We start from the raw sequence: 131715 nt of genomic DNA on the forward strand, positions 1-131715 counted from the left end.
GCTTTCCGACATTGCGAACCAAAATGACGTGCGACGCCATTGCCGCTAGAGAGAGACATAGAAAGAGAGAGATAAGACTTCCAAAAGAGGAAATTTTGACGTGGAAGTTACAGCCAGAGGCCGAACGGTCATCTTAGTTACGGGGAGGGTTTAGGGGACTAACAGATGATAGAAGAGAAAATTGGGAAAAAGAGGAGGTATAGTGTTTTGCCAAAGCCGACACAGCGGGGCGGGGGGAGCCACAAGACCGCGGCTAAAGGAAGGGAGCGAAACCGATCAGGAGAGGGGAGTCCTGTTTGTAGAGTCCAGTGGTGAGCGCAGCCGGCGGCGCACACGGTCGTCTAGAGATCGTCACCAAACACGGTGCACGGAACACACATAAAGCACGCACAAGCAGAGTATCCAGTGTTGGGCGCTTCGTGCAGTTCCAGCGGGCTTACGGTATCCGAGTTGACCAGGTGTTGTCACCAAGTACACCAACTAGCATGGGCCTTAAAGGGTCACTGAAAGGGTATTATATACTCGCCAAGGTTCTTATTTGTACATGCCATATGAGAGCCCAACTACCAAGAAAACAATTCGCGGCTTCAAATTAGTTTTCTTTCAGCCAAAAAACCGCGGATTGAAAACTTGCAAGTTTGAGTCGTGCTCAATTTCTTCCCTGTGGTCACGTGCCGTTTTCTATGGTTCAGACACAACCATAAAGTTATGACAATAGACACTCGAGGTTGAGGTGGCGCTAGTGTTCTGTTGCATTTTGAAGCAGACAGCAAACAGTCTAAATTTGACTTCCGGTAATGCATTCCTATGAGAAAACGCAAATGCGTTTTTTTTTTTTTTTTGCGCTCGACTATAAGAGCAAATTTTGCTAAGTGTTGTGACAGAATAAAAAACCTTCAGCCTTTCCACTCTGGTGAAGAAAGAAGAGCAGCGTAGCTGTAGCTTTCGTTCTCGGCGGTAGCTTTCCAGGCGAGCGATCTGCTCTTCTTTCGCGAGGGAATCTGAAGTGCTCGACGCAGTGGAGCTTTAGCCTAATTCACATGGTGCGATTTTCTTCTGCGAAATCAGTGAAGCGATGAACCGCACATGCGAATTTTCGCGTTCACTTTCACATTGATTGAGAACATATGCGATTTTCCGCACTTGCGATGCACGTGGTTGGAACTCTTGAATTCGTTTGAGGATACTAATTTTGATATTCAACAAAATTATGAAATTTTCAGATTTTATTTATTAGCTTCTGGTAAACAGTACGCGGTATACTTATATTTAGGGCCGATTCAGACGTTTGCATCGACTGTATTCGCATCAACGAAAACGACGAAAACAACGAGTACGAAGAATGCGACAAGGACATCGGGAGAGCCACAAGTCATAACTGCTTAAGCAAGCTAGTTGTTGCGTTGCTTGGCATGTCGCGCAAGGCGAACAGTTGTCCCGGTGGCTTCGTCACGTGGACGATGTTTCATATTGAAAGAGGGCAAGTAGCAGCGCGTCTTGATTTTCTTAGAGCATGATGGCTGCTACTCTAGATGACGACGAGTTCAGAATGCTCTGTAAAAAGGAATACCTACTTCTGCGGAAAAAAACTGCTGCTCCTAGACGGAAGCCCGCGGTGATGGTGGGTCAGGCCGTGCTGGCAAAACAGAGCCAAAGAATCGAAGTTTTACTCATCAATAAGTTGACTTGTGCCTTTCTGCGAGCAGGTTTCTGGAATACTTTTTCTCTGCAGACCCTCTTTATACTTCACAGGGACCCGGAGCAGTTTCGAAGATATTACCGGATAATGCCGAACACTTTTGAAAGACTCCACGCTCGCCTGGAAACTAAGCTTACGAAGCAATATGTCGTCAGAGAGCCCATTTCGTCGGGGGTGAGACTTGCTATTATTTTGATGTAAAATGGTATTCTCTTTAAACTGCACTGTTTAGAGTGGATACGAGGTGCAATTAAACTGGTTTATATGGCGAACTCATGAGTAGTTTCTCGGCCTCCAGACATTAGTATACACAGCTATGATTTGTTTTTATTCAGGTACCTGTCATCGGCAACGTCAATGCAGGACCTTGCGCTGCGATTCAAGGTTGGAGTGTCAACAGTGGCATCCATCGTGCATGAGAGATGTCCGCATATATGGAAGGTGCTTCGCCCAAAACACATGAAGGTAAGCAAAGAAATATGATTTCGTTCTTGGTAACTTATGGAAAAGAAGACGGTTTCACATGGAGCGAATTTAGGTGCGATTTCGCAGTTGCGACGGCGCTGTTGCGGCAAACAGGCAGGTTCAGTGCGATTATGAAGTAATCGGAGCTGCGTCAATTGTCAAAAAATTTTCGTGACGTCACCAGCGCCGCTACGACGGTACGGAAAAACAGCCAATAAAAACGCGCTTCGTCCAAAACCAACCGTATCCTTAATGTCGCATGCATGCTGTGAAAGAGTCGCTGGCGTTTCGTAATGAAAAAAAAAAAAAAACACTTCAAATAGAGGTGGTATTCCGGTCGTGTGGTATTCACTGGCGGCCATAGCTTGCGCCGGTTGCTGTTGAGAGCACGTGCCGTTAGTGAATTTGCATAACGCTTCTGCAACGTATATTTCACACCGTCAAGATTGTTTATCTTCGCCAGCAGTACGTAGCAGTTCTTTTTGAGCTCTAGCAGCAAACAATGCACGCCAATATGGCGTCCACTAAATACCGCCTTTAAAGGGTAACTGCAAAGAAAAAAAAATGTTTTTTTAAACAGCCTAATTGGGACAAGCATGTCACAAAACAAATGTTCCGCGAAAAAAAATATTTTTTTTATCAATATTTACGCCACAGGACGTAATTCAGTAGAGTCAGAACATCTCCACATTTGAAACTCCCGCTCTTTCGACCCCCACGGAAGAGGAGTACGCCCCGCCCCTCACTCTCCTTGCGTTGCGGAGTTGACCGACGCAGCGTCTCGACTTCCGGCAAAATCTGGCAACTACGCCAGGCCGCGGTATTTTTTTGGTTTGACGCGGTTTGCGAGCACATGTAGCGAAGACGTGACCGGAGAAGTGCCCCTGTGATGTTCCCGGAAGATGGAAAGTATCGTTCGTAATCGTGGTGCGCGCTTTGAAAGCGAAGGGAGTCACAGAATCCACGAGTGCGCAACCACAAGCCAAGGTTCACGACAGCGCTGCGTTGGTTTCGGCGATCTCGTTCTGTTTGGTGCAACACGGCGATGCGACAGAGCTGAAACGTTCGTGGTGTGTGTAATGCGGTGCTAACACGGAGTGCAAATTGGTTGTTGTGGGGTTGACGTTCAACCAGTTAAGTCCCGCCGTCGTCAGCTGATCCAGTCAAACTGGTCCGGGAGGACGCTGGGAGCGTTTTTAAAAGGAAATCTGCCTCGTTCTGTTTCAAAATGTGGAAGTTTCCCGACGCATACCGTAAGTAAAAAGCTGCGGGCGTTTTCAAAAAAATTACGTCGTTTTAATTGAACAATGGACTCCGCATTGTTGTCCTAAATCTGCCGTTTTTATGCTTCGTGTTGGACTGCGTTTGCACAGCGACGTGTTGCATAGTGCGGTGTGAATAAATTTGGGCACGATTTCGTACCTGCCTACAGATGCATGAACTGAGACCATTTTTACGTAGTGGACATAGTGCTTTTTTATTTTCTGTCTAGTCGCGGACGTTAGGTGCACACGGGGCGAATCTCAACGGCCTCCAGAGCGATATGACGAGAACGTAACTAGACACGTTGGTCGCTACGCGAACGCCCGATTGCCTCCAGCCAAATAGCATTCCTTTCGGGGCGACATGGCTGCTGGAAGGCTCACTGTCGGGATCACGCATCTGACATCTCCGAAAAGTCAGCATTTGCACGCGCAAACAAGCAAAACAAACACACACAAAAAAAAAAAAAAAAAAAAAAAACACGCTAAGCAAGCAAAGAGGAAAACGAAAGAGCCGCGCTATGAAAGCCAAAACCCCGCGTCGCTTCCTATCACTAACACCTGCGACAGCTGCTAAACACACACTACTTCACTTCAAGAAGTTTCACTCAAGCACCTGGGTCAGCACGAAACGACGAAACACTGATCACTTCGGCGAAACGATTAGTCGAGGTAGGCGAGACAGGCGAAGCAGTGAGTTCGGCGGCCATGAAAGAATGGCGAAGCTTTTGTTTGTATGAATCCAAACGGAAGTGCCCGTCTTGTAAACCTTTTGTAAAGAATAATAACTCTCATCACATGGGTTATTCTTTAAACGTAAAAATATGCCGCTCAAAAGGAAATTGCAACATATAACAAAGGTTTAACAACCAAGATCTAAGCTGTCAATCAAACTCTTAGCCAATAAGAACCTTTTGGGATTGACGTCACATAATCACAACTTCGTGGCGCGCGATTTAAAACGGACGAAATAGCCGCAAACTAAAAGGAGTCTCACGCAATAAATATTGCTGTAAAAAATGTTTTTTCTCGCGGAAAAATTGTTTTTTGACATGCTTGTCCCAGTTAGGCTATTTAAAAAAAAAACTGTTTTTTCTTTGCAGTTACCCTTTAAAGATGTAGATTATTACGAACACCAAGACTCACAGTGGTGGTCTTAGGCAAGTGATAAACTCAAGTCCACCCCCCCCCCCCCCCCCCCCCCCCACTGCCCCGGTGTACTCTTTCCACACACTACCAAACCACGGTATCATCCAGAATTCTAAATCAAGGGGTGTTGCAATTCTTCGGGGGAAGAGGGGGGGGGGGGGGGTGTTGGAAGGGGCTGGCCTTAGGTTTATATATATTGCTGAAGACCTTCTGGGGGGGGGGGAAGGGGGGGGGGGGTGTCACACCCAAAGTGGAGATAATTATGGGAGTCGGGTGTACAAATCACTGCAGCAAACTCGTCCTTTGCAGCTGCTCCTCACTAGACGGGATCGCAAATATTGAGGCAAATTCTGCGGTTCCATGGGTTTATATGCGCAGCCGAAATATCTAAATGAATCATGTTGAAAGCTGTACTGTCAAAAATGGTTTCTCAAAAAGTTTACACAACAGAGAGCCATTGATTTATGATCATAGGGACAAACTTGGAAAAGGAGGGCTGCAGACCTGATGATGTTTAGGGCCCCAATGCTATTACTGCGCCACCTTCGAAAGACGGGGTCACACATTACGCATCCTACGAATACAGTTTGCAGACAAGTAGTAATTCGAGGCACCGCAGCATCCCTGCTTTGTATGTCGCACGGCAACCAATGAAAGGAGCAGCCTGGCACGCGGCTTATGAAACACGGATGCGTCAGTGAGTCGCGTTCGATCGATGTCTGCAGACTGTTTTTTGTCTTTTGTATAAGCAGTCTGACACCGGCCTGACTTGGGCATAATATGATAGCTTACAAAAGTAAGTTGTGAGTGCCTGGAGCTGGTCTAGTTGGTTAAACAGGCTTCTGAAAGTTTCCAGCTGAACGTAGAAAAAACGGAGCGAGGGAGAAAAAACAGACACACAGCTTTTCAGATTCAGTTAGAAAAGTATTCGCAATTGTTAAGCGTCAACAAGTATTTCTCATATTTGAGGATACATTTATTACCAGTATTACTATAGGTAAAGTAAGATTACATGAACAGCTTTTAAATAACAATGTAAAAGCATGTGTTAACTTTGTGCTGTATTTTTAGCTGCCATCAAGAATCACAGACTGGGAGGAAATGGCCGAGGGCTTTGAGACAGGGCGGAATTTTCCTCATTGTGTGGGGGCCGTTGACGGAAAACATGTACATATCGAGGCCCTTGCCGATTCTGGAAGCCTGTACTATAACTACTAGGTGCTGTATATAGGTCTTCAAATTTTCTTTAACATATATCATGTTTGCAAGAGCACACGAAGTGACGTAACATTCGGTTTTTCAGGGTAACCTACTCTATAGTGCTGATCGCCTTCGTGGACAGCAAGTTGAGGTTTGTCGCCATAGACGCTGGAGCGTATGGCCACCAAAGTGATGGTGGTGTCTTCAAGGCATCAAGGATAGGACCATGCCTCAGTGAAGGTGCCTTGAATTGTTCGCCACCAAATCTGCTGCCATCTTCCCATGTTATCGCCGCGTACGTCTTCGTTGGAGACGAGGCATTTCAACTGGGGCCGGACTTTCTGAGGCCCTGTCCTGGTTGATACCTCAGCGATTATCTAAAAATATTCAACTATCGACTGTGTATAGCGAGGTAACCTTTAGAATTGTTGCACTTGCATTATAATAACAAAAAAACACAGTGTTGTCTTTGTCCCACTTCCAGAAAGTGCGTCGAGAACGCATTCGAAATTTTGGCTACTAGATTCTGCATCTTCCACAGGCCAATCGACCTCCTCCCAGACCACGCCACTGGAGTCGTCCGCGCAGCTTGTGTACTGCACAACTACCCACAAGACGACAAGTTGCACATGCTAAATGCCTATGCTGATTGAAGTCGACCACTTCGGCAACATTGTTGATGGTCAGTGGCGTGCACCATGCAGTAGTGATACACGACCGCACGCCGGTACGATGCTCTTCCAGATCGAAACGGAAAGGGACGGGGTGGGTTCTGCAGCGCGAACTTTCGCTTCATTGAAAATCAACGATGGACGCCAATCGTCTCGAGGTAATGTAATCTAATAACATTATATAAATAATAAACATCTTAAGGCCACGGTCCCACTGAATGTGGCAGTTTAGGTACTTTTTGGCAGGCCATTACTCATCTCTTTTTAAATACTGTTTTGTGGGATTGATGTCATTCGAAAGGCAATGCAATTGTCTTTCATTTGATGTTATGTATGTGTTGGTTTTTACTGTTCATGCGCATTTGTAGCGTTGCGAATATGATGGCGCGGACACTCAGTTGCTCCGCTAGTTCATGTTTTATGAACGATCCGTTAAAGATAGCACGGTTCCAATATAGCAGTTTTGTTAAGATGATGTCGGAGCAGAATCTAACGATCCACTTTTTTTATATTTGCACTACTTTGTTTTTTTCATCCCTCCAAATATTGCCCTAAAATTGACATTTTTCAGCACAAATATGTTTTTAATGACAAGCGCTAGGGCAATGAAATTAGCTACAGATGTAGTGCTTATAATCGGTAATATGCAGAAAAAAATTTAATGTTGTGTAAAATTTTTTTGTTTAGATATTTTATATCAAACGTAGCACTTTTTTGTGCTTCGAGACATGGTAGTTCAAATGCCGCTGAAGAAATATTTAAACCATGATAAAATCTTTTATAACATTTAGAGCTACAATGGTTGCCCAAGAGGTGGACGATGGCTTTTTTTCATTTTCAAAGTCATAACGCTCCAGGAGCCCTTCAAACTTACCTGTTTTTGACGCATATCTGTTTTGGACATCAAACAGATTTATTGGCATTTAATAACATTTATTGTTTGGAGTAGATATACATTGCGATGTATTAAATTTTCCCAATGATCTTGCTTCGGTTTCTTAATAGGTGTAGAGCTTAGCTAATTTTAAAACCAATTAAAAACTGTTTGGGTGTTTTGTTGCGCTACCTGGCGGATGGCAGACAAACTGCTGATTTCTAGTGTTCAAAAAATTTCCGAGGGCGGCGTTGGCATCTGTATCATCATCAATCTCCGTGTCTTTTTACCTTCACATTTAAAAATATATTGGAAGATTTACTATCGATAAATGAATGGTTTAAGTCTTGGGTCAGGCTAATAAATCTAAGACAAATAATTACACAAGCGTAGCGTGATATAATGCGTTTATTATTCGATATGATTGAAATCAATAAACAATAAAGACGAAGAGGAAAATAATACACCCGAGTTCACTTTATGCCTAGAGTCACTACATGAGCTTTAAAGTATCGGCACTCAGTTCCCCAAAATTGGTTTGGGCGCCGCCATTTTGGGTCTTGCTCAGAGCAAACGCACCTGCCGATCATCATGATCCAAAAGTACGATTTCCTCAGCATTATATGCGGTGCTAGGAAGCTGATGCAATATTGAAATGCTCTGTCGCGGGTTGTTTAAACATTTGTGAGGGACGGAAAAGCGTTTCCTGTGATTTTAGATAAAGCTCCATATAACTGGCAACCATGATTTTAAGCCACAATTTTAAGCCAAGTGTCGTTACTCGGAACCGCAGCTTATTTACTGGCACAAGCGGGAACAATGAAGAAGAGGCAGGTGTCAAAAGGTAGTGGCTTGTGGAATCCACGGTGCTTACGTCATGGCCCCTCCAGGTATTACAAGCCTCTTGAACAAGAGCATGAATAGTGTCATTAAATAAGCTACGCTTCAGAGTAGCGACACTTGGCCTTATTGTGGCTTACAATCATGGTTGCCAGTTATTTGAAGCTTTATCTAAAATCACAAGAAACGCTTTTCCGTCCTCCACTTTAAACAGTTTTCGACAAAGCAAAGCAACATTACATGAGCTTCCTAACACCGAATCTAATGCTGAGGATGTCGCACTTTTGAATCATGCATGACGATCGCCAGTTGCGCCTGCTCTGCACAAGCAACAAAATGGCGGCGTTCACAGCACTGTCGGGGAAGAGAGTGCCGATACTCTAAGCGCAGCTCATTTATTGGCTCTAGTTCCCGCGAAACTCCTTTTCCCTGACTGAAACTGAAAGTAAATATGAATAATACACCATCATTATAGCATATTTAGTTATAACAAAATACACATAATGAGAGGGGGAAGCGGGCGGGTAGGAGAAACGCGGGTTTTATGTGCGACCGTTCTAACCGCTCATTCACACTGCAAGCGGATCCGCGTTCGCAAAGCAGTTGCGAACGCGGTTGTATAAAGGTCCAGTACAACTGCACGCGCACTCGACGTCATCGAGTACGCGTGCAATTGTACTGGATCTTTATACAACCGCGTTCGCAACCGCTTTGCGAACGCGGATCCGCTTCCAGTGTGAATGAGCTGTAACCGTCTCAAAAGAAAGAACGCACGAGCTTGCGCTGGTTAAAAAAAAAGAAAAAAGGCACCAAAAGAAAAGATGCGGCACGCTGTGTTCTTTGTTATTATGCGTCTAATTGCAAATTGTTGTGTGTATGTTTCTACAGCCGGAAGTTAGTCTGCCTTAGTGGGCGTCTGGTGTCTCAGCTTTAGATGAACAATTTAGCCAGTGCGGTACAGCCGCAAACCTGGGGTCTTTAACGTGCACCATGCAGTAGTGATACACGACCGCACGCCGGTACGATGCTCTTCCAGATCGAAACGGGCAGGGGCGGGGTGGGTTCTGCAGCGCGAGCTTTCGCTCCAAGTGCTCCGAGCTGGTGTGCGCTAGACCATGCACTCGGCCACCGACCCCCCCCCCCCCCTCCCCCTTCTTGTGCGTCTAATTTATATACAGGTATAAGTATTTGAAGATCGACGATGGACGTCGATCGTCTCGAGGTAATGAAACGTAATAACAATGTATAAATAATAAACTTGTTGAAGGACTGAACGACTAAATTTTTCAATTCTTGGATTGTAATACGGCGGTAGCCTATTGTACTTACTGTTGATGAAGAGCAATATGAGGTGACGAGGTAATTATAAATTGATGAGGCACCATAAGGACGGCGACATTAGTGGGTGTCGAACCACAATGTACAGTGCCAGACTTTTTTCAAGTATCGTGTACCCAAAGACCTTCTTCACCCGCAACAGTATAAGGTAGAATCAACGAGGATGCTGCTTTACAACTGTATGTTGAACAGGACAACTGCACTGTGCAAAAGTGCGGCTTATTCGTTAATATGAGGGACGGATTTCTAGCAGCATTCCCTGATTGACTACTTGGAACAAATGGCCTCGTTGACGTAAAGTGTCCCCGTTCCAAAACATTCTTGAAGCATACTTAAACCGCAAAGGAGTCTGAGGCGAAAAATAAGAAAAAGGAGCCTGGTGTGAAAGGTCCATATCACCACTATAGCTTCTACTATCAAATACAAGGGCAGTTAAACAATACACAAAGAGAGTTTTGTGATTTAGTTATATTTACACTGAAGGTCATTGATATCCAACGTATTCAGAGAGATGACACCTCCTGGTCAACCAACATAGAGCCTTTTCTACTCAAGTTTTACATGGAAGGCCCTACTTCCGCTGAAATTCCTCACGTAGACGAGTTGTCCGACCGATTAAACTGCCATTACTCTCTATCTGGGAATCTCTCGATCTTTGTTCGTAGGCTACAGTAATATGAGATCGAGGGGTGTGGCTCTTCGTCCGCCAAATATTGCTTCGGCGGGTTTTTTTTCGTGTAAGATGAGACCGTCGCGTGCTGCCGGAACAAGAACCTGGCGATTCTTCACTGAACTGCTTCTTCCGTAAGCTTCAAAAGGGCTTTTTTTCGTTTCGCACATCATCTGCTCTGCTTGCCCGTTAGTTGCAGGATGGTATGGTGCACTAATGTGATGCCTCATGCCGGTTTTTTTTCTTCAAAACCTTGTTTATTTTATTTGAAGCAAAATTTTGCGCGTTATTAGACAAAAGTATTTTCGGTAGGGCAAAAGTAGGTAAAAGAGACCGTAGAACGTCAATGACGTGTTTGGACGTCGTGGCAGGCATCGTGTAGACCTACAGCCACTTAGAGCACGCATCGCCCATGACTCCGTAGATGGATACGTTTCGCCACCCACCGAGTCAATAGTGGATCGTTTTTAGTTACTGTTCATGATGGCGTTGGATTCAAGGAAGACATCGAGTCTTTCCACAAAGTTAGCCCAGGTACCAGGACTTTTGTCGAAAGCGGCAAGTGTTCGAAATGTCGACAACGTTGGTAGCCACGTGTTGTGCTTGACACTGGACACTTACCATTCGCTGAGAAGAAACTTGCTTGTTCGTCTGCCATGAGTAGTCCGATATCAGGTCATCACCGCAACACCATCTCCCGACAAAACTGGTCTTCATTGTTCGCATGTCCATAGTTAGCAATCACGTCAACTTATAAATTCCCGAACGCTCATAACTTGGCGTCGCTAAACGCCGTTCATTCATAGCGTCTTCATTGCAAATAAACGTCTTCCTATTTCTTCTGACGGTTTTCCTAAGCTGTGCTTACAACATTATGTGTGTCGGTACTTCCGAAAATATTGCAACGGCGTTTGTTTTCAGGGAACTATAATGTAGCAACCTCTACAACATCTTCCGGACCCCGTGAAACACAATATTTTGTGACATTATTTTAGTCGTCATTAAAATGATGAGGTAAGTACCGTAAATCGCGAAGCAGTTTACTTGACGTCCGTTTCCCCTGGTTGAGTCTACTGAGCGTGCATTCCTGCAGATGAAATTTTTATTGATAGAATATTGACACGTCAATCAACATTTGATTACTTCTTGGTAAGATTTATTGCGAAAGCCCGTTACAACCGCCGAACCGCATCTCCCTATATCAGAGAACAATTTATACCCAGCCTGACATTCTCGCATACATCCGTTTGCTGGGCCACGCTACTTGAGCTATCTGAGCACAGCTGGCAGCGGCGCGAGCAAGGCCACGAGGGGAACGTGATGGTGCTCGAGCCATCCCACTGTGAACCAATGTTTCGGCCACCCCACGGGTGCGTGTCGCCATCTATTGGTTGAACTAACGCCTTGTTCAAGATGGCTGCCGTGGGACCGCAGCCTTAAAGGACTGAACGACTAAATTTTTTCAATTCTTGGATTGTAATAAGGCGGTAGTCTATTGTACTTACTGTTGATGAAGAGCAATATTAGGTGACAAGGTAATGATTAAATGATGAGGCTCTATAAGACGACGAAATTAGTGCGTGTCAAACCACAACGTACAGTGCCAGACTTGTTTCAATATCGTGTACCCAAAGACGTTTCTTCACCCGCAACAGAATCTGGTAGAATCAATGAGGATGCTGCTTTACAACTGTACGTGGAACAGGAAAACTACACTGTGCAGAAGTGCGGCTTATCCGTTAATACGTGGGACGGATTTCTAGCAACATTCCCTGATATACTACTTTGAACAAATGGCCTCGTTGACATAAAGTGACCCCTTCCAAAAGATTCTTGAAGCGTACTGAAACCGCGAAGGAGTATGAGGCGAAAAGGAAGAAGGAGGACCCTTTTGTGAAATGTCCAAATCACCACCATAGCTTCTACTACCAAATAGAAGGGCAGTTACACAATACACAAAGAGAGTTTTGTGATATCGTTATATTTACGCTCAAGGGCATTGATATCCAACGTATTCAGAGGGTTGACACCTTCTGGTCAACCAACATAGAGCCTTTTCTATTCAAGTTTTACATGGAAGGCCCGACTTCCGCTGAAATTCCCCACGTAGATGAGTTGTCCGATCAAATATACTGCCATTACTCCCGATGTTGGAATCTCTCGATCTTCGTTCGTAGTCCATGGTATCATGAGATCGAGGGGTGTGGCTCTTCGTCCGTCGAACATCGCTTCGGCGGGTGTTTTTACCGTGTAAGATGAGACCGTCGCGTGCTGCTGGAACAAGAACCTGGCGATTTTTCACTGAACTGCTTCTTCTTTAAGCATCAAGAGGGCTTTCTCTGTTTCGCACACCATCTATTGTGCTTGCCCGTTAGTTGCGGGATGTTATGGCGCACTAATGTGACACCTGATGCCGGTTTTTGTTTATTTTTGGTTTTTGTTTTTTCAAAAACTTGTTTATTTTATTTAAGCAAGTTTTGGCCCGTTACCAGAGAAAAGTATTTTCGGTAGGGCAAAAGTAGGGAAAAGAGCGTAGTACGTCAATGACGCGTTTGGACGTCGTGGCAGGCATCGTACTCATCGATCATGACTCCGCAGATGCGGATACATTTGGCCACCCACCGACTGAATAGTGGATCGTTTTCAATTACTGTTCATGATGGCGCTAGACTTGAAAAAAGACTTCGAGTCTTTCCACAAAGTTAGCCCAGGTGCCAGCACTTTTGTCGAAAGCGGTAAGTGTTCGAAACGTCGACAACGTCGTAGCCACGTGCTGTGCTTGACACTGAACGCTTACCATCCGCTGAGAAGAAACTTGCTTGTTCGTCTGCCACGAGTAGTCCGATATCAGGTCATCAACTCCATCTCCCGACAAAACAGGTCTTCATTGCCCGCATGTCCATAGTTATCAATCACGTGAACTTATAAATTCCCGAACGCTCACAACTTGCCGTCGCTAAACGCCGTTCATTCCATAGCGTCTCCATTGCAAATAAACGTCTTCTTATTTATTCCGATGGTTTTCATCATATTCTTCCTAAGCTACACTTACAACATTATGTGTTTCGATACTTCCAAAAATATTGCAACGGCGTTTGTTTTCTGGGAACTATAATGTAATAACCTTTACAACATCTTCCGGATCCCGTGAAACACAATATTTCGTGACGTTACTTTTCAGTCGTCACTATAATGATGAGGTAAGTATTGTAAATCGCGACGCAGTTTACTAGACGTCCGCTTCCACTGGTGTCATGGAAGATTGAGTCTACTGAGCGTGCATTCCTGCGGAAGAAGTTTTGATTGATAGAATATTGACACGTCAATCAACAATTGATTCCTTCTCGCTTAAGCGTGTTTCACATGCACCGATTTTGGCTGTCGGGGGGCTCGTGCCGCTAAACCGCTAGTGCTGGCTAGAGCGCCGCATCGGCAGAAATCGCGCCGCTCTAGGGCCAAAACCATTACATGTGAAACACGCTTGATTTATTGTATAAGCCCGCGACGACCGCCGAACCGCATCTCCCTATATCAAAGAACAATTTATACCCAGCCTGACATTCTCGCATGCATGCGTTTGCTGGGCCGCTATTTGAGCCAGCTGAGCACAGCTGTCAGCGGCGCGAGCAAGGCCACGAGGGGAACGTGATGGTGCTCGAGCCATCCCACCGTGAACCAATGTTTCGGCCACCCCACGGGTGCGTGGCGCCATCTATTGGTTGAACTAACGCATTGGTCAAGGTGGCTGCCGTGGGACCGCGGCCTTAATGCGTACATTAGCTATTTTAATTAGTTGTATCGGTCGACTATCAAGTCGCTCTTGCAAGTTGGTAACTTCGGTTCGACGTTTGTGGTCTGAACGTCGAATTATTGTTTTGGGGTGCTACATATAGGACAAGGGGTGTACCCCCCTACACCCCCTGTTTCTTAGAGTATAAAAGCTGTGTTTGCCAGATTGGTTGGCCCGCCGGAGTGGGTATCTATATTGGATGCTCTGGAGCACCTGAAGAATTTGAAAGTTAATGTGAGCATAGTTCATTGCGCGCATAATTTTACCTTTAGGAGACTTGTATAATCTTGTCAAAGCAGAAAATAAAAAAATGAAATATGTTTACAATCCCCTGTAAAGCCGAATTAGAGCGCGGCTCTTGAGCAGGAGGAGAAGGTACGGAGAGGAGAATGTGCCCCTACTTCTCATCTGCACCCTCGCCTCCTCCTCTCCTGCTCGCCTCCCATGTAGCGAAATTTTTCCCGCTAAATTTAGCGTGAAAATTTTCCCGCTACATTTAATGGGGAAAAATTAGGCGGGAAATTTTTGCGCTAAATTTACCGGGGAAATTTACCAAAAATGCAACGCGCGAAGACGTCATCATGGCGCCACTGGTGACCCTCGTGACGTCACACGTGACGTGATCATGGGAAACGTCCTATAATGCACTGCGCAGCTACGACGGCGGCGACGTCGACACCGCTCATGCCAGAAACGAGCTCCTAAGAGATGCGCTCTAAAAAAAGAAGTGTCTGCGTCGCTCAGTTGGTATTGTGTCTGCCTCGCAACCGAAGGGTCATGGGCTCGAATGCCGCCACCGTCTAAATTTCTTCAAATTGCATTCTTAATTACTTTATAAGGTAAAATAATTTTGGGGCTTGCAGTGACCTTTAATTCGCCTTACATGTCATGTTTTAATCACTTTCATTCCACGCGTGACGTCACGTTTCACGGGAGCGTTGTGGGTTGTTTGAAATTCCAGTGTGAGGAGATGTGATTCTGACGTCGTGACCCAATCAATTAACCAATAAGGATTTTCCCGTCCCACCGACACCGACGCCGGCTTTTCTGCGACACGAGCTTCTAAACGCTATTGCGTTAATAAAGCAGGACGAGGCTCATTGTGTCTACTAAATTTACTCTTTGATTTGTTATTCTGCATTCTTATCAACTAAAACTGTCAAATTAGCCACGGAGCAATAAGAAGGTGTTCGGGACAGCCACGCCCCAAGTTTCTTAAGATTTTGGTGACCGTAACATGATCACCGATGATTTTATTGCAAGCAGCGATTCTCCCAATACACTCGTGGCTGATAAAGAGGCTGGCTATGACACCGACAGCTGGCGTAGAGCCACATTCTGCTGATCGACATGAAGTCTTGGTAAATAGGTCAGACGAGGGGCGCCAGGGAAGCATTTCGGTCTGTGGAGCAGGGCAGCCGGAACACGCTGCTGTAGGACCAGAACCACTTGTTGGCGACTGTAACACAAAGAAACGTAACCTTTATACAAACGGTGAACACGACCCAAAGCAAGGTCAGTCGAAAAGCATAGAAGCGTCAAAAAGAGCCAGGACAAAGTAAGTCAACACAAGACTCACTCACAGCTGTTGTTTGACGCGGCAGCTGCGAGTTCAACTTGTGTTGTCTTACTTCATTGAAGTTCACGTACATAGGGCCAATTATATGTCCGGTTTTTCTGTAGGGAAAATGCCATCTGCGGATCGTTCCAAGCCGAGATCTCCAGCCGTCCGAATTGTGAAGCTATCTGCAGTAGGGATTTCCGGCCGGACTCCAAAACTCTCTTCTGTTTATTTAAAATGCTGCTACTTTTTAGAAGGACGACAAAACACGAAGGTATGCAGTAATGCGTGTTATTTGAGATTGCACATGCGCTAGGCGGTTGGCGCACCTGCACTCTCAGAGCCCACGATGAGGTCTTTGAATCGCGCGTCTTACAGCCACTCAATAAACCACCCTTCAGAGTAACAACACTCCAGCCCTCTTGAGCCTTAAAATCATTGTTGCCAGTTACTCGAAGCGTTATCTGAAACACACGAGAATCCGATTTTATGCTCTAGAAATGTCGCAACGGACCGCGATGGAGAAAAGCTATGGTAGGCAATTGTTTTGCATACGTGAAACGTTATAGCATCACAAACGTTTCACGATACTCTGCGTTTCCAGACGCCAGACACATACGTACTTGGCGTTCTTCATCAGATAGATTAACGCGTACCGTGTGTGCACTTCATAGTTATTTCTAGAATGAAGCGATACTGCCGCTAACCGGGCTGACAAACCTCCAAGATATGATTATAATGCAATTAAATGCAAAGATGCAAGCGAGCTGGACAATAATGGTGAAAATAATCCCTGGAGAAGGGGAACAAGAGGGACAAAGGGCAAACATAAATCTCCAAACACAGCATTCAGAGCCTTCCATTCTCGCGAGTTTCCCTCCCTTTGTGCGGAAAGGTGGTGGAGCTCCTTCTCGCTCACTTCGCTCCTCTTCGCTTGCCCCTCTGGTCACATGACCTTTCCGTTTACCAATCAGCGTCGAGCACCTCAGTCCTCTTTTCTCACCCTCCAGCCAATCAGTGTTAAGCTTCGCGGCCACGATTCCATGTGGGTTTCACGAAATGCCGAACACCTACCCAAATAATGTTTCACACTAAAAACCAGGGTTGGGCAGAAATACTCAAAAATGTATTTGGAAATACAAATACCGGGATACACTAAAATAGTAGCTAAAATACTGATACTAAGATATATCTGTAAAAATGTATCGCGATACGTATCGGAAATACATTTTAAAAAGAGGCGAAATGTATTTGGAAATACAAATACAGGAATATATTTTAGGGAGGGCAGAAATACAAATACAGAAATACTGATAGTGCAATAAATTTCCCAAATTTTTTGAGACGTCAACTGAGATGAAGCTTGAAGTTTGAAGTGGATGTTTTCGATCCCGAAATTACTCTCCTTTAGGCTTGGCACTTTGCCTTGAAGGTTGCGGTTGTGGACGACAAGGAGTCTTCAATAGACTCAGAAAAACGTCCCATCAACGGCTGACCGCGGTCTCTTCCATGACAACCTCTCTGTCTGGCGAGGGAATCTTGTCAACATTGATGGTGGAATGAACTAGCATTCTTTATCTGTAGGTGTGGCCTTGAACATGAAACTTGACCACGCTGCTGTATGAAAGGAAAATACGTACTTTCGTTGTAGGTTATCGAGTTGAAGATCGTGCATGCAGTGTCATTCGGAATTTTCGAAAATAGTGGACCACCTGAAGCATTTTGGAATACATGTCTTATCTTCTGTTGCGGTTGAAAAACGATACGGAAGCATCCCTGTTCTGAAGGTCCTTACTACCGATCCTCCGCCACCGACGCACGGATTGCAGTCCTCAAGTTTTGCCTAGCATTATCCAAACAGAGACCTCGTGGATTGCGAGCTGATATTGCCGGCACAGGTGGGAGCTGTCCGAGAAACAGCGGTCTCGAGACGAGTCTCGGGAGTACGTAGTCTGGGATGGCACAGCAAGGCCACTTCTGGCCTCCTTCTGGGTTTCGGATCACCAGAGCAGCGGGTCGCGTTCACGTCGGCTGATGACGTACCCTTGAGCCGTGCAATGTTACGGGCGCAGCCGCAGATGTATTCGAATATGTGTTGAACTTCACAGCGTGGGTCTTCCTACTATTTCAAGTCAACCACCGCCAGGCTCGTGCTGCAACGGAATGTGACTCAGCTTTGCCGGATGGGTGTATCCCGTATGCTAAGGCGAGAGAGACGGTTAGCAGTGGGCATTGGATGCCAGCAAACAATGACTCAGGAAATCCCTACATAAGGACCTGCGGCAGAAGATGCTCTGACTGCGCTCCTGGCACGCCACCTGGTTCGAGTCCCCGACAACACAACACTTCTCAGAAGAGAGGAAGAGAGGACGCATAGAATAATAGTTTGCAGAATCAAAAGGAACCTTGGTCAGCATAGTAACAATGCCCCAGCATCTCCTTGACTCTGGTGCCCTCGGAAGTAAAAAAAAAAAATGAGTTCAGACTTGTTTCTTCTTTTTTTTCGGGGGGGGGGGGGGGGGAGTATTTCTCAAGAAATGTAACGAAATACATTTCATCCTGATTGTATCGCGATACAAAGAAACATTCCAAATGTATTTCGATACAGGAATACAGATACTGGCGAAAAAAATGTATCGCGATACAGAAATACAGATACGAAATGTATTTCTGAAATACTATCGCGATACATTTGTATCGCGATACTGCTCAACCCTGCTAAAAACTGTATCGCCTGAGCTTCCCTACACCGTTTCTAAAGCTTAGAAACTCGCACTTCCGAATCGTGACAATTCGAACTTCGCACTATGCACAAAGATGGCGATGCCCGCAAGAAACTCGGAGATTAAAGAGCCAATTTTCTCTAGCCGTCGCTTATTCAGTGGCTCTAATGCCGTGCTGGGTTCCATGAATGAGGTAAGAGAAGTTTCTTAAGTTTTCTTCGAGGAACTCTGTCTCTGGACGGCGACGTTGTTTTTTAGTGTTACTTATACGAACTCACTCCACTTGGATCCGTAGAGGACGGGGCAGCCGGCGTGCATTGTGAGCCTCTCACCTTCCCCGCTCGCCTTGAGGTTCCACCAGAACGCGGCGTCACCCTGCGAAAAGAACCTTCGTGTTGGGACCAATCTTTTGAAAGAAGTACGGGTGTTGTACGTTCCAAACCAACAAAGGGCATCTAGCCCGCCACCATTGGAGGATTTGGAAATTCATTTGAGCCACAAAGGGATCTTCGTGGCACGCAACCAAAATCTTGGTGACGCGGCGCCTTGTCCGCACTAAGCCTCCGTGAGACTCCTCGCACTTCAGTCTGAATTCGAACTCCCTCCTGAAGATCTGTATGCAAGCGAGTTGCCTCGGACCCATCGAGACGGCTATATTACGCTTTCATTATGAAGGTTTAGAAGTTGCGGGGTTATATTCAGATGTTTTGAAAAATAAAAGCGAATTTATTTTTGTTTGTCATTGGCCCTTTAAATGAACTATGTGCAAACAAGGCCTGTGACAGAGCTAAGCATGTGCGCCTCTACCTTCGATAGCACTGCACACAATTTGTAAGATGAAGTACACAGTGAGCATTGTCTTTTCCTGAGAAAGAAGCATTTTTTGTCTTGGAAACTATGACAAACGAAAGCACGGAAGTTGTGGCGTTACCCAAGTCGACTCACAGAATGTTTTTTTTTTTTTTGGCTTAAGTTATAGGTGGCACTGGAGTCAGCTGTTTCAACATAATGTTTAAACAGGGACAGCACAGTGTGTTTTGTGCTTTCACGTAAGAAAATGGCACGCTACACATGAACGACAGTTCATAAATAAGCATGGGCGAGATCTGCCAGATGTTAAAACAATAAAACAGTGGAATTCAACGTTCGGAGACTGTCGCTGATAGACACATAACAAGACTGGGGACATGTTGGCTAACACAGAGCGAGAACTTGAGTTTCGCTTGGACGTTCACCGGGGAGCAAACGACGCCCATGTTGAGGTATATAAAAAAGTAGAAACAAACGAATTTTTTTTAGTTTTTATGATATTTTTCTAGAACCCAAAGCACGTGTCTGTACCTAGGATAATATTTATGTAATAAATTCTTGAAATCGATGAAAGTCTTTATTTTCACCGTTATAATGGCGATGAAGGAGGCATGACGTTGAGACATGGAGCCACGCGCTGCCTTCTTATTTTAGGCAGTCACACACTTAAGAGCTTCTGCATTTTCGGTGATAAACCACTAAGAAATAAAGGAAAGATATGAACCTTTTTGGGTGACAACCTTATGCCGAGGCTTGGAAAGACTGTGGCACCACCTGCTTCGACGTCAGTCATCTGTAACCAATAACAATACAGGTCTGCCATCCGCTGGACAAAGTTATAATTAGGTCGAGTGTTCGAGAGATCGGCGGTAATTTATTCAGTGTTGCCGTTGATTTGATTTTGCCACTGAAATTGTGAACCTCAGTTTCACGGGCATTTAGAAAACCTCAAATCGGAAACCATCGAGACTCGTTGGTGTTCCTTCGGGCTGGTGTTGCTAAACGGCACTTTCAACCGATTTTTACGTGATATCAATTAAATTTCTTCATTGAAGAAGACGATCACACCGTCGATCACCCCCTAGCGGCTAAGTTCAAAATGAAATAAATGGGGGCAACATCAAGAATATTTTGTATCTGTTTCTACCGAAGCTTTCTGCTGACGTTGCTGAGCGTTGCGTCGGTATTCGGCTAGGGCGCTTGTTTAATGAGCACAGCACCAAACGGGTACAAGTCGCGCGCAAAGGCTGACACAGAAGTCGTGTCCCATTTGTGCCCCGCCTCTGATCGAGGAACGTAACGTAACGAATGCAGTCCTCAGGCCTTGTATGAGGTAAACACCGCGAGCTCTGTGGAAAACAAGCTGGACCAAAGTGCCCCTATAGGTCGATCCCCTCGCCAAAAGTAGGAATTCAAAACTTCGTTGGTAAAGAAAAAAAAAAAAAGATTTGCAAAGAAGAAAAGAAGAAGAAGGTTTTTATTTCGCAAATTTCATAAGTACAAATGCTGTGAATGGCATCTGGATCCAAAGCCACAAGGCTAAATTTGAATCCATACAAAAAATGTGCATTTTTGTTTCAGTCCAAGTCAGGAACGATGCGAGAAATACGCTAAAAATGCAAGAGTGCTAAAATATGAAATAAAAGAAAAGATGCGAAACAAACCAAATGTATGAAACTTCGGACCTGTACAGGGAGTCAAGAAACTACGTGAATACATATCATGTTCGACAGAACGAACAAAGATTCAGCTAGGTAAACTATAAATGTCAGACATTATATAAGTTTTTATTGATTGTTCATTTTGTGTCAGACATTTTATTGAGTGTGGTAGATTATTCCATATTTTAGCCCCAATAAAAAGAAGGCTTCGACCATATGTGTTAGACATTTTAGGCAAGTTAAGGTTACTTTTGTTAGCATACCGTACATTTCTATTAGGAAAACTCAGAATAGAGGAGTGGTACGGAGTTTTCGTATATATTGCCCTCTTGACCAGTATTGCAAGTTTGTAATCTCTGGCTTGAATAAAGCGCATGATGTTAAGTGCTTTAAAAATTGGCGAAGACGGGGCAGTTCTTGGTGCTGATGCTATTATGCGCATGACCCTTTTCACTAATACAATAGAGGTTTGCAGCACGATATATAAGTCTATCCACATGACTGCACGCAGTAGGTTAAATGCGGGTGAAAAATGCTAAAGTAAATTAGGCGCAGTGTTGCTTTGTTAAAGTGTTTTTGAGCTTGGATCAGTGTAAGGCACTCAAAAGATAGCTTCTTGCAGACTGCATCTATGTGATGTGCCCAATGCATTAATGAGTCCAATGTTACACCTAAGTATTTATATGTGTCAACCTGGCAGAGAGTTTTGTCGTTCACCTGCAGGTTACACACGTTAGATAATGGCTTTTGACGTGAAGAAAAAATAATGAGTTTAGCACTAGTTTATTGGCGCTAAACCACCTTAACGTTCTCGCAAGATCTTCATTCGCGAGGGTTTTGGCTTCCGCCACCGAGTTGCAGCTGATTAATAGTGCTGTGTCATCAGCATACAGTATTGTTTTTGCAAGGGTAATTGAATTAGTATAGTCATTTACATATAAAGAAAATAAAATAGGGCCCAGAACAGAGCCTGGTGGCACTCCAGCCTTCACGTCTTTCAGGGTTGACTTTTCGTTAAATGTGTCTACAAATTGCATCCGGTTTGCTAAATAACTACGGAAGAACTAAATTGCCGGACCTCCTAATCCATAAATAACACTCTAGCTTATCCAGCAACATGCAGTGGTCTACTCAATCAAAGACTTTTTTTAATGTCGAGAAATACGCCTATGGTAATCTGACCCTTATCGAGAGCTTGGTTTATTATCTTGGTTACAGAATGAGCTGCGGTGTTAGTAGAATAATTTTTGCGAAAGCCATTCTGTTGTGATGCCAGTATTTGGTATTTTTCAATAAATTCTATTAGTCTATTAGCTATCGATTTCTTACACAAAATATCAATGGCGGGTAAAATTGCAGTGGGGCGATAATTTTCCACAGAGTTTGGATCATCACCTTTATAGATCGGTACAACTCTAAGAACTTTTAATTCATCCGGGAAAACACCACTGAAAAATGACGGATTATGTATTTTGTGACGGTTCACTCAAGACATCGATATTGGCCTTCAGTATATTAACAGATATCTCATCATGCCCTACGGCTTTTTTCGAGTACAGTTCTTTAGGGATAAGAATAATTTCTTCTCTAGTTATTTATTTAAAGACAAAGCTGTTATTCAAAAGCGTAGACAAAAAAACATCATCATTATGACCAATACTAGGCCTAATATTGCTGCTTATGTTAATAAAAGAAATAATTGAATATTTCTGCAACAACTGCCTGGCTACAATTTAGAACGCAGAGATCAGGTACTACGCGACATTTCTGGGACGATTTCGTGACAAAATTAATGATGTTCCATATTTCTTTAGAATTTCCTTTTGCTTTCAAGATGCAGTTACTGTAATACTTCTTTTTTTTTTGTTTGCGCATTAAGGCAAGTGATAGGTAGCGTGTAACGTTGTATTGTTCTCTGTAGTACCTACTATCCCTATTTGTCCTCATCTTTTGTCGCAAGTGTTCCCTTAGTTTTTATACATCCAGTATTTTTGGGGTCATCTAAGGGCAACTAGGGTGCGTTAAATAAGAGGTTCTACGAGAGTTGAAGTTAACCTTAACACAGCTGTTTTAAGGTATCGGAAAACGGTTTATAGGTGTAGTTAATATCACTGACTACGGTTTGAGTGAAGTCTTTATCTTGTATAAGTTTTCTGGTTTTCTCAAAATTTACCCTTTGTTTATTATACAAAGAGCATGCCCAGGCATGCCCAGGGTGCATGCCCAAAACAATGGTGGACTCGGACCTATGCCGCACGATCTATTACGTGGTGCGCACTTTGTAAAGCGTTCATTAGTATACCATCTCTAGTCGGTTACAGGGTAATTATGGAGTTCAGGGGAAGCTCCTCCTACCTGTTTCCACTTCAAAAGAGTCAACGCTAAAGAGGGGATCGCCTCCTCTCTAGCCTTTAATCAACTCTAGTGAAAGAAGGAGGGAGGCGCATCCCCTTAATACTTAAACTGTTATCGATTATAGCATATGTATTTATCTTACTGTACAGGGGATAGGCTGTGCACTATAGAACGACGTGTACGCTGCGATACAAAAATATTTAAAAAAATGTGTTCGTGAATTTGAAACCTGGGAATATCATACGAGGAATAGCGCGGCAAAGCGTTTGAGAGAGACAATAGGAGGTTGACTTACGTAGATCATAAGCGTCGCTATTCTGTCTCCTCTTCCATGTTGAAGGTAATAATCGGCCGACTGAAAAAGAAGACATATAGTTCCTTATGCTAACCCTTCTGAAGGTGAAGGTAGATTTCTCGGTGTTTCGTGCTCTGCTTGAAAACGGCATACCTTTTTTTTTAAATTGTGGCGATTTGGAATGCAACATTCGCCTTTAAATAGCTAGTGCAAAATCCATCAGTCGTTTTTAGAAACGCATAAGCAATCAATATTTGACATCGGAGTGAGGAGCATGGTGTGTTTAGCCTCCTATCCTGTTCATACATCAGATGTGGTCCTGAAGTGGGAACAAATCACGTCACAGAAGCCGGTCTATCACGCTGACGAACGCCGCAATCCTGGCGGTTGACGCTACAAACTAGAAGCCCAGGCAAAACGTACGCGCAAACGCGATTGTCGCTGTCGTGGCGGCGGCGTAATTCGTAGTTGCCGAAATTTTCGTGGGCTGTCAAGAATAATAAATGTCTGTCAACGTGCACCACATCTGCTGTGGCCCTGCTAGTTAATTTTCGAAGAGCGCTCGTTAAGTTGTTTCTCTGTCGATTCTTTTTTTACTTTTTTTTTTTTTTAATTCGAAGAGGACATCCAAGTTTCTAGTTCGTAAAACACTTTAGAGCCCACCCCAACGATTATTGATTTTCATTATTAGGGGTGTAACCCACGGATTCGGTTCTTTTTATGCTGCTATACGCTGTTGAAATCAGTGTTCATAAATTTTAGAGAAGGACTCAATAACCAAGTTATACGCCTCGTCTGCCGAGTCGCAAGAGAGAACCTCAATTCCAGTTTGTAGGTTGTACTTGTGCTTCAAAACAGAAAAGGCGTGCCGAGCTTGTATTATGATAATGGCAGTGATTACGTTCAGGTGTTTTTTTCTTCCACATATTTGAGATTAAAAAACAAATATGTAGGAAGGGGATCACTGACTGTTGCCCCATTCAAATCTGCGGTTTCTCACATCATTTATCCGGCTTGACATGCAACCGAGCTTTCGGTTGCACGGCAAACGATCCCCAGGTGGTCCAAATTAATCCTCAGTCCTCCGCTGGGGCGTGCCAGATGCCCGTCGTAGGTTTGGTACGTAAAACCCCCAAACTTGACATCATTTGTCCGAGTTGGCTGAGGTATGATATAGAAAAAAAAAACGAAAAAAAAAATAAAAACACTGATGACAGGAGAAACTCCAACTGTCGCGGTGATGACGTTATGATGCTGATGTTGAAAACACCACCCTAATAAAATTAGGATTCCTCCTGTTAATGAAAATATATCAACAAATAATAAAAAAAAAATATCGGTAAATATTTTCGTCAGGAGGGCGATACATCACAGAGAACGCACTCTTTGCGTTTCGAGTAGTCAAGATATCTAAATGATCTGTAACTGCCGTAAACTAGGCAATGACCGTACATTCAAGGACAAGTTTAGCATGAATGTATGAACCTGCCCCGCGCTATTTATAGCGATTTCAATTTTAAATCCTGTAAGCAGCGCAATTACCAGTGTCCTTGTCAGAACAATGCCCAAAACTAAATCAACATCAGAAAACAAAAAGTCTAGTAATATACCGAACTCACCATATTTGTTTTGCGCTGATTGAATAATATGATGAGAGAAAACGACGAAAATCGCGGAGCGACAGATGAATTCTTGTCGTGTTTCGTTTGGCAGTAAATACTTGCTGTGATTAAAGATATAATATAGGCCTAATTCTTATTATTCGCGCAATGAAAATAAAACACGCAGGAAAACAAGCATGGGGCGATAAAAAAATAGGCAAGGAAAAAAAAACAGTTATAAGGACAGCCAAACAATATACAAGTGACCACAGAACGCGTTCGTCAGCCGAGAGGCGTGATGAAGGGGGCCCGAGAGGAGAGGTTCACCACACCAGCCAGTTTGGAAGGGGAGATGAGGGTGCTTGGCTCATTCTTCGGGGGGTACCTTGTGAGTTTCGGACTTTGTATGAAGGGTTCTCTCGGAGACCTCGGCTAATGACAAGGCTAAAATTATGCTTAGACACAAAGAAAAAGTATACATTGTGGCACTGAGCATGGTGAAGCGTTGCGCTCAGTGCCACAGGGCAATCCGTTTTTTGTTTGTTTAGGTCTCAAGATAATTTCAGTTTCGTCATTCGTCGAGCTCCGTCCTTTGACTGCGGAGATTGGATATTGCGAGTGTCTTGCGGTAAACTAGACGCTCCACTTTAAGTCCGACAGCAGACGATGCTGCGACCCGAGAGCACCGAACAAACGTCAAAAGTGCACCCGGTCGGCGTCCACCGCCTTTGCACGTTTACTATAACCGAGTAAAGTAATCAGGCACAGCGTATACAGAGCCGTATATAGAGAGTGTTTGGTCATTGGGAGGAACGGGCAGAGACTGGGCGTGCACGAGACGAAGATAGAAGGCTCGGCATGGTCCCTTGGCCATCCAGAAGCCGAAATTGATCTCCTTGCGGTGGTACCGAGAAACACTTTTAATAAGTAAGTAAGAGTTAAATAGAGTAACTTCTTGGGGTTGAAAATATGATGCACGTAATGCTTCGGTTATGATCGTGCAATAAAATTGTACTAATCGAATATGCCACTCGAACTCTCTTTTGTCCGTGCGGACTACTGACCGTTCGTGGCCTTTGGCGCCTGTGGCGAACGGATCACGTCGATCGTTCTCCTAGACTTTGCCTTTGCACTACCGTGATCCAAAAGTCACGTGCACCTTAATTTTCAGACACCGAGAGTTACTCCGACGCATTTATTACTTTTGTTTCTGGCGACCACCGCCAGGGTATTATTCGCGGCTTCTGGCAGGTCACGTTCGAATCATGTGAAGGCTCTCTGGAACGCCCCCATGCCCTCTTTCGGCCAGTGACACCTCCTCATTTGCCACCTATACTTCCCAAATGAATGGCCTGACTATATATATGGCTCTGAGCGTATGCGCCACGCTTCTGCGTTTTTTTTTTTTTTGTTCTGTGCGTTGATTGGTCTAGCCGGTCATAGCAAATCTACAAAGACAACGAGCGACGTGACGACGCAGCTTGGGCGTCGTTTGATTGGCTCCGCCGAATCTTGGCGTCGACGCGGTCGAACTTCAAATTAAACGGAAGGTAGCAATTTAAGAGCCACGTGACAGAAAGGAGCCTGGGACTACTCACACTGTTGTAGGCGTTCAAGGAGTCTTGAAAGAAGTCGTGGTGCGGCAAGAAATGGCCTCCAGTACCGTAGTTGGCCAGCTGCCCGTTGACACAAAGTATGTCGAGTTAGAAAACATCGGACAAAGCTATGACTCTTATATGGGTAGAAAGGTTCGCCGATTGTGGCAGGCATTACGGTGTGCATCATCCTCACCGCCTTGATGTATTTTACGCTCGGCGTTTTTTTGCGGAAATCTGCAACCATACTCTTGAAACACTACACTAAATTGAAATCTCAATGTAAGGGAATTCTCGATGGTTTAGTTTATTGCCCCGTGGGCATGCTTCTTCGAGAAACGTGTGGACGAAGACTCGTGCATCGGCGAGCATCTCGAAAAACGAGCAACGTTTTCGGGGTTATTATTTTTTGTATTGTTCTATGTGTATCACAGTTTTAGTGCTAAAGAGTCAGTGACAGTTAACGCGACCAAAGGCGAACTCATAAAATTTCTGCACACGGGCGAACATTTATTCTAAAAAAACTCAAATTGCTTAGAAAAATGTTTCTGAAGAGGGGTCTTATGACTGTTTCTATTTGATACTAATGTTTATCGTAGCGTTTGTTAGCATATGCGCTGCATTGAGTCGTGGTCTTTGAAGGTGTACCAGGTCACAGAGTTAAGAAATCCACATTGAACGTGACCCCTTGTGTTTCCAGGTGCTCTATCTTAACTGGTAAAAGTTAACCAGAACCACTGTTTTCTACGAAACGCATACAGTTCAGTCATTCGATAGATTTTGTTATTGTTAACCCGACGACATCATAGCTTAATAACGGCCCGAAAGTTTGGATGGGGCACTTTAGGCACAGAGTAATTATCATTTCGCCATACTATATTATAGCAGATCAATTAATGATAACCAAGAAACTATAGTCCAGCGCGGTGCTTTTTTTTTTTTTATTTTAAATGTTTTTTAGTAGGCCGAAGTAAGGGTATTCGGGAAGTACGAGTATGTAGTCGTGTTTTAAGGACAATTTCAAGCCTCCCGACGGAATTCACTCACGAACACAAATGTGCGGACGACAAGGTATAGCACTGTCATATTGAGGAGGGGGAGCAATGGGTGCGGTTTCGAACACAATCATCTAGCCACCACTTCCTGTCCAGACGCGCATCGGTGAAGATCTCAGGCTTCGTTTCGTCATCAAATCAGAGCGTAGTCAAAGAATATACGGAACGTAAGTTCGTCTGTTTCTTTCTCAGGGTTTGTGGCGACGGCAGAACGCCGAGCTCCAGTTGGTTCTGGTAGGAATTATCGTGGACAGATCGCAAAGCAAGCTGACTTGAGGTCTACGCACTACCCTTTAATCAGAGCTCGGCGTTTTGACGTCACCAGAACTCCAGTAAAAATAAACAGACGAACTTGGGCTCCGCATAGCCACGGACAACTTAAGAAACTGGGGGGGGGGGGGGGGGCGGGGGGGGGGGGCTTATGATGTTCACGCCCCTTGCTTCGTAATTGGTTCTTCGGTGCTTTCTAAACTAACCTGCAATCCCATTGGCTGTGAAGCAACAATGAGATGCATTTGGGACTCACCATAGCCTGCGTTTCTTAAACTATCATCAGCGACTCTAGAAAACGCACACACACAGACACGCGTACTCAAATTGCGAGGTTAGGCAACGCGACCTAGAATAATGAAAGCCTCCACATGGCCTCCTCTTCCTTCATGAAACGTCATCAAAGTCGGATCTCGCTAACTCGGCTATTGGGCGCGAGCCCGACCTTCGACGCGTTGATTGGACACGAGCCCCAGACGGTCACTGACGCAGCACTCGTGCCCAATCTCAGGCCTAGATTGATCTGGCTGTGTTGACGGTGCGGAGGCCTTCTGTTTAGGTGGTGTTGGGGGTCAGGGCGCATCTGCGGCGCTCGATTCGTTCAAGTGGGGAGAGGGAACGACCGAGAGAAAGACGAACATCGTGATGTTGCGCTTTTTGTTACTGATTGACCGGATCTATTGGCTCGTAACGACGGCTGCGTTCTCACTCGTGGCTGCACTAACTGTACAGATGATGAGCGTTGAAAAGAAAACACGGCTTGGGGGGTAGAGAAGAGTGAACACTGACAACGAAATCTGCAAATGAAGACGATACATTTTTTACCAATAATCATCCTTACTTTTTTTCTATTTCAACCTTTCTGAGTATTACTATTTTCATTTCATATAATTGTTTACTCTCATCGGTGTCTTAATTTGTTGCCACCGTTCCCGGGCGCATCGCAATTCCTAAGGTACACCCCACAGCAGCTTTCTTATAAAGACAAAACTTCTCTAACCTGGTACGGTTCCGCTTCTTCATTGGTGTCCAATGTACCCATGCCCAAGAGAGCCCTCAGATACGAATTCATCCTGACTGCTATAGGTGCTTCATTTTCGTTCAGCCAGGCACTGGGAGAAAAGGAAGCGGCAAAAAAAAGTTTTGAACACGCGCTATGTTTGACGTTGCGATAGTTGCAGTTTCTTATTGTTGTTTTTTCGTTGGTAAAACTCGCAGGCTTATCAACGTGTAAGGGCCAACGAAGTTTCGTGCCCAAGCTCCAACCCGTAAAGCCACAGTCAACCTGCTTGTTCGTCATACAAATGATACAGTGTCCAGTGCAGACATGTCGACAGAATTATCTCTGTATACACGCCTGGAGCATCTTCGAAGCATGCTTAGTTTACACATATGGATGCTTCGAACATCTCTGCAGACAGTTTTTGTATGACCAATGTGACGGGACCTGCGTATACAAGGAACAAAGGCGACAGAGTGTCTGCTAGCTGTGTTCTGCATGACGCATCAGCAGCCTGACCCCGACTTCGTAAATTACCATTTATAATTAAGGCGTGGCAAATCTGGAGCAGTGCACTGTCCTATGTACAGGACAGTGCACTGCTGCTCAGGCCACTCGACTGTTTGCGAGCACGAAAATAAACCCCATCTATCTATCTATCTATCTATCTATATGGTATACGTGGCTCCATTGATGTCACATCAGCGGCAATCATGGTGACTTTGCTGACTGTTTTTCCTAGGTACGAACTAGTAAGAATGACCGACAGCAGCTAGTGGTGACGTCACAAGCAAGCCATGTATATAGCTCGGCAGCCAATGTGATTGCGGCATTGCTCGAAAAGAAGAATGCCGTACAACGAATCCCGATGCAAGAAGCGGGAACACAACATGACGGCTTAAGAAGCACAGCTTAAGAAAAAGCTGTGGTTCCTAAGCCGTGAGTGACTATATGGTTGGGCGACCACGGGAGCGCAACAAAGTATAAACGCTATACGCTACACAGACGCGGGTGGACCTGCGTATGTGTGGGCGTGTGTGTGTGTGTGTGTGTGTCTGTTTGCATTTGCAAACTCCATATAAGTGATAAAACTAATTGATATATCTATAGATTATTTCATAGATCATCTACTTGAATAGCTAGTGGTCATTTCCGGTTCCAACGCTTAAGGACGTACAGCTTGGAGAGGTCAAATAAGAAGTTACCTCGTTCATTCCATAAATATCTCAAGGGTACGATTTTTGTTTTTAGGTAATGAAAATATATTACATTTACAAAAAATTTGTAGCCGCAGTTTAGTCAGGTTACCCATGTTTCTTGAACCAATGGCCTTAAAGTTTCGTATAAAAAAAATACTCTCGTCATACCCCTCCGCTAATGTGTCATCAATTGTAAAAAAAAAGAAAAAAGCTCGACATGTTTTGTAAAATAACTATTGACAGTCCTTTGTTACCTAAAACCAAGCAATAAAGTGTGAGCTAAACCCGACCTTAAAGATAAGAAGTTCATATGTATTCTTTATTTAGAGCATCGTATGAGATCGATCTCTCTTAATTTCTGAACACACTTGGCAATGAGGGATACATCAAGTAACGTACATTACTCGTTTAGGTTTTCTAGTTTACATTACAGAATGCTTAAATAACTGCACGTTACGCGGCAGATAGTACCCACCAACAAGCGACCGTCAATTATCGTTTTATACGATTAAAATTAAAGTCCGTTATATAAAAAAAATATTGCGTGATAGAAAGTGTTTAGCCGGGACAAGAGCCTCCAGATGTCAACACTTGGTGCTGGTTTCAACGCTGTGTGAATAAAGGGCAAAAAATGCGCCGGTGTGGTGTTTGAAATGTAAGCAAGAGCTATGCCGTACTACAGGAAGTCCTTATTTAGATTCACAATTTATTGGCTGCTCCTAATGAGGGGATAAATTGGGAGCACATATAGGCATTCCCAAACCTGACGAAGGCGCAAACGCAGCACAACAAAAACACCTTGTTTTTTTATAGAGATTATGTGCCTAGATATTTGCGATGAGGGGGATCGAAGGGTATTCCTGGAAATGTTTTTAAAATGACGGTTATTTAAAACATTGCAGAAATTCCTTCCAACTTTGATCGGCTCGACATTTAAAGGCGAACAAAAATAGAGGTCTATTGTTATTATTATTAATAATTTCAAGTTCAATATTAAATCTGCATATATATATATATATATATATATATATATATATATATATATATATATATATATATATATAAATACATGGTGTTTTTTTAAGCTTAACAGATTTGTTTAAAAAAAGCCGTGAAAGTTACAGTTGCTTGTGGAGTTGAGTTATACGACCAGGGACACATATTATAGAGGGCTAATCGTAAAAATCAGTCAACTAATTAACTAAAATTCGTTAATTAACTTTTTAAGTAATAAAATAGACATATGGTTGCAATTAGAAACTTGCTCAGCGTCATCGAAAACCACTAAATCAGTCATTTTCAGAAAGACTTTGAGCGCGTGAGAAGCGTAGTTGTGCACTAAAGTTACCACTCGTGGAGCAGGTACAAAGCTAGCGGTTGCGATAAGGCGCCCGCGCGATTTTTCCGTCTCTTATCTAGCCCCAGCCTTCTACCTGCTCCACGAGTGGTAACTTTAGTACAATACTACACTTCTCACGCGTCGAAAGCCTTTTTGAAAATGACTGATTTAGTAATTTCCAATGACGCTGAGAAAGTTTCTAATTGGAACCATATGTCTGTTTTCATTATTTAAAAAAGTTAATGAACGAATTTCAGTTAATTAGTCGACTGATTTTTACGATTAGTCCCCTATAATATGTCCCCTGGCCGTATAGCTCACCTCCCCAAGCGGTATAAGTGTAACTTTCACGGCTTTTTTAAACGAATCTGTTAAGCTTAAAAAAAATACCCTGCATATATATATATATAAATATATATATTTGAATATTCGATACAATAATGTCATCGCACCATATTGCTTAACTCTCCAGATTACTTCAAATAATTGGATAACTTGTCAGAACAAAGTTTGCCAGGGTCTTATTGAACCGTGTAGGCAATAAATGTCGAAATATGAGTCATTGTGTTAAAAAAAGCTTGGAATAAGCCAATATTACGTAGAGCTCGTTCGTTGTGGTGACGGCATCACTTCACTCCCGTTGTACGTTGTAGATCGTTCCAGCTGCCGTGGGAAAGATGAAAACAAAAGACAGAACAAAGCAACATATAAACGAATAATGAAACGAGGTTGTTTGTGCTAATCTTGTTAGTTCTTGAAAACCATTTCACTTACCGCTTAGAATCGAAATACGCTTTTTTATACATGTTTTTTTTTTATGTATATATATGAGGCTGTTATTTGCTACAGACCCTAGGGATCGTGGGGTGAATCCCTGCCATTGTTTGTTTTAGTCTAGATGAGCATCGTGCCGGAGAGCGGTCGAGTATCACTACTGCGTTGTGCCTCAGGTTGGCGGTCGTACTGTATTCGCACAATTTCACACAAAGATAAAATTAGAATGTTTTGTACGATTGTTTTCAGATGAAAAATATAATCTAGAAAAAAAAGCCTCAATTGAACAACAGTACTATTATGTTTCCTGGCAAGGTTGTGTTTTTGTTTTCTTTCTTTTCACGTACTTGAACCTCTCCTAAGGCCTAGCAGCCATTTGGGTGTATGAATTACTTAATTAAATAAATAATATATCAGTAAGTGAATTAGTTAATTAATATAAAAGTCAGTAAAGCTGTAGTTAATTAATTAACTAATTTATTCGTCTGCACATTACTTCATTAACAAATATATTGATTGATTGATTGGCGGCGAAGACATTAGACGCCAACTGGGGCTGACTAACTTCCCGCTTTATACAAAACAAAAAAAAAACGAAAGCGTTTCCACTTTAATTTATTCTCCTTTCAATTCTCCACTTTTTTTTTAACAAAATTTTCTTCCCATCTTAATAAAAGACGAACAAAGATTATCGCTTGGCGACAAATTATTTCTCCAGTCAGGGCAGAAAGCAGTCTCACGCTTCTTGCCTCAGTGCCACCGTCACGATCTCATCATATGAATCCTGGTAGCCCCGCAACTCATCTACCCTCGTGTACATTATCTTTCACTCGGCGAAGGTACAGTGGGCAAGAAGGGGACGTGTGGCGATCGCGCGGGCGATAAAGGTTCCTTAATTCCCAAGACTACGTGGTGTACCATAATCTGTATAGGGAAGCAGTATCGCATTACTCTCCAAAGCTACCGTAGAAGAGAAGGTGCCAGCAAAAACGGGCGAATTGAAATTTCTTCAGAATCTGCAGCCAGCGCGATTGTCACACATTCTTTTCTTTTTCTGCCTACTATAGCCAGGCTCGCCCAACGATGATGAAAAAATACACCTAAAAAAATAAACCAATGTGGCTGCTTATAGCGGCTTTAGAATCCTGCAATGTCACAAGGCAGCACCGGTGTGCCTCAAGAATATTATCGCACGTGGGAGGTAATGAACTTCTGTTGACCTAACGCCATCTTGCGGTTCACAACCTTTTGAACTTTGAACATTGTTATTGTCTTTGATTCGAAAGAAAGCGGGACGCCGTCCAGAATTGCCGAGTAGATTTTACCGCACTTGAGACCAATAGGCGAATCAAATCAGTGAATAAATTAAAAAAAATAGTTAATTAGATGTATAGACAACATGAGGTTGCTCTGTCAGTTTTGGGCGATATGGCACACGCTGTAGATAAGAAACTTTGCCAGTGGAGTACGGCTGGTAGCCTGGGATCCTTAAGGCGCATTGCGGTGTAGTAATACATGACCGCACTACCGTTCGATGCACATATCCACATTTTAACGTGAGAAAGTGGAGGAATGAGCTCAGAATTCTTCGGCTTTTTCAACCGTCCCTTATATCAGTGGTTCTAAAATGGGTGTCCGCGAACACCTCGGGATACGCAAAGGCATTCAGGGGTTCGCGGAGCTCTGCCTCATCAGGCATGCCCGGTAATTGAAGTTGTGTTATTTTTTTCATATTGACATGAAACGATCCAATTTTTGGATGAGCTTTCTCGTGTGTATGCCAATCAGAAGAGACTACAGTAGCCCTTAGTTATATTCGCCTATTAACTCATTATCTTAATTTATCTCAACCTTTCCTTTCCCTTCCTCACAAACGGAATCCCCCATCATATCCGCCGATCCACAAGGGGTCCGCGAAGCACCAATGCTTGAAACCCACTGCCCTATACGAATAACGGTGCTGGTAATTGGCACTGCACGAAGAAGAAACGCAAAACATCAATTTCGGAAGTGACTTATATGGAAGCCGTTGGTGCCTAGGGAGAAAATTGTGCTTTTTAAGAAGACTTTCTTACCCGTGGCTCAGCGAACTCCATCAGCTTTGCGATGTCTTTGTCTTGAACAACGTCGTGCATCACAACGATGTAAGGCTTAAGATTCATTTCTTCGAGCTTGATTGGCTGTAGTGTAAAGAAGCCGTCTTTTCCCCTGTAGTAGCGACATCTCAGCTGGCTGTCCATCTCCGGGCTCTGTTAATAAAACCAACGACGTTTTTTTTTTTCTTTTTTGCAAAGCATGTTACAAGGCATTCGACCCTGTTGAATTTAAGGTTTGGAATATTAAATATAGCTTACACCGATTAATAATTTAAAAATAAGTTTCCACTTTTTTTTCTCGCTTTTAGGGGGTTTTGGTGCTTTTTTATATCCGCCAATTTGATGTTTTTTGGGGTTTATTTTCGGCATGGGATAAGAAAACAACAACACCGTTGTTTTATTACTTATATATAAGAAAACAGGAGTGGACGTGGTATCCCTATCCTCCAGAGAACATTTGCGACTGACCAGAATATTTTGAAAGTACCGATAAGGGAAGGAAACGAGATAGGTGCTAAGATAAGTTCTCGAGTAAAGATGCAGCCACGTCGAAAGTTCAGTGGCAGCTGCATACCGGGTCTACTAAGAATAAAACTGTGCGTAAAATTAACTTTCTACGAACCCTGCTTTTTTCATATTTAATGACAAATTCGATTCGTGGGCTTAATCCGAGTTTAGCGAAAACACTAAACCAAATGTAAAACCAAGTTTCTGGTAGATTTTAAGTATTCAATTAATCAAATACTTTTAAATTTTGAAGACTGATGAAATATATATAGCCAGCCGGCAACGGTCAGGGGGTGCCAGCAGAGTGAGAGACAACGGTTATACCCCGTCCCGTTGTAACTTGGCAAAAGGTAAACCATAAGCCCATATTGCGTGCCGACGGCTTCAATATGCGCTATGTATACGAGCGCATTGCACACATATTGCAGCATGACGCAGCAAAAAGCCTGATACTTCTTCTCTGTAAAAACGCACGAGCACAGTGTTGCATGCAGGGATTCTTGGAATTAATCTATTTCTAGATGCCGCTAAGCTTAACAGTGCAGAATACGCATGCTTGAAATGGCATATACATTTTGAGTTACTAGTGTGTTGGGCATATGGTATATTTGCATACGGGCCAATGTCTGACAGTAGTAGAGGTGAGGTCAGAAGTAAGTAGACAACTTTTTCACTGACGTTATATTCACAGTACTTTTATCGTCTTCGCAACAATAGCCGTAAAAAGAAAAAAAAGAAACACGTTTTAATTTTGGCAGAGTATTACTAATGGCCCCATTTATATGTAAAATTAAGGTTGTTGCACCTGCATTTCAAATTGACATGCAAGAAGATGACCGCAGATACAACCTGGTTATCCTTTATGATTAGCCACAATATCATTTTTAAGGGTGAGCAAACAGATAAAATATTTGGCATTCGAGGACCGTCATTCTAAACATAAATTTGCATCGTGTTTTGCGGCGAACGTAATTTGCAAGAAGTTGCACATGCATTTGGCAGGTCCGAGCTTTTTTTTACCCTGACTGGTTTAAAATTATCCATTCGAATTGTCTTCTGCGTTTTTTTGACTACCTTTGGTGGCTGGAACATGCTCTAAATAAAAGCAAAACTAAGAGGGAAATCCATTGAACTCTTCGCAGCGTGGGTTCGTTTGAATTGTACAATGTGAGAAAATGGCTGCAAACGTTGTTTTGCTTTCCTCTACACAATTCTGACTACGACGGGTCTCCGACTGGTGCGTTTACGGCGTCCTACAAAAACATTATCCCTCAATTTCCGCCTGATGACGTCATGTGATTTCCGTCTGATGACGTGAAGCTGTCGTCAGCAGCGGCCCTAACAGAGTCACTGCAGCGATGTTTGATGTGGCAGACGCCTGTCCTGCTGCAGGTCGCTGTCGTGCTTGGCAGTACACGGAAGCTTTGGCAGCCAGGAGTCTGGACGCCGCGATGATAGCGACACTCGCATTCGGTCGTCCTTTTTGGTGGGTCTTCCAGCACCAACCGCCAGGATCGCAGCGCCCGACAGAATGACATGGCAACTTCGTTGACGTCATTTGTTGCCACTTCGGGGACCACTTTTGATGGATACGGGCGGGATAAGACGCTAAACAGACAAGAGGCGCGTTCCAGGCAGCCCTGCTCTACGACGAGCATGAATTAGGTGCAGGGTGGAAGACAGCACGCGGAAAGCGCGGGAAGTATTAAATAAAGATACACGCCTCTTTTATACGTTTGTTAGAAGTGTAACGTAGTGGAAGAAAAACTTTACCCTGAGAACCTCCCCGCGGCAAAGTCGCTTGTAGTTTTGGTCTTCCGGCAGCACTTCCTGGAACAGCTGTGCCTTGGAGTCTGCGGACTGCTTTGTGCGATCTTGCACGGGTACTTCGTGTGTCTGCCCAGGTTCTGCTCACGTCGAAAATAGCAGTACAGAATAAATGAAACTGGTTTAGAGCATGTTTTAGCGCAAGTATTAAGAATGGTCTCTCTCTATGCGGGCAGAGACTGGAAGAGAGGAGGAGATGAACGCACTCGGGGACGTGAGGACGCCGACGTTTGGTTGGAATGGTTAGTGGGTAGACTCAAAGCTAGCTGCACTCGTCTCCACTTCACTCGTAGGACGTGTTAGAACGCAGAACGCCGGCATCCGTCGTCTGGCAATGGCGTCCGAACCCGTTCAACGAGTGCAGACAAATTACCGAAAGGATGCGAATGGGTTCCTGAAATAGTAGATAACCTGCAATCTCTCTGGAAGCTGTTTTGTATACTTGCTGAAACTAACTTTGATTTATTCTTAAAAAAGTTAAGCGTACCATGGTCGAAAAAAGTTGGCCTAGTTGGCCGGTTGGCAAACACCTGCGCTGCAAGCTCCACTGACCACGCTACCGGACTACGAATAACACACACACAAAAAAAGGAGCATTAACAAGAAATAAAAGGTAAAACTGAAGAGGCACGGAAGACTACTTTCAGATTCTTCGAGGAGACCTCGGCAGCTGCGGAAGCTTAGAAAATGACAAGAAGGATGAAAAAAAAAGAGGTACGAAATGGGGGCGTGGCCTTGCTAGACACAGGGGCACGTGCCTGGAAGGCTGCCGTCCGCTGCGTTCCTCATAAAACACAACTGTGCATATGACTGTGTATCTAGATCTCGATATAACTGTAAACGTTTTCGTTACCGTCATCGCGAACAAAGCCATTAACGCAAGACAAATCATTACACGTTTAGTGTTGCCAAGTTGGCAATAGCGACACCATTCGATATATAAATGAAGGCAACACCTTTGCGTGTAAATGCTTGCTCACTTTACTATTTATTTTTAAATGGTATTTCTTGGAGCCCACTGCTATGATAGCTAAGGCCCGTTCGCGTACTTGCGACTTTTTAGGCCCGTGTGGTTTGAAACCTTTTAGAATCTTTTACAATGAGAAAGCACACTGGCGTCACTTATTCGGTTGCTATGGAACACCTGGCATTCCGTATATTTCCTTTTTTTCCGCAAATCATTCTTTGCTTTTTTTTTCGCTTAAAAATATTTTGTGGATGTTATAAACGACCGTTTTTCAAAGGTGATAGGTACATTTGACCCCGCAAATAACGCGAAACCTTCGCTCGAGTGAAATGCAGTTCCAGGGTAACCGCATAGAGGGCGAGAGCGTGCCAGTATGCTCGCGACGTGATTTTCAAGGCCGACGACCAATTCGCTCCTTCCACTTTTCCCTAGCTTTCTCCTCTCCCTCCTTCTACCCTTTCCACCGATGCCTGTTTCCTCCTCTCCTTCTTCCCCTCGTCTCCTACCCCAGAGCCCAACCCCTGCTCCGTTAAGCCCACGGTGCCTAAGCTATAGACCCCAACTAGAAAAAAAAAAATTAATTACGATACAAAAGAGCAACCGCAACATGATTGACAAGCGGCCTTGTCCGTGAGTTACACTGCTGTTGGCGTCAGTGCAGGATTTATTTAGCGCGCATAGCGCTGCTATTTCTTTATATGTTCCCCTTGGAGTTCTTATCGTTTTATTTTTCGTTGCTAGATATATACGATTGGAAGCCGTGAGTTATTTGTTAGCGCTTCATTTGGTTGTATCGAGGAGACATCCACAATTTTAGAAAATATCGCGTGCGCATGAGGAGCCCCACGGAGACGCTGGTACGAAAGTTGTGAGTATGAAAACATGTGAATGTCATAAATCAGCCATAGCCTTCTGAGAAGGGGCAGTGTGATCCTGCTTCCCAGATGCAGTGGCCTGAGTTCCCTCAACGTATCCTGTGTATAGATTGTGGCTTGTCTGCAGCTTATCTTTCGCCCTGAAGTTAGTACAAAGAAGCTGCTTCAATCTTCCTTCCTTGTGGCCCTCAAAATTTTATACCAATGCATTCCGATGCAGGGTTCCTAGAGAAAGCAGTAGTTGTCAAAAAAAAAAAAAAAAAAACAACGTCGATTCACGTTAAGAAAAGTGCACTGATCATTCGCTGGGTGCTTCGCCCAGCGAATACGTACAGCGCAGAGGCGGGAAACAAACTTGGGTTTCGCTTCCTGGTCCTGGAAGGTTCCTTCGCTTATCCTCCGGCACATAAATTCTGACGTGTCCATTATGGGGGCACCTTTTGCTGCTCGCTTATCTCCATTCATGTGCTCACAAAAATACCCCCCCCCCCCCCCCCCCCCCCCACTTCCCCGCAATCCGAACGGCGCGCGCCGACTCATGCCCGACTTTTTTAGTCCCATCTTTCCATCCTTCGGTTCCCTCGGTCGGAGACGTGAGAGGAGCAACGTCCTGCAAAATATCGGGTTTGGTTGTTCGGATTTAAGGGGTATTAAGGCACTCGGTTCCAAGGAGTTGCAAGTGTGTGAACGGGCCTGTAATGCAAGCGGAACAACCCAGTGTTTCTTAGAGGGGTCTAACTCGTAGAGGGGGTAATAGTAATACTAAATGTTGGAAACGAGTGAATAGAAAATGACTATCTCTTTGGCATTTTTCAAAGATGTTCTAAACGCATAGCATATATTGGGCCGTCTCGCTCTTCTTTTTGCGGTCAAAGTGGGGACGGCACTCAAGAGCAAATTGCGAGGGTTTTGTGATTATATGAAGCCGCCACAGTGCGACGTGACATCATGATTGTAATGTGAGAACATAATGTCGATAACGTCCAGGTGTCATGTGACGTCATAATATCACGTAACGGCTTAATGTTGGTGACTTCAATGTGTCATGTGACGTCGTGATGTCTCGTGACGGCTTAATGTTGGTGACCTCAAGGTGTCATGTGATGTCGTGATGTCTCGTGACGGCTTAATGTTGGTGACCTCAAGGTGTCACGTGACGTCGTGATGTCTCGTGACGGCTTAATGTGGGTGATCTCAAGGTGTTATGTGACGTCATGATGTCTCGTGACGGCTTAAGGTCGGTGGCGTCAAGGTGCCATGCGACGTAATGATGCCAAGTTTTGTCATAATGTCACTTAAAATTATGGACTTATGAGTCTTGAAGCCAGGTGACTCATGAAGTTGGTTGAGTCCACAGTGCCACGTGATTTCATCATGTCACGTGAAATTATGTTGCCAGGTGACTGGGACGTCATACAGGCTACATGTCGCGGACCAGAACCTTGAATGCAAAAACCGTTGTATTCCTGTAGGTGGCTTCAAACTAATTTTGAACAACAACAAACAGCAATCTCACCCACTTGTCCCGTTGTACTCAGCAATTCATCGTTCTGTGAGAGAGGAAATAAAACGACAGTATAGTAAGAAGAACTCAAAGGGACGTAAGCGTAACGACTTAAACTCGTTTTCATGCTTTTCAAACTGGTCAGGTCGACACCCCTGGGCTTGATGTGAGAGGTCCTGGCGATATCCCCGGTGTTGGACATAAAGGCTGGTTCGCACATTTGTGTTTAACTGTGCTTGAGGTTTTTTCCTTATACTTTGTAATCGCGAAACACACTGACGGGTGGTTTACACACTTGCGACTGCTGACGATCGAGGATCGGTTGAAGCCTCTTGTGATCAGAAACAACCGATCGTAACCAGTCACAAGACGTATTAAGGCCCGTTCACACACTTGCAAGCGAGTACGACCGAAAGAGACGAGATTTGTTGAAACCTCTTAAAATATCTTAGGACGAGAGAACACACTGGCGGGCTGGCGCGATCTATGCGTTGACCCTGGAACTGCATTTCACATGATACCTATGAGGAAGGCTCGTTTGTAACGTTGAAAAAAATATTTTTGAGCAAAAAAAGAGAGGATAAAGCGCGTGAGAAATAGAAATTCTGCGGACTGCCAAGTTTACACTGCTATCCAATAGATGGCACCAATGTGTCCTCTCGTCGTAAGAGCCTTTAGGTCCTTTAGCAGACGATTGTAAGCAGTCACAAAAGGCTTTAAATCTGTTTGTGGCGCAGTCGGTCACAGTCAAACGCAGGTGTGTGAACCAGCCTAGAAAACCTGCCTTACAGAGAGTTTTGAACCGGTCGATTGTGGTCACGCGGTTGATGGGCGGCATTTGCAATACGAGCTGCGACGATGGAACGAGAGCATTGATCATCTGCGAACGTCTCCGCGTTTCCGGTCTGTTTTTCTCCTCGTCAGGCGAAAACGCAGCGCACGCGCATTTGCGACCGACAGCCACAGAAGGCGTCGGATATTAAATTGCAAACGTTCCCTATGGTTTGAGATAAATCCTCTCTTTGATCTAGACTTTCTATACCAGCCTTAAGACTCTTACGCCATCTGTTGGACTGACGTGAACGCTTACAAACCGTGCGTAACTAGACTGAACGTTTCGTAGTATTTGAAAGCTCAAATTTACACGCTACGTATTAAAAGCAATCGCCTATAACATTTCAGAAATATTTCAAGCCCACCGTAAAAAGCGACAGGTAAAAAAAACCAAAAAGCTTGAACATATGTACCTAGGTCCGAAGTGAACCTCAATGGCGACCCGTGTAAAGCATTTACAATGTCCAGTTAGAAAGCGTGGAGAGCGCACCATTACAGCGTTCGTCATGTTTCTGTATGCGTGTTCTATCATCGCTGAACAAATCATAAATAGAAAGGGCCCAGTGGCTTGCACTCTTGACGCTGCTTGAAAGATCCCATTAACTAAAGCGGAGAGTAAGTCGTCTACTTCTTGCGCAGAGGTTGCGGGGACGTCAAAAATATGCCGAGTTCGAATTGGCTCTGGTTGGAAGGATAGTGGGTATACCTCAATGGCAGATGCTTTGAGGACTACCCACTATTTTTTTTTAATCAGCCGATAAGAGGTAGGCGTTCTGACATCACCGCAGCCCCTGTACAAGAAGCAGACTACATGATCTACGCGTAGCGTCTGCTGTGTCTGGAGTTAAGATGAAACGAAGCATAGTGTATCCATTCAGTGTCGCTAAACCTTGCATCAACGTCGTCGACATTGCGTATCGCATCGTCTCACAAGAAACGCGACGTGAGCATGCTGCAACGCCAAGAGGGACGTGTTTGCCGTGTTGCATCGGCATTCCGTCGAACTTCGACGTGTTTGCCACTTGGGGGCGGGGTGGGAATCCACTAACGGTGACGTCATGCGCAGCCCTGGTATTTTAGGTTGTATCGCATTGTCTCGGATTCTCTTAACACAAAGAGCGTGGATCTGAGAACCTTTGTGACGACGGCCACGTAATGGCTGCCCAGTTCTTGCTTTGGGATTGAGAGCGGTTCTTCGTCGGCGGCCTTGGCTACCGCCTGCTCGGCCCATTTCACTGCGAGGTCGTGCATACCCTGGTGCAGAGCCACCTGGCTGATGCTCAAGCAGTCCCGTGCTGTCGGTGTAGAAAGAGGAAAGCCTATAAGTGAGTCTCCAACGCGAGGACGTTGCATTGGGGTTCAATGGCGCGTTAAGAGAGAGAGGGATAGAGAAGGTTTGCAAAAGAATAAATCCTAGCGCGTAAGTCATAGCCAAGGGCCAGAGGCTAATACAATATGTGAAAACCACGCACTGGCACGATCTCAACACTATTAATTGTTTCAAACATTTTAGAGCTTTCCGCCATTGTAAGTTTCGTCACCAAAAGTGGCGCTGATGGAACTAAGTACCGACACAAAAACTTAAATAAAGCTGTTAGAAAAAAAAAAAAACGTAGTGTAAAGTGTTAATTTTTTAAAACCAGTAGTTGCACCTTTTATGTTATGTATCAAATATATCTAAATGTTATGACCCTTAGGTCTCAAGTGTATGTGGCGTTTCCGATCGTCCATCTTTTCGATGGGGCCCTCGGGTTATATGAAGAAGGCTGCGAAAAGGTAGATGAATTCATCGACTTTCTTCACGATTGCTTCTCCGAACCAGGGTGTAAGATAGACAGGTGGGGAAACGAGAGCCAAATGAGCGACCGGATTGTGTCCCCCTCGGTTTTCTCTTCTTCTGGGGCGCCACCTATGTGGAGCACCGCGAACTCTCACTCCGGGTGGGCGACCGGTGGCGACCGTTTAAACTGACGGAGATGGTTTCTCGTAAATTTTCAATGGAGAACTGTCATGCTCTCGGTTTATTTTGCGCAGTCTCCCACAGAGTTCCACGCAAATCCGATTCCGACTTTTTTTCCTCTCGCCGCAGCGCCATCTGTCGCAAATCGGGGGTACCCGCAAGTGGACGAGTACACAATCCGGTCACGGCGCTGCGGTAGGCTTCTATGGGCCGTTTCCCCACCTGTCTATCTTACACCCTGCTCCGAACCCACGTCCACCCGTTAGGCTCCCCAAACGACCTGATTGGTTGACTCTTAACGTCGGCTGTGCGCCTTTGAGGCTTCAATTTGTACCTAAGAAATACTTTCCCATAGCATGACGAAAAAGCTCCAGACACGGTAATATAAAAATACGGATGAGTAGCCCTGCGTAATAAATGTTTTGCACACTTTCAATCTTACCAAAAGCACTTTGAAGTTAAAAGTTTTTATGTAAGACTTTCGTTTATAATTGGGTTGTTTTGGAACTGGTCTCTGCGCATTGTGTGACATTTGGCTGGTGGAGAACGCCTGCTAAGCTAGGGCAGTGAACGCAGGCCACACAATCAGGACCGTCATGATGCTTATACAGATACAATAGGCCAGGAAGAGAAATCCAACTCAGTAAATCTACATGGGCTCTGCAGCAGGGGTGTTTAAGTTGAATATAGTAAATTCGCCTACTGAATGCAAACTAGGAACTTCAGTAAGATCTAAACTAAATAATATTTAAGCTATCTGGTGTCCAAGTACTTATCTTGTTTTCCGTACGCTAGTGAACAACGTACGCCTTCTGTTGAATTCAGATCGAATTTGATATTGACTGAGCATCGTCCAAGAATGCTTTATGGTGTATTCGGAAAGCAGAGCGAATAACGTATTCTTGGAAGGAAATTAATATTTGGACAACAGTGTGCTCTAACTACACCAGGAACATGTTTTCGAAACGCACACCTAAAACTGTGCTGAGCTTCAGAAAATGACTTGGTAAGGGAATATGCGCTAGTTGTAGGTGATGAACTCTCTTGCATACCATTGAGCGGAAGACGTCCAGGAATTGTTCGGTTGCGCGGAATTTCTGTGTGAAGGTGTCCCTTGGTCAACTCTTGTAAGTTCAGAGCATATGTGTCTTGAAGTGTCACAAGTGATGTCGCAAGCCCCTGGAAGTCCTCGTCCCATGGCAGCAGCCGTTGCTCGCGCATTGCTTCGATGTTAATCAAAGGATCTGGAAGTGTTTGAGGAGACATGGGTATTGCTGTGCTGCCAAACCTACAACGTTTTTTTCAATAATCGTGTGGCTACCGCCAAACAGTTCCTTTCCAGATAATAATTATTTGCATTTATGACGGAAATAAATTATACTACAAAACAATGGGCACGTGGCGCGGAACCTATCCTGATGCTTTACTAGAGTTTGTTTTGGATGTTACACTTTACACTTAATAATGAACTACCTAATTTCCCTGATACTTCAGTTAGGGTGCGAGAGGCGAAAATATGGGGGTTAGGCCCAGTAGACGTAGAAGAAGCGAATGGTTTCAGAACTGAAGTAAGAGAAGTATTCATCCGATCGAAGTAGTATCTTCTTGTATGAGCCTTTAACATAGTGCGGAAGTTCCCTGTCTTGGCGCATGCAAGTTAGAACTTGATTTTATTTTATATACGCCTAGAAAAGAGGTAAGCGGGATAACCCCAAAACCGTATTTGTTTATCAACAAGACACATATGTTACGTCTGGTCCGTCTCTTTCTTTGCACCAATCGAAGTACAGTGAGAAAGACAAGTTTTGATAATATCGGCACACCTGTGCGTAGCGAATTCATAAATAAAACGCTTTATGAACTCAATAAAGTGACTATGGTTATGAATTCCAGAGCATATATGTTCTGTAGTTTCACTCGTGACGTCACAACCCCCTGGAAGTTCTCGTCCCATGGAAGCGGCCGTCGCTTGCGCATTGCTTCGATGTTAACCAAAGAACCTGGATGGTGTGCGTGCAGTCAGGGGTATTACTCTGCTGTCAAACCTACAACGCTTAAGCATGTGGCTTTCGCATAGAGTTCCTTACCAGATAATAACTGCTTGCATTTATGAAGGGAGTAAATTGCATTACATTACAAGACAAGGAGTACGTGGCGAACAACTTATCATGATACCTATGTATAATGATAACACACGAATGAGATATCTACCCTTTCTGATACTTCAGGCACAATACAAGAGGCGAAAATGTGGTTATTGCGCTTAGTACACGTAGAAACAGCGAGTGATTTAACAGTTGAAGTAAGATAAGTATTCATTCAATCGAAGTCTAGTTGCTTCATGAAGGAGTCCTTCATATAGCACGCCAAACTGCTGCTGAGATTGATAGTTATCTGTCGTCTTGGCGCACGCGGGTTAGAACTTGATTGTATTTTGCATATGCCGATAGGAAAGATAACCGAGATAACACCAAAACAGTATTTGTTTAGGTGCAAGACATATGACGCGTATAGTCCGTTTCTCTCTGCGCGAGTCACAGTACAGTGAGAAAGACTACTTTTGCTTTTGTCCGTACAATGTTCGCGTAGAAGATTGATGAATAGAATACTTTGTGAACTCAAGACAGCCGCTATGATTATGAACCTATAAATGGCGCTTTCGACGAAAATTCTAAATTTCAAATGCAATTCTATAAATTTATACTCCGGCTGAAATTCAATTTCCTGTCACCCGCGTGCTATGGTACCCTTATAACTATACAAGCACTTAAGGGATGTATACACTATTAGCCTAACTGTATACGTGCTGCAGTTGAGCACTTGCTAAACGGTGAACTTCCGTAGTCACTGACAAAGGGAGAACAGTAAAGAGGAGCTTCAATTGTTCATTCCAGCGCGAGCTTCCTACCTTCGACAACCCTTCGGCTTCTATTGTCCCTCGAGCGTCCGCATGCAAAGCACGATGGGAGGCAAAAAGCGCGTGCTGCAGAAGGCTTGGCGTTCAAAAGACATTCACTGCCTTTCTAATTTTGTCCGCGACTATGGCATGTAAAATTCTCATCATAATAGTTTTGTTTATAACTTGCCATTGCTATATGGCCAATGGGAGCCCTATTCTACACTGATTAAAGATCAACTTTGCGTGGAGATGTATTCATCTTTGTGTATAGTTCAATGCGGACTGCACAGTCACGAGGTGCAATGTAAGCGATTGGTTTGAGTGTTTGAAACTTTCATTTTGCGCCCGCTTGAGAGACTCAAGGCTCTCAAGGAGTAAAGGCAAGGCACGCAGGCAGTAAGGCAAGATGCAAGAAGGCATTCACCAAAGATCTCGGCTATAACTGACCTCTAGTCTTCTTCATATTTTATCCGGTATATAGTCAGTGACAGGTTAAGAGCCCGCTAGGTGGTTCAGCTCTGGTACGCGCTCCTGGTTTTCCGCCTGAATTTGGCTACGCGTGCAATGAAGTACAATCGAAGGCCGAAAGCTCGCGCTCGAGGCGGAGTATCTCTGGGTTCTTAACATGTCATAGATTAAAGTACAGTCTTTCCTAAGAAATGACAAGACCTACCAAACTTTAGCAAACTTTCGATCTGAGCTTCGACGGTCTCCAGGCCAGCGGTCATTCTCTTGATTAGCTGAAAGGCGTGCACCGGGTGCTTGAGGTAGTCGGAGAGGGCGGACTGTGACGTCAAGTCGTCGTAGGGCTGTCTGTCTTGGACGAAACTACCGAAAATGAGAATCACAACAGGAACGTTAATATTTTGTAATTCAACGCCGAATATGCAAAAGCAAGACTGAAAAAACCTTTAGAGGCATTTCAACGTTTTCATGAATGGCGTCCTAGAACCAGACTTTTAAGGTAAAAAAAGCGCGTAAAAACGGAAAGAGGAACGCAGCAATAATGAATAAAAAAGTTCACTATTAGCTAGTAAAAAGTTCGAACAAAAAAAAAAAAGTACCAATGACGTAAAATTACTTAAAGGTGTAAGTTAAATACTGCCCAGAAAGGCGAGTAATACTCAGGCTCTCCGCTTGGCTAGCAGGTAGAAAGAAGATAGAGTCTAATGACTTAAAATTAATGGGTACGAGTGAAATAAAACAAGCAAGGTACAAAAATACATAATCTCTTTGGCATATTGCAAAAGCGCCTTAAATGCATAACGTTTATGATTCCTTTGGGAGGTGTAGCACCTGGAGAAGAATAGTAACGAGCACAAGGGAAGCGTTCAAAGCATATATGAATCATTTATTAATTCACCCCAAACTCTCTTTTCAAGCTATGTAGGACCGACGAACGACCACCAGAAAAAGGCTAGGTGCTGCCCCTGTCAATTTTATTTCATAAAGAAAACGCAGATCTTAACTGTATCCTTTCGTACTGATGTAACATGTCCCTGCCCACTTTGATTCCAGTAAAATTAAAAAAAAAAGAACGTCAAGAGTCTATGAAACATTATATGTTGTGCATCAATGTTAAATCTTCGCTCCTATCTCCATATACCCTTCACCCAGTCCTTCCCTTACCGCAAAAATACGATCTGATTGCAACAGAAAGGCGGTAGAACTTACTTGAGTATGCTGTCTTGAACAACTCTGAGGCGTTCCACGTAGCGGAGGAGGTCGACCTTTACTTGTTTTTCCATGTGGATGAGATCGGAGAGCGTGGACACTGTCGTGTAGAAGTCTTTGTTTTTTTGGCCGATCGAATGTGTCGCCAGACAGCAGAGCAGCACGGTCAAGCTCCAGAAGCGCCTGTCGGTTTGTTAGAAATAGGCGGTTATTGTATTGCATAGTCGGTGTGCCGTCAGGGAACCGCTGAGTACCGTGATGGCACACACTCAACGTCCGGTCAAGGTTTGGCAGAAGTTTAGTAACCTAGAACACAAGAACCGCAGGGTGTACTGCGTGTTTCGGTCGTCTTATTATCGCTCAGTGTCAAACGAGGTTGCGGCATCACCCGATAAGGACATCGAAAAATAAATTGCGACGATAAAAGCGTTTATATTACAAGTCACGCCCTGGCTGCCTTAGTGAGTGACCATAGCAGAACAGCCAACGACTATGACTATCCCTTGCCTGGCACTTGACATTGGTGCCTAACCGATACACTCTCGAAAATTAGTCAGACGCCCAATCGTTTCAGCTAGCTCCTTCCATCTCGTATGCGAGATTGCGAGTGACGCGTCAGATGTCGTATAGTTGAAACAATAGACTATAACATTGCGACCATCCTCAAACATCGGGCGCTCACTGAGGCCGTCACGATTCTAAAACAATGAACATATAGTAGCAGATTAATCTACATGTTTTGCGTGCCTTTAGAAGGATTTTAGAACAAACTCCTTCGAATAATCGGCGAACCAACGCACGCTGACGGGTACGCCCAGAGTGGAGATTGTGCCACTGGATCACCGCATCTTTGAAGGCGAGTGTTGTGAAGGTTTTTAAGGTTCCCATAAGACAAGGGTACTATATTTCATGGAGTATCTTGCATAAGGCATCTGTGGCAAAAAACAAAACAAAGAGGAGAAATAAATGTATCGGAACTTTAAAATCCAACATACTATTTTGTACTAGTGACTAATATCCTACTTTTTTATAACTATACGCTTTTAGTTTCAAAATTGTGTAGTTTTATCGGCCTTGTTCTAGGAATAAAAAAACAAACTTGTGGTTAGTTGTTTATACAGCATAAGTTGGGTCTGCCAGAATATGGCGAAATTGTTACCCACTGTAGATGAGCAATTTAGTCAGTGCAGTACGACTGCTAGCCTGGGGCATTTAACATTCACCACGCAGGAGTAATATACGACCGCACGGCTCTACGGTGTCCATACAGATCGAAACGGGCAGGGGTGGGGATTAAACCCGTGATCCCTGGGTTCCGCAGCGTGAGCTTTCGCTCTACGTGCTTCGAGCTGATGTGCGCTAGCCCACTTGGCCAAGAATCACTCTAGGCACGCAGTTTTCCTTCCGTTGCAACAATAGCGTATTGCCGAAGGAAGAAGACCAAACAAACAACTAAACAAGTATTCAGGGCGCAACTAAAGCAACATAATGTACAAAAGGGTTCAGTGGCCTCCGGGTTCAGAAACCTTTCTCCTTTGCATGTACTTCTTTCAGCCGTTTGGAAGTTCTCGACTGCGAACTTACGGCCTACGGCGAGTTCCGAACAGCTTTTTATTTCGCTATTACATGCGCCATAAGTGCACCTTTTACGAGAGCATAAGTGCTAAAGTCAGATGACATCACTACCAATTCAATTCCACACTAAATGTAACGGGGAATTCATTTGGTGTTGAGGTCACATGACGCCAATTTTTCCGCTACATTTTGCGCGGTTACGCCGGCGCCGACGCCGCTCTACTCGGAAACGGGCGCCTGTCGCACTCTAAGAATCATAATGTGAACTTAAGTTTACATCGCTAGTGCGTCCTAAAAACATATTTTTAAATTTTATGTCGAAGAAAATATCACTTTATGTCGGATAAGTATCCAACGCGGAAATTCGACTGATCTCATTCTTGTTGGGTGGAATAATAATTTAAAAAAAAATTTTAGGTTGTCCTGTCAAGTCAGGGAACTCTACGTTTCGATGCCTCTTCGGCTCTTATTCAGGGGTGACTCTCGATGGCCGTTGCACAGTCGTACATTCGTTTTCGTCTTATTTTATGGTGGTCGGTATAATGTCAATCACTAATGTGGCATTAGTGATTACGAATAACACCGGTCACAAACTCCCAAGCCTCACCGCTCCACTCGACACCGACACGACATACGACAGCAAACTGCATCAAAACACCCCTAAAGTGAAGGCGTCTGCTCCCGCACGCGTACTGCAACTAGCGGAATTGAAGTGTTGGGCGGATGTTCTTCACAAGAATATATAAAAAATGCTTTGCGCAAGGATAATTTCCTTTGATTATTAAATACATCATGATAAAATCCCAATAATTTGTTTTTCTATCTGATTCAAGCTAGTCGCACTGCTCATAACACTGGTCGAGCATGAAAATAACAAAAAATTAAACTATTTCATAGCCGGTTTAATATTTATTGTTAATAGATTGCTATTTTTCGGAACGGATTTACATTATAGATTTTGCCTCCATACTGTTTGAATGCAAACAGTTCTTAGATACGGCTGTACATGGTTCCGTGTCTTGTGTCTTCTATAAATCTGTAACGGTCAGCGACCAAAGAGCTCACCCTCACATGTCAAGCTTATATACGCCGCGGGGAGAAAAGGTTGTTGAGTAGGAAGTGTCGGCCGCAGTTTCGTTGTTGTGTTTCTGTATATGTCGGTGTCGGTGCTGTGTAATACGTGGTACTCGTGTTGTCTACGATGTATGTAGGGTTGCTGTCTACTCGTGATCGTTCTCGGCGCATTAAAAAAATCCTGATTTTTTTCACAAGCTGCTAGAAATCTCACTAGGTGGCGCAAGTCACCGCCCAATTCGAAATAGTTTGCTCGAGCTCTTCATCCATGTAAGTTCGGCATTCGTTTTTTTCTCTAGCGGTTCCGTCGTAGCTACCGACGCCACCGACCGCCGACGACGCACGTACGTATTTTTGCACGTAGTTACGTGTGCTTTCAATTCGGTTGGAAGGCGTGCGGCTCGCTGGGCTCGTCTATCGCCTGTTCTAGAGTCACTAAATAAGTTACGCTTTCAGAGTACCGCATTCCTTTCTTTTGGCACTTTGCCAACAATGCAGTCGCTCGATTCAACAATATTCTTGTTCGCTGAGACATCATTGGACAGTGGCAGTCACGTGAGTCGCTATCATCATCATCGCGTTTTTTCAACGGCACCATCTTGGGTCCTGCGATCCGCTGCCTGCTGCTGTTTTACTGTTTACTGCGCGCGCACGCGAAAGTCCGTCGCTCAGCACGCACTGTTTCCTTCTTATGTCGAGATACGAACAACACGACCTTGATTCGCTGCCACAGCTGCGGCTACGGCAGCTGGCGCAGGCGACTGCTACAGCTCGGCTTGGCTCAGCTACAGGCGCTCCTCCATCTGCGCGTGGACCCAAGAGGGCGGCTCCTGACGCGCTTCAGACGCGTAGTTTGGGAGTTTCAGTACTCTGAAAGCGTAGCTTTATTTAGTGACTCTAGGCTGTTCTCGGCTGCTGACCGCCATGTTTCCTAAGGAACACGCTTAGCCGTGTTTACACAACACCTCGTGTGTAGACGAATAACACACATGGCTGCGTGTAAAACGAGCACGTTATGACGTGTCCGCTATGGGAAAATGGTTTACACGTCTGGGCGTGTTATTTTTGCTAACAGTGGATCTTCTGGAAGTTCTTGGTTTCGCCGATGTACGTGACTGGGCTATTCGCGCATAGAATCCTATAAACGATACCTTGCGTTCACTCTTCGGGGGGGGGGGGGGGGGGGGGGGGGGGGAGGGGCGATGTTTTGGTTGTGGAATAGGCCGTCCAAGTGTTAATATTGGTTTCTGGGTCATCTGGATCTCCTCTTTAGTCAGCGCACGCCCCAGCGGTTCACTTGTTTCTGGTATATAAGGAGCGCTGATGCGCGATTTTGGCCGGGATTGCGTACTTGCCTGCGGCTCCAGGTGCTGATGACTTTGTTTATACGACGGGCAGTGCAGTAGATAGAACAGCTCGTGTTGCTGTTTTTCTTGAGGTCAGCCAAGACGGGTTTTTCTTGTTCTATTCTATCAACCTCAGTCGAGCAAATAGTTCTTGACCTGGACAGGAGGGTACCACCGACGCCTTCTGACTGGCAGGATGGTTTGGGTCAACCTTAATGTAGCTCTGGGTGTCGTGTTTCTGTATACAGAAAATGTCAGCTCTTCCTTTTGTCTTTTTATCTGCACATTGAGAAAAGCAAGGTTTTCTTCTTTTTGCGTCCTACAGAAAACTTAGTTTCCGGCTTGATGGAGTTGAGGTGCGTCAGGAACTTGTCCCCTTCGTTTATTTTTAGAATACTAAAACAGTCGTACACATACCGCAAGAACTCCTTGGGACCTGCGGCGAACGACTGCAGTGCCGTTCGTTCAATACCTTTCATTCGTAGGTTTTCTGTGGTGACGGAAATAGACGCCCCATCGCGGGTCCACTCGTCTGTTCCAAGAATTCGCCCTTGAAGCTGAAGAAGGTGCAAAACTCAAAGAGGCGGCAAAGCTGCTTCACGCGATTGGTCCTGTCCTTTAAGTCGTTGTCTTTCTCGCAGGCCTTCCTTGGGGTGGCAACTGCCAGATGAATCGGAACAGTTGTAAAAATCACAATGAAGTCGAAAGATAGAATACTCTCCTCGGCGCTCAACTTTAACCGCGATACGTGCTCCGCGAAGTCGCTGGAGTTGCCCAGAAAGGTTCTTGTTTTTTTTCCAAGAAAAGGATAAAAGTGCTGTGAGGCTAGTTGGACAGACCCGAATGCAGTGAGGTCCTGAAGTCCTCACCCGCATTGCATGAATGTAGCTTGATACACACGAAAATATTGCTATTTCCATGATGAACTAAGGAACACGTCTGATTGAAATAACGAAACATGCTATTCCGAATAAGCTTTCACCTGACTCTATCATAGTGAATGTGCTAAATTCCATCATATTCCCTTATTATATAACATTACTTATAATCTTAAGCCAACGAGAAAAAAAAACGTTATGTAAAACAAACTATAAAATAGGGCTTCACGCGGGAATTAAAGCTGCAACCCAGAAGCCTTCATACATATTTTGATCAAAAACGTTATAAAAGTGATTAAAAATAAATATGATGCGGATAATTTAATTACTTACGTCATGGCCACTTCTTCAAAATGTCACACTCCCTCCCGGAACGTCGTAAACCGTCTCTTCAAACAAAGCGGATGCATCAGCTGCGCCGGCTTGCCTGGGTATAAGCGAGCATAACCAAAGTATTGTTCGGGGATCGCTGCGTCGACGTCGAAGTTAGAGAAGGAAAAAAAGCAATTTCCGCTGCGTGGTTTCTGGGTACATGGTCTTTTTTTTTTTTCTGTCATGCTCTTTTTATGCGTTGTTTTGCAGTGTGCCTCGGCTTGAAACTGTTTCCACCTGCTTGCTCGGGTCCCTTCCTGACTGCGTTTGCAACGCGAAATATTAGGAGGAGTTGAAGGCGTTGGTGTTCCGCAATTGTCTTCAGCTTTTGCTCAGTATCTCTGCCCGCAATATATGGTGTATGTATAGCAGCAGGTAAGAACGAGCACTAAAAAAAAGGAACATACAACGCAGGAGGAGCGGTAACCTCCACCAAGTAGCTTAGCCCTCTACCTTGTTACCGCCCACAATCCTTCTTGCCTCTAGAGTCTAAAGGCAAGAAGGATTGTGGTTTGTCTAAAGTGTAGACAAAGCGCGCCTGCGGACTTGCAGCCAACCTCCGGACAGGAGGCGTCCGCCTTTAAATTGTAAACGCTGTTTGTGGTTGGAGTTGCCTCCTCTCTCATGTTTCCGCTCTCTACTTTATTATTCCCCGCAGAATTGTCGGGTCGACTGAATCACCAGTGGAATTATACCCGTCTGGCTCGCAGCATACAGATGTTGAAAAGAAAAAAAAAAAAAAACCGCCGGGACCTTTTTTTTTTTGTTTTGTTTTGTGACATAAAACAATGTTCAGGAATAAGTTATTTTTTCCAACACTGGCACATGTGTCGTCGACGAGCGCGACATATCATAAAGTAAAGAAAATGCAGAACCTTTGATTTATTTTGTTGTTAAATATTTTTGAAAATGAAAGAAAAACAAAATATACCTTGCATATCTAAGTTACAACGAGGCATACAGCAAGCCTATAAGCCGCAGCTGCTGTATTCGAGGCTGCAATGTTCCCTTTTGGCTAGTTCGCTCGTTGCCGCTGAACACTGGAGTACTAATTCGCTTCATTCTTTTGAACTGCGCGAGCACTCTATATGTATTGTTTGTTTTGTGGTATATATATGTATGTATATATAAATAATGAACGAATATTACTACATTACCAGATTGCTATGGCTACACGTGCCATATATATATATATATATATATATCTTCCTGACGAAGGCCGGACTCCGGCCGAAACGTCGAAGATTAAATCGTCCGTTGTTGCTGTTTTTCACTAAGGCTTTTTTTCTTCTCAGTTTTATACCCACGCCTTCGGCCTCCCGCCACCATGCCCGTTATATATATATATATATATATATATATATATATATATATATATATATATATATATATATATATATATATATATATATATATATATATATATATATATAAATATATATATATATACAGGGTGTTTTTTTTATTCTAACACATTTGTTTAAAAAAAAACCGTGAAAGCTACACTAATGCAGTTTGTGCAGGTGGGTTGTACGGCCGGGCGGACATTATGTGGGTGGCTAATCTTTGCGATAAGTCGGCTAATTAATTAAAATTTGTTAATTAACTTTTTTAATTAGTGGAAATAGACATATGGTTCCAATTAGGAACTTGCTGAGCATCATCGAAAACCTCAAAATCAACTATTTTGAGAAGGATATAACGCCGGGCAGCATTTTACGGCGTTCTGTAAAAACGCTCTATTTGGACGCGTTCCTAGATTTCGGTTCCTTATCGGAGCGCATCCACGCGCCCGCAATCCTGCTCCCCGGTGGTCGCGGCGTGAAGCCACCTCCTCGCCTCCCTCGTAGAATGGAGGGAAGTACGCCGCACGTCTGTTGCGCGTTTCATCCACTGGGGAGCAGGACCGCGGGCGCGGTGATGCGCTCCGATAAGAAACCGAAATCTAAAAACACGTCCAAATGGAGCGTTTTTACAGAATGCTGTAAAATGCTTCCCCGGCGTTATGTCCTTCCAAAAATGGTTGCTTCAGTGGTTTTCGATGATGGTCTACAAGTTTCTAAGTGAAACCACATGTCTATTTCCACTAACTAAAAAGTTCATTAACAAATGTTATTAATTAGCGGACTTATCGCAAAGATTAGCCACCCACATAATGTCCGCCCGGCCGTATAACCCACCTGCATAAACCGCATTAGTGTAGCTTTCACGGTTGTTTTTAAACAAATGTGTAAGAATAAAAAAAAACACCCTGTATATACGGTGCAGCCTGAGTGGCTCCTTAACTACCTGGAAGGGTTTGCGCTTTCCGACATTGCGAGCCAAAATGACGTGCGTACGTCATTGCCGCTAGAGAGAGAGAGAGAGAGAGAGAGAAGACTTGCAAAGAAGGAAATACTAACGTTGGAGTTACAGCCAGGGGCCGAACAGTCATCGTTAGTTACGGGGGAGGGTTTAGGGAATTAACAGATGATAGAAGAGAACATTGTGAAAAAGAGGAGGTATAGTGTTTCGCCAAAGCCGACACAGCGGGGCGGGGGGAGCCCTAAGGATAATTACGAGAAGCGGGGTAGCATCCAAAGAAGCTCGAGGTACACCTAAGCACTTCTTATAAGTTGTGAATGCGAAAGCATGCAAGCCGCTCGTTCGCTCCCTTTTTCGTCTGCTGCGTACTTTTCGTCGCCAGTCTGCGCGCGTGCTCCACTGGGCATGCTGACCTTGGACGCTCCATGTTAACGGCGCGCTGATTGAGACGCAGTGCCATGGGGTGAGCGGTCCTGGAAACTGACGAGCGCAGCGGCCAATGGGAGCCCCGTCGACGCGCCCCGTCGACGCGCGCCAGCCAATGGAACCGAAGGCGAAATCCATCAGCTTTACTTCGCTCCTATTGGGATCGCGGAAACTAGATGCCGTTTTCGCGCTTCAAACTGATGACGTCAGCTCGCTCCATGGGAAAGTTGATGCTTGCACATTAAATCGCAGCTGAAGGAAGGCGGCGAAAGTGATGAAGAGGGGGGAGCCCTTTTTGTAGACTCCAGCGGTGAGCGCAACCGGTGGCACACACGGTCGTCCAGAAATCGTCTCCATTACGGTGCACAGAACAAACACACAGCACGCACAAGCACAGTATCCAGTGTTGAGCGCTTCGGGAAGTTCCGGCGGGTTGACGGGATCCGAGTTGTCCAAGTGTACACCGACTAGCATGGGCATTAAAGGGACACAGAAAAGGGTATTTATGCTCGCCAAGGTTTTTATTTGTACATGACATTTGAGAGTCCCTACCCAGAAAACAATTCGCGGCTTCAAATTTGTTTTCTTTCCTCCCGAAAACCGCAGATCCAAAACTTGCAGGTTTGAGTCACGCTCGCTCTCTTCCCCGTGGTCACGTGCTGTTTTTTTACGGTTCAGAAACAACAATAAAGTTACTGCAATAAACGCAAGAAGTTCAGGTGGTGCTAGTGTTCTGTTGCATTTTGAAGCAGACAGCAAACAGTCTAAATTTGACTTCCGGTAATGCACTCCTATGGGAAATCGCAAATGCGTTTTCTCTTCGCCCTCGATTATAGAGCAAATTTTGCTTAGTGTTGTGACAAAATAAAAAGGTTTGGAACGTTTTACAGTCAGATGTACAAAGATATGTGTCAGTTAGAGCGTTTCTCTTCGGAATTGATGGCGTTGAACATTGCGCTAAAATAGCCGAATACACATGTATAATACCTGTTGACGTTGCAGACTGCTATTATTGGGCACGTATATACGCATATAGTCAATGCTATGAAGCACAGAGTGAATCCGCTTGAGAAAACACCAAAACGATGCTAATACATGCCAAATCAAACAATCAAAGGAGACAAAAAGTACGAAGCATGGAGACATGGAACGAAGAACACGTACTGGATTAGTAACAAACTGTGCATTAGTAACAATCTGCGTTTCCGTTATCCGAATGATATTACAGCTTGAATAAACCCTACGCACTTTTTAATCGTTTTCTTAGAGCGCAGCTCTTAGGCGCCCGTTTCCGGGTTGAGCGGCGTCGCCGTCGGCGTCGGCGTAACCGCGGGTTGCATTATGGGGCGTATGACGTCACATGTGACGTCACGAGGGGAACCTTGCGCGTGATGCAAGTGAAAAACCTCAGGGCCGGTTTGCTGGTGAATACCGGTACCTCTCCCGGCGCTGTTAAAATAGCCACATTGGGAATTTGTTGTCACGTGACCTGCTCCGTGGGGAGAATGTACCTAGCGTCCCAGACGATTCCGTTCAGCAGTTGTAGTCCGTCGTTTTACAGGGACAGCTGTCGGTGGTCCGTCCCTCCGGTTTTGTGGCAGCGTGAGCGTGGACGAATTCAGTTTCCAGCCTCAATTTCGCGGATAAATTGACGTCACGATAGCTATGCACGAGTTCAGTTTCCCCGCTTAATTTGGCGAGAAAATTGATATCACGTGACCTACGTCATAGGACCTAGAGACAAATTTAGGTCCCTCATCTAAATTACGCGTAAAAATTGACGTCACCTGACCTATACACAATTTAGTTTTTTCCGCTAAATTTAGCGGAAAAATTTACGTCACGTGATCTATGCACCTAGTCAGTTCCTCCCGTAAATTGAGCGGAAAAACTGACGTCACGAGACCTATGCACCAATGCAGTTTCCTCGCTAATTTTGGTGGCAAACATTGGTATAACGTGACCTAGCGCCTCGGGCCCTACAGACAAATACAGGTTTCCGTCTAAATTTAGCGTAAAATTCACGTCACGCCAGCTATGCACCAATTCAGTTTCCCCGAAAAAGTTGGCAGAAAACTTATAAACCTGACCTGACTTCATGGGACTTAGCGACAAATACTGGTTTTCCGCTAAATTTAGCGGAAAAGTTTGCGTCAGGTGACGTATGCGCCAATTGAGATTCGCCGCTAAATTTAGTGGCTCAATTTAGGTCAACTGATTTATGCACCAATTCAGTTTACCCGCTGAATTTAATGAAACATTGACGCCACGTGATCTGAAGTCACGCGTACTACAGATAAATACAAGTTCCCCGCTAAATTAAGGGGATAGTTTTACGTCACCTAAGAGTTGCACCAATTCACTTTCCGCGCAAAGTTTGACGGGCAAATTGATGTTACATGTCCTCACGTCACGGGCCCTACTAACAAATACAGGTTCCCCACCAAATTTAGCGGAAAAATGTACGTCAGGTGACCTCTGCACAAATTTAGTTTCCACGCTAAATTTGGCTGGAAAAAAACATCACAAGCTTTCTGTCGCTGTTTAAAAGTATCACGTCGTGTGATCGTGGCCCAATTCTTTAAATCTCGCCTAAAACAACCTTCCCCAGCAATCACGTTGCATGCTGCTCTTCATGCAAAAGTATGCTGTCAATTTATGTTACCTTTCGGTCCTTTTTGCTTCTTTCTATGTGCTAAATCGTAATTGAATATTCGCACACAAGACGTGCTTGCGGCCGCCATTTGCCTCAGACGCCAGACACAGTGCTCTGCAAACTTATCCGCAACACTAGAACGGAGTCTTAAACTCAAGCGAGCGCTATCCTAGCTGGCGGAAGCCGAAAAACTGTTCCATGACGTTCTACTCCGGAAGGCCGCTCGCTCAATGCCGAAATCGCTGCTTGACCGTAGATCAACAGAGCAAATGTGCCAGCGAGGCAACCTACACTTTTCGCCTCATTGAGAAGGAGAATCGGGTGCTTATACTGGCTGCGTCATTCCATCCTAGACTGTCTCGACAACCACCTATCCATTTTTGGCGCGAAAACGTGGAGATAAGTATAAATTGATCCACCGGCAAAATTGCAGCGGCGTCCATTGTGTAGCGAGCAACCTCCACTGCTCGGGCTGCTCCATTGAGCGCTACGTCATGAAGCATTTATTCGGCAGCCACCAGGATTGCGCTCCCAAGGAATACGACACTGTTTGTAAGTACCGGGTACGTTTGGTGACCACTGTGTCTTTCGTTTGTCGTCCCTGGGAAATGTGAGGTCACGCGACTTAAAATTTTTCTTCAGCTGTTTTAACCACCGTAAAATAGGGTCACCAGCAAACTGGCCCTGGCTAGAAGTCTTAACTGCACCGGCTAAATTTGTTTACCACAACTGTGGCTTCATACGCCCATCGGGCTGACTAATTCCCCGCTCTCTGGACATACACAGAACACAAGCTCATGTATAAAATCACTTTCTCGTATATTTAACATCATCACCGATGAATGATGGGACTAAAGCAAATTTTATTGCAAGCGGCGATTCTCCAAATATCTTTGTGGCTGATAAAGAGTCCAGGTATAACGCCGAATGCTGAAGTAGGTCCACATTGTAGGGACAGGCGCGAGGCCTTTAAAAGCTCATCAGACAAGGGGTGCCAGGGAGGCATTCCGGTCTGTGCAGCAGGGCAGCCGGAACACGTTGCTGTAGAAACGGAACCACTTGTTGGCGACTGCACGACAAAGGAACGGCAACTTTACAAAACGGTGAACACGCTCCGAGGAAAGAGTCGCGTTTGCACTCTCGTTCAATTCGTGGAAAGCTGACGATATACGCTGATAACTTAAAAAATGGCGGACGTGGCATACTGTAATTACGCTTCTTGCTTCGTTTTTTTTTCAGGTTTGTTATCGGAAGATGCCGCAATCTAGTTGGCTGCAGAGCGATATTGAGATGCTGGACACATCGTCACGCCCTACGTTCATTAAGTTGTTGACGGCTGTAGACGCTACGCAACCCCGTAAATGGTACATAAACAAAGAAGATGAATACAACGAAACCATCAAAAATATCCATGGTTAAGACTCGAGACTATGAAGTTGTCGCTGACAATGTTACTGTCACTTTTTAGTGCGTTCTTAGACACAGGCGACCATACTCTAATCGTACTTTGTACTCCAATCAATTAAAATTAAAGGGGCACTCAATTGGTTTTTGGGGAAGATACTTTTTGGTGCGATGGCGTTAAGAAACTGTCAGTGAATGAGTATGTTCAGTTTTAGAAGGCAGAACCGCCTATTAATCACGCAGGAATAAAATATGTGCGGACTCTTTTCTGTTCCTGCGCCGACCAATGAAATTATCGTATGTTTGAAAATTTTGGCGGCCTTTGTAAACTTTCGCTAAAGAAACAATTTTCAGTTCATTTGGATGTGTTGTGCATGAGAGTTTTACCAGACGTAAAATAGTTCTAGTTTAAAATACGCGATACTGCAATTATCGTTTCACAAACAAGGGACTACGTTTTCTCCTTGCGTTCCTCCGCGGGGGGTAAATTTCCCGTTCCTCGGGATGCGCGGAAGTGCACGTATCATGAACTGCAAACATGGCGTCGGTGGTGATCGTCGACGTGGACGGCGTCGTGAAAGCTTATCGTTCCGCGTAAAAGCGCTATCCTTGACTGTGAATTTTCGTCGTGTGTCGCTATGATAAGCCAGCACGTACTAGAATGGAAGATCCACCTACTCGTGCGGCGATGTCGTGGTGGCACTCTCAAGACAGCAGAAACGCCCGTACCGTCGTGTTTGTTTACTTTGACTACAGTGGTGCTTTCTAAGCATTTGTTTCCTCGAACATCGCCCATTTCTTCTTTAGCGCGTTTCATACGTGTGCTCAAGTTCAAAGTATTACTGGCGCGTACCGTATATTACTGGCGCGTACCGTATAAAGGATGCGAATTTTCACGCGTTTTCATCACCGGAGAAAAGTGATTAGTGTTAGCAATCCTGAACGCTCGCAACGTCTATAAGACTTTATCTGATCACGAAATCATATTTCTACGTTGCTACATCGCTGCTGCTAAGATTACATCGTCTTTTATAATCGTAGAAAAGGCGTGTGGCGATATTTGTATTATCGGCAAAGTCGTGTATTAGAGTTGTGATCGTCCAAGACGGCGTTTTTCTGATTCTTTTTCTTTTCTTTTTTTCATCCACTGTACCCTGCAAGCCTATCATGAGAAAAATAATAATAAAGCTTCAGGCTATAGAAAACTGTCTGTCTATATTCTGTTACGGCATTGAGTGGCAGTGCGTCCCCTTTTTAGAGGTGTCGCTGAAACAGCTGACGGCGGCGTAGAAGCGGTCGCCGTGCTGACGACCCGCTGCGCTTGTTGCAGTGGTTGCAGGTGTGTGTACGCGCGGTGCAGAGCGGTCGTTCCGGTCTCCCCGGTTGCAACGGACGCAGTCGTAGGTAACGCGCTCGTTGCACATGTCTGAACCAGCCTGCCGTCCTCCCGAGGCGAAAGTCAACGTGGCGACATCGTTGGACATCACGTACCAGAGGTTATGCTGCGATGCCCAACGTTGGTTTGGTTACGACTTGCCCCAACCGCAAATCGAAGAAACCCGAAAAGGTCTGCGTTTCGTCGTCCTCGGAACCCGAACCCGACTCTAAAGCACTGCTATCGGCCACATCGCTCGCCGGAGTGACGTCATAGGAAATCATCCCCAGGTCGGCTGTCTGCCGAAGAATTTCAATTTCTAACGGCGTCAGGTCCTCGAGCGTAGAGAACTCCGCCATGATCGAAGCTCGAATCACAAAAACGTTCGGCCGGTGCGGCGGTGCCGCTACCTCGCAATCACTGCGCGACGGAACGTCGTCCAACGCCGTTGGCCCCAGATCGTTTTGATATGCGAGCGGTGACCAATGAGAGTGGTTTCGTTTTCGGATGGGTCCGAGGTTTGGCGGCCTTCAATTACATTTTTATTAAAGAAATAATCACTGTATGACTATATTTTTTGGTTTTTAGGGATACTTAGGGCGGTCTAGATTCAGTTGTCATTATCAAAACACGAACTCAAAAACCACTTGAGTGCCCCTTTAAGTTATTTATAGTTATATTCTAGCTTTGTTTGTGTATGTGACGGTGCAGTTCTCAATCGCTTGTTATGGTTGTTTATAAACTCGTCTCAAACATAAGCGAACCCAGTGGTGGCCAAAGGAACTCCCCCACTTCCTCAATAATACGGCGTAGAGAGATGCACTGTTATAGCATGAATTTAAAAACAGAAATCGAAACCTGAAGGGATCTACCTAGCAAACGCTTTGCGCACCTACAATCTCGGAAGCCACGACGAGGTCCTCCAATCGCGTCACTAACAATCCACGCATTAGAGTAATTACACTTCAGCCATCTTAGTGCTTAAAATCAATGTTATCAGTTATCTGAAGATTTTGTTTTCTCTGAAATATAAAGGAAATACTTTGCCGCCCTCCATAACTGTTAATACAGTCTGCGAGAGTGCGAAGCAAACAACGTCGAAGTTTCCTGACAGCGTAACTGATGCCGAATAAGTGGTGTGAACTTTAAAAAAGGTTCAATGAGAACCCCTTTTTTTAAGACTCATCGAGCAACATTGACGCTCGCCCTTGCTTGGGAAGGAAGCGCCTGATTGGCTCTGAGTTCTCGCCGAACGCAAACGCGGCGCTCGTGTCCATTTAATGCTCGGAATACTTGATCGATTAATGGGCCGCAGGCGATGGCGCGTACTAATGAAAAGGGTCTCCGGTACCCACGTTCCACTAAGCACAACAATGGCGGCGCCCACAAAACAAAATGTCGGGGAATCGAGTGCCGATACTCTAACTGTGGCTTTTGTAGAGACTCTATTCGCGTGTTTGGAGCCGTGAATGGAGCAAGAAAGCCTTTCCCAAGCTAGATTCAATGAACTTTGTTTCCGAGTAACTGTCTCGCAAAACGTCTTTGCGTCTACTTTCACACACAACACTCGGAGAGCCAATCAGCGTAACTTACGGAGGCACCTCAGTCGAATGACGATGCCGAAACACATGTTTAGACTTAAAAACGCATTCTGAGTTGTGGCACTAAGCAATGCAAGCGTGACATTTTGCATTGCTTAATGTCACAACTCAGACTGCGTTTTTTTTTGGTCTGGAAGCGCCACCACCGCGGCGTGGCGTAACAGAGTTGAGTTTCTGTATGAGTGACTTCTACAAACTCACTCCACTTGGATCCGTAAAGGACGGGGCAGCCGGCGTGCTGCGTGAGCTTGTCTCCTTCCCCACTCGACTTAAGGTTCCACCAGAACGCAGCATCGCCCTGCACAACGAAGTTTTCTGTTAGGACCAATGCTATACAGCGGCCGGAAATGGTTCAGCATGCACAGCCGACAATATGACATTTTTTTAAACGAGCAAGGACTTTATATATAGCGTGGAAACAAAGATATGTACGACCTCTTTTTTTTTCTTTTCTCGAAGTGCATTATTTTACTTCATTGCGTCTTATTCCTATAGTCACTGATGGAGTAAGAATGACGGGAGTCAATTGAACGTTCAGCCTCCAACACGTGCTTCATGTCTTCCACCGTGCTTTGGCTGGGCGTGCGTTCTCGAAGATTGTCGAAAGTGTGGAAGCTCGCGCTGGCGGCGTGAGCTTCGGTGTATTTTGGTGCTCTTGTCGGCCGAAACCGCAATCTTATTGTTTGCCGAGTGATGATAAGATATACGCCGTGTCTCGCTTTTTTTATGCCGGGGTCACACTGCTCATACGTTACACAAGAGGCACGAATGACAAAAATAATCCGCGGAGAAGGGGAACAAGGGTGACGAAGGACAAACACAAATAAGACCTTGTCCAGGGCTTATTTTCGTCATTCTTGTCCAGCTCGCTTCCACCTTTGCATGAATTGCATTATCATAATAAAAACACGTGTCACCGCAGTGTCCGTGGTTCGAATACCGTGTGCCAAGTTTCTCCTCGGGATCATTGCCATGCGGCATTCGAAGCAATGATGTCGCGGTGGCTCGAGTTCGAATCTGTATGTAGTCTGTCCTTTGTATGATGTTTAATCAGTGTGAAAACCCGATTTTACCCCTAGATGGCGACACCGGTCTGTGGCAGGGCTCGTGGTACCGATGTTCCGGTTCCGGCTAGAACCCTGTGCACGTTGCACGTTCACCGCGTGCTCTCGTCTACACCACACGGTGCCAGCGCTGCCCAGTTGCTCGGCAGCTAAGTAAAACAAGCTAGCCCAGCCAGCTGATTCATCGGGGGATGCCAAGCTGTGTGGCTTTTATTCTCTGTTATGGGTTTCTGATCCGTGGTGCAGTAATTTCTATATGCATTTGTGCAAGACGCTGCGAAGTGAGAAGACGATCTTGCGGCTTGACTTGTTAATGTTTCGTGAATTAAAAAAAAATAAACAATTGCTCCGTATAAATTTTCAGCAGGCCCTTTCTTTCAAGACACAGGTTGACAAGGACGTCCGCTGGACAAGTAGCGACGTTTGGGGATTGCCTTATCTGATCAATACGACAACAATTGAAAGGCGACTGGATGTTACAAAATAATGATTCAATAAGCGAAGAGATAGTGCTCAAACTAGCGGGGGATGGTTGAGCATATTTGAAGACAAAACCCCGAAACTGGAGAAGAAACGAAAAACTTTGTTGTGTCGTCCTTTTTTTTCCTCTCAAGATTTTGATTTAAAATACTGTTTCGGAGGAAGGCGCTGCATATTGGATATATGAAAGTGCCTAGATAAAAGCTTCACCTACAGACAACTGTACTGCTTGAGGTGCCGACTAAGTTAGGTATAGTTTGAATACATTGTTCCCATATCTCGGTTAACTATACTTGGTACATCGCTGCGCCTTTGGGCGTGCGTAACATATTGCTATCTAAGTGCAAAAACTATCTGGATTTGTTTTTTATCTCAGTTCGAACAGTCTGGGGTCGATATTTAAAATTTTTAGAAAAATACATAATTTATGGTCTATTCTTAAAATAATAAAAGACGCAAACGGCAAGCTTGGTGTAGTTTATTGTTTCCATGTCATTTACCATTGAAGCGGCCGATGCCAGAACTGAAATTTCATTCACCTGTCGGGGATCGCAAATATGACCGCTCGCTATTTTCTCACTTCCCAAGCAAATACACTAGGACTCTTCTCCAACACATTCAAAATAAATTTCATTATGAAAAATAAAAAAATAAAAAAATCTTGTATTTTGAAATAATCGAACAAAATGTTTAACCCGTTGGTGCTATACGGTCAAGTTTTGCAAGTTCTTACGTGAGGCCTATTTTTGGCACGTTTTGTGGGGTTGACACAGGGTGGGCAGCATTGCGTAGCTTATTTATACGCAATTTATGTTTTAGAGAACTCGCTGGTGACCCTTCTGACGTGATTCACACTTTTCATTTTTGTTTTTCTCGCAAGATTAACTGTGATTTGCTTCAAGAACGAGGAGGCAGCGCGAGAAGATATTTGAGGCAAGAATCCTCGGCGTCAGGGACAGAATCAGCGACGCTTTTCTTGAACGTCTCAACCTCGATTTTAGCCACATTTCTAGAAATGCACAAGTTCGCGTCGTCTGCTACAGCATAATTCCTTTCTTGAAATTTAGGACATTTTGCCCGCTTTAATAAAATTAAAATCAAGAAAAGTGATTTTAATTAGAACATGATATACTAAAATTAAGAACTTGTTGTTAAAATAGCCGTCCACTTTTCTGAAACTGGTTCCTTACCTACAGATTCGAGCTTCATAATAATCCCATGATTTAAGTATTTTTTTATCAAACCTTAATATGAATAAAACCAAACCAGCCCTACAAAAGCAAGCCTAGTTCCACTAATCTACACTTTAAAAAAAATTAGATCAGGTGATAGAATGATATTTGAAGACGCAAGAACGCGCGGAGGGAGCTTTTTGAAAATTTATCATATTAAAGTGGTGCTTACAAAAAAAAAAGAAAGAAACTGCAGACGTTACACTTCTAATATATCAATACATTTTTTTAAATGTTCATTTTCTATGTTTACCAGGGGCATGTTCTTAAAAGCCGTTGGTGTGTCATGATGAGAAAATTAATTACGACACTTCAAAATCGTAGAGAAAGCGCACTTTCTGAATAAATATCTAAACGAATACTAGTCTACCAATTAAGTCAAAAACGTAAATACAGCAACACACGAGTCCTTTATCTTTTCGAAAAATGAAAACGGAAATGAGATGCATTACAAGTCTCAAAACTTGGAATGCGTAAATCTTAAAAAAAAAAAAATTGCATTTTTTTTGTGCTCAAAGTTTTGGGAATTGCATGGTCCATTTTACACTAAGAAACTAATGATGAATTGACCATTTATTTTCAGAAAGAACAAATTACGACACAACATTTACATCGCAAACAGGAGCGTTAGCAAAGCTGCCGCCGGTAGTAGGGTTTGGGTTGTGGGACCTCCACCTTAAAAAAATATTGAAGCGAAAAAAAATAGAGGGCTCTATACTTTGTGTAATGTCTGGTACTAGAAGTTTTTATGGCAGTATTTACGCCGTTAGATCCAATGTTCGGGGTGAGGGGCAGCCCCGTTCTAGGCCACGCCCGGTGCTTACAAAATCTAAACACCTTTTCTTCGCTCTCATTGGTAGGAAAGATGAGGTCTAAAATGTTGGTTGTAAAATTGTATCTCCGTGCCGTAAGTGTATTGTAACCGACAATATTTTTATGTTTGAGAAACCAATAATTTAGATAGTCATTAATGTTTTCAAAAATATCTCTAGATTGTCTTACGCTTCGGTTTCAAACAATAACAAACATGGTAGCCGGCGTCCGCGGAGTGATCAACGAGAGCAGCTCCTCAAGCTCCATTATTATTCTTTTTTTTTTAGTGCGAGTCGTTTTGGGTTTTTCCCTAGGTGTTTAGACCAAGATCTCTTCATTGGATCTAGCTTGCAGCAAACAACTGCTGCAGGTAAACGCTTTCGGAAGCGCTGCCTGGGTTCGTACCATGCGGTAGAGGGACTGGTCTAAGCCTAGCGTTCTACTTAAACTCTGTTGTTGATCTAGCTTGATTTGTTCCTTAGCGCGCGTTCATGCTGATTAAAGATATTAGTTCCCGTAAAGACGGCCCAACCTTAACGGGGTCCGAGCGATTTGGCTGCAGGCAATCGTGCGCTCAGCTCGCATCTAGTTTGTGAAGGTTCGTTCCTGTTATTTCCTTTCGAAAGGAAAGTAGCTCTCAAATTTTGCAGTGCACCTGGCCTGCCAATGCGAATATTTTTAGATTCACGTTTTAGCTGTGCGTCATGACGCTCCCCCTCCTTGCTCGCGGATGCCACGTGAAAAAATAAATAGACCCGAAAAGCTGGAAGGAGTAGATATTCACTTCACGGATACACTTTTAGTCCTCTTGGTCGCCTTTAACGCACATCGACAGGCGCTGGCAGATGCTTGTTTTGAACAGTGGCTCGTGCATGATGGAGCGCTAGAACTCCGCTTTTATTGTCACGTTTTGCAAGCGTTGCATAAGATTTTAGACTGGAGTGGAATAGCAGACGACCGAAGGCGAAAACAGACGACGTCGCGCAGCTTTTATGTCCGCGTCTGGGCTTTGCAGACGACAATGAACAGTGGTGTGGAATAGCAGACGATGCCGGAGGTTGCCGAGCGTCTGCTCGCACGACCAGCAGGTGGGGTCACACTTTCAGACTCAACGCACGGAACGTCCGAAAAATAGAGACAATAGGCTTCCGAGCTTGTTCTGCCGAACAGCCAAGCCAATCCAGTAGTAATGGCTGGGGCCACTGATCTGCGGGCATGGCTTAAAACGGGCGATGACCTCCACCCAAAAAATCTAACAGCGTAAATATTGCAAAATTTTTTCTTTCGTTATAAAATATGAAAATATAAAACGTGTCCCAGTTATTCCTTTTAAAACTAATGCTTTCTCTTTTTTTTCACTTCAGTGCCACTTTCAAACTGAGCCGCCACGGCGGCCATAAAACAAATTACGATGTAAGTAGGTGTTTGAACTGCGATTATCACGCTTGGTTGCTTTCTAAAAATATTTATTAAAAGCGATTATACAGAATAGGAAATTGTCTTCTTTTTGATATAAAGATAGATGAGTATATTTGAAGGTAAGCTCGCGGGGAGCATGTAAAATATTTCGCTCATGCCGTACATGGTGGGCTAGTGCAAATTGGCTGAGTTGAATGGCGGACCGAATTAGTTACGTTTTTAACAGGTGGAGATAAAACATGCTTGCTTTGCATATCGTAGCCCTTTCCTCATTTTCGTCTTATATTGAGAGCCATATATTTCTTGCAAAGATAAGTTTCTTGTGAGTAAATTTCAGATAAATTTCAAAGACAACTGCTTTGTTTTTACGTCTGGAACTTGTAACAGTTATTATTAGGGATATCCTCAAAATGCTTGCCAAATGTGATTAAAATCGATGCTCAACGTTTGTTGTGAGCCTTGCGTGAAAATGAATAAAAATGCCAAAAGTAGGCAAACAATGTTACGTTGTAGAAATTCACCGCCGTTGAGTTTCAATACAAGGTATCTGAACTTCTGGCAGCCAAACTTAGATGTATGCTCGTTTGCATACCGTGGCCCTTTGGTCAAATTTTGCGTTTAATGTACGTAAACAAAAGAAATTACCGCGATAAATATTTTCTTAAACACAAAAAAGCAATTTTAATATATTCCCTATTGAAAAATCCACCAGCCCGAGTCTGCTGTGTTTCTGACGTTTACACCAGTGCGGAAATTCAGACACGTGTCTTGGAATGTTTTGGTGTCATGGCGTGTTCTGGTGTTTTGGCGTGTTCTGGTGTTTTGGCGTGTTCTGTTGTCTTGTGTTCCGGTATCTTGGCGTGTTCCGGTGTATTGGTGTGACCCTGTCAAGTGTGTTCTGATGTGACTTGGCCGATCTAGTGTCTTCTGGGATGACATGGCCATGCATGCACGGTATAATTTAGATGCAGAAAAGACTGCTCAAGACAAAAGCTAGCAAATTGTGCGAAAAAGAACACAATTTTTTTGATAATTGAAGCGGCCAAGGCTAAAATTGATGTCTTTTCCACCTGTTGGAGATGGCATGTTTGGCCACTCGCTCTTTTTGCACTTATATACAAGCGCCATAAAATAGATTTTATAATGCTTAATAAATTAAAAAAAGTATTTTAGGATAATTTGGGAAACAAACTCAAACTTTCTTTTTTCAATGGCGTTTCGCGAACTTTGGCAAGTCCTTACATGTGACCTAAATAAGGTATAGTTTAAGAACCTTGATATCACCAAAAAGCTAAAACCTCGCCGTTTTAGTGCATATAAATACAAAGATATATGTACAAAGTGCACAGGGGTTCCGCCAAAACATGTGCAGGCTATTTTTCACCCTAAAACTAAACTACGAAATCCCGAGCGCTCAATTCCCGCCCAAATGAAGCGATAGCGGTTCGAACTATGATGCCAAAGTTTCAGCACTAACTGTTACTTTATTCAATAGTTCTACGGAATTTTCTGAAGTTATTAATGGGAAAATTGGCGGCCGACACCGATATCGAATACACGGAGCAGTGTTGCGCCAGATACGAAAAACGGGCGAAAATAAACCCCATTTTCCATTAAAATAAAAAAAAACAATCATTAATTTTTGAAGATGGTATATGGTTATTTATGAAACTTTGGTATGCGGCTCGGACCGACAGGGCTACATTTAGGCGAAGAATAAATGTTTAGTGACGCGTAGTTCATTTTTGCTGTGAAAATTACTCAATATTTTGGAGAACAAGAAGTGTATTTCAATGAGCAAATATATTAAAACAAACTTTTAAACATATTTTCTAACATATATTTTGTGATTTACCTCGTCTTTTATTAGTAACAACGTATTAATGTGTTCTTTTAAAAACTATGAATACAGAATATAGTATTTTGTGTGTATTACTGTAAATAAAACTTGAAACTGATCAGTAGTGCGTTTTGACAGCGCCCTCGCATAGGTGATATTCTGAACAATATTGGGGCATTGATATTGATAATTAGTTCAAATTAATACTAACACGTAAGGTTTGAAGTACCGGAAATAGTACTCAATAAGAAGAGTTATTTTACTCCTCAACAAACCTTGCCGTTTTCTCGCGCACATTTACTCGATTCAAGTTTATTTCCAGTTAAGTACACAAAATGCTGAATATTTTATTTATTTTTAATGTTAGATGCACGATAATTACCTTGTTATTGTTAAAAAATGAACCAAATGCATATAACAAATTTTATTTAGTACATAAAACATCGAAATTATACACAAAAAACACATTTAAGCGTTTAGGCGATATTGTGACGGGTGGTGACCAAAAACAATAAATAGACAGGAAGAAATAAACGTTTAATGTGGCGAACTTGTACCAAAAATAAAAGGGTACAAAATATAAAAACAGAGCGTCGCGGGCGTCGAAGTCGGCGTAGCAGCAGAGTCGAATGTTGGGGCAAAAAACGACTGCAAATCAGCACGCGGAGTCCCTTATGTACGCGTGTTGGGTTCTGGAACAATCGACCTAGATTGTTCGGCGACTGGAACATTCGGAACTCTATCATACGAGAATGTTCTCAAACACACGAGAACGCAATGTTGAAAGAACAAATAAAAGAGCATTCCACTGACTGGAATCGAACCCAGACTTTCCGCGCGACAGTCAAGCACTGTAACCACTCGGCCACGCACGCGGTCGCTCGCCGACGAGCGTGTCAATATAAAGGTAATTAAACTGTATTAAATCGGCCGGACTTAAGAACTTGCAAAACTTTGCCGAAAATCATAGGCAGGAGATTATCAGACAGTTTGTTTTATTGCTGAAAAGTAAATATTTTTGTCGCATTTTGAGTAATAAAGTCTATTTTTAAATTGTCACAGAAGAGCCCTACTGCAACTGCTTGAGAAGTGGAAAAAAAAGCGAGCTGTGAAGCATCCATTATAAAGAAAAGTGGAACAAACGTCACAACTGGCTTCGGCCGCTTCACTGGTAAATAACTTGTAAACAGAAGAAAAAATCCGCCAAGCTTGCCGTTTGCGTTCTGTCATTGCAAGAATTGAGCCAAAATTTATATATTTTTGTAAAAATCAAAATATCGGCCCCAGAACAAAGCCTGATTGGATGAAAACACCTAAGTACATTTTACGCTTTGATTAATTGCCTATTGATTGATTGATTGATTGATTGATTGATTAATTGTTTGGTTGGATTTATTTATTTGTTTAAATAACTTCAGAGCCCTGGAGTCAGGGTATTACAGAAGGAAGTAGGTTTCCAGAATTCGTGCAGGCCCCGTTCCAGTCCACTGATGTCTCCGGAGAAAACTGATTTAAAGAATGCTTTATGTCGGGTAAAAACTACGGCAACTTTGCAGGTGTATCAACATAATCGGATATGTAATGAGGTGTCCAATATAAATTAGCTATGTGGGTGGCCATCGTAATAAAACCTGTGAAAAAGACAGAGTTTAGCACTACGGCTGCATGACCATAAATGAGTCAAAGATAAGTTTTGTTTAGGTTCAGTGACGGAAGCAAATCTGGAGCACTGAAACATTATAAAGCGAGCTGCACAATTCTGAAGGGATTTTATATGAGATTCAAGTTATTTAAAATGAGGGTCCCACACTCATTATGCATATTCTAATACGTACAAACGTGACGTATGCGAGGCGTTTGACAAATGAGGACGCGGGACTAAGATCACGACATAGAAAACCAAGAGTGCGTTTTAATCGGGATTGATGACGTTAGTATAGGTTTCCAGAAAAGGTCGAGTTTGAAGTGAAAGAAAATATATTTGCGAATCGAGACGGAATATAAGCTGAGGTTACCAATACAATAGAAAGCATGACAATGTTGGTGAATTAAAAAAAATGAGAAGGATTTAGATTTGAAAATATTTAAGATCATTTGCCAGTTTAAACACCATGCTTAAATTCCGCCAAGATATGTCTGAGGATTAAATAGGTCACTTGTGTTATCTATGGGTCTGTAGATCACGCAGTCATTGGCAAACAGGCGGACCTTGGAGAGTAGCGAAAGGGAGCGATATATTAATGTAAGCAAGAAAACGCAGGGGTCAAAGAACAGATTCCTGTGGTATGCCAGTGTTTACAGGTGCGCTTCGGGAACGGCAGTGTTCTAAGTGAACATCCTGGGTTCGATAGGAGGGGGCATTTTCAATCCATGTTAAAGCATAATATCCATTCGAAAGGGCGGACAGTTTTTTTTAATAGAAGTTTATGAGATACAAGATCGAAAGTTTTGGAAAAATCGAGAACGATGGCATAAACCTGAGGAGGGGTTTCTAGGGAATTATGAATGTCATGGCTAAACGTTGAAGGCTGTTTTTCGCAGGAAGGATGCTTTCTGAAGCCATGTTGAATAGGAAAAAAAATTATATTGTTCTAGAAATTGAGTAACTTGGAAATGAATGACATGTTTCATGAATTTACAACAAACAAAACTGAATTATATGAGTCGGTAATTTAGATGGGAGTGCGCATCGCCCCCTTTGTGAACCGGAACGACCTCATCTTCCTTGCAGTCGTCAAGAATAGCACAATAATCTAAGGTCTGTTGGAACAAAAAGGTTAGAAAAACAGTTGTCACTGGTTTAGTACTCTTTAGTAGTTTACTGTTTATGTCGTCAGCTTCTGGTGATGATGGTATCTTAAATGTAATGATCAACTTGCTAATGCCGTCTTCCGCAAAAGGAATTTGATGCATTTGTGAAAATGACATGGTTACAGCATCTGGCAATGATGTGGCGACGCTACTGTTAAACACAGCCGAGGATGCATCACAAAAATGTTCAACAGCGTCATCATGAGGGAGATCGATTCCGTTGTCATTTATCAAAGAAACCGGTTTGCCATAATGGTGATTTATTATTTTCCGAAATTCCTGAGGGTACACTTTTAAGAGTAGCAACAAACGCGCTCTGGTAAAATTGTGTTTTAGCTTTCGCGACAGTTGACTTGCGCAGTGCAAAGGTCTCCGAGATACAGGACCGAGCCGGATCGGTGTTTAGACGTCGGGCACGTCGATACAATATTTTTTTTTTCCGGTTACAAAGCGTTCTACGCACTCGGGTGTACCAGGGTGCTGACTCGTTCTCCCGGAACTGTATTAGTAGTATACTTGTTTGCAAGCAGCCGCGGCAAGCCTTTCGATAAAACGTCGCATGCTGACGAAACGATCTGTCAATGGTATGACGCTCGACGAACTCCTTGCCGCCATTCAATGTACTCGACGTGTTTGCTTTAGCTTTCTTAAGGCGAAACCCGACCCCATGGCCTCCCAGAGTTTTCGAGCGCTCTGCTCCGGCCATTCCAAACGCTCGACTGCCCAACAGAAAAAGCGAGCAAAATCTCCGTATGCGGCGCTTATAACCAAACAAGACACTAAGATAGAATCGCCTCAGAGCACGCTGTCAGGTGTGACCCCGTGGCAAAAAGTTGGAATTTTTATATTTCTTATCATCAGAATAGAGGCAGGTAAGTCGACCTCTGTTGAGTCGGAATTATTATTCGCTGTTCTATTGTTTGCGCTGTTTCGCTAGACGATACCTCAGAATGCAAGATTTAGTGCGAATATATATTTGTCTTCTCAGGACAGTGTCTGGGCCGGCGGGACAGGCATAGAACTATTAATGTCGTCATGCATTAGAGCAGCTTTCGGAACTTCACTGACGTGAACAGGGATTTGTTCCCCACCTTTTGCGCTTTGAAAACATGAACCTTCAAATCTCGATCAACTTTTTTCTTGCCAAAGGTCTTTGTTTTGCGGCGAGAAGCGGGAAGCACAACTCGCTCTGCTCCTGTACTCCATCTCACAAATGTCTGCGGTGAAGACAAAGGCACAGGCGCGTGGTCCTTGCTCAGCCGAATGCTTCTATTTGAACGAGAACTCGTCCGCAGGAAGCATTTTTGAAACGCCACGCGCTCTTGCCCTTGCCTTTCTCTGCACTACAGATGTTTGTGAGATGTAGTGTAAGTTCCGTTGACTCAAAATAATGGTGATGATGATTATTCTCGGCTATTTATTTGTAACATTTGGTTGGTGACCAGCGCAGCCAAAGGCCCCGAAGTGACAATCCCTACCTGCGAATGCAACGGCCTGAGGAGCGCAGCCAGCGCGCGAAACATCTCGGAGGCTATGCTCAACTTTGGTTAATGTGATACGTAACCAACAGATGGCAATGGGATGACCATCCAGATCTTTACATTTATGAAACAAATTGTGCATAGTGGCACTCCTATACAGTGCGGCATTTCTCTATGTCCTAAAATGGACACCCCTGGTCTTTAATTTGTTTCTCTCTCCACAAGCTTTCTGTGGAACGCGCCTCCGCTGCACCAGTTCAAGAGCAAAGGGAGCAGCAGTCTACGCCACGAGCTCATGTGGTCAGAACAAAACGCACAAATTCGTCCTGAGCTATTGGCGAGTCACAGTTTCGACAAAACAACTGACGCGATTTCTTTAAAGCTAGCGGTGACTTTAGAGCATTTTGTGTTTTGGTTGCAAGACACGGTGAAACAAAGATGTCAGTTTAACCTTTCTGGGTGTTAGTCTTACTCCGACCTTTGGGAAGACTGTGGCTCCGCCCTCCTCGACGTCAGTCATCTGTAAAAAATAAATTGCAGAATCGTGGTAAGCTGGGCGAATTGGAGTGACAACATAGTGAAGAGAACGGCGCTTTTCTCTGTCCTTGTCCTTGTCCTTTTTTCTCTGTGCGCAGTTCTGTTCACTATGTAACCAATACGCGCAGATGTTCGCACTCCGTTGGATAGGTTAAAATAATGGTGTGAGATATTGTGAGATCAGCCGTGATTTAGTAAGTGCCGCTGCTGATCTGCTTTTGCCACTGAATTTAAATCCCCGGTTTCACGGGCGAAGGCATTCAGAGTGAAAACCTTTAAGATTCATACCTACCTTTCTGGTCTTTTGTATCCGAACGGTATTTTCGACCTGTATTTGCGTGATGTCAATTCAAATTCCTCGAATAAAGGAGGATCTCTAATCGTCGCACCCCTGTCGGCTAACCTGAGAACTAAAAACCCTATGGAGACAACAACTCGAATTATTTGTCATGTAGCGACTTGCCCCTTACCTGAGGCCCACACTTCTCCTGGCTTCCCCCGTTTTCCTTTACCCCAAAATAAACCATAAATTATTTGTTCGTGTTTCTCATGGAGCGCTCGGCTTATGTTGCTGAACACTGAATCAGACTTCTTCTAAGGCATGTGTATAATCAGTAATTAAAGCACCAATTGAGTACCAATACCAGCAAAACTTTGACACAGCACTCATGTGTAGATTCTAAAAAAAAAATTCGGGTCGTAAAAAAACTTGTAGGCCTGGATCACACTGCTTATACTTCATACAAACGTCACTCTGCACGCAGATTCATACGGGAGTAACCGCGAGATCCGTGCTTCGAATGCCGCTTGGCAATGATCGAGCCCTATGAGAAAACGTGGCACGCGGCATTCGATCCATGCATATTGCCGTGACTCGCGTTTGCAGACTGCGATTTGTACAATGTGCGAGCAGTGTGACCCCGGCGTTAGTGGTTTTTCGGCTAGTTCATATTTTTCACCCAAAAAATGTCTTCTAAGCATCCCCTAAAAGGGCTCTTTGTGAAGAAAAGAAAGATATAAGGGGTTCTTTTAAATGGCATGTCCGGTGATATCCTGAAGTTAGTGAGATTTTTCGCTAGTTTCTAGAGAGGGCCTAAATACAGTCAGATGATATATTAACTTCATTAAATTATGCCCCGATATTCGGTCACTGAATTATAAACATGAATACGAAACTTCACGCCAAAGTTCATAAGAATGAATGGCTGGTCGTGCCGTGACGTCACATCAAGCATCGTAACGTCTGAGGCACGGGCGTTGAATTATTCCCGGTATTGATCAACATGGTTGATGGTGCGAGCAAAGATCATTGTCGAAGCACTGAGCTTCCCTCAATACCGTAAATCCTGCCTTTCTAAGAACGAAGATATTTTACTGATACAGAAGTCAAGAGCTGTCCTGGCTCTCATTGGATGATGTTACGTCAGAGCTTGCGCTGCTGCCAACGAAAACGTCGTGCGTTTTCCGGTTACAATCTAAGAAGTTGAACTTTGTTTAAAATTTAATTACTTGTGCGGGGGAGGATTAAAAATTCGGATATTGTGCGGTTGAAATTCATGAAAGCAATGACTATAAATTTAATCGTTTGCTGAAAGATAGCATTTTAGCGGACAAATTATTTAAGCTCATTTTTGTATACGATAGAGTTCTTCAACGCCCGGTTGCCTTTCTAGTGCGCCAGGGGACGATAGTGTGTAAGACGAAACCGTTATTCACGAGCTGTAAGTGTTCCTTGGGGGCGTCAAATAACCTTTCAAGAATAGATTTTATCAGGCTGGTTTTCTGAAATACGCGCTTGATCAAAGAAGAAGACGAAAATATTTCAGTCCACAGGCTTTGCATTCGGTAAACATCGAGTGCCATGGAAAACAAGCTGGAAAAGGTGCCCTTTACAGTTTGATCTTCTCGCCAATAGATAACAATAAAAAAAATTGATAAGACGAAAAAAAAAAGCCTTAATGACAACACTGCGGCCAGCCGTGGCGTCGCAGAAAAACAAGTCGCTCACACCTTATACGCAGCCGACAGCGAGCGATAAGCCGACTGTGAAATGGCAGCTTCCACATCTCCACGAAAGGAACAAAGTTGTCTTTTCCGTATGTCTAGCCATCGGCAAGTTAGTCAGCCCCAGGGTGTAAGATAGACAGGTGGGGAAACGGCCCATAGATGTCGTAAATCGGGTACCCCCGATTTACGACAAATGGCGCTGCGGCGAGAGGAAAAAAATTGGAATCGAATTTGCGTGGAACGTTATGGGAGAATACGCAAAATAAACTAAGAGCACGACATTCCTTTATTGAAAATCCACGAGAAATCATCTCCGTGAGTTTAGCCGGTCGCCGCCGGTCGCCCACCCGGAGTGAGAGTTCGCGGTGCTCCACATAGATGGCGCCAAAGAAAAAGAGAAACCCGAGGGGGACACAATCCGGTCGCTCATTTGGCTCTCGTTTCCCCACCTGTCTATCTTACACCCTGGTCATCCTCAACATTACTAGACGGGGTCAGTTTGGAAACTCGCATCTAAATGTGTCCCCATTTCATAGAGCGCGAGAGAGATGGAGCTGTACTCGCCCTAGAATCGACTCTCGGCGGTGTCTCGGTGTCCTCGTTGTTCCTCGTGTTTTCCTCGTCTCATCGGTGGCTTGTCGTTGGCACGTAAGTGTTCGTTTCTAGTACCGAGAACTTTGAGTCGTTCTCCAATAAATCAGAACGCATGGCGGACTGCCGCTCTCCCGACAATCGCGGCGGGTACTCCTCACAGACATCCAAAAGTAAAGCGCTGGATATCTTGACTTATCCAAGTAACGCCATCGTTTGATTGTGCCACGGGCGCACCTATTGCATGCCAGCGACGCGTGGATGTTTTTGGCTCACGGTGCTTTATACATCCAGAAGCGCAGGCGCCTATTAATGTGCTGTGGCTAACCGTTGATGCGCCGCCGTTTGCGAGCATGCTCCTATTGGTCTACTGTGGATGCCGGCGCCGCGCCGCCGCACCAAACTAGATTGGCGGCGACGCTCCGAGATTTTTTGGCTCAAGCGCGTCAGAGCATGCACCAGCTTGGCGGTACTCGTTCATAAAATTCAAATTCATCCAGCGCGTTATCCAACAGTGACAAGAAGCGCCACTTATTTGCCGTTCCGAAGGGCGCAGTGCGCCTGAAGGTTTGGCAGAACGCAATCCCTAGGAAAATGTTCACGCTAACGCAAAAAAAAGTAAAAAAAAAACAAAAAAAAAACGTTATATAAATATATGTTGTCGATTTGCATTTTTAGCTCGACGGAAATAATTTTCATTGCTCGCATGTCATCAATGGCCAGGCGGTTTTGATGGCCAGGGACCGATGGTCATTAATTTAAAAAAATGCTGTAGCATGTGTGTTCCCGAAAGTCCCGGCACACCTCTTTGAAACCAACCACGAAGACCAGCCAACGAAAAAGCGTTGCTCAGGCTAAGTAAGTTATTTAGAAAAGAAAGGCCATGTAAGCTTACTGACATAAGCTCCGGTTTATGCATACACAAGGCAAACAGTAAAGAATCTAGTTTTTTATGGTAGTGTCCTTACTCGAGGGGTCTCATGTAGAGACTTCGCATGTCTACTCGTGTAAGAAGTTTGTAAATTCTTTTGTTTGTGAATGCATTAAAATTTTGTTAAGACTACTTGAAATGGACCTGGTTTGTGAATCGTTAAAATATTGCGTTACTACAGTGACTTCGAGAGGACTGTGCTGAGAGCGTATCGTTCTTTGCACAATCCTCTCGAAACTGCAATTTCTAAAAGAGGCGGATTTACATCTTGAGACCATGCAGTTGATCCTTTCAGAACTGGTGCACGATAGCGGAGGATTCGCAGCGGATCTGGTGGAGCGTTTCACGCTGCACGGAGGGGAGAACCGATTTTAAGCCTCAAGGTGACGTCAGCGCCTCTGTTTCGCCAGCTTTCGCAGCGGTCCGCGCTTTTTCGGCGAATGCCGCTCGAGGTCCAAAACTGACCCTACTCTAGTAACATTGGTCAGCCCCAGTGGGTGTCTGGTGTCTTTGCTGTAGTGAGAGATTTAGCCACTGCAGTACCACTCCACTGCTAGCCTTCATTCTTTAGCGTACACCACGAAGTATAGTAACACACGACCAGATGTCGGTAAGATGCTAATCAAGATTGAATGGGGCTCGTGTGGGGCTGAACCCTAGACCCCGGAGGTTCTGCAGTGCGAGGTTATGCGTCACCTGCTCCGAGCTGAGGTGCTTCATCACGCTCGGCTCCGATATCTCCATAGAACGAATAGGAAACGCCGAAAAAGACAAGTACTATGGACGTGCATTCTTTTTCTCGGAGTTTTTTTGTTGTATTTGAAATTCTTACATATTTACTTTACTTATCATGGGATAAGTTGTGCTCTCCAGAGCGATGTATACATTGCATTAAAACAATAAAAAAATCGTTTAATCCTGAATTGCAAACTAGATAATATTCTACGGGAAATACTGCTACCAAGCGTCCGAGATAAACAAAAAGAGGATCACTTACGTAGATCATAAGCGTGGCCACTCTGTCACCTGCTTTATGATGAACGTAATATTCGGACGTCTGAAAAAGTAACAACAAGTTGTCTCTTATGCTAACCCATGGTGAAGTTGAATGAAGATGGTGCGGCATTTTGTGCCCTGACAGAAGACGGCGAAATCGGGTAAAGTTATTACATCTTTGAAAACAACGTTTGTCTACAAATAGCGAGTGCTTCAAATAGTGAGTATCATGGATAGAAACGTATAATCAACCAATATTTGACACGCTGTGTCAGGAGCACGGTGCCTGGGCCGTGTCTTCGAGTGGTGTGTTCAGTGTCTTATCCGGCCCATACATCAAATAGTCTTGAAGTGTCCAGGAGTCCACGGAAGCCTGCCTCTCACGTGGTCGGATGTCGCAATCCTGGCAGATGACGCCAGAACTGCCGGCAAAAGGTACGAGTGAACGCATGTGTCGCTGACGTTACGGCGTCTCAATCCGTGGCGCTATTGAAGCTTCCGATGACTGTCAAGCAGAATAGGCGTCTGCGACGTACGCCCGTGAGCGATATGAAAGTAAACAGCCCTCTTCTAGTTTTTGACGCTCCTGCAAGTTTTGGAACAAGCTCTGTTCCAGAAGAGGCTAGAGCGCTAGGTTTAGACCCCCAAGCTACGCATTATTTGAGACGTTGAGAGTTAATTTAGCTTTAGGGAGCCGTAAAACAGGCAAGAAGCCATGTATGGTGTTCACCTTCATATCTCCGGCGCGTGTACGTGTGCACAACCACTGCTGTAACACTAGATCGCGTTCGGTGACAGGAGGACACCTATCCGAGGTCGCTATAGGCGGAAGTTAAGGGACTACTTTTTATGACGCGGTAAACACACCAGCAGAGACGCGTTCCAGGCACCAGTTTAGAAAATTTCTTACATGCACACATTAAAAGCACGCAACGGAAGACGTGCACACACACAAAAAAACACACACACACACAACCACAGATACAACTCTCTCAGTTAAAGGGACACTGCAATGAAAAACTATACATTTTTAACGCTTATTTCGGAACTTATTTTTTTCTTAATTTTTCCACAAAAAAAAAAGAAAATCCGCACAATATTTATGCGCTAGACGCAATTCAGCTGAGGGTCACGGCCCGCTCTAAGCCCCGCCCCCATATAAGCGGCCCCGCCCATTTCTACAGGATTGGCTTGGCTACTCGGCCGAACATGCTCGGAAGCCAATTGTCTCCCTTTCGCGGAATCCGGCGCGTCTAGTCTGGCGTCTGAAGCAGGGGACACATGAGCGGTGCTCCGCATGGCGCAGCACCTGGTGGTATGCGGCGATATTTGAGTTTACAAAACAGATGCGCGCAACATTCCGTCGCACGAAGCGCATAGTCGCTGGACCACCATTGGCACCGAACGTGGAGCGACTGGCAACACTTCGCTTTAAAACGCACTCTTCATGCCCTAAACGTAAATTAAGGTATTCAAATTAAAAATTAAAAAAAAAATTAAACCCGCCCATACGTCTTTGTGTTACCATTATGTTGCTATTAAAGTAATCATGCCAAAGAAAATATGAACGCCAAAGGCGTGTTCACAACACTGGCAACGCCGTGTTTGCTTTTCTTTTCTACCCGACCAAGCTGACATAAAAAAATGTATATATATATGTATAAATATAAACATATATATATCGAGATCATTTCAATTAATAATTGTGTAGACTCTATAAACATTAATTTAAAAACTTGAAAGCCACGTGTCCAACTCTGCTAAGACATCTGGAGGTGCACGGCGAGCAGACGCACGGCAGCCTCCGGCATCGTCTGCTATAACACCACCGTCTTTCGTCGTCTGCAATGCCCTTGAGACGCGGACACGAAAGCTGCGCGCCGGTGTCCGTTTTCGCCTTCGTACGTCTGCTATTCCGCTCCCGTAGTAAAAACCTCTCCAACGCTCGCGCGACGCTACTATGAAAGCGGCGTTCTAGCGCTCCATCCTGCACGAGTCACGGCCCAATACAAGCGCCTGTCAGCGTCTATCGCCGTGCGGTAAAAAGCGACCAAGAACACAAAAAACGCAAGAAAATTAATATTCAGTTATTTCAAATTTTATGTTCTTGTAATATTTTTCCCATGCATGACGCACAATCCAAACGTGACCTGAAAGTATACTCGCTTTGGCAGGTGAAGCGCCCTACTAGGCTTAAAAGCTACTTCCCGTCGTTTCGAAGCGATACGACAGGAACATACCCGGACTAACCTGATGTGAGACGAGCGTCCACGCGTCAATCAATTCCCCAACAGATAAGAGCCGAAAAATGGAGGGTAGTTAACTCGTTCCTGGGCCTAGGGCGGGCAACATCCATCTAAATTGCGCCTTACAGCGTAAATATTTATCCAACAAAATTGTTTTCTTCGTGAAAAAAAGAGGTGTCCCATCAAGACTTTTACTTTTATTTCAGTCTTTTCTCAAGAGATGTGCGGTCGGACTTTACATCCGACCGCGACCGGCGATACAAAGCACCATATGCAAAATATTTCGAACGTCAGGCAACACTCTTTGCGCCGCCATCTTTGTTGCATCGAGATTCCTCTGCCGTTTGTAACTTTCGTAGCGTTGTCGGTAACAACCGGGCCCGGGGCCTACTGCTCACCGTAATCGATTCTCACCCACACCGGCGAGCTACGGGTTAGTTTTGTTAGACGCTCTGCTTGCGCATGCACGTGTTCGTCGCCGCGCCGGTTGCTCGTTTCTCACCGCAACCGACATGGCGGACGTACACTTCAGCTAGAAATTTGGCCTCTAGTGGCACGTCCGCGGGCACTTGGTTTTCGAAAGCGCTTTCTCTGCGCGAGTGCTTGTGCGAGCGAAGGATTCTTTCAGAACTACGCTTTCGTACCCTGGCCTTTGCCGGCGCCGAAGCGAACTGGTGAGACGGAGCTTGTTCTTCGGCGTCACACCATAGATTGCGCTGTGCCATTTATGGTGTGACGCCGATTGATGGAGGCAATCAATCACAGTAAAAAGTGCATAGTCACGGCGCTCATCGCCTTTGTTTGTTTGCTCCTGTGGGCTAAACTATGCAGAGTAAATTCGGCTGGATCCTTGTTTTTTTGTTTTTCTTTTTGCGTGATTGGTGAAGTGGGTTGATAGTAAATCCACTAAGAGAACGAGTGCCGTGGCCATGAACTTTTGGCGCTGCTCGATTTCCTCCACCGGATTGTGGCGTACTTTGTGGGCGGAGTCAAAGTGAAGCGAAGTGTAGAAATATGACCGAAAGGAGCTTTGGACTACTTACATTGGCGAGCAATGCGTCTTGAAGGTAGTCGTTGTGCGGCAAGTACTGCCCTCCAATGCCGTAGTTGGCCAGCTGCCGTAGACACAAAGTGGGTCGAGTTAGAAAGCAAAAAGCTAAACCTTTAAAGCTTAGTGAAGTCTTATATCTTTAAAAGGTTTCTCCAGCAGTGGCAAGCAAAACAGTGTGCATCGCGAGTCCCTAAAAAATTAATACATTTCACGCTGAACGTTTTTTACGGATATTCAAAACTATAATCTTGAGTGTAACACCTGTCACAAGAGCGACCTTGAAAAGGAGCGAGTTTTTGATAGCTTTGTTTTTCGTTTTATGGCTATGTCGCTACGAGGGCTTTGTAAACGAACGCGAGATTCTTGCATCGTCAAAACATGTCGCTACTCCCAATGTAAACACGTAAATAAGTTATTTTTTGTTAAATGTAGTATCATAGTTCGTACTACAGAAACCATAGATGATCAAGTCAATGACAAATGACGCGATAAGTTAAACTGAAACCCTTTTTGCGCGTAAGTTAACACAATTATATTAAAAATATAGGCAACTTGTCATAGTAAGTGTATATGTGTGAACGTGTCCCAATATTCGTTGGTGCTTTGAAGCTTTTTTTGTGCTTGGTAGCTTACATGCTTTCCCCGGTCATACTCTGTGATCCACGAAGGTACGGCAGTAGCAAATAAACAAATGACGACCAAAGCTGCTGCACGGAAATCGACCTTGAACGCATTCACGTTCGAAATCGATTTCAAGCTTCATGACAGGGAATTTACGAACAGCACACAATTGCGTGGGTGGCAATGTTTAGCGCGCACATTGGAGTAAAAAGATCGTTGGAACCTCAAGCGCTATTTTTGTGAGGTCCCCTTTTAATGATTATCAACCACAGATTTTTGGCAGCCTGAGAAGTGGAGCAATGCTGTAAACCCTTTTGCAAAACGGCGCGCCATCTAGTAGCTTCAGCGTTAATTATCCGAATCCGCCATTGTTCTGGCACGCACTCTGAGCATGTGTGGGACACGAGTGATGACATCAGTGTTCGGCCAGGTGTCTGATCGAATTACGCGGTTCGTGATCAAGTAATGGCGGCCACTAATCTTTGCTTGATGAAGGTTAAAAAAAATAAGTCTATCGGCACTTTAACATACACACAACTAAAGCACGCGTCACCGGAGATTCCTTACTTCGTTTCACCGTAAGTCAGACCGTCGTCCAAACAACTAGAACACAAACTAACGCAGACACACAAACCAAAAACGTACGGTCACAGCGCATTCACAGCGCTCGCTTTTGTGATGTGCTGGTGGCACACGCAAAAAAACGACGAACATCGCGACGTTGCGCTTTTGTTGCAGCTTGATTGACTCTATCGGTTTGTAACGTTGCCTTCGTTCGGGCTCGTGGTGAAACAACGATAGGCATTGACAGCGTAAGGAACGCAGACCGTGGCGTATTATGTTCAAACTTCTTGTTTCGGGATTCTTTTTTATTCATTCTTATCGAGTGATGACGCAATCTCCTTGACTGAAGATTGATACTGAGAATCTCCTGACGAGAAGAGCCCCGCGTTTCTTGAACTCTCGGTTACTATACGGAGAGAAAGTCGTCCACGTGTTGCACTGGAGTTGCAGTGACGTCAGACTGACGGCGAGCTCTGACTGGCTTTGATGTTAGATACCTTGAGGCAACACCTCCTAGACAGCTTTCAAAGCCTGCGCGTCACGTGACATGACGTCACGTCCCGGAGGCCTGCACAGGTGCTGATTGGATCCGAGTGCCATGTCAGCCTTGGCGTGGGACTGTAATAGGAAACGAGTCCCACGGCGAACGCTGACGCGTGCACTCGCATCCAATCAGCGCCCGTGGTTGCCTCCGGGACGTGACGTCATGTCACGTGACGTGCAAACTCGAAAGCTATCTAGGAGGTTTTGCTTGAGGTCTACCCGCTATTTCTTCAATCAGCCAATAAGAACTCAGCGTCCTTACATCATCGCAACCCCTGTGCAAGAAGCCGACGAACTTGCGGCCGGCATAGAATTGAATCGAATAAAAAACGCTGCTGATATACTTGGTTTCATTTTAAGTCCAGACGCAGCCGACGCTACAGGGTAATTGAACCAATCAAGCAGCGTCAAAAGCACAAGTCACTAGGCCTTTTCTACTTTTGATTTATTCGGCAATTATAGAACACGTACAGAAGCACAACAAGCACCATGATTATGCGTTTCTGACAGTGTCTGATTGACCCCATCAGCTCGTGGCGTCGGCTGCGTCTTAACTAAAAGTGAAACGGAGTGAAGACCGTGGAAGCACCGGCTAGAAAATGAACAAATAAAGACAATGACAATCATTTTCAAATGACCTTCTTCACCTCTCTATATACGCTTGCCTTCGTGTCTATTTTCTTTTTACGTTAATCTATTAATTCCCTTTCGTAAATTTTTTTTTGAATTATTATTTACCCTTTAAGCTTGTTTTACGGAAAGCCCGTTCGCCATCACGAGGCTGAGCAACATTTTATTTCTTCACGCCGCAAAATTGCTTGCCATTTCCAAATGCCTTGGAGCGCCTAAAGCACACACCGAGCCGTCTCGTATAAAACGCAAAATGATCTTACCTGGTATGGCTCTGCATCCAAATTGGAGCCTGAGGCGCCCATACCTACGAGCGCCCGCAAATACCTATTCATTCTGTTTGCGATCGGTGCACTATCATCCCCCAGCCACGCTCTGTGAGAAAAGATGAAACAAAATGAAAACGTTTTTAAGCTCGGGGAATGTTTAAGGTTGCATTAGGTGCAGTCTTAAATTTCAAACTCGCACTCTTTTCTGCTTAAAAGGCCTTACAGTTTTCAGTGTCCGGCTCCACGGCCAGCTTAAATAAACGCAGGAAGTGGCCAAATCCCGAGCATATTATAATACCTCCGCAGCCAATCAGCTTGTAGCATATGCCAAAAGAGCGCCGAGGAACCAATGTCGAGGCAAGAAAAGGGAATACGATAAGCTGGGCCCCATTGTATCTTAAAGCTTTCTGTGACAATAGGAGGCAATGTGCGCAGAAATAGTATGAATAGGAAGTATTCACTGGACGGCCATATTTGTGGGTGCTGTTTAGAGCGCATGCTCAGCACGAGCTCACATCACTAGTCTGCTAAGACCGGCACTGTCGATGGTGCGGATTGCACGTTGCAAAAGAACTGTGGAAGCTCGCCATCAGCACGCGCTCAGCATTCGCGCACACAGATATGGCCGCCGGTGAATACTCCCTATATAATACACTCCACACAAGCCGGCGGATTTATGTTGTTTGTCTTTTTGCATTAAAAAACTCCATATTAACGACTAAAATGTACGCGCTCTCTAGTTTCTCGTGCATCTAATCTATTTCACTGACTAAATTTTATTTTATGTTTACATATCTTAGAACGTAAAACTTGGAGAGGTTAGACAGACAATGTTTCACATCCTTCGTGTATAGGTACAACGTTCACAGCTTAGTCAAGTCACCCTCGGTGCTTGAGCCATTGGCCCTGAAGTTGTATATTAAAAACAAAACATGCAAAAAACGGTTAGCAGACCGATATGCTGATTTGACATCATTTATGACAAAAGCTAGAAACACCTGGTACTATCACTATGTCGAAAATTATTTGGCGTCAAAAGAAAAAAAAAGTCTGAGCGAAACGTGATTTTAATTAGATGAAGTTAGTATGTACCCTTTACCTTGAAGCATCGCGTTAGATCGGTGTCTCGTGATTTTGAGCATATCTGGCAATCAGAGATTTGTCAGGTAAGACGCTCACTGCTTACCGAGCCACCCCACCACTGTATTAAAACATGTTCAAAATATTGCACATTGCGCTGATGAGTTAACGTAAACGAACGATTGCCACATAGTATTTTTTATAGCTTTTGAAAGTAAGAAGGCTTTTATTGAAACCATTAGAGTGGCGGTAAGGGCTCAATCGGGACAACAACGAGTTACAAGTCACCACTTAGTGCGGATCAACACCCTGCGCAAGTAAAACGCAATCGAATAAAAAATACGGCAGTGCAATATTTGAAATAAAATCTACGGCGTACGACTGAGCGTTGTCTGAATCCTAATTGACATTAGCCGACCTTTGGCTGACACAAATAAGGAAACAACTCGGAAGTGTAGCAGCGGATTACCGAGCCAGACTGGAGACGGAGAATGCAAGACACCAAAGAGTGACTTGGTTTTCTATAAAAATTCAGAACCTATGCGCCGAGAAAGAGAGGAAGAGGAGGAGACGAGAGCTCGCGGGGGCGTCGGAACGCCGAGCTCTCATTGGAAGGATTAGTGGGTAGACCTAAAGCTATGGCTGCCTTTCTCTCCACTGGACTCTCTGAGCGCGTTAGAACACAAAACGCCGGCGTCCGCGTGTTTGATCTTCGCATCTAAACGCCTACGACGAGTGGAGTGGAGACAAAGGTACTGTGGTATTGTTGCATACTGTGAGTAATCGTATCGAATTAATTTTTCTACCTATGTGTAGCCCACAAGCCTCAATTGACTTGGACGGTCCCGTATTCGCATTTTGTTTATGAAGTCGCGTTGAATAAGATTATTAGTATTATATTATTTTGTGTTGAGGACTTTTGATTCACTGTTTGACTCATGAAGAGCAGCACGCTCATCAAGGGGGTGTTAATCATATAAGCCCTGTAGTCAGTGACAGGGTGAGAGTTCAGGATACCCTCCTCATTTCCCTTTCCACCTTAGTGCAGCGAACGCTGGAGAGGACGTCGCCCGTCTCTTCTGCAGCGTTCACTGTGATAAAGTGGAAAGGGATGGGAGGAGTTCTCCCCGAACTCTTAGCCTATCACTTATGATAGATGGCTTTGGAAGACGGGTGTCTGTACCGATTTCGTGTATTCGTGCAATTAATGTTATCATTAATACTTTTATATTAATTATTATTAATATTGTTATCATCCAAGTTAGGATCATGTCAATATTACTGTGAGCTGGTTCGCACTGGGCTCGGCACCTTGTCAATGGTGTACGTCATGGATCGTTGCAGCTGTAACGAAAAAGAGAAAAAAAAAATGGGCGTACGAAGTAGTGCGTACAAGAACCATAAGACGAGATGTTTGCCTGTATGGTTGTGTAGCTCTACAACAACATTTCACTTGCGTAACACAAATAACTAAAATACGTTTCTACTTACACTTTGTCGTAAAAAAAAGTAGTTTATAAGATTTCCATTTTCCCCCTACAACTTTTCGTTTTATTTTTGAACTGACTACAAACGAAACCCATCAACCCATCACACACACGCACGCACGCATGCACGCACGCACGCATGCACGCATGCACGCATGCACGCATGCACGCATGCACGCACGCACGCACGCACGCACGCACGCACGCACGTACACACACACACACACACACACACACGCACGCACACATACACACACAGGTAGCATGCTAGATAAACGCCGAACTTGACACAAGCCTGGCACTTATAGAAGCTTAGCTTGGACTTAAAACGGTTGTGCTCCAAGACCTTAGTTAACACCGGAGTACTTTGGCGGTATTATGGCGTTTTATCTGGCTCACTACATGATTGCCAAATTGCAAGACTTGAGCCAATGATGCCACATATGAACTGAAGAATTTAAAGTGAAGTCTAAACCTAGTCCTCGTTTCTCAATTAAGGAACACAGTTGCCACGTGAAAACCGAACATTAAAAAAGTGAAGCAGAACGCTGGCACATGATCGTTTGGAAATTTCGGTTCAAAGATGCAAGATGACAGCCAAACCATTAGCAGTGAAACCTAACTTTGGCACTTGTATGGAGTCTTGGTTAGTGTCTCGATTCTGTAAGTTGTTACTTTTTTTTTTGCTAACTTGTAACTGTAACTTGATACATTTTGAAATAAATGTTGTGATAACCTAAATACCTTTTTGAAGAAAAGTAGCGGAGCAGTGGCTGTAGAAATGCAGATATTTTTCGCAAAAAAATTACCCTATTTTGTGTGCACTACAACGGGTTCCACCGTGCGCGGAGTACTCCAATAAAACAAGGAAAGAGAAGAGAAGCACACAGGACAGGGCGTACACGCCCTGTCCTGTGTGCGTCTCTTCGTTGTCCTCGTTTCTTTGGGGGGGGGGGGGGGGGCCTGTTTCCTATCATCTATCCAAAACAACTAGCCCAACTCGCAGTCTTCATACGTGTACAAAGGTTGGGCCTTTTTTGTACGCGACAAAATGAAGCAAGAACTCAAAACATTTTTTTTTGTCTGAGCAAAGTGCCGGCGCAGAGGGCAGGCGTTTTTCTATTTCTTCATCGCGCGGAGAAGAGCATTTAGCATTTGGTTTATTTAAACGTTTTGCGTGGCTCTCTCGCCCCGCCTTCATCCTTTCCGTCTTCATCAAACACCCACGCCTCTTCAGCAAACCGACAGAGCCACCTCGCGGAAACACTATGCGCGTAGACACCTGGTGAGCTGTCTAAAGCCTAACGAGAGCACCTTTCGTCGGTGCCGCAGCAGTAGCGGCGACAGGTTTCTTTGCGAAAGCGAGTCGCCGCCAGTACACTGTCCGACCGGTCGCACAGACCATGTATCTACTGGTCCACATGCCCTTTCCCAGATGCCGTAAGCCAGTGATCCACGGCCGAATTTTTTGTTCTGCGTTGCATAGAAAAAAAAAAAAAAGAGCCACCGGACCGAATTTTGAGACGATTTTGTGTTGTTTTCGTTCACTCCTTTCTTTACCTTGTTTGATACTAAAGCTTTTTTTTTCAATTTATTCTGTTCCAATTGATTTAGCCTTCTGCACCCCTCCCTAATATTGGAATGGACCCGACTATTCATCATTATGCCCTCTCCTGTCAGCTGAAAGAGTGGAATAAGACAGCTCTTTAGAGAAAGAGTAAGGGAGAGGGAACGTCACAAGAAAGAAGGAAAATAGTTGGGTGATAATTAACCGTTATAGCTCAAACGATAAGCTGTCATGAGGGACGAACGGCAAGTGTTACCGTGGCCCGTCTATGAACTGCGCTTTAACCTTGTCGAACATAGTGGCGCTAACTTCACTGCTCACTGTAAATACCCCCCAAAATAAGCCGGAGATCCCCTACCTTCAACATTCGCAAGACTCTTGGGGTGCGTTTCGATTTTCATTCCTGGGCACTACCGCTGGGCACGGAGACGGAAAGATAGAAGGCTGAAACCTCGACAGCGCTTTCTAGCCTCAACAACTTTCCCACCATTAGGAAATATTTTTTAAGGCTTGAATGTTTTGTTTAGCGCCCCCGTTGAGCGCCTCTTTAGCAAGGGATGTGTTTGGCATCAAAGGGGAAAAATAAGTGATATTTGAAAAGTGGTTGGCAGCTGCGTTACCAGCACGAATTAAATAATTTATTATTTACTCCGTCTTGTATTAAAAAAGCAAAATCTTTGATTGAACAAAGTCGTGCCATGGTAATATATATCTCAATAAGTGAAATGAAAATATTTTTAAAGTTCCAAATAAGCATAAATTGTAGTCAATGTGTGTTGTCGTCAATATCTTCATAGTTCAATCAAAAAAAAGTATATTGAAAGTAACTAAGATAACTATGACAAAGTAACTCTAACTGTAACGCGTTACATTTATTTTTAAGTAATTGTAACTGTAACCTAAATACATTTTGATAAACTATCTAGAACTATATTTAATTATTCTTTTAAATGTAACTTACCTAAAACTGCTTGTATGGCAGATCAGGGCAAACATACCCATGAGCAAACAGGGTCAAGTTAGTCTATCTTTTCTTCTTTTGACATTTAAGGCCCTAAATTTCCAGAGAAAAGCCCAATTTTGTCCCAGAGAACTGTGCTATATGGGTGTTGATTAGCGAAAACTTATTTTTGTATTTAGAGCAGAGAGCGGTTCCACACTTCAAACCTCAGTGTCACCGTAACCGTGTGATCATACGAGCCGCGCCACAACGCTGCATTCGCGGTCCCGATCTACTCTCGCCCTTCTAGCCCTCATGATACACTCTTTCCCACCCGGCGAAGGTATGGTGGGCTAGAAGGGAAGGTGTGACAATCACGCGGGCTAGAACTGCACCTCGATTCAAGTCAGCTTGCAGAGTGGAGCATAGTCTGTATGCGGAAAGCCGAGTCGCTTCGCACTCCAGGGATAAAAGAGATGATGCTAACAAAAATGAACGCATTTAAAAATTGTTATCATCTTAAGCCTGCGAGATCGTCACACCAAGCTGGCAACAATCAGGCTTGCCCAATGTTTACTATATAAAAACAAATGAGACCAACGTGGCAGCCCATTGCCACTTGAAATCCTGTGATGTCAAACGGCGCACCCGGTGTGTCATATCAAGAACACTTGACCCACGTGAAAAAAAAGGAACTTCGGGAACCCTAACCACCAGCTTCCTAGTTTACAGCATCTTAAACTTCGACCCCATGAACTGTGAACATGGATGTCGCCTTTGGCTTGAGAGAAAGTGGTGCGAAATCTAGAATTGCCGACTAGACTTCCGCAGCGAATTGCCAAACAGGCTAGAGCAATCGGGACCAATGGAATATGCAAAAAAATCAATAAAATAAAAAAAAAACTCGAAGTGGTCGTTACATGCTTAAACAGCGTGATGTTAGTCGGGCAGAGTTTTTGGCGACATTGTTACACGCTGTAGATGAGAAGCTTTGTCAGTGCAGTACAACTGCAAGCCTGGAGTGAACTCCTTAAATTACACTGTAGTGATACTCAACAGAACCAGAGTACGATGCGCATCCATACTGTAATGGGCAGGCGTGTGGATTGGACGCAAGATCCCTATATCTTTTTAACCATCCCGAATACCAATGACAGCGCCGCAAGTTTGGACTGCACTGAAAATCAAAACATCAATTTCGGCAGAAACATATATAAAAACCTTTGGTAAATAGGGAGCAAATTATGTGTTTCTGTGTTTCCTTTTTTAAGAAAGTATAAGGAAGGGGTTTTTCTTGCCCGTGGTTCGGCGAAAGCTATCATGTCTTTGATGTCTCTGTCTTGAACGACATTATGCATCACGATGATGTAAGGCTTGAGGTTGACTTCTTCTAGCTTGACCGGCTGTAGTGCAAAGAAGCCATCTTGGCCCTTGTAGTATCGACACCTCAGCTGGCTGTCCATCTGTGGACTCTGTGAATGAATCAGGCGACATTTCTTTGTGTAAGATGTGAGGTAACATAGGGTACGAGACATGCCGGGTGAGAGCCCTTCGAATGCTAGACACGCAAAATAAAGTTGTACACCGCTAAAGAAGTTATAACCGGTTATTCGGTGAGGTTTAATGAACTAATTAAGAGTAGTATCTGTGTATTGTGAAGACTAATAGAATGTATGCAGTACGACAGAAATAAATAGTGCACATTATGCCGTGGAGAGAACAATACACTCGTTTCAAAAACCCATCAAGAAACATCGGCGATCGCCATTTGTGCACAGACTACGTGCACAAACAATGCGGAGCTCCTATATTTGGCGCAGCAGGTACAGGATGGCGCGCACTTTTGGAAAAGGTTTGTTACTAGGGGTGCCAGAGTTTAGCGTAACGGGCGTCGTGTAGTTTAGCTGCACAGAAAATGTGCGCTTTAAATGGAGGATATACTTGCAGTTATCGGCATGTTTGGCGAATGCAGTACGATCGCATTGTCTGATGTCTGACGGAAACAGAGAAGAGGTCAGAAATAAGAGAAGGCAGCTATTTTTACTGTCGTTATGTTTCCATGTTTTATAATCGTATTCACCTCAATATCCGGGGGAAAAAACACAGGGCGTCTATACTTGGAGAACATTACTAACCACCCTCTTACGTGGACAGTTAAGGTTTCTTTGCCTGCATTTCAGATTGCCATTTAAGAAAATGGCTGCGCGTGCTACCTAGTTTTCTTTCATTCTAGCCTACAATCTCATTTATAATACTGAACACTGAAAAAGAACTTGGCTTTAGAGGATCGTAAGTTTAAACATAAATTTGCATCGTGTTTAACGGACCAGCGTACAACTTACAACGTACAACTTTAACGGATCAACGTACAATACGGACAAAAGCAAAACGGAAACGCATTGACATTTTTACAGAAGAGCCGCACCGAAAATCTACGAAGAGCAACTTGCCATATAACGTGCGTTTACTTCAATCGTGCAACGTGAGCCAATGACAGCAAACTATGCTTTACTTTTCAATCAGGTATGGTACCTGAAATACGTCTTCGACTGGTGCCTCTTTCGCGTCCTCAAATGTTATCTCTCAATTTCCGCCTGATGACCTTAAAAGTTTTGAATTGCCTCCGGCCGCTATTTTGGCGGTGACACTGCTGCGGTGATGGATGTGGAAGACGTCTGCTCTGCTTATCGATCACCCTCCAGCTTGACTGTTTACGGCAGCTCCAGCAGTCAGATGTTGGGACGCGGCGATGAAGGAGACGCTCGAATGCACTGGAAAACTCTGAACTTCAACAATCATGTTCGTATGATCCTGTTATCATATTTCTAGAGTGTTGGGTACTGTCACTCGCCCTGTACTTTTGCGACCCATTTTGTTTTTGTCTCGTTTAGAAGCCTTATTTTGCCAAAACTAGATTTTACACAAGTTATTTGGAACAACTGCAGTGCCACAGCTGCGGCGACATTAGAACGAGTCCAAAAGAGAATAACGAGAACATTTAACGCTAGAACAAAAACTCTTCTCAGCCCTAGTCTTATCAGAATGCACTTAATTTGGCAGTTTGATACTTTAGACCCATGTTCCGGATAAAAAAAACAGGACGCGGGATGGCCAAAAAAACATGCTTTTCGTGCAAGGCTCGTCAAATTATGAGGCGCTAGAGAAATGCAGCCTTCTGCGTTAAGTCCTTATTTCGAACTCTTTTTGTTCGCCTTCCGCCCATTGAAAAGCATGCGGGAAGGGCCTTAGAACGCACCTGGTATCGCTGCGCCGCAGCGTTCTTCCGCATCAAAAAGTTCGTCTGCTTTCCTCGCCGTCACCATGGCAACGAACGCCGAATGAATAGAAGCACGCACGGTACCGCCGCGTGAAGCTAGCAACAGCTGACGCCATTTTACGAACGCCGTCTGCTAGCCAAAGCCGAACGCGGTTTGGCAGATCAACCGCCCCCGCCGGTGCGCCGCTAGCAAAGACGACGAAGCTGAGGCACGCCGACGGCGATCGAGCGAGCAACAACACCACGGGACGACTGCAACGGCGGCATTTATTCGGATCAAAGGCCGCCTTCGCCGGTGCGCCGCTAGCAAAGACGACGAAGCTGAGGCACGCCGACGGCGAATGGGCGAGCAACAGCACCGCGGGACGACTGCAACGGCGGCATTTATTTTGATCACAGGCGCGAAATAAGCAAGAACAATTTTTATTTGAATCATAACACCCGATATCCAAGTTGGGGACCACATACCTTTGCTGGGTCTTTCCTGTGAACTTTTTACAGAGACACGGGGTGCGGCATTCAAAAAACAGCTCCGTTTGCAAAATATGGGGCCCTGAAAAGGGCCGTTTAGACCGCTGCCAGAACCTATAACTGACATAACGAGCACTTGACAAGCGGTTGGCGCATAAGTCGTCTTTATGCACGCAGACGGGTGACAGGCTCAGCGCAGCGGATCCCTCGAAGTCACCGGGGCCGTCAGAATCCTCGCCCTGTCTGCGTCGGAGCTCTAGATTTTGGCGGCCGCGGCGACGAACGACTGGAATCTATCAGTGTTTCCGCGCGCCTTGTCTCTCCTACAAAACATGAACTTTGCAAGGTGACCAGTGAAATGGTGGCTCTCGCGCCGTCCAGATGGAAGAGAGTTTTTGACGTGGGCCCAGGTGCAATCCACCGTATTGGTGTGCGCACCAGTGTTCGCGTCGACAAAGTTAAGCTTATGGTTGACGGTGAGGTGCGTGAAGTGAGCGTCATCTGCAAGCTTGCGATAGCCAGCCCAACAGTCAGTAATTATTCTTGTTCCAGGGTGGACCAACTCGGCTATTAGCCCTTGCAGGGTTTTAGCGTCACGGGTCTCCACGGGAACAAGAAAGCAGCACCCGCTGCAACGCGCCACACCGCCGAAACCCCACTGGCCAGGCCTTAAATACCCGCGATGGTACTTGTGCCTACCGAACATACTCTCGTCTGGTTCTACAGTCACGCCGTCGCCACCAATCATGTCTGAATGCTTAAAGACGGCATTTAGCACAACCTCCCGACAAAGGCTCGCCCAATCAGTTATTGTCTTACTTGCGATATCAGCCTCCCGCTGAATGACGGCGCACGGTAGGTTCTGGCATCCGGAGGATGATTTTCATGAGTTGGAGAAGCGTCAGGTGCGTGCGATCCTTCGAAAAGGGAACCGCTTCGTATCGAGACTTCGCCCCGGCACTGAACTTTGACCGACTTCCTCTTGGGCACCTCACGAATCATCCACACACCGCACCCCCCCCCTCCCCCCCTTCCCCCCCGTGTAGCCATCCGCAGATCTAGCGCGGACTTGCAGCTTGTCATCGCAGCTTCGCACTCTGGACACGCACGAAAACCCAGGAGCCAGGAGCAGGCCAACGCGCTAAAGCAAATTAATTGCTTCAAGAGGGTCTTTCATGGCGCCAAGAAGACGGCACAAGTTGAACACCATGGCACTGCGATGCTCGCCTCTGGAAGAACAAAGCGCCGAGGGGGAACTGCGCGCTTCTTTGCATTTATTATATTTATTTCATCCACCATTTTATACCTCGTGACACAATTCTAACAAACTCATTGGTTGATCGGTCGTACCACACCATCGCGTGACAAAAAAAAAAAAAAAAAAAAAACGCCAAACGTATGTCCACGGACGGCATCGTCACAGAAAAGGAAGCAGTCGAACCCAACAACAAAATGAAGTAACAAAGTGAATAAAAAAAAATAAAATAAAAAGGGAGCCGTTGCGGTTTCGGACGGCGTCTTCTTTGATGAGAGGAGCTGCTCTGGCCAGAGCGGCCTGAGCAGCCGTGCTGCTCTGGCTGCTCGGAATATTCCTTTTTGTTCTTTTTCTTACTCTACAGGGTGCCACGACCCTTATTTGAAGCTGATGTGTTAAATTAATAACAAACAACGCGTTGGAACGGAGGAGGTAGAGAGTCTTGGCGTCAGAATTTGACGTGGTAGAAAAGAAAAGAAAATAACGAATGCACAATACATACCGTATGCCAAGACCGTTATACTCCGCACTTGGCGAGGCCTTATGACGCAGCCGACGACCGTAAGGCTATTTATTTTGTTTCTTTAGATTTGTTATCAATAGTAGTCGTCACGATAACAAATCTAAAGAAACAAAATAAATAGCCTTACGGTCGTCGGCTGCGTCATAAGGCCTCGCCAAGTGCGGAGTATAACGGTCTTGGCATACGGTATGTATTGTGCATTCGTTATTTTCTTTTCTACCACGTCAAATTCTGACGCCAAGACTCTCTACCTCCTCCGTTCCAACGCGTTGTTTGTTATTAATTTAACACATCAGCTTCAAATAAGGGTCGTGGCACCCTGTAGAGTAAGAAAAAGAACAAAAAGGAATATTCCGAGCAGCCAGAGCAGCACGGCTGCTCAGGCCGCTCTGGCCAGAGCAGCTCCTCTCATCAAAGAAGACGCCGTCCGAAACCGCAACGGCTCCCTTTTTATTTTATTTTTTTTATTCACTTTGTTACTTCATTTTGTTGTTGGGTTCGACTGCTTCCTTTTCTGTGACGATGCCGTCCATGGACATACGTTTGGCGTTTTTTTTTTTTTTTTTTTTTTTGTCACGCGATGGTGTGGTACGACCGATCAACCAATGAGTTTGTTAGAATTGTGTCACGAGGTATAAAATGGTGGATGAAATAAATATAATAAATGCAAAGAAGCGCGCAGTTCCCCCTCGGCGCTTTGTTCTTCCAGAGGCGAGCATCGCAGTGCCATGGTGTTCAACTTGTGCCGTCTTCTTGGCGCCATGAAAGACCCTCTTGAAGCAATTAATTTGCTTTAGCGCGTTGGCCTGCTCCTGGCTCCTGGGTTTTCGTGCGTGTCCAGAGTGCGAAGCTGCGATGACAAGCTGCAAGTCCGCGCTAGATCTGCGGATGGCTACACGGGGGGGAAGGGGGGGGGGGGGGGGGGTGCGGTGTGTGGATGATTCGTGAGGTGCCCAAGAGGAAGTCGGTCAAAGTTCAGTGCCGGGGCGAAGTCTCGATACGAAGCGGTTCCCTTTTCGAAGGATCGCACGCACCTGACGCTTCTCCAACTCATGAAAATCATCCTCCGGATGCCAGAACCTACCGTGCGCCGTCATTCAGCGGGAGGCTGATATCGCAAGTAAGACAATAACTGATTGGGCGAGCCTTTGTCGGGAGGTTGTGCTAAATGCCGTCTTTAAGCATTCAGACATGATTGGTGGCGACGGCGTGACTGTAGAACCAGACGAGAGTATGTTCGGTAGGCACAAGTACCATCGCGGGTATTTAAGGCCTGGCCAGTGGGGTTTCGGCGGTGTGGCGCGTTGCAGCGGGTGCTGCTTTCTTGTTCCCGTGGAGACCCGTGACGCTAAAACCCTGCAAGGGCTAATAGCCGAGTTGGTCCACCCTGGAACAAGAATAATTACTGACTGTTGGGCTGGCTATCGCAAGCTTGCAGATGACGCTCACTTCACGCACCTCACCGTCAACCATAAGCTTAACTTTGTCGACGCGAACACTGGTGCGCACACCAATACGGTGGATTGCACCTGGGCCCACGTCAAAAACTCTCTTCCATCTGGACGGCGCGAGAGCCACCATTTCACTGGTCACCTTGCAAAGTTCATGTTTTGTAGGAGAGACAAGGCGCGCGGAAACACTGATAGATTCCAGTCGTTCGTCGCCGCGGCCGCCAAAATCTAGAGCTCCGACGCAGACAGGGCGAGGATTCTGACGGCCCCGGTGACTTCGAGGGATCCGCTGCGCTGAGCCTGTCACCCGTCTGCGTGCATAAAGACGACTTATGCGCCAACCGCTTGTCAAGTGCTCGTTATGTCAGTTATAGGTTCTGGCAGCGGTCTAAACGGCCCTTTTCAGGGCCCCATATTTTGCAAACGGAGCTGTTTTTTGAATGCCGCACCCCGTGTCTCTGTAAAAAGTTCACAGGAAAGACCCAGCAAAGGTATGTGGTCCCCAACTTGGATATCGGGTGTTATGATTCAAATAAAAATTGTTCTTGCTTATTTCGCGCCTGTGATCAAAATAAATGCCGCCGTTGCAGTCGTCCCGCGGTGCTGTTGCTCGCCCATTCGCCGTCGGCGTGCCTCAGCTTCGTCGTCTTTGCTAGCGGCGCACCGGCGAAGGCGGCCTTTGATCCGAATAAATGCCGCCGTTGCAGTCGTCCCGTGGTGTTGTTGCTCGCTCGATCGCCGTCGGCGTGCCTCAGCTTCGTCGTCTTTGCTAGCGGCGCACCGGCGGGGGCGGTTGATCTGCCAAACCGCGTTCGGCTTTGGCTAGCAGACGGCGTTCGTAAAATGGCGTCAGCTGTTGCTAGCTTCACGCGGCGGTACCGTGCGTGCTTCTATTCATTCGGCGTTCGTTGCCATGGTGACGGCGAGGAAAGCAGACGAACTTTTTGATGCGGAAGAACGCTGCGGCGCAGCGATACCAGGTGCGTTCTAAGGCCCTTCCCGCATGCTTTTCAATGGGCGGAAGGCGAACAAAAAGAGTTCGAAATAAGGACTTAACGCAGAAGGCTGCATTTCTCCAGCGCCTCATAATTTGACGAGCCTTGCACGAAAAGCATGTTTTTAGACCGGAGTTTGGAGATAGTTTTTTTTACAACAACATGGGTCTAAAGTATCAATGTGCCCTTAATTTTGGGGGGTTTGAAAGAGTCAAAATTTAGATGAAAAAGTGGCGACCTAATATTTGTGTTCAGGTGCTGGCATGCTTGTTATGACTACTCAATTTCTAGGCGCTGTTCCAGGCACAGGCGTGCATGAATTAGGTCCAAGGAGGAAGTCAGCGCGCGCCTGTGCAGGAATTGTTAAAATAAATATATTACAGAAGTGGCGTAGTGGAAGGAAATGAACTTTACCCTGAGCAGCTCTCCGCGGCAAAGTCGCTTGTAGTTCTGGTGCTCTATGACCTCTGCAGAGTGCTTTGTGGGATCTCGTACAGGTACTTTGTGTTTCGGCTCATCTTCTGTTCAAGCCGAGAGGAGTGGTAGAGAAGAAATGAAACGGATTTGAACCATGTTCTGCGGAACATATTGTGCAATTGACCCTTCTCAAAAGTTGGCGCCCTCCATTAGATACCCCCAGACCGCCATATTGTTTTGGGCACCCACTATGAGCATAGATTGGACACGAGTCAGCGTTCGGTGTCAACTCGGATCCAGTCTTACACTTCGCGCATGAAGCGATTCCCTAAATATGGCGGCCGCTAGTGTTGCTTGACGCACTTTTGAAAAGGGTATATTCCTTCCCTGCTGGGCTACCTAGCGGTTGACGTGAGCTGCTATGTAGCCAGCACTTAGACGTTCCGCGGAGCAGTTGATGTAAAGGAAGAAATGAGCGCAGAATACAATGGGCTCCAGGAATAGCAGATCACCTGGAATCTTCCTTTTGTGATCTTTACACCTTATCTGGCTTACAGTTATAGCCGTTATTGACGATGTTTAGTAGCGAAGCCCTTGTGTGTTTCGCGTGAGTCGTGCCCCGTTGATGTTTTTATTGTATTTTGTATTTGTAATCTTCTCTAGCCTGTTAACTGCAATATATTAGTACTTGAAATGTTGTATGTGTACATCTATCTTCATGTTATTGTTTACTTTCCTTTGCCCTCGCCATGTGCCAAATTGTAAGGCTGTAGGGGCCTTGCCAAATCATCATTTTTTTTTTACTTTTTGCCCCTGCAACCTACATCAACTCTTGATGTAAATAAAGTATGAGTAATGTCTAACACTTGGTACGTCGTGCAAATTTCGAATTTCAAACGTACATACCTGAAATTGGGCACGCCAACGTAGTTTAGCCCAGAGATTTATATGCCTATTTGTTTGTTTTTAGAGGTCAATTCTAAGCAGGGACTCAAACCGAAAAAAAATATCACGTTTTGGGAATGATTACAGTTACCGTTTCCTCATGATATCAGTTTCATTTCGTTTTTTTTAAGGTTTTGGTCACCTGTTACACGTTCTTAAAAAATATTTTTTCAGTGTTTCCAACAATTTGATATATTGAAATGCTAGACAGTCGTTTTATAATAAACGGTTTAAAGTAGTCCCCCATATCCAACAACGAGACATTAACAAAAACAAGAACTCAAAACCGTCTCAGTACTTCTAATTGGTCAAACGTTGCACGCGTTTCTACCTTCAGCACTTGCTTACTGCATCTATTTGCATCTTATAGTTTGATACTCAAGCAGACATGTTAAGAGAGATTCATACAGTTTCGAGAGTCCGACCGCGTGCGCGGGTTGCTATGGCAAAAGCTGCTTTGGCTTCAACAAAACGGGGGTAAAAACCGGTTTTGTTGGAGCCAACGAAGCTGTTGCCATAGCAACCCGTACGTTACAAACCGTTGGCAGTTGCAGTCAGTCAGACTCGACGCAAGTGTGTGAATCGCCCTTTAAGGTTGGTTCACACACTTCCGCGAGTCCGACCTAGCGCGACTGCAACTACTTGCGATGTACGGGTTCCTATGGCAACAGCTGAGTTGACCCTAATTGAACCGGATTTACCTCGTTTCCTTGGAGCCGAAGCAACTGTTTCCATAGCAACGCGCACGTCGCAAGCTTATGCAGTCGCACTCCGTCGGATTCACGCAACTGCGTGAACCAACCTTTAGCCCCGCTACTCGGAAATCATAGCATGGATTTCAAAAAACCTAGTTTGATGGACATCTCAGAATTCTAACTTATTAGTGAAGAACTTAATACCCCGGAGGCGACACGTACTGAATAGATGTAGCGATTGTAGGAGTGCGGCATATTTAGAAATAGAGGCTCTTCACTATACGCTCGACCACTATTCCAACAAAGTATTCCTAATCCTAAATTTAGATTGAACTGGAATGTATTACCAGATGCACCAATCGCTGACGGTAACTATCTCAATATGGCAATGACATTTCAAGATCCCTTCTCGAGGACATCCTTGAGAAAAAAAAAACAATATTTTTATTTTTTGGTGTATATTGGGGACTATAGGTTATCGGTATATAATTTACGCTGACGGTTGCAGTTACGGTTTTTATAAATATCAAATGAGGGTTTCGTCCCGGTTACGGTTACTGAAAACAATTTCGTTCCTAAACGGTTGTCGGTTTTGGTTATGGGGACAGTTTAAGTCTCTGATTCGGAGATTGTGAAATATAACAAATAGTGCAAAATCGGAGGCCGTGTATTTCCTATGTCCTATACCAGCCAGTTTTTCGTTTATACACTGGTTTAGGGCTCACTTCCGGGTGGCTTGTTCCGCCTAGGAGCAAGCTCACAAACCAGTGTGCAGACGACGAACACCCGGCGTAGGGCATAGGAAATGCGGCAACTTTTTTGCTTTACTTTTAACATTTTAACACCTCTGACTTCAACTCCGAAAAAAAAAAAAACAGATATGAAAGTTCTCGTGAAACTACGTTCGCGTGCCAAATTTTAGGTATCTTACGTTTGGAATGCAAATGTTTCAAGGCGCGCCGAATGTGTTTGTTCTTATTGCCGCACCCTGCATAAGCAGAACCTATACACCTGTATGGTCAACGTGTCGAAAGTGCGTGGAAAGCCTGCATATCTGCATTATCATCGCATTATATATGAGCAAGTGAGAGCAAGTTTCAACATTCTTGTCAGCGAATCGAACGACAAATATCAACCCCATAAAAGGTATATAAATCGCATCGTTCCATAAGACGCACCAACGGAAATTCTAGAAAAACCCGCGACATAAAAACTACAGTATTTCTTTTTTGATTCAGTTAAACTTAATTGATTTTGCACTTGAGACGGTACTCATTAAAACTTTTACGAAGCAAGCAAGCACGTTTTTCTCATTAGAATAAGGACCGTATTAAATTTCTTGTTTTAAACGGCATATCACTTAATGTTCGTTAAGGAATCGGTCAATGTAAGGGGACGTTTAAGTGTTTTTGAAGATAAAATACTTCGTCGAGGGTGTGAGGGTAGTAAAAAAATGTCTGAAACAACTGCATAACGCTGTTGTCAAAGGAAATTAATTCAGATATAATTTCTCGAATACAGCTATGAGAAGTTATAATAATTATTTCAGGCACGTAGAAATAAGTTCTCATATGATCCCATATGCTCTCATTTGTTGATTGGACACACAGGTATGTTTTGAAATTGGTGAAGGCCAATTTGTGTCCCGTAAAGGACAATTCCCACACGTGCGAGATCTAGAAACCGAGTGTCTTAAAACCTCTTAAACTATCTTACGACGAGAAAACACGATAGCACGCAGGCACCATTTATGCGTTGATATTGGAACTGCATTTCACTAGAGCGAATATTTCGCGGTATTTGCGAGCTTCAATGTACATGCATACTACTTATGAGAAATGGTCGCTTTAACATTGACAACAAGTTGTTTCAAGCCCAGAAAGAAAGCATGATGCGGGCATGAAATAGAACATATACGTGATTGTCAAGTATTGCACTGCTACCCGATAGGTGGCACAGTGTGGTCCCTCGTCGTAAGAGATTTTAAGAGGTTGGATTGCATTGGCCTTACGTGTCGGTCACACACTTGCAACCGAATAGGACGGAGAAAGAAAAGACCGGTTTTTAAGCCTCTTACGACGTATTTGGTCCAGCCCCGCAGCAGCACACACGGTCCTAAGACGTCGCAAGTAGCTTAAAAAACGGTCTTGTCTCTCTCGGTCACTCTCGGTTACAAGTGTGTGAACGAGTCTTTAAAGGAGCTGTGCAACTATTTTAACGTTGAAAGAATTGGCCTTTTCTGCTTTTGATATTGTTCACTGTGTCACAAATGGCAGAAAACACACCTCCTTTCATCGAAATGTTGCGATTCCGCCGCGTAATAGCGAGTCAAAACTGAGAATATTTCCCGACCTGCAGCCACGAGCGACGGCCATGAGAAACAAGCGGCGTGACGTCACTTGGGTAGTTGTAAAAAAGATAGCAAGTTGTGCGAATACCTGCTCGATAAAAGGTAACTTCTCCTATAAATTTTGTCGTTCCAACATATATATAAATACGTCAAAACCCTGGTATCATCGACAAAACTTTTATTATACAGAGTTTTAGTGGCGCCACCTATCCTAGGTCCACAAAACCGCGAACAGGAGGGGGACAGCGCCGGACGGGCAAGGCACCGCTAGCACGTGGTCACGCGGTCGCGAGCGGATGAGTTCTCGCTGCTCGCTGATGGCTCCAAAGAGAGAACTTTTCCGGAACTCCGCGCCTACTCAAGTGACGTCACTGTGCACGTGACCCGGAAGACAATGCACGAGTTGAGAGGCGGCAAAAACCTGGATCTTTTTCATTTTTTTAAATAAAAACTACGGTATCCAGGCAAAATCTGTTTTCTGTAGTTCACTGCAGAAGTGTCAGGCATCAACTTCCACAAATATTTAAGCAAAGCCCTGAAATTGTTGCACAGCTCCTTTAAGGGCAATGACGCTCAATTAAAAGAAAATTGGTGGGGGATAATTAGGGATTTCACATTAAAAAGTACTTATTAAAGGGGCTACGTTATTTGCTTCGCGAAAGATGGGATGTTTATTGTTAACCTAGGATAGGATGTTTATTGTTAACCTAGTTCATTGTTATTGGGCCTAGTCAGGTGATTCGTTTTCGCCTTTTGTCCCAACCTCCCTGACAATTGTGTCAAAAATAAAAATAAAAAAACAAACAAAATCTTACTTTATACATCAGCAAAAATCGAAACCGAAACTGAGATTCCGTCTGACAACATTAGTCTTGGGGCGCCAAAAGCATAGCTGTCACGTGGTATGAGATGTCCCGTGATCCTCAACGCAACAACGGGCGGGGTTGTGCCTGGCCGGCGGGTCAATCTTAGGGCAGGCGTGCGCCAGGCGGAAGTGTCGTCTGCCCCGCACTCTTCGCCACGTTTTGGTGTCTACGACATTCGATCACGTCTGCATCTCTGCGGCATGAGTTTGCGCAGGTAGTGTGAACGAAACTACGAGAGACAATAGCCGCAAAATGGTGAGACGACAACGGCGTTTGCGACGCGGGAACGGCGGTAACGGCAGGATGGCCAGACAGCTCTCATGAAGCGCGCTGCGCAGGTACGTATTTGCTAATCACGTGGGCCCTCCGAGCGCCGAGAGAAAGTATTGCTGACGTCACCCGTTATGCTTGCCCAAGAAGTAAAAACAAACAAAAAGGGGCAATGGTAATGACGTTTAGCTCAATGTTGGCGACTGCGCTGTTGGTTCCGACTCAATTCACCCGCTGAGTGAGCCCATTTCGTCAATTTAGAGCGTTTCAATGTTTGCCGGACCTTTTAAGAAACATTTAGACAAAACTAGGCCGTAATATTTGAATGTCATCTTCCTAGGTGATACTGAAGACGACTGCACTGTTTTTTTCAAGAACAAAAATGAAGCGGAGTTGCTTTTTAACAAGTCGCAAGTGTGTGAACAGGATTTTTATGCCCACAAATTAATCCGAAGCAGCAATATCAAGCAGCGATCTCACCTGCTTTTTTCATGGTGCTCACGAATTCGTTGTACTGTGTGAGAGAAATAGAAGATAAAACGACAACATTGTAAAACGAGTATATTGAAACGACGTAAATTAAGTGATTAAAACTCCGTACCATCATCGTTGAAGGGGTCGGGACTGGAGCCCCTATATGTGAGTCAATTACCCTGGTGATATCCTCCGAGTAGGAATTATTGCCGCGGTCGCAGCTGGCCAAGTAGGCAGCGCGCGCGTGGCCTAACGGTTATCGCGCTTGCCTCTCACGCAGAAGGCCAGGGTTCGATTCCTGGCAGCGGCTACACATTTTTGTTGAGAGTGTAATTTGATGTTCTGGTGAATTCGAGAACCGTCTTGCTGTTTCGAGGTTAGAATGTTCCACGCGCCGAACCTTCTACGCCGAACGATCCAGAAACCCACGAGGGTACATAAGGGATTCCGCAAGGCGAGCGGAGTCAGTCTCGCCCCAGCGTTCGACTCTGCTGCCACGCCGACTTCGACGCCCGCGACGCTTTGTTATTATCTTTTGTACTCTTTTATTTTTGGCACAAGTTCGCCACATTAAACGTTTATTTCTTCCTGTTCATCTATTGTTTTTTGGTCACCACCGTGACATATTGGTGGAGGTGCGGGGTAACGCATGCCCGTGCAGCGTTCCCCTCCGAGGGTTCGCAGTGCAAGTCCGACGCCAAGCCCACGAAGAACCGACGAAGGCACTACCGAGATCCGGTTCAGTCGTCGCACCCAAGGCCTACACCCGGAATTCGGACTTCTGCCGCCCAGGACCAAGCAGCCAACGAAGCCGACGATGGCCGATCAGTCGCCGACCCCCGCCGCTCCTGCCGTCGTCTACCTGCCCGCCGCTCCCCGTACGCCGACTCCCTTCCACGGCGAGATCCATGAGGATGTCGAAGACTGGATCAAGCACTACGAGGGTGTGGCGCGGCACAACGGATGGACTGCGGAGCAGTGCCTCCAGAACCTCTACTTTTCGCTGGAGGGTACTGCGAGGCATTGGTTCGAGAGTCACGAGGCTTCGCTTACGTCGTGGGACATCTGTGTAGCCGAGTTGCAGCGGACGTTCGCCAGCCTACACCGACGGGAGAAGGCAGAAGATCTCCTCAGAATTCGAACGCAGGGCCCCGACGAAAGCATCACAAGCTTCGTAGAAGATGTCCTCCGCCTGAGCGCCCGTGCCGACCCACGAGCCACAGACGACAAGAAGCTGCGGGTCCTCATGCGCGGGGTGAGAGACGACATCTTTGGAGGCCTCGTGCGCAACCCACCGGGCACCGTCGAAGCCTTCGTCACCGAGGCGACAAACATCGAGCGCGCCCTCCAAGCGCGCGCTTCCCACTACCGGCGACATCCAAGTGTCGCTGCAACCGCGCTGCTTGGCGGCGAGCACGCTCCTGGTACGGATATCCGCGAAATTATCCGGGAGGTCGTCCGGGAGGAACTCCGCCAGTTGCTGCCAGCCGCAAGTCGTCCAGCGACACTTTCCATTGCCGAGGCTGTGCGCGAGGAAGTACAACGGGCGCTCCAACAAGAGGTTCCCGTCACCACGGTGGCACCGCAGGAACCGACGTTGAGCTACGCTGCCATAGCCCGACGACCGCCACAAGCTCCCCGCCAAGCCGCGGCGCCACCCCGAAGAGACGCCCCAACATCGCAGTATCCCCGACGACAGGAAGATCAGGCGCACGTTCACCCAGACCGACCTGCGCCGAGGAAGACAGACGTCTGGAGGACGGCCGACCGACGCCCGCTGTGTTACCACTGCGGGGAAGCTGACCATGTGTACCGCCGATGCCCATACCGACGACTCGGGCTGCGCGGATTCCACCCAAGCGACCCGCGTCCCAGGTATGGTGAACGCCCTCGGGAGATCGACGAGTACTTGCGACGACCCCAGTCCCCCGAGCCTGCGTCCCGCCGAGAGTTCCGATCGCCTTCACCACGACGTCCAGCTTCGCCGATGCACCGACCCCGGCGTGAAAGCCTGTCGCCCCTCGCTCCACGCCGGGGAAACTAGGCGCGGCAACCCCTGGAGGTGGAGTTGCCGAAGACGACCGACGCCAAGATCCTCCACGAACGTCGGAGGGCCCCCACTCGAACGCTACCGGAGACCGAAACGACGCTCCTGAAACGGTGTCCAACAACCTAAACGTCATCATCGACGGCCACGACGCATCGGCACTCGTGGACACGGGAGCAGACTACTCAGTTTTGAGTGGGAGGCTCTCCCGCCGCCTTCGAAAAGTCACGACGCCGTGGGATGGACCTCAAATACGAACCGCCGGTGGGCACCTCATCACACCAGTCGGGCGATGCACCGCTCGCGTCGAGATCCACGGTGAGACGTGCCCTGTAAAGTTCGTCGTTCTGCAAGACTGTTCGAGGGACGTTATCCTCGGAATGGACTTCCTCTGCTAGTATGGCGCCGTCATCGACCTCGGAGCAAACCGGTTGACGCTGCGAAAGCCTGTTTCACCACCGGAGGAACCCAAAGCGACGTCATCTGCGGTCCGAGTCCTCGCCAGCCACGTGAACTTACCGCCGCGGTCGAGTGTTTTCGAACCCGTCGGGATCACCGAAGATTTCTGCGGCGAAGTTCTGTTCGAAGGAAGCCTCCAGTTGCTTCTGGGAAGAGGAATAGGCGTCGCAAGAGGAGTTGCTGAACTTCAGGATGGCCGCACTGCGGTCCTCGTCACGAACTTCCGAAATGAAGCGCAACACCTCACAAAAGGTGCAGCCGTGGGCCAGGTCGAGGAACTCCAAAACTCCGCCGCTGTCGCCGCCATTACTGACGAATCCTCGCCACCTCAGCAAGACAGTGCGTCGCCAGCGCAGCTCGACATTGACCCTAAACTCCCGGGCCCGAAACGACGACAGTTGATTAACCTTCTCGCCGAATACCGCGACTGCTTTGCCACGTCGTCGAAGGTGCGCCAAACCACCGTTGCGAAGCACCGCATCGTTACCGAGGACGACGCGCGCCCGGTGCATCGATCGCCATACAGAGTCTCCGTTGAAGAAAGGCAGGCGATCCAGGAGCAAGTTCAAGAAATGCTGAACGACGACATAATTCAACCTTCAAGCAGTCCTTGGGCCTCTCCAGTCGTACTGGTTAAGAAGAAAGACGGGACGCTTAGGTTCTGTGTAGACTACCGGCAGCTGAACACGGTGACGAAGAAAGACGTCTACCCACTCCCCCGCATCGACGACACTCTAGACCGGCTGCGCCACTCTCGATATTTCTCATCGATGGACCTGAAGAGCGGCTACTGGCAGATCGAAGTCGACGAAAGGGACCGAGAAAAGACAGCCTTCGTCACGCCGGATGGACTGTACGAGTTCAAAGTGATGCCCTTCGGACTGTGCACGGCGCCAGCAACTTTCCAACGTGTCATGGACACCGTACTGGCAGGACTGAAGTGGCAGAGCTGTCTCGTCTACCTCGACGACGTCGTCGTGTTTTCCAGCGACTTCGACGAGCACTTGCGACGACTCCGAGCAGTTCTCCAAGCCATACTGGCCGCCGGACTCACCCTGAAGCCGTCAAAGTGTCGGTTCGCTTATGACGAACTGAAGTTCCTCGGCCACGTGGTTAGTAACGAAGGTGTCCGCCCAGACCCCGAGAAGACTCGTGCCGTCGCAGCATTTCCAGCGCCAAGAGACAAGAAGGCCGCCCGAAGGTTCCTTGGGCTATGTGCCTACTATCGGCGCTTCGTTCGAGATTTCGCAAGAATTTCCGCACCGCTCACACACCTCACGAAGGACGCCGAGAAGTTCGAATGGGCCTATGAACAGCAGCAGGCATTTGACGAGCTGAAGCGACGACTGCAGACTCCTCCTGTTCTTGGACATTTCGACCAGGATGCGGAAACCGAGATTCACACGGACGCAAGTAACGCAGGGCTTGGCGCGGTTTTGGTTCAAGTACAAGAAGGCACCGAGCGAGTCATCGCCTACGCAAGTCGGACATTGACCAAGGCGGAGAGAAATTACTCCACGACTGAGAAAGAATGCATTGCGGTCGTCTGGGCAATCACGAAGTTTCGTCCGTACTTATACGGGAGCCCGTTCCGGGTAGTCACGGACCACCACTCGCTCTGCTGGCTTGCGAACCTCAAGGACCCGTCAGGACGCCTCGCGCGGTGGAGTCTCCGACTACAAGAGTTCAACATGACCGTCGTCTACAAGTCAGGCCGCAACACAGCGACGCCGACTGCCTGTCCAGAGCTCCCGTCGCAACACCTTTCGGCAGCAGCGACGACGATGACGACGAGTGTTTTCTGGGCGCAGTGAACATCAACGACATGGCCCGGCGTCAACGAGACGATCCTGAGCTGCGCCCACTAATAGAGCACCTGGAAGGGCGCGGGAGTGCCATGCCACGTGTTTTTTCACGAGCGCTGCCGACCTTCGCCATTAGACAAGGTGTACTCTACAAAGAGAACTTCGGGAACAACAACTCGCCATGGCTGCTGGTAATCCCGACCGACCTTCGGGAGGAGATCTTTCAAGCCTGCCACGACGACCCGACGTCCGGACACCTTGGTTACAGCCGGACCCTGGCACGTATTCGTGAAAAGTATTACTGGCCCAAGCTCCCCAAAACCGTCCACCTGTACACGCGATCATGTCATGAATGCCAGCGACGAAAGAAACCTCCGACGAGGCCGGCCGGACTCCTGCAGTCAATTCCTCCGCCAACAGCACCCTTCCAGCAGATCGGAATGGATCTACTTGGCCCTTTTCCGCCGTCGACGTCGGGAAATCGCTGGATCATCGTCGCCACAGATTATCTCACGCGGTATGCCGAAACGAAAGCCCTTCCTTCCGGAACTGCTGTGGAAGTTGTCAAGTTTTTCATTGAATCCATCGTCCTCCGGCACGGCGCTCCCGAAGTCCTGATCTCAGACCGTGGATCATCATTCATGGCCCAGCTGACGCAAGAAGTCCTTCGTCTCAGCCACACCAGCCATCGCCGCACCACGGCGTACCACCCGCAGACCAACGGGCTAACGGAGAGACTCAACAAGACCATCGCCGACATGATCTCCATGTACGTCGACGTGGAGCACAAGACATGAGACGAGGTGCTGCCGTACGTCACATTTGCCTACAACACGGCCGTACAAGAGACCACCGGAATGACACCCTTTCAGCTGGTGCATGGGCGCAAGGTAACGACAATGCTGGACGCTATGTTACCCCACGAAGCGGCTGTCGACGCAAGCGACGACGCCCAGGTGGTTGCCCAAAGGGCAGAAGAAGTCCGTCAGCTCGCCAGACTTCGGATTCAGGCTCAACAACGTGTCGACACTGGCCGCTACAACCTTCGTCGTCGGGACGTCCACTTCCAGCCCGGAGACAGGATGTGGGTGTGGACACCGATTCGCCGCCGCGGTCTCAGCGAGAAGCTCCTGAAACGTTACTTTGGACCCTACAAAGTGCTTCGTCGACTCGGGGATCTGAACTACGAGGTGATGCCCGACGGAACACGGACTTCATCACGCCGCCCTCCACGACCCGAAGTCGTCCACGTCGTGCGCATGAAGCCATACTACGCTCGATAGGACAGTGGACCTTACGTATTCCAAATACTCTTTAGTTTACCGTTCTTTTTATTTGCTTTGTTTTGTTTTTGGGGTGCATCGGGACGATGCACTTTTTAAAGGGGGAGTAATGCCGCGCGCGCAGCTGGCCAAGTAGGCAGCGCGCGCGTGGCCTAACGGTTATCGCGCTTGCCTCTCACGCAGAAGGCCAGGGTTCGATTCCTGGCAGCGGCTACACATTTTTGTTGAGAGTGTAATTTGATGTTCTGGTGAATTCGAGAACCGTCTTGCTGTTTCGAGGTTAGAATGTTCCACGCGCCGAACCTTCTACGCCGAACGATCCAGAAACCCACGAGGGTACATAAGGGATTCCGCAAGGCGAGCGGAGTCAGTCTGGTCTTGGGCGGCAGAAGTCCGAATTCCGGGTGTAGGCCTTGGGTGCGACGACTGAACCGGATCTCGGTAGTGCCTTCGTCGGTTCTTCGTGGGCTTGGCGTCGGACTTGCACTGCGAACCCTCGGAGGGGAACGCTGCACGGGCATGCGTTACCCCGCACCTCCACCAATATGTCACGGTGGTGACCAAAAAACAATAGATGAACAGGAAGAAATAAACGTTTAATGTGGCGAACTTGTGCCAAAAATAAAAGAGTACAAAAGATAATAACAAAGCGTCGCGGGCGTCGAAGTCGGCGTGGCAGCAGAGTCGAACGCTGGGGCGAGACTGACTCCGCTCGAATTGCGGAATCCCTTATGTACCCCGTGGGTTTCTGGATCGTTCGGCGTAGAAGGTTCGGCGCGTGGAACATTCTAACCTCGAAACAGCAAGACGGTTCTCGAGTTCACCAGAACATTAAATTACACTCTCAACAAAAATGTGTAGCCGCTGCCAGGAATCGAACCCTGGCCTTCTGCGTGAGAGGCAAGCGCGTTAACCGTTAGGCCACGCGCGCGCTGCCTACTTGGCCAGTTGCGCGCGCGGCAATATAGACCATCACACTGGGGGGGGGGGGGGGGGGGGGGGGGGCTTTTAAACAAGTCCGTGTTTTCCCATGCAGGTGTGCACACTTCGTGTGCTCAGAAACAAGATTCGGATTGTGGGAAACACGGTGTTCCCCGCATCCCTATCTAGGCCTAGCTCAGGCAGGCCGTGGGACGTCGCCACGTGGGGCCGCGTCCCGGATGCGAGGGCGAAGCCGTATTCCCTGGTGGGCGGCTTTCCCCCGTCCTTCTCGGGTGATTTGCCTAAGGCACACTCCTCGGGATCATGACTTGGACGCGTCCGCCCCTCCGGGGAGCCACCTACATCCGACCCACCCCGGGCGTGTCCATTCCCGCAGGCTATATAACACGGCCCTAATCCAACGGGTGGGACTCTCGCTGGGGGAGGCTCTGCTCGACGGAGCCTTCATATCTTTATCTGACCCTCCCCCTCCGTGATACTGTCAATAGCGGCAGCGCGGACTCCGACTGGAGATCCTGTCAAAAGAGACAGCGCCGTCATCTCCAACATTGTTGGCCTTCGGGCAAGCGTGTGGCATCAAAGTCAAATAAACACGTCTTTATCCGGACCCAAGGAACCTTCTGTGTTTCTAAGTGGTACCCCCAAAGAAGGGGATTCCCACAGGATGAAGTTAAGCTTTTGCGTTTGCGCCGTGCGGACAGCAGCTCCACCCCAGCGGCATGACACCAGTTAACAGATTTGCGCCCGACTGTGCTGACTGAGTGTGTTGGAGTGCGTAGCGCTTTTCGCGGTGTTGAATTGGAATGGAGTGGGAATAGGAAAAAGTAATTTCCTAGACTGAAAACAAAGTGAAATGAAAGACGAAATTATTTTTAAAGATCCGTGGGGATAAGAAAGTGCCAACGATTGATTGCGTTGAACAATGGCACTTACGTTAAAAAGCCCTGGACATTTTCGGTGCGATTACGTCACTACGGAGATGGGATTGCTAATCCAGAGTGGGTCATGAATTACTAACACGATATGGCAGGGAAAGCATTTGGTTATCAGATCTCGGGTCATGGTTGCTAGACTGTCGGCATCGTAAGAGGAATATGCCAAACTCTCTTAGTATAGATGCCTCTGGGAAGGGTCTATTGCTAATTAATGTCACTGGATCTTCTCGGCCTGCTAACCGTACACAGACAGATACTAGAGAGTCTAAGGAAACCGTTCTCAAAAAAAAAAAAAAAAAAAAACTCCTCGGGGAAGTTAAATAAATATATATATATATATATAGAAGAAGAAAAGAACCCTTAGTGGGAAAACAGCAACAACGGACGATTTAATCTTCGTCGTCTCGGCCGGAGTCCGGCCTTCGTCAGGAAGAAATCGTCCGTTGTTGCTGTTTTCCACTGAGGGTTCTTTTCTTCTTCTATACCCACGCCTTCGGCCCCCCGCCACCCCACGCCCGTTATATATATATATATATATATATATATAGTAGTTTTTTTGTGGCCCTTTGTGCTAGGAATGTCGTTTTTTATTGTTTATGGCTCCACCACTAGCCAGTGCCTCTAATAAAAAAATTAGTGTTTTTTCTTCTGAGGGGGGGGGGGGGGGGGGGCAGGCTTGTTGTTGAATGTGCTAACATGTAAAGACGCGGCAGATTGAAGGTATCTCTGATGTTAACTACGTTTCTCAGCTGGAATCACAACTGCTCAGCCAACGCTTTGCATAATTTACCCATTATGTAACCTAACCGAAATAATGTTACTTTCTTTATCATTGCAATTTATTTATCGCGCAACGATAGCTACTCCGCTTCTTTCTTTACCCTGCTTCCGGTAACTGCATGCTTTCTCTCGTGACTTACCTCAACGATGCTTTAACTATTCAACTATCTCAACTGATTATATTGTTAGAAGCAATATACCAAATAGAGACAACCATCGACTCATGTTATTCGCTTTCGACCAGCCATATCCATTTCTTGGTTATGGACGTTTATGACGACTCGGGTCACTCAGAATAAATCCTGTGCATGTAATTGTGTTCTCCGTCACACGTCCCACACAACACTTAAACCCACCAGTTCTTTATAAAATACATCCTTAAAGACAACGCCGGCGCATCAGCTCTCCGAACGTAGTACGTCATCACTACTTGATACATGCCGCGCCGCCTACATTGCGTCAGCATTGCAAAAAGGGCATTTTGCAGCGTCTCACAATGGACGGGACGCTGGCACACGGCGACGCCAAGAAGGACACAATCTGCCGCTTCGCGGCCACTCTCGTTCAGCTACCGTGTTTGCCGCTTTAAGGCAGGTGGGGGTCCACCAACGATGACGTCACGCGAAGGCCTTATCTTCTAAGTGGTATCGCCTTATCTCGGAACCTCCGGCGCAAAGAACTTGGATCTTAAAACCTTGTTCTTGACGACCTCGTGATGGGTGTCCAGCTCTAGTTTGGGGATGGTGGGGGGTTCTTCGTCGGCGGCCATGGCTATCGCCTGCTCGGCCCATTTCTTGGCGCGGTAGTAGAAGCGATGGTGGAGGGCTACTTGGCTGAGGTTCAGGCAGTCCCGAGCTGTAGGTGCAGAAATGAAGAAAGTGGAGCAGATAAGTGAGGCTCCAACACAATTGTTTTGCCCATGGTTCAATAAAACGCCGTGCTATGTTGCAATATACGAGTAACATGGAACTTACGTACCTATTAGTTACCACGCATAAATGTTTTACGCACTTGGAATATATGCGAAACAAATTACTAGTGTAAATATTTGTGGGCTACGGGTCGGTTTCCGTTTGAGCTGTTTCGGCACTGGTTACTGCGGAAGATGTGACATTAAGCCGCTGCAGTACGCTTGTTAAGCTAGAGCTCTGAAGGCACATAATTAGTTTGGAATCTCAAGTCCGCATGCGCTATGATGACTGTTCGCATAAAAACGAACATTAACAAAAGTCAAATTTAAGAAGCAGGCATATATCATGCAGCCCGGGGGTTCTATTTAAGCATACCAAATTGTGTAATTAAATGCAGTGTAGAAATCACAGTGGACTGTAAATATATTAATAACCAGACCAACTACAAACTTGTTGAAAAGCATATCACACGTTTGAAACTCTAGAGTAAAGAACGTACTCTTTCTATCGCATTAACGTCAGAGTTTATATTGGTATTAACGTCGCCTAAAGCCTGATTCACATGGAGCACCGCTCAACGTTGACCGCCGCAGCTTCCACCGCGTTATTTTTGCCGCAGAAGCAACGTCGCAACTGCGAAATCGCAAGTAAAATCGCACCACGTGAAGCAGGCTTGGAATACTCTTATAGTGTATTGGAAAATGTGACGAAATCACTTAATCTTAGAACAAATTTTATAGAGAGTTCTAGAATAGCGGGGGCCCAAACCTATGGGCCACTCGAGCAGCTTGAGGCTTCACACTGCGCAAGTTTTGTTTTTCTGCGCATGCGCAGTGCGCCTTCCGAAACTACTTCGGTGACTTAAAGTTTCGGGGCGCCCTATCATAAAAATCTGTAATATCGGGACGGCTGCTCGCGCTAACAGCCCCAGGCGCATGTTTTCTAAGCGCACACTTAAGTCATTATAGAGCTTTAGCAAACGACTCGACAGCAACCCCTGCCCTAGGTGTGGATCATCATCCACAAATATTAGCCTTGCATACCGTCAAGCGGAAGACGTCCAGGAATTGTCCGGTTGCGCGGAATCTCTGTGTGGAGGTGTCCCTTAGTCAGTTCATGTAAGTCCAGAACGTACGTGTCCTGAAGGGTCACGAGTGACGTCGCAAGCCCCGTAAAGTCTTCGTCCCATGGAAGCTGCCGCTTCTCGCGCATTGCTTCGATGTTCACCAGAGGATCTGAAAGTGTTCGTGAAGACAACATATTGCTTTACCGTCGAACCTGAAACCCTTCTTCTGTAATGGCGTGGCCGCCAGATATTGCGAACTCCCTGTGATTAAATAGTTTTGCACACAAGACGCTAATAAGTTGAATTGTAAGCAGTGATAGAGTGCAATCGAGCTGGTAATGAATCGACACCTTGTAGAATCTGAGATGGAGAACAGGGTCTACTAGATGTCGTGTAAGTTGAATTAAAAAAAAATGGAGGTGTGACCTGGAACTAATACAAATTTTCGACAGTAGGTTGTCTGGGATGTATTACTTTATATGCAAGAATGCGGGTGTATGCAGACGTCTACGATTTTCTGTAATTCGAAAATAGAGAGCAGTTCTTGGGGTATTTTGATGTTGCGATATTGCATAGTAAAAAATTTAAGAGAGAAAAATATATGTACGTTGATTTTTGTTTTCTTTTTTACGGTAGGCCAGAGAGGACGAGGAATGTACGGTAGTAACCCCACAATTCAACGCGCGCGGTGTCTGCATTAACGTGAAACGTTCTTTGGCTAGTTGCTCCGAATTTTGTGAAGCCGGCCGGTCTGTGACGTCACATGACGTCACAGTTTTCCCGCTGAATCTAGCTGAAAAATTGACGCCACGTGACCAAAACACAAATCCAAATTCCCTGCTAAATTTACCAAAAAAAATCACGTCACAATTTTTCTAATGTAACCTATACAGAAATTCAGATTCCCCACTAGATTCAGGGGAAAACTGACGTCACGTGAAATCAACACCAGTTCAATTTCCCTAGAAAATGTAGCGGAAAATTGACGTCACACTGCATAATGCCGAATGACCTATACTCAAATTCAGTTTCCACGCTAGATATAGTAGGAAAATTGACGTCACGTGACCCACAACATCAATTCAGTTTCCCCGCTTAAATTGGCGCGAAAATTGACGTCACATGACTTCGCGTCACGTAACTTATACAAAAATTCAGTTTCCCTGCTATATTTAGCGGAACAATAACGTCACCTGACGTCAAACCAATTCTGTTTCCTCGTTATATTTAGTGGGGAAAAATGACCTATAGACACATTCAGTTTCTCCACTAAATTTAGCGGGGAAACTGACGGGGAAGTCAATGGGGCAGACAACAGTCAATGGGGTGGAGAGAAGTGGAGAGACCTGGAGGCACAGCTTGAGAAGAAAATAGTCAAGGTTACCAGCGCTGAACCGAGAAGGGAAATTTGCACTGCGATTTTTAACCTATCATTGTTTATATAGTTTATTTTGTATTGTCCCTAGCAACCTCAGAAACGCGGGGTGGCCAATTGTGTTCACACATCTTTCGTCATGATAGCCACATTTTTGTAGGCTATTGCCGCAATCCCCTGCGTGTCTTAAGATGTTGGTTGCTATCAGAGAGTGTCGCAACCTACCAAACTCTCGCGTGTTGTTTATCTCTGCTTCTATTGCCCCAAGGCCAGCGGTCATCCTCTTGATCAAGTGGAAGGCGTGCACTGGGTGCTTGAGGTATTCAGAGACAGCGGAAGTTGACGTCAAGTCCTCGTAGGGCTGCCTGTCCTGGACAAAACTAACGAAGATTAAAAGAAATAAGGGCTCACGCGTGAATATTTCGATGTTGAACGTCAAATGAGCAAACTCAAACTAAAAGCAATTATAGAAACTTTTACGTTTTTATGAATGGCGTCGTAGCACTGAGATCCTCGAATAAAAGCGCGAGCGAAACGCAAAAAAAAAAAGACATACCAAAAGGAGAAAGAAGTTTATTATTAGCTAGTGTACACAAATGAAACAACAACCAATGACATAAAACTATATAAAGGGGTAAATGTAATAACAAAAATATCCGAAGAACAAATACCTGCACTTGCGTCTGAACCGCATGTAATCGATTTAGGGAGCGACGAGACGAGCGACGGCGACAGCGACGAGAGTCAGCGACGAGCGACGGAGATTTCTCACTGTCGCTCGTCGCGTTGCCAGGTTTTTGGATTTCTAGAAAACGTCGCTCATCGCCTTGGTCGCTGCTTGCTCCCGTCGCTTTCATGCGCTTTGCCACGTCACGCGGGTGACCGAACGACAGTGAAGCGGATCGCCGTCGCTTGTCTCGTCGCTCGCCAAATCACTTACATGCGGCTTCTGCACTAAATAAGTCACCTCTTTCTTGCGGGCATAGAAGCAAGAAAATAACTCCAGACACGAAGAGTTCAAGATACGCCGAGCATATAGGCGCTGCGAATCTTGTTGTCGTGGCGCAATCATTGATATTGTGGTTTTAGCTGATAAGAATGTCGTAGAACGAATGAAAAAGGAAAAAGGGTGAATACAAAAAAGCCACGCACTGAGTTTATTTAGCTGTCTGTGCATAACTGAGACTAATGCATGGGTGAAATAAAGCAAGAAAGAAGAATGGGAATAAATTCGTTTATACGCGGAGGGTTCGCAGGAATGGCCGTAAGTGGGCGGATTAAACACTGCCTGTTTTTTTTTTTTTTATATTTTCGAACGGTAGGTGGTGCCGTTCATTTATAGATCCCCTGTTGGGAGCACCTCTTGAGGGTCCTAGAAGAGGATTTAGTGCGGGACACTAGGAAAGTAGAATGTGCATATGTTAACTTAAAAAAAAAATAAAAAATAAGATACTCTCCTCGCTTTTTTTTCGCCTCCTTGCTCGAGCTGTGTTAAACGGAATGAGAATCAGAAAAAAAAAACGCTAGGTGCTGGCCCTATGAATTCTAAGCACTATTAAAAGAGGGGAGGGGGGTGGGGGACCGCACGTCTTGGTTTCATAATCTGGTACTGAAGCAGCTTGTGGCTGTCCTTTTTTTTTTCACAATTCGCGAAAACCTTACGGCTTTCCTGAAAGTTTCATGTCGTGCACTATTTGTGGCTTACCGTATATTCAGGACTATAGACCGCAAACCGTATATTATATGTATAAATGTTGGAATAAATAAGGTCGAGAACTGTAATTTTTAACAATCATTATACATAATGTTTCTTCGTTTTTTTTAATAATGCAAACAAACACGAGCTTTTTTTTTAGGGGGGCGGGGGGTCGTGTTTTATTTTATCGTTGCACCACACGGAATAGGCACTGTAGAAACGAGCAACACAGCATCGCGCTTGCCCCTGAATTATGTTGTCCCCCCCCCCCCCCCCCCCCTCTTCCTCACTTCTGCAGGTTCGTGCTCTCTGCACTGTTCAAATTAATTGTCGCGTGGACTAGCTTCAGGTGCGAAACGTACAATGATTTCTTTTTTCAGGAGTGTTCAATATCACGTGATGTAATACATTTTGGGTGTGATATGCTACGTTAATTATGATTCCTGTAAAACACAGGCTTTATAAAACAGGCATTTTGCAAAGAAGGCTGAGCAGGATAATTTTATGAGCAAACGTTTCGTCAGTCTGGGGAATGAGCTCTGGTGCGCACAGTGTAACGGGTGCGGACTATCCAAATAAAAATATTTTTTTGCCGTAATTTGCATTTGTGCGCCATACACGTGGAGCGGGATATGGTCCGGTGAAATACGCACGGTACTACGGTACTTGGCTTTCCCATTCCCTTCCCTCTCCCACTCCCCCCGTCGTCCTCCCTACTCCCGATCGTTCGGCCTGATTGCCGGTCGAACCTACTTGAGTATGCTGTCTCGAAGAACCTTTATGCGTTCCACGTAGCTGAGGAGGTCGACCTTTACTCGGGTTTCGACGTGGATGAGATCGGAGAGGCCGGACACAGTCGAGTAGAAGTCTGTGTTCCTCTGGCCGCTCGAACGACTCACCACCAGACACCACAGCAGCACGACCACTCTCCAGGGCTGCCTGCACATTCGTTAGAAATAGGCAGTTGTGCCATTGTGTAGTCCCCGCGAGACTAAGAAAAGCGGGGCATGGTTTGTTATGCTGACACTTCCTGATTAGCATCTCCTTCCGTCGGTTTTTTTTTTTAATGCGAAAGAATTAAATTGTCTCATGGAGCGAGCTGACGTCATCAGCCTGAAGCGCGAAAACGGCAGATAGTTTCCTTCGGTTCCGTTGGCTTGCGCGCGTCGACGGGGCTCCCATTGGCCTCTGCGCTTGTCAGTTTCCACGACCGCTCACCCCACGGCGCTGCGTGTCCATCAGCGCGGAGCGTCCAAGGTCACCAGGGGAGCACACGCGCCGACCGGTAACGAAATGTACGCAGCAGACGAAAAAGGGAGCGGACGAGCGGCTTGCATGCTTTCGCATTCACGACTCATAAGAAATGCCTAAATGTGCCTCGATTTTTTTCTTTTTTTATCATCTAATGTCTCGGTCTGATTGGCTGCGGAAGGATAATAAATTTTGTAAGCTATAGTAACAAGAGGATAAGGAATTGTTCTCCTGATCATTTTATTGAAAGACCGCTAAAGAGCCTGAGGCGTCGGATCATCGCCGCACATAAGTTAGGGAAGAAATAATGCGGGACGTATAAAGAAAGTTAACATATTAAAATTAATAATTCAAAGAATATGTGCTTGAGCGCAGGCCCCACGGCCTCAGGCTATGTCGTACACAGAAATAAGCCACATCCGAATTGTGTACCACAGATATAGAGAGTGTTAGTATATATTTAGAACATATTTTTTTAATAAAGGGGGGTGAGAGCTTTTTCTTCACCACGTATTTATCAGGTTCGGCGGGCATTAGATGATGAAATAATCTTCATGCTACGCTGATGAGCTGGCACGGCACCAAGTCTGGGATGCGTTGGTCATACCCTGTCACTTCTCAGGTTGGTGCTCTATTCTTGTCTTAGCGAGACGACACTCTCAGTGTCATTGCGGTGTCGTACCATCCCGCAGTGTACGAGTGTTTGATTTTTATTTGGTGTAAACTTGCAGCACTGGCAGATATCGCAAACTTCGCTCTGAGCCTGCTTCTACTGTCTGCGGACGTTGAAACAAACCCCGGCCAGGATATTGTGTAGGGTCCGATCGAGAAAAGTAAACCCTACTTTTCGGCTCGCGTAAAAAAACTGCGCATCGCAGAACGCTCAAACTCCGCCAGAATGTAACCCTAGCAGTCCAAGCAAGATGCCAAAGTTTCAGCCCGATTCGATAACTTAATCAAAAGTTATCAGTGATTTTCTGAAAATTTCAATGGGAAAATGGCCGCCGACGGAGTTTTCGAACACATGGGGCTTTATGACACCAGAAACCGAAAACGGGCAAAAATGGGCTTCATTTTTCCATTGAAATTTTCAGAAAATCACTGATAACTTTTGATTAAGTTATCGAATTGGGCTGAAACTTTGGCATCTTGCTTGGAACGCTAGGGTTACATTCTGTCGGAGTTTGAGCGTTCTACGATTCGTATTTTTTGTACGCAGGCTGAAAAGTAGGGTTAACTTTTTTCGATCTGACCCTGTAGTTTCTGAAGATGCTACTTCGCTTAGCCAAATAGTTGCGTTATTAAAAACCTTTCTGCGGACCACACCTTAAATCTAAGCGAGATAAAGTCTACTAAATGGAACAGCGCGGAACATAGGACAGAAAGAACAGGACAACACGAGCGCTGACTTACAACTGACTGTTTAATGAGAAGCGAAGAAAGAAGAAGAAATAAGAGGCGAAGGAAGAAGAAGAAATAAACTGAAAATAAGGATTAAAACAAAATACTTGCAATGAAAATAACTAAAAGCAAAACAAAAACAAAAGTGAAGAAAAGAAAATAACTTTTTAGAAAAAGCAAGGTTCATTAAGTGCTCTCGAGATATGCGATTTCCTTCCTCAACAGGGTCACGGAAGGCATGCTGACTGCGCTTGTGTCTTTCTTAATGATGGAGAACGCTTCGATGATCTCGCGCGTGCGACAGTCTCTATGGTGTTTGATAATCTCGCATCTGTCAAATGCTGGGACGCAGGCACACGCTGCACAATGCCTGGCTAGGTTGCTGCCAGTGGTCGTTCCCAAAGAGGCGCGGTGTTCTCTCAGACGATCGTTGATGCACCGCCCGGTCTGGCCAACGTACGACCGACCGCACGATAGCGGAACGTCGTACACGACGCCTTCGACACACTCGACGAAAGGATTTGCATGGATCTTCTGGCATTGCCTGATGGAGGTGGCAGAGGGGTTGGTGGAGTTTACTTTTTTGCACAGACGACCCAGTTTGTTAGGTGCAGAGAAAAGTACCTGAACGCCTGCCTTGGCTCCAACCTTTTTCAGGTTGTGGGACAGGCCATGGATGTAGGGTATGACTGTCCAAGGAGATCTCTTGCGTGTATCTTGAGGCTTGCTAGTGGAGCGACGCGACTCAAGAAGGAGCTTTTCTGCCAGGCTACTCAGCAGAGGTTGCGGGAAGCCTGCGGACAGCAGTCTGACCACTTGGGCGTTGAAGCCTCTCTCAACCTGGTGATGGCAAGATCTTTGCGTGGCATTTTTCATAGCCGCTAGCGCTATTCCTCGCTTCACAAGCTTGGAGTGAGCGGACGAGAACGGCAAGAGCGCCTTTTGCGAACGAGGGGAATACCTCCAACATACGTGCTCCGCTCCAAACACCAGGATCAGGTCTAGGAACCGCAACTGATTGTCTTCGGTCAGTTCCTTGGTGAGAGTGAAAACACGGAGGTTCGACTTGAAAATTTCAAAGATGTTTTCAACTTGCCGGTGGGTGTCAGCTCCAGAGGTTTGGAACAGCACCAAGAAATCATCGACATACCGGAACACTCTAGCTACTTTGAAGTCCCGCAGAGATATTTCGAGCAGTCTGTCATAGTAGGCCAACAGCAGATCGCTGAGGACTGGCGCAAGGCACGATCCTATGCAAACACCCTTGCGTTGTATATAAAACTGGTCGCAGTACACCACTGATGTAGAGCGCAGATAAAAAAGGAGGAGATCTAGAAAGTCGGCGACACTGACGCCGCATGAGTTCTGAAACTTTATAGTTCCAAACCTGTCGATGCAGTCACTCACGACCTCGCAGAGAAGGTCGTGGGGCAAAGAGTAATAAAGGTCTTTGACGTCAACTGAACGTTTGACGTCAACTATTTCTTCTTCTTTCTTCGCTTCTCATTAAACAGTCAGTTGTAAGTCAGCGCTCGTGTTGTCCTGTTCTTTCTGTCCTATGTTCCGCGCTGTTCCATTTAGTCATGAACCAACTAGCCCATCAAAGCACACTGCTTGAGATAAAGTCCTTACAGAAAAATTAGAAAGAAACTGATTAAGTTCTTACGGACTTGAGATGGCGAATGGGCGCAACTGATTGCGATGCTTCTTCCTTAAAGCCCATGAGAGATGAAGCCACTGCGTTTTCCACGCTGAATACAAAAACCTGTGCTAACCTCGAACCAGTGATGCAAAGATGCGAAAACCTATAGAAAACCGCTCGAGACGTAACCATTTTATTTTTTTTTTTTTTACAAACTGACTGACGTGCGCAACGAAACGTGGGCCAAAGAAAAGGTGATCGCCTTTTGTAAGGAGAAGCTTGGCGTCGCACTTGTGCCCTAAGTTATCGAGCCTGCCCACATACTTGGTATTTTCCTCAAAAACAGTGTCACCGAAATTAATTACTGTAAAATTGAATTCTTGCAAAGAAAAATATCTGATCCTGTCCAAAACATTTAAATGGATGGGAACTGGTTTCTCGGCTGAGCGATGACTACCCGATCGATGTCCGTAAAGAAAAAAAAAAAAAAACTTTTCACGTTTGTTTTATCTAAAGAGAGAGAATCCAAGCTTCGACTTACAAGCTGATAATGGGAAATGTGAAGTATATCTACGATAAACAATCTAACCACGTGATTGTTTACCGTATATCTACGATAAACAATCTAACTTAACTTGGATGGATCACATTTTATATTTCGCAATGGCAGAGTAGGGCGAAGGGGAGGAGGAGGTTTGGTAGCTTTCAGTAAATCGCACCGTGTTGATCAATTTATATTGTGCAAAATGTTGAAGCTTTTTATGTTAGAACGAAATTTGATCGATGGATGTCTAAGACACCCTTACCTCCTCGCAAATTATTTGATTTGGTTCGGCCTCTAGTCGTCAAACCTGAAATTCCGACCTGACCCTAAAGCCAACGTAAACAGACTTCAGTTATTTAGTCACCTTACCGTGACGAATATGCCCTCACCCAGTGTCTGCCGAGCCAGGTAAATAGATGGTGAAGACAAAACTCGTCTAACCCTCACCCCCTATTAAAAGAAAAAGAAAGAAAAAACTCTGCTCGAATTAAAATTAAGCACTTAGTATAATCCTACTATACGATGCAGATCCCGGAGTGAAACACTGAGAATGACTTAAAGGTGTACTCCACCGATTTTTTGAGCTACCTCAACTAATTATATTTCCTGACTCCCCGGCCTTTAGCCTTTCCGGTATGCTATTCAGCATCGCGAAATTCATAATAGGTATTGTGAAATCGGCAAATGAAAATGGTGCAAAAACCAATATTCAAACATTCGCGCACTTTTCAGTGCCGTGACGTCAGTGGCAGGCTTGCCAGTCGAGCAAGTAGTCTAAAAATAGAATATTCCAATCATTTGTTCCGTGCTGGAGCGCGGATACGGGAGCGAGCTTCCAAAGCACTCATTTGACACCAAGAAACTGCATCAAATCCGTTGGGAACAACTTCTGTAGTCCAAAAAGTTAACCCCTGCCTTCCACTGACGTCACTTTGTTGTTGTTGCCAGTAGAGACTTTCAGTTTGAAAAACATGGTGAAGACCAAAACTGTAAATTCAATAACTTCGCGAAAAAACAATATTTTGACCTAATGTTTGGGATACTATTTTAGCAATGTTTGTTGGTTAGTTTAGCAAAATTTCAAGCAAATCGGAGACAATGAAAAACCGGTGGAGTACCGCTTTAAAGGGCTCAGAATCATTTCACGCATGCATTCTGAAGTTTGTTTCACCTTAAGCCCAGACGCAGCCAACGCTACAAGCTGACCGGGCCAGTCAGAGAGCGTCGAAAGCGCACTATCGTGCTGTTCGTCATGTTTGTTTTCATGTTCAATCATCGCTGAACCAATCAGAAAGAGAAAAGGCCCAGTGGCTTCCGCTTTTGTCCCAGCTTGAGTGGTCCCATTACCTCGTGGTGGAGGCTGCACCCAGTGGCGGATCCGAGAAGGGAAGGGGGGGGGGGGGGGCGACGGGGGCGGCCGCCTTCCCCCCCAAACAAAGTCGACCCCCTCTCTCCCCCCTTCTCGGAGGGCAATTTGATATGGGTGGACCCCCATTGTACAAGAAGCAATGGGAGAATAGTATCTTTAAACATTTTCCGCCCCCCCCCCCCCCGCCCAAAAAAAACAACAACAAAAAAACGGAGTTCTGGAACCGCACCTGGCTGCGCCTGCTTTCTCTTGATTGAAACAACTGTATTTTTCACCATACTATATTTAAAAAAAAAGAAACTGTTTTGTTAAAAAGCAATGAACTGGTTCGACTACATCCGACGGCCATGTGCTACTGTCCAAATTTGAATATTAAGACTTGTGGGGATGTTTACGTGCAAAAAACCAACCGATGGCATCTGGCACGCCACAGCGGAGGACCTATGATTACTTTCGACTATATAGGGATTTTTTGAGGTGCGACGAAAATCTCGATTACGCGGAACCTTGTCCGCAATAAGCCCCCTTTCAGATTGCGGGCATCTCGGCCGAGATTCGGACCCGCAACCGGGAGATCCGTAGCCCGGCGCTCTGTTTCAAAACCGTCGAGATGTTTTTTTGTTTTTTTTTTGTTTTTTTTTCTTCTTTTGTTTTTATTCGTGCCACAGAGGCGACCTGTGTTATTGTGCCATATGAACAAACCCGTGAAGGGAAAAAGCAAAAAGAAAAAAAAAACCGGCAACAGTAACAAAAAACAACACTGAATGTGCTTGTAAACATTGGACAATGTACGCCAAGCTCAAACAATCCCCGTGTATTAGCGAGTTTTAGACTAGAGTACGCAAAAGATTTTCGTATACGCGAGAAAATTCCGTCGTCGCTACCGCCCACGGGCCAAGCCCAAACCGCGTTTGATATTAGTTCATGAAAAGGACGTTATTTCTTTCCGTACGCTGTTTTTGTTTTCGTAGGTTATTCTAAAATTCAATATTTACGTTTCCCTAGAGCGAGGTACGCGTGATATGCATGGTGTAGCTGAAATTCACCTTTCATAATCGCCCGTTGGATATTTTTTTTTTTCTTTTTGCTCGGAGCAAAAACAAGCGACCGAATGAGCGGTACCATGAACTCATTCGATTAAAGCGAGCGTGGACACATGTCTCGGTGGTGCGAAAAATACTGCCTCTCGGTGAAATTAATTAGGGTCTACAGGCAGAATCGCGGGACTGCTCTCGGCCGGGGTTCGTTCTGGATGTCTTTCAGATGTCCCTAAAAGTGGGGTATTAACTTACGTTAAATTTCTTATATAACGCATCGCTGGGAAAACAAATTTTTGACCATAAAAATGTAATATACAATTTTGAAGTATAGACTAATATTCTACACTCCCATAAATGCGATTGTAGTTTCGGACCTGTATCTCTTTTCAGCCTTTTTCTAGGCACGCCACATATCTTCAGTAGTGGCAAGACCATTTTGCCGACCAAAGCAAAGAACAAAGCTACAACCAGACACGTATTAATGACGCTACAAAAAAAAAAATCAACAAAACTGTCGAGCAGCCTTGAGCTTAGATATACGTCTTCCTGGTGCTCGAAACATCCGATTCTACTCCTGCGACCTTCGTGAGTTTCGATGGCAAGTTTTTGTTTCATTTTGTACAACGCGCCGAGGTAGACCCTATAGAATCCAGGCAGGGGGTTCCGTTTGCACAACCGGCCAGACGGCCAGACAACAAAGACGGCTCTGTACGGAGGTTTGACACATTTTTGCTTTGTGTCTCCTCGCCTTCATTTAATTTTTTTTTTTAAATGTAAGAATAGGTAAACCATATCTTTTAGATAACAAGGCAGCTGTGCTGGACTTGACACGTATCGCGCCAAAAGACATTTCGTAAACTACACATTTTTTGCTATGAAAAAACGGGTAGCAGCCTTTCATTTGATTTATTTATTCAAAGTACCCCCCGAATCCCTTACGAAGGTGGGTGTTACATAAAGGGGGACGGAAGGGGGGATCCATATAATACCCAAAATAGAATAAACAATATGATTTGATGTCAGGGGCGTATCCAGAAGTCCATTTGGGGGGGGGGGGGGGGAATTCGTAAGGATACTATTGTCCCATTTTTTCTGTGTACCGCGGGGTCCACCCATGTCAAATGGCCCCCCGAGAAGGGGGGAGGGAGGGGGGGGGGTCGACTTTTCTTGTGGGGGGGCTGCCGCCCCCACCCTCTTGCATCCGCCCCTGTTTGAAGTGCGTCTTTTTCTGTCAGAGGTTACAACGTGCATTATTAAGAATGTCCTCTTGTCTACTGTTCTTGTCCTTGAAAATACGTATGTTTGTTGAACTTATATTTGTTGCTATTTTCTTCTTGTTGCTGGCCGCCTCCTTTCTTGAATAACGTAAAAAATCGATTTCTGTGCTTCCAAATGTCATAAACATTACGCTGCATGTTGTTGCTCTTTTTTTTTTTTGCGCGGCCGTGTTATGTGTTTTACTTTAAACAGGTTGGTGGAAGCAGACGTTCCTGCAGACGGCCATTGGATATTCCAAAATAAATGATGTTTAAGTAAGCGTTGCGGCAAGAAGTTGCACGGTCGTGTTGTACACGACGTGCCACGATATGTTTGGTGCTCTCTCTGTACACATGTCCACGTCGGTGATGCCAAACCCACACCTACGGAAGTCAAGGTCCCAGCCACCGGCCTGACAAACCTTCAACAGATCGACCCAGCGACTAGCCACTTTAAGACTGCCGTCTATATGAAAAATCGTGCACACCTGCGGGTCCTTTGGCTCTAAATATCTTCTGCTCGAATTTTACGGCAGGTGGCTGAAGTGTTTTTGCGGCATCGCCATCAACTCGTCAAAACCGGCGCTTGACAGCGATTGCTCGCGATTGCTTCCCACACGAGCAGGTTCTTGACAGCCAAGCGATGTATGACACGGCGCTCGACAACCACTGCTCGCTCATCGCTGCTCTTTAAAAGGTAAGGAGTATAGAAACTTTTTCAAACTTTTCAATTTGAGCATCGTAGACGTTGCTCGATCCATCTTGAAATCACCATACCCAAATCCGCGCGAAATGGTCGAATGTTGACTTAAGCCGGGGTCATACTGCCCATGCACCATACAAAAGACCGTCTGCAAACACGAGCCAGAGCAACATCCGTGGTTCGAATGCCGCGTGCCAAGTTTCTCTTTGGACTAATTGCCATGCGGCATTTCAAGCACGGATCTCGTCGTGTCTCGCGTTGGAATCTGTATACAGACTGTTTTTTGTATGATGTATAAGCTGCGTGACCCAGGCTTTACTTTTTATATTTAAAGAGGCATGCAAAATGTCACGCCAAAATCAGGATTATGGTCCATGTGGCGCAGTATCTAATGTGGCGATTCTTCCTCAAGATTACCTGAAAGTATTTGTTTAAAGTGTAACAAAGAAGTGTTACGCCGAATAATTAGCTAAATATAGCGCGTATGTTAGGTATGTCTCCTTTTCAACACCTATAATTATTTGAAATACCACATTCAGTCTTGGTAATCAATGTAAATCATTAATATTTACCTACCAAGTTATCCCTTCAATGTTCACTTCAGTTTACTTCGCTATTGCATATTTAAGAAAGAAAAAAAAAGCATATGTATCGCATGAATTCATGGCGCTCTAACATTTCGCGACTTCCAAGATAATATAAGAATATCAGCCTAAAATACTGAATTATGCGATTCGGAATAAGCTTTCACCTGATTTTAGCAGAGTGAATGTGCCAACTTTGATATAGTTAATGAGCATTAGGTCGTATAGTCGATCAAATATGGCTCGGCACGGGAGTTAACGTTGTAGCCCCTAAAAGTTCATATATCTAGTATTTAAGATGCAATACAATCGTTTAAAAACTGATGCGGTGCGGGTAATTTACTCACGTCATAATGACTTTGTCAAGATTGCACTCCTCCACAGAGGCGCCTGAATCCCGTGCTTTGAAGTGTAACCGAAGGTAGAAAACTCGTACTGGAGGCGGAGAATCTTCTGCTGAGCTAGTGTTTCAACAATCTCTATACCTACTTGGTTCGCAGACTACAGATGTCCTTTAAAAAGAAAATAATTGGGAGTTTTTTAATATACAAATGTCGAGGATCAAGATTTATGTCGCAGCACCTGGCGTCTGTGCCTTCGGCGCAAACCACTTGTCATGAAAGTGAACAAAGTTAAATAAAAGAAAAGCAGTGGCTTCGTGTATTGTTAAAGTTTTTTGAAAACAACCTTGCCGATGGGAGTTACAATAATGCACGAAAATGTAGCATTTCTGCGGCCGTTTGTTCATTCGAAGCTTCAGTGTGGCGTCTTGGCTAAGTCGCTCGCTGGTTTTGTTGGTTGTTGGTTTCGGCGCCTTAACGGCCGCCCAGGGATGTCGAAAGACATGCATGCGTGGAACTAGCGACACGTAGCTTCTCTGTTCTAGTGCAGGGAGCGTCCGAGAACAGTGCATGCTTGTAGGTCACTTTCCAAATCAAACAAAGCATTCCGCTACACTGCTATGCACTAATACTTGCAGAGTTCAGAAGCCTTTTTTTAATTATTGGCACGGTCGGTTAATAACCGCATTACCGGGATCAAGATCAATGTACAGACTGTGTCTATGCCTGTGACGGATTGTGATGCCCCATTGGCCTTCCTGTCCGCGGAAGGGCGAATAAAAGGCAGAAATGTAAAGTTTAGTATGTTCAACACGATCACCATTTATTGTAATACACAACACATGTTTATTGAAAAACGGAGAATCTCTCGATTTCCACGTGGCGCTAGAAGATACCGGGTAGGGGGGGCGTATACCGACTACTGATATATGCTCTGAGAAATATGCAGCATTTACTCTTCGGAAAATCAATTAGGAGAGCCAGTCGCTGCTATCCACAAAGGAAGCGCAGCAAATGACAAGGCAAAACTTCGTTCGGACCTAAAAAAAAAAGTCTGCGCTGTGGTTGTCAGCCTCACGTTTCACAATGCTCAACTCCATAGCGAAATTGTTTTTATTTTTAAACCAAAACACGTAAAGAAGCACAGTGGAAGGTTCTTATACTGTAAAACAGGCGGCAAAAATCGGTGCCTACACATAAAAAATTTAAAACATTCACCGCATGTGCACTGGGCAGGTCAGTGTTACCATGTAAAATTTCAAGGCGCAGTTCTTAGGCGCCCCTTTTCACGGTTTCGCGGCGTCGCGTCGCCGTCGGCGTAATTGCGCTAAATTTAGCTGGAAAATTGACGTCACATCACCTCCAACACCAATCCCATTCACCGCTAAATTTAGTTGGGAAAATGACGTCGTATGAATCGGTGTCACGCCACCTATGAACAAATTTAGTTGATCTGCTAGATTTAGAGGGAAAACCCACGTCACGTGACTTTAACTGCAATTTTATTCCCCGCTAAATTTAGCGGAAAAATTAACGTCACGTCACATCAACACCAATTCGGTTTCCCCACAAAAATTTAGCAGAGAATATGACGTCACGTGACTCGGTATTACGTCACCTTTGAACAAATGAAGTTTCTCCGCTAGATTTAGCGAGAAAATTGGCGTCACGTGACGTCAACAGCAGTTATATTCCCCACTAAATTTAGCGGGGATTCGAATTTTCGTGGAAGTCACGCTGCCTCAATTTCGCAGCTAAATTTAGGGGGGGGGGGGAACTGTGGGAGACGAGGAGGGTAAAGAGAAGGAAGAGGAGGGGATGGTACAAAGGAGGAAGAGGGTGTAGCGGTCAGGAAAGACGTACGTCGATGGAAATCAACAAACGGATCTTAATAACAGCTAAAAAACTGAAAAGAACACAAAAATGGGGCTCCATTGAGACCGCCCTGCTGCACCGTCGATCGCTGCCAGGCGTGTGCTGTTCTGTCCGAGCTCGGAGCTCGGTCCCGTCGGTGATGCTCGTGCCAGGCGCTCAAAACGTCATTAGCCCCTGACGTTGCATGAGCCACCGCTCTAAGTCTTGCGCTTCGGTGCTACGACAGGAAGGTACGAAGGAGGAGGAGTAGGGCAGAGGAGGAGGATGGAAAGAGAAGGAAGGGTAGGGGGGGAGGATGAAAGAAGGGGAGGAGAAGGGGAGGGTACTGAGTAGGAGGAGAGGCATACCGTGTCTTCCGTAACCCTCCGATCCTCCTCCTCAAGAGCTGCTCTATAATTTCGCATTACAGAGATTTGTAAACGTCTGTCAGTTTTTCTGTTAAAAGTTGGAGCAAAATAAACCAGCCAAAGTCAAGGTTGGAAGTGTTCGCAGACCGTCGATTTAGTGACGCTATTCACTTGTGGCGCCATCTCCAAGTACGCGCAGCGAGCATATGCCACACTCGGTTTTCTGTTCGCTGCACCCATCGAGAGATAGCGCCACAAGTATATAGTACCGCTAACTCGGTCGTACGCGGACGCACCGAGCCCTGGCTTTGGCCAGGCTTTCACTCTCATCATTATAGAAATAAAACTACGCCTAAAAATCTAACAAGGTAAATCTGACCTGCTCAGACTCATTCGGTAAAAGATTGAGCTTACTCTGTGTTGGTACAGATTTTTCCGGTTCGTTTTGCGTCGGAAGGTCGGCTTGGGATACCAGATCCGTTGAGCCTCATCATACGCCGAGCAGCCTTCGTAGATTGCAAAGATTGGCTCTCGCAAGTACTTTGCGGGAAAGTAGACCCTTCAGATTTCCAAGAGTGAAAGGGACGCATTGTAGAGGTGTGTGTAATGCCTTGGTAGATACTTTAGAGGAAAGGTGCCAAGGAGGCGTTCTGGTCTCTGGAACAGGGCAGCCGGAACGTGTTACAGTTGGACAGGAACCACTTGTTAGCAACTGCATGAGAGAATAACGTCAACTTTGGGAACGGTGAACGCAATCCAGCGCAGGACGTTCGTTCGCCCATGGAACACGCGGAAGGCGCTCAAAAATGATATTACTTGCAATAAAATAATTAGGCATTCCGTATATCCCGAAAGATCGCCAAGCTCATATTTCTTCCCTTCTCTGGGTGGGTGTTTATTTGTTAGTTTACGTGAAGTAAATAATGTGTAATGTTTGGGGTACTTCGTCACTTATTCATGCAATTTATGCACTCATTTAATTTATGCACTCAACTTAGTGGCAGTTAGAGAAACCACCACACTTCCGTAATAATGTGGACTTGATGCAAACCGTTGACATGTTCCACGTACTGCGCTACTGCAGCCAGCGCGGTCGCGGTATCGCTCCAGGCGCGCGCTTAAAAACATGCTTTAAAGGCTCCAGTAGTGCGGCACGCGGAACACGGTAACGATTTGCTAAAAGTTTCTATGGCCTGAGATAGATGGACCGGTACAAGTGTGGGTTGAATAGAAACGTTAAGGCCTCATGCGTTTTTGTTGCGTCTTCCATTGCGGGTAAGTCAGTTCGTGCTAGGATAGGTAAGGAAAGAAAGCAAATATTAGATTTGGGGAGGACAAGGTCAGGACACAGTTTTGGTAAAGCGTGGACACTTCACTGCTTTTGAGCCCGGAGTGTAGGTGGCTAAGTGCCACAATAGCTCTTTGTGGGACTGTTAGGGCGGCTTTGTAGATATCTCTTCTTCCTCTAAAGATGCTTACGAACAACTTGACTCTTTGCAAGGCCAATTCTCCGAAACACTTAGAGCTGCGTTTGGCGCACATGATCGCTTCTCCACTAATAAAAAGTGTGCGGCAAAGAAAAAAGCTGGCTTCGACATTCAGTTCACTGAAGCTGGGACCCTAATGTGGATACTTGGCGAAAATTGTGGCGAGAAATCCGCGACCGTGATTGGCCAACGCCTCACTTGACCTTGGCGCCGGCCAATCATAACCGCTGGATTTTTCGCCGACGTCTTCGCCACGTGTGCAGATTATGGCCCCTGGAGAAGGTTGTACTCATCCCTCAAAACAATTCATACTTGGTAGTTTGGTTGTAGGGTTTGGGCGAAGTGTTGAAGGACAGATGTCATGAGGAAACATGTAATATACGAAATGTTCTGTTGGAAGGCAGCGCGTGCCTGCGGCTCACTGGCATTCTCGGGGACTATTGTGCAAATGCCCGGAGACGGCAATGGCATAAGGTAGGCGGCCTGCAAATCGTTTCTACTAAGCTTATTTTGGAAGTTTTGTAGGTAGTGACCTCTAGCTTTGTAGAGTGTGATTTCTTGCTCATAAGAAACTTACTCCACTTGGATCCGTAAAGGACTGGACAGCCGGCGTGTGTCGTGAGAACTTCTCCTTCCCCGTTCGCCTTCAGGTTCCACCAGAACGCAGCGTCGCCCTGGGCGATTACATTTTGTGTGAAAATCCCCAACATCGTCGCCCTGCAATTTTTAGCCTTGATTTTGATCAATTACGTCATTCATTTCATCCGATGAAATTTGGAATTACCTTTTACGCGTTAAATCACAGGCTAACAGAACAGCTCAAAATGTAGGTACTGTCGAATAGCCGCAGAAGACAGCTCCAATAGCTAAATCTTGAGGCTGAGGCCCCAGGGCAGGCATAAGAAATGGCGATATAAGCAGGTGGGGATGGTTCAGAATGTTGGTATCTACTTTACAATAACGGAAGGGGGGCAGGAAGACAAACCGACGACATGGGCTTTTGGGTCGTCTGTTTGTGCTCACTTCCTTGTCGAGCA

The 131715-nt window shown here is 45.4% G+C and overlaps 2 protein-coding genes across 2 annotated transcripts; both read right to left on the reverse strand.

Moving 5' to 3' along the window:
• Window positions 1-15328: 15328 nt before the first annotated feature.
• Window positions 15329-47428, reverse strand: LOC8031206 (prolyl 4-hydroxylase subunit alpha-1-like). The gene is made up of 14 exons (XM_040217605.3): window positions 47340-47428; window positions 46339-46493; window positions 43819-44010; window positions 41941-42101; window positions 39985-40018; window positions 36573-36706; window positions 34272-34445; window positions 32021-32085; window positions 28885-28996; window positions 26563-26640; window positions 23364-23423; window positions 19777-19845; window positions 18521-18617; window positions 15329-15417 (listed from the first exon to the last, which is right to left on the reverse strand). Exons 1-14 carry the CDS (start codon window positions 47411-47413, stop codon window positions 15329-15331), a joined length of 1494 nt encoding a protein of 497 aa, XP_040073539.3. The 5' UTR covers window positions 47414-47428.
• An 11422-nt stretch (window positions 47429-58850) lies between these two features.
• Window positions 58851-117826, reverse strand: LOC8036786 (prolyl 4-hydroxylase subunit alpha-1-like). Its single transcript, XM_040217740.1, has 14 exons — window positions 117592-117826; window positions 115368-115522; window positions 113745-113936; window positions 112485-112645; window positions 103546-103579; window positions 97937-98043; window positions 90849-91022; window positions 86839-86900; window positions 84471-84582; window positions 81842-81913; window positions 78554-78613; window positions 73942-74010; window positions 62552-62648; window positions 58851-59039 (listed from the first exon to the last, which is right to left on the reverse strand). The coding sequence occupies exons 1-14, from the start codon at window positions 117783-117785 to the stop codon at window positions 58951-58953; spliced, it is 1578 nt and encodes a 525-aa protein (XP_040073674.1). The 5' UTR covers window positions 117786-117826; the 3' UTR covers window positions 58851-58950.
• Between the last annotated feature and the right edge of the window lie 13889 nt (window positions 117827-131715).

This window comes from Ixodes scapularis, unplaced genomic scaffold (genome assembly GCF_016920785.2).
Source record: "Ixodes scapularis isolate PalLabHiFi unplaced genomic scaffold, ASM1692078v2 PGA_scaffold8__174_contigs__length_109621045, whole genome shotgun sequence".
NCBI lineage: Eukaryota > Metazoa > Arthropoda > Arachnida > Ixodida > Ixodidae > Ixodes > Ixodes scapularis.

Excerpts from the sequence above, each read along its gene's own strand:
- LOC8031206 (XM_040217605.3), bottom strand. The coding sequence starts at position 47,413 with ATGGAAAAACAAGTAAAGGTCGACCTCCTCCGCTACGTGGAACGCCTC. Across the intron at positions 34,446-36,572 it reads GCCGCGGGGAGGTTCTCAGG|AGCCCGGAGATGGACAGCCA; the intron begins GTAAAGTTTTTC and ends TTTTATTAACAG. Across the intron at positions 18,618-19,776 it reads TAAGGTTGTCACCCAAAAAG|GGTGACGCCGCGTTCTGGTG; the intron begins GTTCATATCTTT and ends TTCTTTTCGCAG.
- LOC8036786 (XM_040217740.1), bottom strand. The coding sequence starts at position 117,785 with ATGTGCAGGCAGCCCTGGAGAGTGGTCGTGCTGCTGTGGTGTCTGGTG. Across the intron at positions 113,937-115,367 it reads AAACAACACGCGAGAGTTTG|ATCCTCTGGTGAACATCGAA; the intron begins GTAGGTTGCGAC and ends GAACACTTTCAG. Across the intron at positions 62,649-73,941 it reads TAAGACTAACACCCAGAAAG|GGCGATGCTGCGTTCTGGTG; the intron begins GTTAAACTGACA and ends TTCGTTGTGCAG.